The 144,179-nt window shown below is 46.1% G+C and overlaps 5 protein-coding genes and 1 non-coding gene across 8 annotated transcripts; 2 read left to right on the forward strand and 4 right to left on the reverse strand.

Annotated features, from left to right (window-relative positions):
- The first annotated feature begins 25,907 nt into the window (after window positions 1–25,907).
- LOC141035552 (serine/threonine-protein phosphatase 7 long form homolog) lies at window positions 25,908–42,273 on the forward strand. Its single transcript, XM_073506348.1, has 9 exons — window positions 25,908–26,384; window positions 26,476–27,096; window positions 27,183–27,434; window positions 27,514–27,734; window positions 27,814–27,994; window positions 28,208–28,309; window positions 28,385–28,549; window positions 28,639–28,715; window positions 41,847–42,273. Exons 1-9 carry the CDS (start codon window positions 26,316–26,318, stop codon window positions 42,271–42,273), a joined length of 2,115 nt encoding a protein of 704 aa, XP_073362449.1. The 5' UTR covers window positions 25,908–26,315.
- Window positions 42,274–77,579: 35,306 nt separating this feature from the next.
- LOC109748342 (uncharacterized) lies at window positions 77,580–80,686 on the reverse strand. Of its 2 annotated transcripts, XM_020307379.3 has the most exons (3): window positions 80,470–80,686; window positions 79,461–79,646; window positions 77,580–79,374 (listed from the first exon to the last, which is right to left on the reverse strand). In XM_020307379.3, exons 1-3 carry the CDS (start codon window positions 80,558–80,560, stop codon window positions 78,167–78,169), a joined length of 1,485 nt encoding a protein of 494 aa, XP_020162968.1. In that variant the 5' UTR covers window positions 80,561–80,686; the 3' UTR covers window positions 77,580–78,166. The 2 variants fall into 2 exon arrangements, with proteins under 2 accessions (XP_020162968.1, XP_045084083.1); XM_045228148.2 differs by having other exon boundaries at window positions 79,461–80,647.
- Window positions 80,687–81,175: 489 nt separating this feature from the next.
- Window positions 81,176–85,056, forward strand: LOC109748338 (serine/threonine-protein kinase STN8, chloroplastic). The gene is given in 4 exon segments (XM_020307374.3): window positions 81,176–82,129; window positions 82,234–82,330; window positions 82,333–82,406; window positions 84,097–85,056. Coding segments are annotated over 4 exon segments (1,791 nt in total). The 5' UTR covers window positions 81,176–81,253; the 3' UTR covers window positions 84,841–85,056.
- TRNAI-AAU (transfer RNA isoleucine (anticodon AAU)) lies at window positions 83,749–83,822 on the reverse strand. The gene has a single exon. It is a non-coding gene; the product is annotated as a tRNA-Ile (tRNA).
- Window positions 84,095–88,021, reverse strand: LOC109748340 (thioredoxin H5). The gene is made up of 5 exons (XM_020307375.3): window positions 86,942–88,021; window positions 86,105–86,163; window positions 85,775–85,888; window positions 85,530–85,652; window positions 84,095–85,437 (listed from the first exon to the last, which is right to left on the reverse strand). Exons 2-5 carry the CDS (start codon window positions 86,120–86,122, stop codon window positions 85,261–85,263), a joined length of 432 nt encoding a protein of 143 aa, XP_020162964.1. The 5' UTR covers window positions 86,123–86,163; window positions 86,942–88,021; the 3' UTR covers window positions 84,095–85,260.
- A 209-nt stretch (window positions 88,022–88,230) lies between these two features.
- Window positions 88,231–91,577, reverse strand: LOC109748341 (ubiquitin-conjugating enzyme E2-17 kDa). 2 transcript variants are annotated; one of them, XM_020307376.4, is made up of 5 exons: window positions 91,367–91,577; window positions 90,401–90,480; window positions 90,142–90,269; window positions 88,945–89,049; window positions 88,231–88,630 (listed from the first exon to the last, which is right to left on the reverse strand). In XM_020307376.4, the coding sequence occupies exons 2-5, from the start codon at window positions 90,468–90,470 to the stop codon at window positions 88,487–88,489; spliced, it is 447 nt and encodes a 148-aa protein (XP_020162965.1). In that variant the 5' UTR covers window positions 90,471–90,480; window positions 91,367–91,577; the 3' UTR covers window positions 88,231–88,486. The 2 variants fall into 2 exon arrangements, with proteins under 2 accessions (XP_020162965.1, XP_020162966.1); XM_020307377.4 differs by having other exon boundaries at window positions 91,289–91,512.
- Between the last annotated feature and the right edge of the window lie 52,602 nt (window positions 91,578–144,179).

Genomic DNA, 144,179 nt, shown 5'->3' on the forward strand with positions numbered 1-144,179 from the left:
TTCAGTACAAGGGTCTTGTGTTTGCTGCCACCACTCGTGGCACTGTTTTTGCATGGAATCCTTATGGTTTCGGTATGTTTGTCTTCCCATGTAATTATAATTGTTTCATCCACATGCAAGCGGGTTAGCTAGCTAGTTTCCCTTTACTAATTAACCTTCTTGTGTTTCCAAGGTCATGTACACATTCCACCACCCATACTTGAAAAATTTTATAACCAAGGGGGAGATGACGATGGTGATGATCATGAGCATGAGGACGAGCAGGACCCATATACTCAGTGGCGCCTGGCAACTTATTCCGATGGATCACCTCTTCTTGTCTATATACAGGGCACTACTGATGTTACTAAGGAAGCAGGTGTTGTCTCGCATGGTCACACTCTCCGGACCTATTCCAACATCCGTTGCAGGGTATTCGGGATGGATACTAGTGTACTAACGCCAACACCTTCTCCCTGGTTCAGTATCGAAAGTCTTGGAGGAAACTCGCTCTTCCTTGGACAAAACTATCCAATGATGGTGAAAGGCGATCCAGCTGCTGTTGACACAACGTTACTACCATTTATGAGAAGCAACTGTATCTATACCTCGGACATTGCTATGGTTCCCTATCGTGGCTATCACAATATGCGTCCTGACATAGGCCGCTTCAGCCTGGATGATAAGTCATGCGTTGGTCTCGAGATTGACAGTAGCTGCCCCTTCCCAGAGAATCACTTCTGGTTCAAAGCAAGCGTTTCCAACGCCGACGAGTGGTTGAGCTGAAGTTCATTTCATCGCTTTCTTATTCATTGTGTGAGAAAAAACTTTACTTTACTAGAATGTTTTGTTGGAAATGATCTATAATCCAATGTGTATCCTCGTTGTCGTTGTGGGTTGATGACTTGTTGTATGTAATCAATGGTACATTTGCATATGCGTCCATCAACTCACGCCTGCTAGTGGTGTCCATATGAACAGTGCTAGTGATTTTAGTTGCAAAAATCAGATAGTGCTAGTGATGTTTAGCTGCATATTTTGACAAATCACAGTGTTACAAGGTTGACAAATGGCAATGTTACTAGATAAACAAATGTCAATCTTTCCTGTTTGACAAATGACAACATACCCAAAATGACAGATGCAAATCTTACCCAATTGTTTCTACGTGGTTGCACATGGGTCATCCAAAAGAACAGTTTGCGTTGAAGGGATGCACAAATCCTGCACTGCGAAGGAAGACCATAGCTCTCACTTTGCATACGGGTGTTCTATCTAAAACGTTTGCGATCAAAAGCTGTAGAAATCCTGCTCGGCACATTTTCCCTTGGCTTCCTGGGGAAGCTGTCGGTTTGCATACGGGTGTTCTAACTAAAACGTTTGCAATGAGTGTTTTATATTTAAAAACCATTGACATTTTTTTCAAAAGAAAATCGTTTGATAAGTCTGTAAATGAAGAGAGAAAAATGCAAGTTCGTTCAAACCATATCTTTCATTCAGTCACACTGCGAATTTATATTCATATGATCGAGAATTCAAGATACAGTATTAAACCCCAAAAAAACTATTTCCGGCGGCGGCGGAGGCGGCGTGCCGCGCCGTCGTTGTCGTTGTCGTCCTCCGGGACGCCGTTGTTGAAGTCTTCAAGGTAGCACAAAATGTTCTTCACTTGTAAATCAAACATCATGTCATCGCGCGATCGACGGGCGAGGCGTGAGAGGACGGCAACTGGCGCCGCTGAGAGGTAGCGGTCGACGGCAGCGTCCAATGCCGCTGAGGGGGGTGCGCACACGGGCACGGGCGCGGCGGTTGCAGCCAAACGCACGGGGACCGGCGCTGCGGTGGGTGGAGGGGCGCGCACGGGCAGGGGCACGGGCGCGGCGGGTGCAGCCAAACGCACGAGGGCCGATGCCACGGCGGGTGGAGGGGCGCGCACGGGCACGGGTGCTGGCGCTGGCATGTACACGAGCTTGCGCGGGTCCGCGGAGACCTCCCTGACGCCTGCGGCTTCCAGCTCTGCGATAGTGCTCGGTGACCAGCCCGTCAATGCTACGGGGATGGTCGCTGGCGCGGGCACGGGGATGTGAGCTGGGATGGGAGCGGGGGCAGCAACCGCCGCGGCCAGCTCGTTCTGGGCCATGTACATGAGGCCCCATTCCTCCTTATTTTTTATCTCCTCCGGCTCGGAGTCGACTTCACCAAACTTGAAGACTAGTGGCAGATGATCATTCTGCGCCATGGCGTTGGTGGAGGTCTGCGGGAGGGAGGGGAATGGGAGGCGAACAGTATGGCCGCCCGTATTAAACAGCGGCTCGGGCGCCATTAATGGAGAGGAAAGCGGGCGGCCATGGAAGTCAAAAGGCTCGCTTCCCGGCGAGCCTACGCAGCGGACAACTCGCACGCTTCCCGGTGAGCCTGCGCATTGGAGGACAGCTTGCATGCCTCTCGGTCAGCCTGCGCATCGGACTCCGCTCGCACGTCTCCCGTTCAGTCAAGGTCAAGCAGATGTCCGCACGGCACCTCCTATAGCCATTAAAACGGAGACACGTGGCGTCACGTTAATGGTTAACAGAACGCACACTATTTAAATTATACAAACGTTTGAGATATTAAAGTGGCAGCTATTTTTTCAAAATGCCTTTGTTGGCTGTTATTCGAGTGCGCCTTCTCTCAAAATGGACACGAAAAATACTAGAGCATGTCGGGTGCCATTCCATGATAGCATGCCAAGTTTCATGAATTTCACACGAGTTTTGGATTTACTAGAATTTAAAAACAAAGTATCTCAACGTTTTGCCGGCAATCAACGGTGCCCTGGTGTTTGAAATTCATTCCCATTTCTTGCATGGGACCTAAGCATGCACCCAAGGACACAGACTTGATTTTTCAACCAATTTATATGCATTAGAGCATGTGCATGTAGTTCAAATTTTAATTATGCACCTGAAAACTCAATTAATGCATAAAAATATCCAAACAAACCCCGAAAAATCACAAAAAATGACACAACACTCCTGTTGTTCTATGTTGACACGAGAAAATTTTTGAAAGCAATGAGAGGCAATGGATATCGTTTCGTCCCCAAAGGCGGGACGTTCCCTACTGAAACCATCATGCTTGTTGTGAGAAGCTCTGGTTTGTGAGAAGCATATACCCAACCTGCCCCAAATGGGACAAAAACTTTACCATGGCATGCTGATGTCGCTCCATGATAGCATGCCAAGTTTCATGAATTTCAGACGAGCTTTGGATTTACTAGAATTTAAAAACAAAGTATCTCAATGTTTTGCCGGCAATCAACGGTGCCCTGGTGTTTGAAATTCATTCCCATTTCTTGCATGGGACCTAAGCATGCAACCAAGGACATAGATTTGGTTTTTCAACCAGTTTATATGCACTAGAGCATGTGCATGTAGTTCGAATTTGAATTATGCACCTAAAATGCCTACAAAACCAAGTTAATGTATAAAAATGTCCAAACAAACCCCGAAAAATTCAAAAATTAATCACAACACTCCTGTTTTTCTATGTTGACACTAGAAAATTTTTGAAAGCAATAAGAGGCAACAGATATCGTTTCGTCCCCAAAGGTGGCACGTTCCCTACCGAAACCATCACGCTTGTTGTGAGAAGCTCTGGTTTGTGAGACGCTTATACCCAAACCTGCCCCAAATGCGACAAAAAATTTACCACGGCATGTTGATGCCGCTCCATGATAGCATGCCAAGTTTCATGAATTTCAGACAAGTTTTGGATTTACTAGAATTTAAAAACCAGTTATCTCAATGTTTGCGGCCGAGTGACGGTGGCAGGGTGTTTGAAATTCATTCCCATTTCTTGCATGGGACCTAAGCATGCAACCAAGGACACAGATTTGGTTTTTCAACCAGTTTATATGCACTGGAGCATGTGCATGTAGTTCAAATTTGAATTATGCACCTGAAATGCCTACAAAACCAAGTTAATGTATAAAAATGTCCAAACGAACCCCAACAAAATCAAAATTAAACACAACACTCCTGTTGTTCTATGTTGACACTAGAAAAAATTTGCAAGCAATAGAGGCAACGGATATCGGTTCGTCCCCAAAGGTGGCACGTTCCCTACCGAAACCATCACGCTTGTTCTGAGAAGCTCTGGTTTGTGAGACGCTTATACCCAAACCTGCCCCAAATGGGACACAATTTTTACCATGGCATGTTGATGCCGCTCCATGATAGCATGCCAAGTTTCATGAATTTCAGACGAGTTTTGTATTTACTAGAATTTAAAAACCAAGTATCTCAATGTTTGCGGCTGAGTGACGGTGGCAGGGTGTTTGACATTCCATTCCCATTTCTTGCATGGGACCTAAGCATGCAACCAAGGACACAGATTTGATTATTCAACCAGTTTATATGCACTGGAGCATGTGCATGTAGTTCAAATTTGAATTATGCACCTGAAATGCCTACAAAACCAAGTTAATGTATAAAAAGGTCCAAACGAACCCTGAATAATTCCAATTTTTTTGACGACACACCTATAGTTGCATGTTCACTGCAGATAAAAGTTCTAGCAACTCAGACACCATCCTTTGCAGCTGTGACCCCATTACGTAATTCAAATCAAGACGAAAAATTAAGTAGATCGCACACAGTTTATTATCACCAACCGTGTGAGATGCAGCACAAAATATCTTGAAGCGCCGTTGGATTATAGTACGCATACAGCTTATGCGAGAAGGTGCAATGGCTACAGTCCACAGCCCGCTATGAATAAGGGACCGTGTCTGATGACACTTTGCGCGCCAGTTTTTTCGCTGAAGCGATTCCAAATTTTCGGCTTCCGCGAAATATCTATCTCCCCGCCCCCCTCCCCCTTACCAAAAGCCACATTTTCCTTGTTTCCGCCTTCCTTTCCAAGTTGAAACCTTCACTCCTTGCTTGCAGCACCGCCTCCTCGCCGGCGACCCTCCTCACGCTGCTCGGCCTCGCCTATCCAGGCAGGTAATCCACACCCGACCCCCATCCTCCTCCTCCTTCCACATCCCACATGCCCCGACCGCCGGCGCGAGCGCGACACCTTCCACCCAAATCACCGACCCCTCCACCAAATAAGCGCCGCCCTAAGCCATGGTGCATGCAGTATAGCCAGGATCTCAAGGAGCATTTGGCAGCGGAGAAGCAAATCATGGCCGCACGCGCGGATGAGGTCGTGATGGCTGCCATTCGTGCCGACCCCCAGATCTTGGAGGAGCACCTCACTGTTGAGGCCACCGTTGATGCCTCGCGCGCCGACGCTGCGACGCGGTTGGCTGCTTTAAACGACAGTTCGTGGCGTTTTCTCGAGGCCACCGTCGATGCCTTCGAAGAAGACTACGAGGTGTTTTCTCAGCGTGCACGTGCTTACCTCATCTCGAGAGCCAGTAGGTTGGTGCCCGGAGTGGCTCAGGCAACTCACCACTACGACGAGGGCACCCACGAAGCGGAGGCCTCGCCCTCTTCCATGTCCAAGGAGCCAATCGTCATCGATATCTCCAACAATGAGGAGTAGCTTGTCTTATTAGCTCACTATAAGGACCCATGTTCAGTTTGCTAGCTACTGCCTTTCCTTATCAAATTCTAGTGAATTGTGCTATCTACTTTTACCATGCAATCTTCTGCTCTAGAGTATATGTTCTATATGTCGTGCAATGTAGTGTTCAGTTAACTGTTTGGTTCAGTTCTGCAAATGTGATGTTCAATTCTTCAGGGTGCAATTTTCCAAGTTGTCAAGCATGCTTGGTTTGGTTAACTGTCAGATCTTCTATTAGGACTATGTTATATTGTGCAATGTGGTGCTCAGTTAACATTTGGTTCATTTGTTGTGGTGTTTAGTTAACTGTTTGGTTCAATTCTGCAATGTGATGTTCAATTGTTGTGGGTGCATTCTGTTATTGTATACCATGTGAGAAATAAATCGAATTTGGCAACACTAAATACATGAGAAACAAATACAATTGCTATATTTCCAAGTTGTTAAGCATGCTTGGTATGGTTAACTGTCTGATCTTCTATTAGGAGTATGTTATATTGTGCAATGTGGTGCTCAGTTAACGTTTGGTTCATTTGTTGTGGTGTTTAGTTAACTGTTTGGTTCAATTCTGCAATGCGATGTTCAATTGTTGTGGCTGCATTCTGTTATTGTATACCATGTGAAAAATAAATCAAATTTGGTTGTACTAAATACATGAGAATATAATACAATTGCTATATTTCCAAGTTGTTAAGCATGCTTGGTTTGGTTAACTGACTGATATTCTATTAGGAGTATGTTATATTGTGCAATGTGGTGCTCAGTTAACGTTTGGTTCATTTGTTGTGGTGTTTAGTTAATTTTTTGGTTCAATTCTGCAATGTGATGTTCAATTGTTGTGGCTGCATTCTGTTATTGTATACCATGTGAGAAATAAATCGAATTTGGCTGTACTAAATACATGAGAAACAAATACAATTGCTATATTTCCAAGTTGTTAAGCATGCTTGGTTTGGTTAACTGTCTGATCTTCTACTAGGACTATGTTATATTGTGCAATGTGGTGCTCAGTTAACATTTGGTTCATTTGTTGTGGTGTTTACTTAACTGCATGGTTCAATTCTGCAATGTGATGTTCAATTGTTGTGGCTGCATTCTATTATTGTATACCATGTGAGAAATAAATCGAATTTGGATGTACTAAATACATGAGAAACAAATACAATTGCTATATTTCCAAGTTGTTAAGCATGCTTGGTTTGGTTAACTGTCTGATCTTCTATTAGGAGTATGTTATATTGTGCAATGTGGTGCTCAGTTAACGTTTGGTTCATTTGTTGTGGTGTTTAGTTAACTGTTTGGTTCAATTCTGCAATGCGATGTTCAATTGTTGTGGCTGCATTCTGTTATTCTGTTATTGTATACCATGTGGGAAATAAATCGAATTTGGTTGTACTAAATACATGAGGAACAGATACAATTGCTATATTTACAACTTGTTAAGCATGCTTGGTTTGGTTAACTGTCTGATCTTCTATTAGGAGTATGTTATATTGTGTAATGTGGTGCTCAGTTAACATTTGGTTCATTTCTTGTGGTGTTTACTTAACTGCATGGTTCAATTCTGCAATGCGATGTTCAATTGTTGTGGCTGCATTCTGTTATTGTATACCATGTGAGAAATAAATCGAATTTGGTTGTACTAAATACATGAGAAACAAATACAATTGTTATATTTCCAAGTTGTTAAGCATGCTTGGTTTGGTTAACTGTGTGATCTTCTATTAGGAGTATGTTATATTGTGCAATGTGGTGCTCAGTTAATGTTTGGTTCATTTGTTGTGGTGTTTAGTTAACTGCAGGTGCATGGTCCGTTCTCTAATAGCACATTATTGTGCAATTGCAGGAACCATTCTAATATTTAGGTTTTTAACAATTTGGTCTTGCACATGTAGGTCCTCCTGTCAGAGGTTTTGACCCACTGTTCGACCCTTTTTGCATATGGGGAAATGAGTTGTCCATGAATATCAATCAAGTCAAGAAACTCAGAAAGATTGTTAGGATAATGAAATTAGCGACAAAAAACTACAAGATCTTTGTCTGCACAATGAAGAAGACATCAGTTCACTACAAGATGGTACTAACTATTATACCTTGCCTTTTTTTATTCCTTTGCCCCATTTCCAATATAGAGAAGATATTTATGCACATCCTTGTTTTCAGGCCTTTCCAAAGCAGTTCACTGATGATTACCTCTCAAACCACCTCTATGATCAGGAGGCAAGGAAGGTTTTCATACAACACCCACGGTTCAATACTGAAGTGTTCCTGAAGAGGACGAAGGACGGACGGTCAATCATCCACAGGCACTGGCCTAAAGTTGCAAAGACCTTCGACATGAATGAAGGCTCAATATTCACCTTCCGCTTCAGCAGTTTTCCAGATGAGATGCATCTGTCTATATACCATCTATGATGCTAATTTCGAAAGGTTCTACATGTTGCATGTGAAACTTGGTGCTGGTGCAGTTGTATAATGGGGTAGCTGAGTGCTGAAGCTATATCATGTTGTACTCTGATGTATTTCAATTATGAAATTCTGCTTCCTTAATATGGAAATGAAATATATTATGTGCTTAATATGAATGGCAATTAGATTAATAAATGGATTATTAATAATAGGGCAATTAGCCTGCTAATTAGGTTTTGCTATTGCAAACGGTTATTGAAAAAATACCGTGGGCGATGACCTCAGGCAACACACATAGTTTCTAGGAATAAACCGTGTTGGATCAATCAACAATCACACACGACTTTCTCTTGAAAACTGTTTGCGTTAGGCCACTTTGCGCAAACGTTTACCACATAAAAACTGTGTGTGATGGACAGCCTTTGCCACACAGTTTCTTCTACGGACCATGTGTGAGGCATTCAATAACGCAAACGATAAAGTTGTTAATATCGTGTGCAATGGCAACGCTATCACAAATGATTTAACGGGAAAAATTGTGTGTGATGTACCTGTGAACGGAAACGTTTTCCTTGGAGCGACTATGTGGGATGTACATACGAACGGAAACGTTTAGCGGGGACTGACTGTGTGGGATGTACTTGCGACCGGAAACAATTTTGCCTGTATAATTGTTTTTTAGCTCTACTGTACGTATTTCCGTATTTGAGCGCTCGCCGGTCACACACGACCTCATTTTGCCGAGCGTGTGTGCCAGGAGGGCATATCCCCGACGGTTTCTGGGTCGTGTGGCAAGGACCCCCTATCGCCGTCACTCACTAGGCGATGGTTCCAAATGCCATCGCGGAAAGGGGTTAAAAACCATTTGTATAGCACCGACGCGTACTAGTGCACGGTCCGCAAAATGGGTATTGACCCATCAAGAATCAAGCCTACTAACACCACCTTTAAAGGAGTAATACCTGGTGTAGAAGCCCGCTGCATGGGTTCAATAACATTGGAAGTAGTCTCCAGTTCGCCGGACAACTTCCGAAGCGAAGACTTGATCTTCGACATCGTCCCCTTCCGCAGTGGTTATCACGCACTGCTCAGATGAACCGCCTTCGCTCGCTTCAATGCGGTCCCGCATTATGCTTACTTAAAGCTCAAAATGCCTGGACCCCGTGGCGTCATCACAGTTAATGGAAACATGGAGCGCTCCCTCCGTACCGAGGAGCACACCGCGACCCTCGCAGCCGAGGTACAGAGCGGCCCTATCAAGCCGCACACTTCATCGGCCATCAAGCCCCCGGACACTGTTAAACGCGTCCGGTCTACTCTGCATGATGACAGCTCGGCGACTCCAGAGCTAAACTAGCAGTTTTGTCTCCGTCGATCACCACACACATCTATGGCACATGTACCGCGCGTGCATAATTACGCACTCAAAATACCCTGGGCAACGACGGAGGCACATTACGGATAGGTCTATAGTACGGCTCGACCCTATGTGACCTTGACCTTTTTCCTTTGATCTTTTTTTTCAAATACCACAGGTGCATTAAAACCTAGCTACTCCACGGTCATGCAAGGACTCTTTTTGAGCCCGTTTCCGTATAGACAACCGTGGGCCGTTCCTCTCAAGGAATCTCTCTCACAAAGGCGAAAGCAACGCAGACGTGCAGCAGAGTGTCCAAAGGATCTTCAAGACCACCTTTTCTTTTTTAGGACCTGTATACAGCTTTCCCTTGTTCAAAAATTCTTGGCATGTAAAATAGCCTTGATGCTTATGGCATCCTTTTTAAGAGCACGTTCTGATGTATCAATCAGACTATAATGGAAACAGTTTTGTCCAACCTTATTCGGTATTGGCTTATTTCATAATCTGTATTCCCTCTTCAAGTCAGGTTGGCATATACACCTCGGCATGATTTAAATTGCCAGGGGCTCTATTCGGCCACATATATTTTTCAAAAAAAAATTCCAAACACTTTTATAGTATACTTCGGCGTCCCGAATATTGCATTATATGCATCGGCTCTAAATCATGTCTTTGGTCAATAGTTGGGTTGCCCGGCTCCTGTGGTTACCACCTTACGTTCCGCTTGTTCGGCTAAGGTAGTAAAGGGAGAACTACTGCGATTGTGTTTCTGGTTCGTCTGGTCAAACACCTCAGTAGAGAAAGCCGAAAACTGACTGTCATGATGCAGCGAGAGCTGGTCAGCGATTCGGTGACTTACTAAATCTCTTGCAAATTTTTCCGTATTGTACGAAGGACTGGCCTCCACCCAGTCACGCGCCTAAGGCATCCATGTTCAGATAGCCGCACATGCACCAGGGGCTAGCTCATAGTCCCACTGTCAAACTCCTATGGCTAAGTGAGAGTGATAAAGTCGCATAGTCTGATTGTCTGGTTCGCTGCACTGACACCTCCTTTCCGGACCAAGACGTTGGGTCAGGTGTGGTCATGTGCTATCCCGAACACCCCCGTAGTATCTACGTGGGGGCCGAAGTCGACGACTGGTAAACTTCAGAAATAAAAACGGCCGCACAGGAGGAAAATAATTTCAGATAAAGGCACAAATATATTACAAAGCCTTAGTTCATAACACAACATCTGGGCAGTTCGGATACATTCACTCAAACATGATATCCTTCGAGCATTGACCCTCTATTAAACGGGCACCCTCTAGGACGTCTTCGAAATATCGCTTCGGCTTGCGGTGGTCCTTGCCTTCGGGTGGGCCCTCGACTGCCACAACGGCGGCCTTCATCTTCGCCCAGTGCATCTTGACACGGGCAAAGGCCATCCGCGCACTCTCTATGAGCGCTTCACCGTTTCAATTCGGGGCAGGGCCTTGATGTCTACTACACAACCTTCTTCTTGTAGACGTTGTTGGGCCTCCAAGTGCAGAGGTTTGTAGGACAGTAGCAAATTTCCCTCAAGTGGATGACCTAAGGTTTATCAATCAGTGGAAGGCGTAGGATGAAGATGGTCTCTCTTAAACAACCCTGCAACCAAATAACAAAGAGTCTCTTGTGTCCCCAACACACCCAATACAATGGTAAATTGTATAGGTGCACTAGTTCGGCAAAGAGATGGTCATACAAGTGCAATATGGATGGTAGATATAGGTTTTTGTAATCTGAAAATATAAAAAAAGCAAGGTAACTAATGATAAAAGTGAGCGTAAACGGTATTGCAATGCTAGGAAACAAGGCCCAAGGTTCATACTTTCACTAGTGCAAGTTCTCTCAACAATAATAACATAATTGGATCATATAACTATCCCTCAACATGCAACAAAGAGTCACTCCGAAGTCACTAATAGCGGAGAACAAATGAAGAGATTATTGTAGGGTATGAAACCACCTCAAAGTTATCCTTTCTGATCGATCTATTCAAGAGTCCGTAGTAAAATAACACGAAGCTATTCTTTCCGTTCGATCTATCCTAGAGTTCATACTAGAATAACACCTTAAGATACAAATCAACCAAAACCCTAATGTTGCCTAGATACTCCAATGTCACCTCAAGTATTTGTGGGTATGATTATATGATATGCATCACACAATCTCAGATTCATCTATTCAACCAACACAAAGAACTTCAAAGAGTGCCCCAAAGTTTCTACGGAGAGTCAAGACGAAAACGTGTGCCAACCCCTATGCATAGATTCCCAAGGTCACGAAACCCGCAAGTTGATCACCAAAACATACATCAAGTGAATCAATAGAATACCCCATTGTCACCACGGGTATCCCACGCAAGACATACATCAAGTGTTCTCAAATCCTTAAAGACTCAATCGGATAAGATAACTTCAAAGGGAAAACTCAATCCATTACAAGAGAGTAGAGGGGGAGAAACATCATAAGATCCAACTATAATAGCAAAGCTCGCGATACATCAAGATTGTGCCAAATCAAGAACACGAGAGATAGAGAGAGAGAGAGAGAGAGATCAAACACATAGCTATTGGTACATACCCTCAGCCCCGAGGGTGAACTACTCCCTCCTCGTCATGGAGAGCACTGGGATGATGAAGATGGCCACCGGAGAGGGATTCCCCCTCTGGAAGGGTGCCGGAACGGGTCTAGATTGGTTTGCGGTGGCTCTGGAGGTTTGCAGCGGCGGAACTCCTGATCTAGGTTAGGTTCTGGGGGTTTCTGTATATATAAGAGGTTTTGGCGTCGAGAACAAGTCAGGGGGGTCTCCGGGCTGTCCACGAGGTAGGGAGGCGCGCCCAGGGGGGTGGGTGCACCCCCCCACCCTCGTGGGCAGCCCGGGACTCTTCTGGCCCAACTCTTTTACTCGCCTTCTTCTGGTCCAAAAATAAGCTCCGTGCAATTTCAGGTCAATTGGACTCTGTCTGATTTTCCTTTTCTGCTATACTCAAAAACAAGGAAAAACAGAAACTGGCACTGGGCTCTAGGTTAATAGGTTAGTCCCAAAAATCATATAAAATAGTATATTAAAGCCCATTAAACATCCAAAACAGATAATATAATAGCATGGAACAATCAAAAATTATAGCTACGTTGGAGACGTATCAAGCATCCCCAAGCTTAATTCCTGCTCGTCCTCGAGTAGGTAAATAATAAAAACGGAATTTTTGATGTGGAATGCTACCTAACATATTTATTAATGCAATCTTCTTTATTGTGGCAAGAATATTCATATCCATAAGATTCAAGAAAAAAGTTTAATATTGACATAAAAATAATAATACTTCAAGCATACTAACAAAGCAATCATGTCTTCTCAAAATAACATGGACAAAGAAAGCTATCCCTACAAAATAATATAGTCTGGCTATGCTCTATCTTCATCACACAAAATATTTAAATCATGCACAACCTCGGTTTCAGCCAAGCAATTGTTTCATACTTATCCTTTTCAAACTCTTTCAACTTTTACGCAATATATGAGCGTGAGCCATGGACATAGCACTATGGGTGGAATAGAATATGATGGTTGTGGAGAAGACAAAAAGGAGGAAGATAGTCTCACATCAACTAGGTGTATCAACGGGCTATGGAGATGCCCATCAATAGATATCAATGTGAGTGAGTAGGGATTGCCATGCAACGGATGCACTAGAGCCATAAGTGTATGAAAGCTCAAAGGAAACTAAGTGGGTGTGCATCCAACTTTCTTGCTCACGAAGACCTAGGGCACTTTGAGGAAGCCCATCATTGGAATATACAAGCCAAGTTCTATAATGAAAAATTCCCACTAGTATATGAAAGTGACATCATAGGAGACTCTCTATCATGAAGATCATGGTGCTACTTTGAAGCACAAGTGTGGTAAAAGGATATTAGCATTGCCCCTTCTCTCTTTTTCTCTCATTTTTTATTTTTTTATTTGGGCCTTTTCTCTTCTTTTTTTGGCCTCTTTTTTTTGTCCGGAGTCTCATCCCGACTTGTGGGGGAATCATAGTCTCCATCATCCTTTCCTCACTAGGACAATGCTCTAGTAATGAAGATCATCACACTTTTATTTAATTACAACTCAAGAATTACAACTCGATACTTAGAACAAAATATGACTCTATATGAATGCCTCCGGCGGTGTACCGAGATGTGCAATGAATCAAGAGTGACATGTATGAAAGAATTATGAACGGTGGCTTTGCCACAAATACGATGTCAACTACATGATCATGCAAAGCAATATGACAATGATGGAGCGTGTCATAATAAACGGAATGGTGGAAAGTTGCATGGCAATATATCTCAGAATGGCTATGGAAATGCCATAATAGGTAGGTATGGTGGCTGTTTTGAGGAAGGTATATAGTGGGTTTATGGTACCGGCGAGAGTTGCGCGGCACAAGAGAGGCTAGCAATGGTGGAAGGGTGAGAGTGTGTATAATCCATGGACTCAACATTAGTCATAAAGAACTCACACACTTATTGCAAAAATCTACAAGTCATCAAAACAAAGTACTACACGCATGCTCCTAGGGGAAGGGTTGGTAGGAGTTAACCATCGCGCAATCCCGACCTCCACACATAAGGAAGACAAACAATAAATAAATCATGCTCCAACTTCATCACATAACGGTTCACCATACGTGCATGCTACGGGAATCACAAACTTTAACACAAGTATCTATCAAACTCACAATTACTCCACTAGCATCACTCTAATATCACCATCTTCATATCTCAAAACAATCATAAAGAATCAAACTTCTCATAGTATTCAATGCACTTTATATGAAAGTTTTTATTTTACCCATCTTGAATGCCCATCATATTAGGACTAATTTTATAACCAAAGCAAATTACTATGCTGTTCTAAAAGACTCTCAAAATAATATAAGTGAAGCATGAGAGATCAACAATTTCTTCAAAACAAAACCACCGCCGTGCTCTAAAAAGATATAAGTGAAGCACTAGAGCAAATGACAAACTACCCCGAAAGATATAAGTGAAGATCAATGAGTAGTCGAATAAATATGCAACTATGTGAAGACTCTCTAACATTTAAGAATTTCAGATCTTGAGATATTATTCAAACAGCAAGAAAAACAAAACAAAATGACATTTCAAGGATAGCACACATCATGTGAAGAAGCAAAAACTTAGGTTCAACCGATACTAACCGATAATTGTTGAAGAAAAAAGGTGGGATGCCTACCCGAGCATCCCCAAGCTTAGATGCTTGAGACTTCTTGAAATATTATATTGGGATGCCTTGGGAATCCCCAAGCTTGAGCTTTTGTGTCTCCTTAATTCCTTTTATATCTCGGTTTCCCTAAATCTCAAATACTTCATCCACACAAAACTCAACAAGAACTCGTGAGATAAGTTAGTATAAACCAATGCAAAAACCTTATCATTCTCAACTGTAGCAAATCAAAAAAATTATTATTCAATATTGCATACTAAATGTCTCTGCATATTTAATACTCCTATCCTCAAATAGAATCACTAAACAAGCAAACATATGCAAACAATGCAAACATAACAGCAATCTGCCAAAACAGTACAGTATGTAAAGAATGCAAGAGTATCAAATTCTAAACATTATGAAATTCTACCACACTGTATAAAATTTATCAGAGCCCGATATGCAAAAAGTTTCAACATTTTATCATATTCTGACTTTTCTAGGGATTTTTGCAACATTGATAAACTTTCTGTTTTGAACCAGCAACATGTATACTTGCAAAATAAGCATGGTAAAGGCTATCCTTGACATTTATATTGAAAATAAAGATGCAAAACATTATTCTAAATAACAGCAAGCAAATCCTAGCAAATCAAATGACTCTCCAAGCAAAACTCATATCATGTTGTGAATAAAAATATAGCTCCAAGTATAGTTACCGATGAACGAAGACAAAAGAGGGGATGCCTTCCGGGGCATCCCCAAGCTTAGGCTCTTGGTTGTCCTTGAATATTACCTTGGGGTGCCTTGGGCATCCCCAAGCTTAGGCTTTTACCACTCCTTATTCCATAGTCCATCGAATCTTTACCCAAAACTTGAAAACTTCACAACACAAAACTCAACAGAAAATCTTATGAGCTCCGTTAGTATAAGAAAATAAATCACCACTTAGGTACTGTTGTGAACTCATTCTAAATTTATATTGGTGTAATATCTACTGTATTCCAACTTCTCTATGGTTCATACCCTCCGATACTACTCATAGATTCATCAAAATAATCAAACAACACATAGAAAACAGAATCTATCAAAAACAGAACAGTCTGTAGTAATCTGTATCATTCGAATACTTATGTAACTCCAAAAATCCTACCAAATTAGGAAAACCTGAGAAATTTGTGTACCAATCCAGAGAAAAAATAATCAGATCAATAGCACGCTTCTGTGAATTATGAAAACTAATTTACTGGGCGCAAAAGTTTCTGATTTTCAGCAAGATCAAATTAACTATCACCGTAGGTTATCCTAAAGGTCTTACTTGGCACTTTATTGAAACAAAAGCTATAAAACATGATTACTACAGTAGCATAATCATGTGAACACACAAAAACAGTAAAGTTAAATATTGGGTTGTCTCCCAACAAGCGCTTTTCTTTATTGCCTTTTTAGCTAGGCATGATGATGACAATGATGCTCACATAAAAGATAAGAATTGAAACATAACGGGAGCATCATGAAGCATATGACTAGCACATTTAAGTCTAACCCACTTCCTATGCATAGCGATTTTGTGAGCGAACAAATTATGGGAACAAGAATCAACTAGCATAGGAAGGTAAAACAAGCATAGCTTCAAGATTTTCAACACATAGAGAGGAAACTTGATATTATTGCAATTCCTACAAGCATATGTTCCTCCCTCGTAGTAATTTTCAGTAGCATCATGAATGAATTCAACAATATAACTATCACATAAAGCATTATTTTCATGATGCACAAGCATAGAAATTTTGCTACTCTCCACATAAGCAAAATTCTTCTCATTCGGAATAGTGGGAGCAAACTCAACAACATAACTATCATGTGAAGCATAATCCAATTGAAAATTGAAATCATGATGACAAGTTTCATGGTTATCTTTATTCTTTATAGCATATGTGTCATCACAATAATCATCATAAATAGGAGGCATTCTTTCATCATAATAAATTTGCTCATCAAAACTTGGGGGACTAAAAATATCATCTTCATCAAACATAGCATCCCCAAGCTTGTGGCTTTGCATATCATTAGCATCATGGGTATTCAAAGAATTCATACTAACAACATTGCAATAATGCTCATCATTCAAAGATTTAGTGCGAAACATTTTAATGCATTCTTCCTCTAGCAATTGAGCACAATTATCGGAATCCTTATTTTCACGGAAGACATTAAAAAGATGAAGAATATGAGGCACCCTCAATTCCATTTTTTTGTAGTTTTCTTTTATAGACTAAACTAGTGATAAAACAAGAAACTAAAAGATTCGATTGCAAGATCTAAATATATACCTTCAAGCACTCACCTCCCCGGCAACGGCGCCAGAAAAGAGCTCGATGTCTACTACACAACCTTCTTCTTGTAGACGTTGTTGGGCCTCCAAGTGCAGAGGTTTGTAGGACAGTAGCAAATTTCCCTCAAGTGGATGACCTAAGGTTTATCAATCCGTGGGAGGCATAGGATTAAGATGGTCTCTCTCAAACAACCCTGCAACCAAATAACAAAGAGTCTCTTGTGTCCCCAACACACCCAATACAATGGTAAATTGTATAGGTGCACTAGTTCGGCGAAGAGATGGTGATACAAGTGCAATATGGATGGTAGATATAGCTTTTTGTAATATGAAAATATAAAAACAGCAAGGTAACTAATGATAAAAGTGAGCGTAAACGGTATTGCAATGCTAGGAAACAAGGCCCAAGGTTCATACTTTCACTAGTGCAAGTTCTCTCAACAATAATAACATAACTGGATCATATAACTATCCCTCAACGTGCAACAAAGAATCACTCCGAAGTCACTAATAGCGGAGAACAAACGAAGAGATTATTGTAGGGTATGAAACCACCTCAAAGTTATCCTTTCTGATCGATCTATTCAAGAGTCTGTAGTAAAATAACACGAAGCTATTCTTTCCGTTCGATCTATCCTAGAGTTCATACTAGAATAACACCTTAAGACACAAATCAACCAAAACCCTAATGTCACCTAGATATTCCAATGTCACCTCAAGTATCCGTGGGTATGATTATACGATATGCATCACACAATCTCAGATTCATCTATTCAACCAACACAAAGAACTTCAAAGAGTGCCCCAAAGTTTCTACCGGAGAGTCAAGATGAAAACGTGTGCCAACCCCTATGCATAGATTCCCAAGGTCACGGGACCCGCAAGTTGATCACCAAAACATACATCAAGTGAATTAATAGAATACCCCATTGTCACCACGGGTATCCCACGCAAGACATACATCAAGTGTTCTCAAATCCTTAAAGACTCAATCCGATAAGATAACTTCAAAGGGAAAACTCAATCCATTACAAGAGAGTAGAGGGGGAGAAACATCATAAGATCCAACTATAATAGCAAAGCTCGCGATACATCAAGATCGTGTCAAATCAAGAACACGAGAGAGAGAGAGAGAGAGAGAGAGAGAGAGAGAGATCAAACACATAGCTACTGGTACATACCCTCAGCCCTGAGGGTGAACTACTCCCTCCTCGTCATGGAGAGCGCCGGGATGATGAAGATGGCCACCGGAGAGGGATTCCCCCTCCGACAGGGTGCCGGAACGGGTCTAGATTGGTTTGCGGTGGCTCTGGAGGTTTGCGGCGGCGGAACTCCCGATCTAGGTTATGTTCTGGGGGTTTCTGTATATATAAGAGGTCTTAGCGTCGAGAACAAGTCAGGGGGGTCTCCGGGCTGTCCACGAGGTGGGGAGGCGCGCCCAGGGGGTGGGCGCGCGCCCCACCCTCGTGGGCAGCCCGGGACTCTTCTGGCCCAACTCTTTTACTCCATGGCCTTCTTCTAGTCCAAAAATAAGCTCCTTGAAATTTCAGGTCAGTTGGACTCCGTTTGATTTTCCTTTTCTACGATACTCAAAAACAAGGAAAAAACAGAAAGTGGCACTGGGCTCTAGGTTAATAGGTTAGTCCCAAAAATCATATAAAAGAGTATATTAAAGCCCATTAAACATCCAAAACAGATAATATAATAGCATGGAACAATCAAAAATTATAGAAACGTTGGAGACGTATCAGGCGTCGCCAAGTCGGTTCACCAGGCCGAAGTAACTTCTAGGAATGGGTTCGGTTGGCCAGAGCCGGACTATGACGTCCTTCATGGCCAAAGCAGACATCCTATGCAGCTCCGCCAGCTGCATCATCTGGTTGTTCAAGCGCCAGGTACTGTGACCAGAAGAGCTTCTCCGTTGTGTTCCCCTCTTGGGCCCGGAAATACTGTGCGGCATCAGCAGCGCTCTTCGGAAGATCCGCAAAGGCATCTGGAGAACTCCATAGTCGAGTGATGAAGGCATACTTCTGGCCGCCGAATTTACTCTGCAAAAGAAAGGGCTTACCAGTCGCTATTTGCTCGGCCTGCTTGATCTCCTCGCGAGCCGCCCGGGACTCGGTCCGCGCCTCCTTGGCCCCCTGGAGAGCCTTGGCGAGATCGGCCGCTTGGGCCTTATTTTTCTCTTCCAAGGCCTCGCACTTGCTGGCGGCATCCTTGAGCTCTCGCTCCACTTCGGTCACCCGCTCTTCATACTGGCGGAGGGTGACCTGCTCAGCCTTTAAATCCGCAGCCGCTTTTTCAGCGGCCGCTTTGCTCACCCGTGCCTGCTCCTCGGCCTGGGCAAGGGCGCTCTTCAGGGTCTCGTCCTCGGCCGCATTACCTGTAATAATGATCAGGGCAACACACGAGCTTAGACTCCGCATTGGCATATTACTTCAGGTGTGTAAACAATTTTTCAAAAACATACCTTGCGCCTCATCAAACCGCTTGTTGATGCGGACGAGATCCTCATCGGCCAGCTCCAGCTTCCGCTTGAGTTCGGATACTTCGGCGGCCTGGGCGGTCGCCGCTAATAGCGAAGCCTGTTTATCATAATAGACAAGTACGTTATCTCCTGCGAATATTACTTGATCCTCTGTTCGGCCTTTTTTAAGCCGAACAGAGTCTCAGGGGCTACTATCTATACACAGGCATATTTTTTGCATATGCAAACGGCTAAGAATATTACATCACATACCTCAAAGCATGTTAATAGGCTGGTGAAGGCTTCGTTCAGCCCGCTTTTGGCGGACTGAACCCTCTCAACCACTGTACCCATCAGGGTATGGTGCTCCTCCACGACGGAAGCAGGTTGCAGTGTGTCCATCAGAGGGTTCGGCGCCTCCGGATTAGTGGAGGTCGCTGTCGGATTAGGCGCTCCCCTCTCCTTTGAAGGGGGTTGCTCGCTCGATTCTGGAGCCATATGGGTCTCCGGAATGGTATTCGGCTTGGGGCCGGACTGGTCAGGACCCCCGTCATCAGTCTCCATGGGGGTCGTGCCCCCCCATGTTCTCGGCAGCCGAGGCATTACCCTCTGGCGCTGTCTTGGCGGCCTCCCGCACCTTTCCGTGGCCCGGAGAGGTCCTTTGGGATAACACCTCGGGGTCATCCGCGGTGGGTGGCAGAGAGGCTCGCGGAGGCGTCTTGCTCTCCACCATCTCCGGCGCCAGAGAGTTCCCCGAAGATGATGATAGTTGGGGGAGATCACGGGCCCGACTGAAACACATAATGTAATATGTTATCCTACAATTTGTAAAAGATCGGATGTATGTAAAGCATCCTTAGATACTTACGATTCGGCCAAGGGCTTTGCCCTGGGGCGCCACTTGGGGATGGCTTCGGCATCCGAACCCGAGCCATCCGAGAGGGATATCTTCCCCCTTTTGGACGCCTCCGCCTCCGGATCTATAGAGGCCGCCCTTTTCTTCTTCCTCCCCTTAAGGGGAGAATTGCTCTCTTCCTCCTCCTCCTCTTCGTCCTCATCTCCCTCGTGGGAGGAGGGAGCCTCGGTCTCTCCGGACATAGCATCCGAAGTACCTTTACGGCAGAGGCCACTTTTGGCCTCCTTGCCCTTCTTCTTGGCCTTCTTCTCCGGCGCCTGGTACGGCGCCGGGACCAGCATCCTCGTTAGCAGGGGATCAGCTGGATTTTCGGGCAGCGGAGCCGGACACTTGATCCGCTCCGCCTTCTTTGTCCAGCCTTGATTAAAGGATGGAAGTCTCAGCATACCCCTTTGTTTGTAAATTAAGTTATGTTCGGAAACTAAACACTTACGGGGTGGCCGGATGATCGCAGTCGAGGCCGATGTCGTCGGTCGTCTCCGGCCACGACTTCTGGGCCTTGAAGAGCAGCTTCCAGATCTCTTCGTGCGTCATGCCGAAGAATCGCTGCAGGGTCCGTGGCCCTTCCGGATTGAACTCCCACATATGGAGAGGCTGGCGCTGGCAGGGAAGGGTCCGACGGAAAAGCATCACCTGAATCACATCAGTGAGACTGGTGTCCTTCTCTACGATATTTTTGATGCACTTTTGCAGCATCATCACTTCGTCGGTTGACCCCCAGTCCAGACCCTTGTTGGTCCACGACGCGAGCCGCATTGGGGTCCGGATCTAAACTCAAGAGTGGCCGCCCAGTTGGTGCCGCGAGGTTCGGTGATGTAGAACCACTCCTGCTACCATATCTTGACAGTCTCCATGAAGGCCCCTTTGGGCCAGGTGACGTTGGGAAGCTTGCTCACCATGGAGCCGCCGCAGTCCGCGTGCTGCCCGTCGACCACCTTCGGCTTCACGTTGAAGTCCTTGAGCCATAAGCCGAAGTGTGGGGGATGCAGAGGAGCGCCTCGCACACGACGATGAACGCCGAGATGTGGAGGAAGGAATTCGGGGTTAGATCGTGGAAATCTAGCCCGTAATAGAACATGAGATCGCGGACAAAGGGATGGAGGGGAAACCCTAGTCCGCGGAGGAAGTGGGGGATAAATACCACCCTTTCGCCGGGCTCCGGGGTGGGGATGGCCTGCTTCTTGGCAGGGATCCTGTGCGCAACGTCCGCACTCAGGTACCCCGCCTCCCGGAGCTCCTTGATATCCTTCTCCGTCATGGAGGAAGCCACCCACTTGCCTTGAGAACCGGATCCGGACATGGCTGGAAAGGTTGGTGGCAGTGGGGAAGATCGAAACTTGGGTGCTGGAGCTTGAGGATGGAAAGGCTGAGGAAGGAAGAAGGCGTGGGGTGAAAATAATGGATCTTTATCCGTTTATATAGGCCGTGAATATCAAGCGCCCCCCCCCCCCCCTCAAGCCTTAAAATTCACCTATTCCCAAGGGATCGTGTGAATGGCGCGGTTGGATTACCCAAACCCGTATTGATGAGAATCCCGCAATAAGGGGACACGATCTCTGCTTTGACAAGACGTGTCAATGGAGGCTGCGTCTCGAAACGCGAAGCGGGAGGCCAAAAAACGGTTCGAAATAATAAAGAGGGCAGACGTGACGTTTTGCCAAAAAAGCTGTCAGTGGACATACCTTATTTTGATTAAGTATTGTGCCCTTATGGTTGAGGGTTGTAACTGTTATACAGAGCCGGATACAGTTCTCTTGTTTAGAAGACTGCGTTGAAGTATTCGGAGGAGGAACCCGCCTTGCAATGCCGAAGACAATCTGCGTACCGAACACATCATCATCGAAAGACTGGTTCAGGGGCTACTGAGGGAGTCCTGGATTATGGGGTCCTCGGGTGTCTGGGCTATGTGACATAGGCCGGACTGATGGGCCGTGAAGATACAAGGTAGAAGGCCTTCCCCTGTGTCCGGATGGGACTCTCCTTTGCGTGGATGGCAAGCTTGGCGTCCGGATGTGTAGATTCCTTCTTCTATAAACCGACTCTGTACAACCCTAGGCCCCTTCGGTGTCTATATAAACCGGAGGGTTTAGTCCGTAGAGGCTATGACAAATCATATAGGCTAGACATCTAGGGTTTAGCCATTACGATCTCGAGGTAGATCGACTCTTGTAACCCCTATACTCATCAAAGTCAATCAAGCAGGAAGTAGGGTATTACCTCCATCAAGAGGGCCCGAACCTACGTAAACATCTATCCTCTTTGTCTCCTGTTACCTTCGATCCTCAGACGCACAGTTCAGGACCCCCTACCTGAGATCGGCCGGTTTTGACACCGACAGTGGGCGGCTAGAAGGGAAGTGGAGGTTGTGAATAGTGAGAAGGGAAGTGAAGATTTTGCGGCTTTTTATAGCTGCAGGTGGCTGATGGCGGAAAAACATGGCGGGCAGCGGGAAAAAGTAGAACTAAATTGACATGGGCCAATGATGGAGGCGAAGAGGGAGGTGAAACTTCTCTCTGGCACGAGTGGTTGGCGGATGATGCACACTCCAAACCAACGGCCACAGCCTTCAAATGTGGAAGCTCGCAAGCTGTATATGGAGCGCCCTCCATAAATCATGGTGACTCTAATAGAGTGACATTTTATACCAAAGTCGCCATATTGACGACTCTGATAGAGTTGCTATAAGGCCACATTGCAATCGGCGCCATCCTTGACATGTTTGAATCCCATCCTTGCTCCATTTATAGGAACAGGGTCAGGTTTAGCTAGAATACTATCTTGGTTTACTGTTGTAGATACTGGTTAATGTTGTAACCATTATATGTAGTATAAGAGCATCTTCAACGTCGATCCTCAAAGTGGACACGCTATTTTTTTGTGGACTGACCCGAACTCCTTCGCGGACATGGATACGGGAGCCAGCCATCCAATCGTGTCCCCTAAACGGCTGCCCTTGTTTTTTTTCTTAAGTCTGCAACACTCAAAATAATAGCATATCAAATCTCCGAGGAGTGAGAATATTAAAATGTGATAGTAGTTCAAATGTAAATATTACAATCCAACAATGTGTTGAAATAAAATAGTTCAAACTTGAATTCAACTCGCACATATGTTTTAATTGTCCCTTTTAAGTGCCCACATATGCTCAATCGGATCTTCCTTAAGCTGCTCATGAGTTGTTTGATACTGGATTTGTTGATGCATTTGGACACATAATCAAACATGGCTGAATTCTGATTTGAAAGTTGGATAGGATCACTCATGTTCTCAAGTTCCAGACCTCGGGCCGTATTTTCACCCTCATCGACCACGATCATGTTGTGCATGATCACATAAAATGTCATCATCTCCTATAAGGTCTCCAAATCACATTTCTTTTAGCAGGTCCACGAACAACTACAAAACGGGATTGGAGCACACCAAATGCCTTCTCCACATCCTTTCTAGCTCCTTCTTGTCTTTGGCAAAGTGGTCTCTTTTCTAACTAACTAACTCAGAGATGGTCTTGAGAAGGTCGCACATGGACTATAGATATTGTCAACCAGATAGTGGTACATGTTGTAGTCATGCCCATTGATGGTAGAGTTGCACGGAGGAGCTTGTCCTTTAGTCAACATAGCAAACAATGGAGACCACTGCAACACACTGATGTCATTATGAGACTCGGACATGCCAAAGAAAGAGTGCCAAATCCAGAGTCCTATGAAGCAACTGCTTCAAGAATGGTGATGGGCTTCTTAACATGACCCTGATATTGCCCTCATAGAGTTTTTGGGCAGTACTTCCATCTCAAATGCATGCGATTAAGATATTGGAGCATACCTGGCCATCCTCTTGCTTCCGAGAGTGCCATCAGTTGGTTCTCTCAAGTACTAAGGTCCAAATACCTCAACTACCGTAGTAGCAAATCTGCCCATGTCATCTTGGTATTTGCTCTCAAACATCCGGAGGTACTCGTCCCACGAATCTGTGGCCATACCATATGGAAGCATCCGCAATGCAGCCATGCACTTCTGGTAACCATAGAACCCAAATCTTCCTATGGCATCATTCTTCAAGATGAAGTAGTCATCATAGGCCCGAGCGCCATTGTCGAGGCGATTGAACACATTTTGCCGCATCCAAAAGGGCCAGTGAAAATTGTTTGTGAATAGGGCATCGGAGGCAAATTAATCGCCCATCAGTGTCAAAATGCCTCCGTGCCCTGTTCTGATTCAGCACTCGATGACCCTTAATCGATCCCCTGAAATTGAGAACATGTTGTTTTGCACGCTCTACAACTGCAAGGACCGCCTGCATCATGTCGTTCCATCCGCATAATCCTCCTCATCGGACGATTCAATGTATTGCTTGTAGATGTACTCCATGTCCGAATCCATTGCTTCAAAGGGAGAAATATTATTGAAAATTTAGCACGACATTTCACCAAACACTTGTCGGGCATGGTGACCCCCACGGACGGCATCCGCATGGGCGAATGGTTCCTGCGCGGCAGACGGACGAGAGGTGTGGAACGACGGCCTAGGCAAAGCAGCATGGAGGCCGGGTGAAGCGGCAGAGGTCGTAGAGGTCCGGCAAGGTCTTGGCGGCGGCCGGGGTGGTACAGTGACGGCGTTGGCCGGGGAGGAAGGAGATGTGGAGAAAGGGGGAAGGGATGGAGACGCAGGGTCCGGTTGTGGTTTGGGTGGGCTGGGGTGTCAAAGTCCTACGTGAAGGAGGTCTGGACTCCTGCAAAGCCCTCCCCTAGTTTGTCTCCGGTTTGCGGGAAACGGACACGTGGACTCATTGGATTACAAACTGTGTCTAAACAGTTTGGTCCAGACATTTGCTGGCGATTTGAGTAACCGTCTCGAGTAAGTGCATTGGTTTGGTCACATGATGTGTCATGCAGCGAGTGTGACATGGATGTATGCAATAGATCACGTGGTCGTGCCTATCAACCATATGTCCATACTCGTCGAGAAAGAAAGAAAAACGCTCAATAATACAGTAGCATAAACGACAGGTTCGAGTGTTTGACTAATAGCAGGGGTCCCTCGTGCGAGCATGCATACCTGCCTCGTTGATGCCAATCACAATTACAAGTTGATCATATGATACCCATCCAGCTTGTAAACCCCGTCGCCCCCCAAGAAAATCTAAAATTCCGCCAGCCAGTGAACTTCAAATATGGACATCAATCCTGAAACATGCCATACTGAGCAAAGGAACTGGTGTCCAGATCCTCATCGGCAAATTTGACAATTTTGACCTCGGGACGAAATCAATTCACAGAATGAACTGCCGTGAAACTATTTCAGTCCCCTGACCTTTTTTTGCAGCGCCCGCCACGCCGGCGCCACACCCAATGGTGCAGCGCCTAGCTCGGGGGCGTTGCACTCCAGTCCACCGTGGCAGCCCTGGGCCCCGGACCCAGCAGTGCAGCGCCTACGAGGTAGGCGCCACACATGTAATGTGCAACGCCTAGCCCTTAGGCGCTGCACTGTGACTTAGATGCCAGCCGCCCGCTCCCCCTCCCCCCACCCCACCCATTCGTTCCAGGAGTTACAGAACAGCGCTGGCGGCTTCCTCCTCTCCCCCTCTCAATCCCCTCTCCCAAATCCTTCAGATCCGACGATTTGGTCCATGCATTTCTTCACCAATCCATCCTAGAAGGTACTCTCCTCCGATCCCCTTCTTTCTATCCATACAAAATATGGTATTTTGAAGATTTGGGGAATCCTTGTTTGATTTGATTAGATTAGAATCTTTCATGTATTAGAATTTTGCATGTATTACAACCCTTGTTTGTTTGATTTGTGGAACCCTAGTTTATTTTATTTTATTGAAAAGATATGGTTGGATACATAGATTGACATGTTATTTCTATGGAAAATTTATTTGTATGAAGTAGGCCTAGTTTAGTTTATTTGTACTGAAATTATACTCGTATTGAGAAAAATGCTTTGGATACATATGCTTTGAATCTTGCATGTAGTAGGCGTACTTTAGTTTTTTTGAATTGAAAAGATAATCGTGTTGACAAGAATGCTTTGTTGAAATTGTTAGGATGCTTTGGCTTCTCAATGATCATTGGGACAAACAACACCGGTCGTACGCTATGTCGGTGGAGCAGCGGGTAATACTGAAAGTGGCCGGTGTTATGAATTTCGTATATTTTTTCAAACACAAATGCCCCATATGTAATGTTATGATTTGTTTGTTTTTAGGAGCTTGCACCTCTGAAGCTTCGGTCTCACGGGGTCACCCTTGGATGGATGCGCTATGATGAGCGGTACACACCGTACGTAAGGGAGGCAGGACTTCTCCCTTTCATTCAGTTGGTCCGCCGGTCGACGCCACCCAACAATGCTGCAGCACTCACCGCGCTTATTGATCATTGGAGGCCGGAGACACACACTTTCCATCTTCGGGCCGGGGAGATGACCGTGATGCTCCAGGATATTGCTATGATCACCGGCCTTCCTATCGATGGCAATCCTTTATGTATGAATACCGATTCTGATGGGTGGCGCGCGCAGATGCATGCCCTTATCGGTATGGTTCCTCCGGAGCCTCGGGAACCAGAAGCAGAAGATAAGAAGATGGAAAGAGTCGCAGCAGGCGCTACTTTCACGTGGATATCATCGAACTTCAGTACTTGCCCTGAGGATGCTAATGAGGACATGGTGAAGACATATGCTCGTGTCTACATGTGGTACATGATATCCAGGACTATGTTTGCTGATGGCACAGGCAAGAATGCTCCATGGATGTGGCTGAAGGCGTTGACCGTCTTCGATAGCAAATGGAGTTGGGGTTCGGCGACACTGGCTTACTTGTATCGACAGGTATGAAGTTGTTTCCTTTTCACTTCATTGATACATTATCAATGCGCTCTTGCGGCAAATTTGACCATGTTCTCTTTTATGTGCAGTTGGACGAAGCCTGTTGTAGGCACACTGGAGGTATTGCTGGTTGTCTGCTCGCACTTTCCATATGGAGCTGGGAGTGTTTGCCGGTTGGACGACCGAAGACCGTGAAGTACGAGGATTGGGACGACAAAGACGACGCACTACGGCTCCCCACTTGGGCTTACAAGTGGGATGTGTTAAATGAGACGACAAATGATCCCTCGGTAATGTACAAGTTGTACAAGAGTGAGCTGGACGCGATCACGCCTGAGCAGGTGAACCGACATTGCATAAGTGATTATCATGCTTGTATCGTAACTCGATATCAATTTTGCATTCAATCCCATTTTGCAGGTGGAATGGGAGCCGTATGGAAAAGGAGAGAGTTTTGGTAACCCTATGGAGTTCAGGCTGAATCCGATGTGCACTAGGGATAGGGATCTCTGGCATATGCGGTGCCCACTGATATGCAACTGGGCGGTTGAGCTTCACCTGCCACATCGGGTGTTCTGCCAGTTTGGTTTGTTCCAGCCACACCCGCCGGAGTGGGAGGACACGAACAAGTTGCTACACGCGTAAGATATAATTAACCTTGAGCACTTAGCAGCTTCTCGACGGTTTCGATGATGCTAATATTTTGTTTCTAACTTGCAGGTTGGATAGGAAAAAGCAGCGGAAGATCCAGGATTCGGCCAAGCATCACAGCAAGTATGTCGTGCAGTTCGCTCTTAGTGTGAAGCAAGCAAGGGCTGGAAAACGAGCCCAGCTTCGTGAGCACTGCCCGATCGCGTTCAACAACTATCTCACGTGGTTTCCTACAAGTACCCGCGTGGAGGTATGCAAGCCGGCGTATGTTGAGGAGATTCTGGAAGAACCCACCGTTTTTTATGAGGTAGCCCAGCACCAGTACAACGCATTAGTCAGGAAAGGCAACTCAGTGATCCCTTCAGCTCCAGTGATGAACTTTGTGGTTAGCCCTTTTTTCTTTTCCATTCGCACTATTCACATCTTCGCTTGCCTAACACTTTGATACCGTTTCTGTTCATAGCGTGCCCAGATCAAGAAAGCAGCTGATGAGACCGAGACTATTCTAGAAACAACCCCGGCTGGCAAAAGCGATGGGGAAGGTGCACTTCGAGCATTCATTAAGGTTCACATCTCCTTCAAACTAGCACTTAACATTTGTTGCTATGTTCCATGTCTCATTCACTTGTACATGTTGCAGCGCCAGGGCCAAAAGTTAAGGCGGCTATCAAACCTTTTCGGTTGCCGTGACCCCGAGTATGTATCACCAGAACGGTCTAGGTCGGCGACACCATCAGATCCCGCTTCGGGGCAGGGCCATGGTGAACCTTTCGAGGATGAGGATGTGGGTGTGGTCACCCAAGAGGTATGGCATGACGATATATATCCATTTGTTGATGCATTGCTAACTATATCCTCACACACGGTCTTTCCATATCTTCTGTTGATGCATAGGTTGCTGATGATATGACCGTGGCGACGTACCAGGCTCGATCTGCATACGAGTTGAAGCCTAGGAAGGGAATCAACAAGTACACACCTGAAGACTTCACCCAAAGAGGCCAAAGAGGCAAAAGGACGGTCGGCACCTCGCGGATGGCGGCTTTGGATGACTTTTTGGATGACTATGTAGATAACATGGAGGAACCGGAGCCGGAGCCGGAGCGGGTTCCTCTTCCTAGGACGGTGAAGAAGATAAGCGTCAAGAGGGGGGAGGAGCCAGCAAGCGCGGAAAGCACTATTCATCGTCCTTTATTTATAATGTTAAACTTAGAGTGGAATTTGTTATGTCGTTGAACTTGGAGTGGTTGTAACTATTAGTAATGTGGAATTTGTTATGTCGTTGAACTTGGAGTGGTCGTAGCTATTAGTAATATGGAATTTGTTATGTCGTTGAACTTGGAGTGGTGGTAGCTCTATGTTAAACTTGAACTTATTGTGATGGTCCTTTCTAAGAAATGATGTCTTTTGTGAACCCTTTTTGAACCTTAATGTTTATTATACGAAATGTTGAACTGTGGCTGAAAATGACCCAGTATGAATGACAAAAAAACACTAAGTGTTTGTGCAGCGCCTAGCTAGGAGGCGCCACACTATACAGTGCAACGCCTAGCTGCAAGGCGCTGCACTGTAGAGTGTGGCGCCTCCAGGCTAGGCACTGCACAAGTCTGTAGCTATCCACAGAGCAACAGAAGGTAGGCCTCCAGTTTAGGGCAAAAATTTCGCTAAGTGTTCGTGCAGCGCCTAGCCAGGAGGCGCCACACTCGTGTGGCGCCTCCTGGCTAGGCGCTGCACGAACACTTAGCGAAATTTTTGCCCTAAACTGGAGGCCTACCTTCTGTTGCTCTGTGGATAGCTACAGACTTGTGCAGCGCCTAGCCAGGAGGCGCCACATTATACAGTGCAACGCCTAGCTGCATGGCGCTGCACTGTAGAGTGTGGCGCCTCCGCGCTAGGCGCTGCACAAGTCTGTAGCTATCCAGAGAGCAACAGAAGGTAGGCCTCCAGTTTGGGGCAAAAATTTTGCTAAGTGTTTGTGCAGCGCCTAGCTCGGAGGCGCCACACTATATAGTGCAACGCCTAGCTGCAAGGCGCTGCACTGTAGAGTGTGGTGCCTCCAGGCTAGGCGCTGCACAGGTCTGTAACTTGCCATACCTTCTGTGGCTCTCTAGATAGCTACAGACTTCTGCAGCGCCTAGCCTGGAGGCGCCACACTCTACAGTGCAACGCCCAGCGTCTGGGCACTGCACTGTACAGTGTGGCACCTCCTGTCTAGGCGCCACACATCTCTGTAACTTGCCATACCTTCTGTTTCTCTCTGGATAGCTACAGAACTGTGCAGCGCCTAGCTTGGAGGTGCCACACTGTAGATTGCAGCGCCCAGATGCTAGGCGTTGCACTTGGACTTAGTGATTTTTTTAGCATATGCAAACATAGTAAGTAGATGTGAAGTAGGATTGATACGTAGCAAGCAAACAACTGTGAAAAGAACATATGCACGAAGTACTTCACGACACATAGTAGTTCATAACACATAGTACTTGACGACACATAGTAGTTCTTACAACCAAATAGAGGAGGAGACATAGTAATTCACGACACATAGTAGTTCTTACAACCAAATCGAGGAGGAGACATAGTAGTTCACAACCAAATCGAAGAGGAGACATAGTAGTTCATGGCACATAGTAGTTCACAACCAAATCGAAGAGGATGACATAGCTCTATTGCGTAGAGCAAGGCCCCTTTCCCTTCTTCTTCTTCCTCTCTTCTTCCTCTTCCTCCTCCCTTTTTCTTATGAGGTGAGCCTCCTTAACCACCCTCTCCATGAATATCTGATTGTCCCTCTCTTCTTTTTCAACTGCAATTGCCCAAAGCTTCATGGTTCTTTCTTCAAAATCCTGTTGACGCTTCTTCTGTGCCTCCTCACATTTCCTCACCAATGCTTGCTCCCTAGCGCGCATCGCATTTGCCGCTCTCTGTTTTCGCTTCCTCTCCTTCTCAAGCTCCTCTTCCTTCTTCTTCTTTAGCTTGGCTGCATCCTCCTCTCTAAGCTTCTTCGCAGCCTTCTCCCACCATCCCGCCATCTCATCTTCGCCATCCTCCTTCATCGTTGGTTTGTTGGGTTGGGAAGCCGCCATACCTACAATGAGTGAAACATAATGGTTAGTAAGGACAATAAGAACAAATGGAAGCACATATGAAAAAGAAGAACATATGGAAAAACAAGAACATATGATACATTATAGTTAGTGAGGAACATACGGAAACGGTCCATCTAGGTATCCAAACATTCCTCTATAACGAACTTGCCCTTGTCCATCACCACGGCCAAGTCCACCACCAAGGCCAAGACCATCACCAAGGCTGAGACCATCACCACGGCCATTACCACCACGACGAGCTCTACCACCACCACGGCCTAGACCACCACCACGAGCTCTACCACCACCACGGCCTCTTGTAAGTCCAAGTTGCCAACCTCTTTGTTGCCTAGATCCTCTTTGGCGAACACTTGGTTGGCTTGGCACTTGTTGGCTACCACTTGGTTGCCTTGGCACTTGTTGGCTACCACTAGGTTGGCTACCACTTGGTTGGCTTGGCACTTGTTGGCTACCACTAGGTTGGCTACCACTAGGTTGGCTACCACTTGGTTGGCTCCCTTGTGTAGTTCCTTGTTGGCTTGTGCTTGCATCATTTTTCTTGGACCTTTTCCTTGGTTTCGTACATTTTCTTTTGTTGTGGCCATGACCTTTGCACTCCCCACAACGGGAGCTCTCACGAGGCTCTTGGAATTGGTCGTTGCCCGCTTCACGGCGGCCACCATGGCCCCATCCGTCCATGTCGCCTCTAAGACGCTTTGTCTTACGTCTACCCCGTTTAACAACCTTCAACTCCGGATCCGGCCATAGTTGAACTCCATGATACTCCGGCCATTGTGATTGGTCAAAGTATGGGTGAAAGCGGGGAGCCCATGTTTTCTTGACCGTCATGATTGAGAACTCTGACTCCCTCACGGTGCGTGGGTGATTGATGTCCACATTCCTAACGCGACCGGCGGTATACAAGTGTGAGCATGGGAGATGAAGCAACAATGGCCTCCCGCAAGTGCAATCACATTGTGTTAACGACACCTTGAAAGCCCGACCTCCATGTTGCCGGCCATCGTTTGTGGTTCCTCCTGGCTCTTTCACTTCGTACTTCCACTCTTCGTTGTCATATAATATAGCTTCTTGTGAGTCCGCCTTCCGTGATTGAAATACCAACCATTCATCAACTTTGGGTGGGAACTTGTACTTGTACTTCCGTGGGTTCTCATCCGCTATCTGTGCATCGGTTTCCATCGAGTACTTTACAAAGTACGCATTCATCTTGTCAAATGTGTATTGAACTATTGCCGTCACGGGTAATCCACGTGCACCTTTGAGCACCCTATTGAAGCATTCGGCCATATTGCTTGTCATTTGACCGTATCTCCGGCCATCTTCATCAAAAGCACGTGCCCACTTGTTCCGGTATTGAATGTACCTATTGATAAAGTCTTGACCCCCGGGATCAAGTTTTTTGTGTGCGAGCAATTTGTTGTACAAAGTGGCGAAGCGCTTATCGGAGAAAGCGAGACAACAATCTTGAAGATCATCGGCCAACTCCTTAAGGCCACATGCCCTATAGAAGTTCGAACAAAAGTGCCTCATGCACCATCGATGGTGCAACGGAGCATGCCCGGGAATGTCAATCTCCACCGCGTTAAGAATTCCTGGATGCCGATCCGATATGACACAAATTTCCCTTTGAGCGGGTAACACCTTCGTCCTCAAAAGATGCAGAAACCACTCCCAGTTGTCATTGTTTTCCACCTCAACCAAAGCAAATGCCAATGGCAACACCCGGTTATTGGCATCACTTGCTATCGCAACCAACAAGGTGCCCTTGTATTGTCCAGTCAAGAACGTGCCATCAATTGCGATGACCGGCCTACAATGTTCGAAAGCCCTCACACATTGCTCGAACGCCCAAAAAGCACAGCCAAATACTCTGACTTTCCTTCCTTCATGAACCGTTGTTTGGTGCCCATGAGGCTCGACCACATGAACCATGCCCGGGTTTGTCGCGGCCATGGCTAACAACAACCTAGGGATTCGGTTGTATGCTTCCTCCCATGTACCATACAACATCTTAAATACGGCTTGCTTCGCCTTCCATGCCTTGCCGTATTTCACCTTGTAATGAAAGATGGCTTTCACAAGATCAATGACATGTTGGACGCTCATTGTTGGAAGTGTGGATATTGAGTTGGAGAGCCTGTAAGCGATGAACTCGGACGTGAGTTGTTTGTGGTCTTGGGACACAATCTTGCCATCCACCCTTTTGCCTTGGCACAAGTGAGTTGGCACACAACTCACTACATGCCAAGTTGGACCTCCTTTCCATGGTCTTGCACGCACAATCCACAGACATATTTCATCTTCACATGCACATGCAACCGTGTAGCGCACATTGACGTCCGAGTTCACCACCTTGTGTGGATGATAATGCGTAACCGAGTAGTTGTCGAGCCACATCTTCAATTCCAACAAGGTGTCGAACTTAGAACCTTTAGCAATCCGGTTCTTGTCGTCTACCAAATCACGGTGAGAGCTTGGCCTAACCCCAAGAGGTACACATTGGCCACCATCTACCACGGCTTCATCCGCGAGACTAACATCCTTGAACAATGTAGTCCGATGATCCCAACCAAATACCTTCTCGAAAGCTTCGGCCTCCTTCACCGTGAACCCCTCCGCATCAACTTGTTCATCGGGACCATCGTCATCCGAGTCTGATGCATATGCACGGGAAAAAGGGATGGAATGGTCCATTGTCTCTTGCAAATGATATTTGTCGAGATCACCCACATTGTTGTCATGGAGATCAACTTCATTGTCATCGTCCGCATACTCATCATTGTCCTCTTGCAAAGCTTCATCTTGGTTGTTTGTAAACAGGCTCAATGTTGGCCTCACTTCTTGGGTCAAAAGAGGTTCAACAATTTCATCTCGCTTCAAGGGTGGGGGGCTACTAGCAACCAAAGGGGAGGGGTTCCGGTTCAAGTCCAAATGCAAACTTGAATCAACCTTCTTCGTTGCTAATAACTCAAGAGCCTTGTCTAGTGATTCGGCCACCGTCTCCTTGTATGCAACCCAACGTTGCTCCGAGTTGACACGCATTGTCTTCCAACGGATGTGCATTCCAAAACCAACATTATGCCTTCCCTCCAACTCAATGATATCACTAGGGTCCATCCAATTCAAATCTTTCCTAACTTGTTGCAAGAGCTCCGCATAGCTAGGACTACTATCAAACATCATGTCAAGCTCATCCGGGTCCGGTTCTATATTGCCTTTCAAAAAGGCGTCTTTGTCCCCATGATGAACAAACACACATGTTCTTCCCATCCCTATAAGCATTCAAAGAACACAAGGTAACATTGCTTCCATGAGTACTAATCCAAGGATTAACACGGAATACAAACCCTAATATATATATCAAACAACAACCCTAACCATAACCCTAACCCTAACCATAACCATAACCCTAGCCCTAAACCTAACCCTAGCACCAACATAAGAACACCCATAAGAATAACCCTAGCATACTAACAAAGCCTAATCATAGAAATTGGCAAACAAACATCTCACATCTCCATGCAAGTATCTAGATCCAAACAAAACTAGGGTTTCCCCAAACTAGCAACAAATGAGCAATGGGAGAACTTTACTTGGATCAAAACAAGGGGATCGGAGAATATTACCTTGAGGGAGCGTTTGACTTTGAAATCCACGGACAAATTCTTCAAATTTGCAAGATTTGGGAGAGGATTTGAGATGGGGAGAGAGTGGGAGAGGGGGCAAAGCTCGGGGAGAGAGTGAGAGAGTGTGTGGTGTGGGGGGGTGGGGGAGGGGGGCCAGCCAAGTGGCTGGATAAGTCACAGTGCAGTGCCTAGCCGCTAGGCGCTGCACATTACATGTGTGGCACCTAGCGGCTAGGCGCTGCACTTTACATGTGTGGCGCCTAGCTCGGAGGCGCTGCACTGCTGGGTGCGGGCCCAGGGGCTGCCACGGTGGACAGGAGTGCAACGCCGCCGTGCTAGGCGCTGCACAGTACGGTGTGGCGCCGGCGTGGCGGGCGCTACACAAAAAGGTCAGGGAAGTGAAATAGTTTCGCACCCAGTTCATTCTGTGAAATGATTTCGTCCCGAGATCAAAATTGTCAAATTTCCCATCCTCATCCACATGTTGTACTGACGTTAACCATCCGTATGGCCATGATTCCGGTCAAATCACGATCACTATGATAAAATTAACTAACGGCAGGTCATACCCTTCGTGGCTTCATGTGATTCGTTATATATCCTGACGCTCCGTGCAGATTAGTATATCCAAGATCGTTCCTGACAGGCTGACACAAGCACATGACGACTACATTAGTGGCGCTGGGTTAATGACACGATTAGGTGCGTAGACATGGAGTATAACTAATAACAATTATCTGTGCTAATTCTCAAATGTCTGAATCTCCCCTCTAGAGAGGAACCGTATCCTCTAACATTGAGAAGGAAAGTTAGAGAAGTTACAATACCCTAACTTCCCTCATTCATTTTGCACTAGACTAACACTGTAGCACCGTGACTTTCCTTCTCATTGTTAGAGGATCCGGTTCCCTCTAGAGAAGGAGAAGCCGGGCTAGTGTATTTTGTTCGCAAAACCTGTGTGCAGTACTGCATCTCACAATAATCACCGATATAATTAAGCTGTTCCCGCTGCCAGTGGATGTACTAATATAACTAATTAAGCCTGACACTTGTGATTTACTATACTCTATGTGTTCCCTAAGAGCATCTCCAGCCGCGCCCCCAACAGGCCCCCCCAAGCCACTTTTTCGGCGCCGGCGTCAAATAAAGCCCCAGTCGCGCCCCAGGACGCCGAAAATCGCCGGTTCGGCCCTTTTTTCCGCCCGGCGGTCACAGGCCGAACCCGGCGCACTGGGGGCAATTGGGGGCTCCGGCACAAGGGAAAAGCGCGGCTGGCCCACACCGTCAGGGGAAAAGTCAAGGTTTTCTTCCCCGGCTCGCCTCCCACCCCCCGCGCCCTCGGCCGCCACTAGCTATATCCCAGCACCGCCCGCCGCCCTTCACCGCTAGATAGCCATTCCCCACCGGAGAAATAGCAGAGCTTCGCCGCGGCAGCCCCTCCAACAGCAGCTGGGCGTTTCCGGCCGCGGAGGGGCAGTTTAGCGGCGGGTACACGCCCACCGGGCGCAAGGTGTTCGGCGATTTGCCTGCCTCGGCGATGGACTCGGATGACGAGGAAGCGCTCGCCGCGCTGCTGGAGGAGGAAGCCGAGGCCGACGTCCAGGAAGAAGAGCATCTCATGGTGCTCGCCGCCCTCGCCCAGGTGCTGGCGAGCAATGAAAAGCTGCGGCGAGGTGGCTCGGCGCCGGGGCGGGTGAAAGCAAAGAACCGGCATCGTCTCGAAGGCTACTACATGCTCTACTCCGACTACTTCGTCGATGCTCCACTTCACGGCGAGAAAACATTTCGGCGCCGTTATCAGATGAGCCGAAAGCTCTTCCTCAGGATTGTGAATTCCATCCGGGAGTTCGACAACTACTTCGAGTGCAAGATGGATTGCAACGGCGTCCTTGGATTCACCTTCATCCAGAAATGCACGACAGCGATGAGGATGCTTGCATATGGAGCTCCCGGTGATTCACTCGACGACTATGGGTGCATGGTCGAGTCCACCAGCATAGACTGATTCTACAAGTTCTGTCGGGCAGTGGTGGCAGTGTTTGGACCGCAATACTTGAGAACACCCAATGCAGATGACACTGCTCGGATCCTAGCACAGAATGCAGCAAGAGGATTTCCTGGGATGCTTGGAAGCATCGACTGCATGCATTGGAAATGGAAGAATTGCCCATTTGCTTGGCAGGGGATGTACAAAGGCGCCAAAGGCGGTTGCAGTGTGGTACTTGAGGCGGTGGCCACACAGGACCTCTGGATTTGGCACTCCTTCTTTGGTATGCCAGGAACTCACAATGACATCAACGTGCTGCAGTGCTCTCCTGTCTTTGCCAAGCTTGTTGAAGGTCATTCTCCTCCGGTGAACTTCGAGATCAATGGGAGGCAGTACAACAAGGGGTACTATCTAGCTGATGGCATCTATCCGAGATGGTCGACATTTGTGAAGACGATCTCAAAACCCTGTGCCAGGAGGCAAGAACGCCTGGCTTGCGAAGATTCAGGAGGCTTGCAGGAAGGATGTCGAGCGGGCATTTGGTGTGCTCCAATCTCGATTTGCTGTTGTCCGGTACCCCGCTCAGACCTGGTCCAAAGATCAAATGTGGGAGATTATGACTTGTTGTGTCATATTGCACAACATGATCATTGAGAGCGAGCAGGAAGAGCCAGTGTTTGACACTGAACCATACTACAGGCAGGGTCCTCTAGCCGAAGTTGATCACCAGCTACCGGCAACCTGGACTGTCTATCTCAGTATGCGTCAGGAGATCCGAGACCTAGAGGTGCATCATCAACTGCAGAAAGATCTGATTGAGCACCTATGGAGGCTCAAGGGGGACGCCGGGCACGACGTGTGATGAAATATGAATTTTTATTTGTTGAACTATATAATTTGTATTGAACTATTTGTTGTTGTACTATTTTGTTGAAGTATTTGATTTTTCTGTGATGAAATATGTGATAAAAAATTGTGTTGATAATTGAACGCCGAGACACGGCGAACCACGCCGAATATGGGCCTATTCTCGCCCATATGGACCCTTTATTCGCCGAAATGGGGCCGAAAAGTGGGCCAATTTCGACGCCTGGGAGCGACGACTGGGCGCAAAACCGCCCCCAACGCCGATTGTATCGCCGGCTCGCCTCAGGGACGATTTTTATGCGTCCGGGGGGGCCAACGACTGGAGATGCTCTAATTGAGTGGGATGCACGCGGTATTATATATCTATTGCATGGTCAACTGCGAGCACCCTGCCTTTGTCTGCTTATGCGATGGCCAGAGAGAAGATAAAATTAAGGTGATTGCTGGCTGTCATGCAGCTGCGACGTCAGGTTTCTGCCGTAAGCACGTCCATCGTCAGCAACGTGCCACTACACCTGCATTATTCGCACTGACAATTGGCATCCCTGCATATATCCGGCTTAATCGATCGGGTCGTGGATAGATGCTTCAGCCACACCCACGATCACGTGGTTTCACATCGGTTGAGAGAGACTGTCATGTACGTACTTAAATCATTCTCAAAACATAGATGGGCCATCGCAGACGCAAAATACATACAGTACTATTATCTTTCACTAGCAAACATGCCCGTGCGATGCAACGGGAGATAAAAAATTTACACGCTAGCCAAATAAGTTTGACTCAATACCCTGACATATGAGTGTTCTCTATTTTAACACAGTGACTCATGATGTTGCGAACATGTTTTATAATTTGCGAACAGTTTTGTAAAATCTAATATTTATTGAAACTGCGAAAAATTTATGATTTCCCACACATTTCTGAAATCACAAACATTTTATGATTTCTCAAACATGTTTTTCAAAATTTGCAATGTTTTGAAATTTGGGAATATCAAATTAATTTAAAGAAGGGAAAAACAAAAAAAGAAATGAGAAAATAAAAGAAAAAGACAAAAGATGAAATGAAAAAAATAGGGGAGTCACGCCCTGCGTGCCGGCCAATGAACACGCACTGGGGGAGGGGAGGTGCATCATAAAAAGAGGGGGGAAATCTGCAGAACCTGAGGATAAAGAATTACACTCTAGCCAAATAAGTATGACTCAATACCCTGACATATGAGCGTCCTCTATTTTGACACAGTGACTCGCCATGTTGCAACTTATCTTTCTTCCAACCCTTGCTGATGATAGATGCGATTTCCATTTGATCGCAATGTAGTCGACATGGTAAATCCCAAGGCAATGAGCTTGCCATTGCACGGCACACTTTTAAACTTTTAAAACAAATCTCATCGACCACAAACTTGCAATTTTTTGAGTTTTTCAATATTTTCTAAAATTTCGTGGACATTTTTGTCATATTCACTATTTTTTTTGAATACACGATTATTTTTCAAAATCATGAACATACTTTTATTTCCTGTCATTTTTTTCCAAATTTTGATTTTTTTTTTTAATAATTTGCGAACACTCTTCTAAAATCACTAATATTTTTAAAACTGCGAATTTTTTATGATGTCCCACACATTTTTGAAATCACAAATATTTTATGATTTCTCGAACATGATTTAAAAATTTTGCAATGTTTTGAAATTTGGAAATCCCAAATTAATTTAAAGAAGGAAAAACACAAAAAAAAAGAAATGAGAAAAAAAGACAAAAGACGAAATGCAAAAAAAATAAAAGAACATAGGCGTCACGCCCTGTGGGCCGGCCCATTAACGCGCACTCGTTGGGGAGAGGAGGTGCGTGACAAAAATGATGGGGAAAATTAGTAGAACCTGGGATTCAAACCCTGGTGTCCGCAGTGGGACTGAAATGTTTGAGCCACTGCGCCATCTCTAAGTTTCTGTTATATGTGCAGTATCACCAGTATATAAGAACTTAGTACAATGATGAATTTGGAAAAAACGAATCGTTTTTTAATTTAACTTACGGGGGGCATTGGTGGGTAATTCTTGCCAACTTCGAGGGTATTTTTTATGACGTATGACCAGAAACCCAATTTGCTTTATTATTAGGTAGAGATAAGAGCATTGTGACGCCCCTGATTCAATCGTACACTAATCATGCACGCAAACATGTACGATCAAGATCAAGGACTCACGGGAAGATACCACAACACAACTCTAAAAATAAATAAGTCATACAAGCATCATAATACAAGCCAGGGGCCTCGAGGGCTCGAACACAAGTGCTCGATCATAGACGAGTCAGCGGAAGCAACAATATCTGAGTACAGACATAAGTTAAACAAGGTGTCATAAGATGGCTAGCACAAACTGGGGTACAGATCGAAAGAGGCGCATGCCTCCTGCCTGGGATCCTCCTAAACTACTCCTGGTCGGCGGCGGCGGCCTGCACGTAGTAGTAAGCACCCTCGAAGTAGTAGGGGTCGTCGTCGACGGTGGCGTCTGGCTCCTGGGCTCCAACATCTGTTTGCGACGTCCGAGAAGAAAAGGACAAGGGGGAAAAGAGGGAGCAAAGCAACCTTGAGTACTCATCCAAAGTACTCGCAAGCAAGGATCTACACTACATATGCATTGGTATCTGTATAAATGGGTAATATCTATGGACTGAACTGCAGAATGCCGGAATAAGAGGGGGATAGCTAGTCCTATCAAAGACTACGCTTCTGGCAGCCTCCATCTTGAAGCATGTAGAAGAGAGTAGCTGGTAAGTTCACCAAGTATCATCGTATAGCATACTCCTATCCGGCGATCCTCTCCTCGTCGCCCTGTGAGAGAGCGATCACCGGGTTGTATCTGGCACTTGAAAGAGTGTGTCTTATTAAGTATCCAATTCTAGTTGTCATAAGGTCGAAGTACAACTCCGGGTCGTCCTTTTACCGAGGGACACGGCTATTCGAATAGATAAACTTCCCTGCAGGGGTGCACCACATTACCCAACACGCTCGATCCCTCTGGCCGGAATCACTTTCCTAGGTCATGCCCGGCCTCAGAAGATCAACACGTCGCAGCCCTACCTAGGCACAACAGAGACGTCATCATGCCGGTCTAAATCCTAAGCGCGCAGGGGTCTGGGCCCATCGCCCGTTGCACACTTGCATGTTGTGAACGCGGCCGGAAGCAGACCTAGCCCCCTTAATACAAGTGCAGGCTTACGGTCAAATCCGGCGCGCGTCGCTGACGTCAAAAGAGCTTCGGCTGATACCACGACGTCGAGTGCCCATAACTGTTCCCGTGTAGTTGGTTAGTGCGTATAGGCTCGTAGCCAGACTCAGATCAAATACCAAGATCTCATTAAGCGTGTTATTTTGAAGTAACCGCGGACGCCGACCAGGGCCAGGCCCACCTGTCTCCTAGGTGGTCACAACCTGCCCTGTCGCTCCGCCACAAAGATCCACATAGAGGGCTGTCGGGAAAGTATGTCCTTTCATCCCCCAATCCATGAATCACACGCGGGTACTCAACGAGCCGACCCGACTTTAGTCACAATATGTATCATGTGTAATATGTATAATATATACCCGTGATCAACACCTGACGTGATCACGACCCGATAGTATAGCATAGCAGGCGGACAAGAATGTAGGGCCACTAATGGAATACTAGCATCCTATACTAAGCATTTAGGATTGCAGGTAAGGGTAACAACTGTAGCAACAATGTCCGGCTATGCAGCAGAATAGGATTAACCGAAAGCAGTAACATGCTACACTACTCTAATGCAAACAGTAGAGAGAAAGAATAGGCGGTATCGGGTTGATCAAGGGGGGGCTTGCCTGGTTGCTCTGGCAAGAAGGAGGGGTCGTCAACACCGTAGTCGTACTGGGTAGCAGCGGCGTCGGTCTCGGTGTCTAACTAGAGAAGAGGGGAAGAAACAATAAATATAATACAAACATATGCATGACGATGCATGACATGACAATGAGCGGTGCTAGGTGTGCCCTAACGCGGTAGTAGGTGATATCGGCAAAGGGGGGAAACATCCGAGAAAGTATTCCTGGTGTTTGACGTTTTCGGACAGAGGAACCAGAGGTGCATTGTTGCATGTTCGCTATGTTAGGGACGTGTGGTGAACGAATGGACCGCGTATTCGAAATCGTCTCGTCGTTCTGAGCAACTTTCATGTATAAGGTATTTTCATCCGAGTTACGGATTATTTTATATTAATTTTTAAAGATTTAATTCATTTTTAGATTTAACAGAATTAATTTAATTAGAAAATGTAATTATGACGTCATCATGATGTCAGCGGTCAACTCTGACCGTTGACTGGTCAAACTGACACGTGGGTCCCACTGTCATTGACTAAGACTAACTAAACAGAGTTAATTAGTTTAACTAGTGATTAGGTTAATCTAAACAGAATTAACTAAGTTAATTAATTACTTGTTAATATTTTTATTTATTTTTATTTTTATTCTTAATTCTTTTTTTAAACGTTCCAGGGGCGTGGGGCCCGAATGGCAGTGGCCTATCAGGCCTAACGGGCGCTGGGCGCTAACGGTTACGGGCTGCGGGCGCTGGGCGCCAGCGGCGCCCGACCAGGCGAGGCCGAGTAGCACAGATGGGCGCCGGCGTCGGGCGACGACCGGGGCCGCGGCGAGGCCGGCCGAGTGGCGAACTGCAGCAGAGGACGGCGGGGGACGCGCGAGGGGGCGGTGGAGGCGGCTGCGGCCGGAGACGGCGCAGCAGCGGCGGCGGCCCGGCGGGAGCCGTGACAGTGGTCGCGGGGTGGCTTGGCCGGAGCAACAGGGGCAGCGCTGGGGAAGCGGGAGGTCGTGGCAGTGGACGGCGCGCACGGGAATAAGGGCGGTCAGGCGGCAGTGGTGGCCATGGGCGAGCGACGGACGGCGCGCAGCGGCGTGGTCGTGAGCGCGTCGGCACGATGGCAAGAGGTGGGCTGCAGGCAGCCGAGGCGCACGGGACGACGGTGGGTCGCACCACGGGGTGGACGCGGTCAGGGGCGGCGGTGCGCGCCGCGGGCAGGCGCAGCAGCGGGCGCGAGACGACGCGAGCGGGCGCCGGCGTGGCAGAGGAGGCAAGGCATACGCGGCGGCCGTTGGCGCGTGCGGAGCTGCGCAGGCGAGCACGGAAGGAGGCGGGCGCGAGCCGCGGGAAGCAGTAGGCGCGGCGTGTGGGTGAGCTAGCGGGGCGCGCAGCGACGGAGGGGAAGAGGAGAAGGAGGGGGTCGTTGCTCACCCTCGTTGCAGGGGATCTAGGGCGGCGAGGCTCGTTGATGCGAGTTGGGGAGGAGGACGAGGAAGCAAAGAGGCGGTCCGGCGAGGGAGACAAGCGGCGCGGGCTCTGGCGAGGTGGTAGTGGCGACGGGCAACGGCGCGGTCCAGCGGCGTCGGGGCGGTCGTTTCCCCAATCCAGATCGAGGGGGAGGAAGAGAGCAAGTGGGGGAAGTGGGTTGTCGGTGGTTAGGGTTTGGGTCGTCCCAGGGGATAAGGGAGTAAGGGGGCGGCCTGGGCCAATTGGGCTGGCCTGGCAGCCAGCTGGGCCGGTTGGCCCAGTGGGGGTCCTTTTTTCTTTTCCTTTTTGTTTGTTTTTCCTTTCTGTTTTGTTTTTTTCTTTTTATTTATTTCCCCTTTACTGTTTTCTTTTAGTTTCCTTTTATTTTTGTTTTAGCAAAGTAACAAAATGGCACCTAATTTGATGTTATCAAATATGCCACTGCCACTTTAACTTGCTACCCAAACTAAAGTAGTTTCGAAATTATTTAACATTTAAAAGTATTTAAATAATAGTTTTCGCTACTGTTTTACTCATCTTATAGCATTTAAACGTTTTATAAAAGTATGGTTTCTTCACCATAATCTCCTATGCATTGTCTGGCACAAACCCAAAATTTTAGTTTTAATATTTGAAAACTTTTGATGTTTGCCTCTATTTTGAATTTGAATTTGAATCGGTTTCGAACTAACGCAAACTTAGCAACAGTAATCAAGGTGACATGGCATCATTAGCGGAGGTTACTGTAGCTTGATTACCCGAGAGTCACAAGCATCTACAGCAGGATACACCAAATCCGATCCCTCAAACGTCCGTTGACGCGTCCGTGAACAGTGTCCGGTCACCTCAAATTTTTCGATAAAACATGGATTTTATTAACTCATAATAAATCTTCAAGGAGATACAAACACAATGAGTACACACCCAACCTCTGTATAACTAGGATGCACACAGCTAACACACTGATAAATAGCAAGGTCATACAAGACCAAGCTATGTCAAAGCGAGGAAGAAACTGAAGCGATCAAAACAGCGATCAACAAACTGCAACAGCGACCATATCCACACCAACTATTTCTAACACCACAAAGACAACGAAAATTCTTCAACAACAACGCCTTCAGGAATGGAACGACGCTCAAGTGCTGCCCGTCACCGAATCCAACCACTGAAGGTTAGATTTTAGGTTTTCACCCTGAAGAAGTCCGAGCATATATGAGCAAAGCCTTCAATAATGTAAAGCAAACAACATCACCATTGTCAGGTATAACCAACTCAGTCAGACCTAAGGCTTTCACCCCAGAGCTCAAGACCAGGTACTTACAAGCACCACCAATTTGAAGTCAATAATGTGTTATCGCCGCCGCTTTTCACGAATCCGACAGCTACATGCCTTGGGCTAAAATCCAACTGTTGTTGTTGCACAACCATACCCTCTGCGTCAAGCCGCCGCTCATAGCTTGCATCTCATCGCCGCATGCAAACTACCTGAAGTGAGATCCGCCAAAATCCACAAAGGAGCCTTTCAGCTGCATCTCACAACCTCAGCGGTAGGAGCCGTTGGCGGCAGCCACCGGGTCCGTAGTGAAGAACCCTCACGAGGACCATTCGATGGCCACCACAACCAGTAGCTTGACCGGCCGGCAGAAGCTCCGCCACCCGTGGAGGCTAGATCTGAACTAACTCGACCAGCTGCACCGACCATCGTACCATCGAGCGCGGACATCGAAGCGGTCGGGAAGGGATCAGAGAGCACCGCTCCTGGGCCGCTATGTTGAGGAGCGAAGATCGCCACTCGGCAACCCACACATTGCAGGTGTACCTATTGGGGTCGCCGCCAATCAGAGGATCCACTATACAGAACTGCAAGGGGTCGTGGCCGACCACCTGATGAGAGGTACTGGTCGTCACGGCGCCGGTGTGCGGCTCAACACCTCCGCTACTACGACAACCCATGGCACGACCGCTGCTACACTCAGAACGCTGCTACACCAGCCTAAGCCATCGCCAGTTCTGAAGGCAAACGAAAAACGATTCCTTGCCGCCGCCGTCGACCGCAAGGGCTTTGCTGAAAGGCGGCGAGGGCAGATGGCTCAGAGACGGGGGAGACAACGACGGAGAACAGCAGCCACCCATGTCGCCTGGAGACGACGCGGGGGCCATCCGCTAATCTCAGACGGTCACACCTCAAATAATCATTTCCACAACCGGATATCTCAATTAAGAAACCTCAAATTCATACAATTACATGCAACGTGAAACCTAATCTAAGCAGAGCCCGAGGCGCCGTCGTCTCCCATGCCCTACTCATCCTCGTCGGAGCACGTCGCCGGTGGATGTGAGGTCGACGATGGATCCGTCGTGATCGGAGTGATTGGAGGCCGACACGTCCACCATGACATGGCTGCGGTGCCCGGGGTTGCAGATCATCCGTCTCACCGCCGGAGAGACCGACTCCGCCTCGCCGATGTTTGCCGTGAGGGCTGCCAGGGCCTCGCCTTCTGCCTTGCACGGTGGGCACGCTGGGCCATACACTCGGCGGACGGGCCACAAATGGCCTCGTCGTCGGCATGCCAACGAAGGGGCTGCGCGCCGCCAAAACATTCGGACGCCAGACGGAGCATACCGTCTCCGGCAAGGTAGCGATGACACGCCCCACATTAGATGCACGCACCATTTAGGCGGACGCGATGGATTCCCAGCGGATCGAGTCTGGCCGCTGTCAGACATTCTTCTTGCAGTTGCGGCGGAGCGCAATGCGGACGGCCATCTCCTCCTCTGGCCCGACTGGGATGAGGTCCCAGTCCGCACATCGGCTGATGGAAGACTCGGATCCGCTGCTTGCCATGCCGAAGAATGTTGGAGATCGTCGGACGGGAGTTTTGGGGGCGGAATGGACTGGAGGGGAGTGGAGTAGAGTGGTCAGTGGCGTAGCCAGGATTTTATGTCAGGGTGGTCCAATTGGCACAAAATAAAATTTATACCACAAATTTAACAAACCAACATATGCACGCATAATATATCCAAAGCACATATCAATAAGGTCTTTCAAAGCATATTAAAATTCATGTTCAAGTCTTACATTTGCGTAAAATATAACACACCTTATTTGTCGGTATACCGCCTTCTCAAGACCATGAAAGTCTCAATTATATTATCTTCATTCACTTTGGAGAAAGCATCTCGTTCGATGTATGTGACTAGGCAATCATCCAAAAGACTATCACCCATCTTGTTTCTTAACTTGTTTTTGACCACACTCATTGCAGAATATGCTCTTTCAACACTTGTTGTTGCCACCGGTAGAAGCAATACCAATTTTAGAAGCAAGTAAACCAAATTATGAACTATATGCCTCCTTGTTTGAACAAGCTTAACTGAGAGATCAGCAAGATTTTCTAGGCCTTTGAAGTTGTCATCTTTTCTCATGTCATCAATATAGTTATCAAGTTGCATTTCAAGGTGCATCAAGTCAGAGCTCGAAAAATCATTGGGGTAGAACTCAGCAAGTCTACGTACCTTTTGTGCATCAAAAGCAGAAAATGAGTTGGCAGGATTCAAGGCCGACATACAAGAAAGCAACTCCATATTGACCTCATCAAACCGATTGTCAAGCTCTTGACTGGTTTTATCAATAATCCCAATATAAATTTCCCTTCTAAAGTGATCTGCATTTGTTTGAGATTGCACAAACCGTGTTGATCTTCCATAAGGGACATAATTATTCTCCATTACAGGAACTTCAATGCCATGTTTGTTGCAAAAAGAAAATTGTGCTTTGAATTGATAATTGACAAATCGCAAATCTTCAGAGGAAAAGGAAATTGTGCTTTGAATTAGAGAAGAACAAACATCTTACTCTAATACTCTGGATTGAAATAGAAAATAAATCAACTAGCGCATTGCACGGGGCTGTACCTATGCGTGCATGCGCGGTTCAGTACTGGCGCGGTTCCTTCGTTGACCGCCGGGACGCGCGTCCTTCGCCGGCCGCCTGGCCGTCGTCCGGTCGTCGCCTGCGGGTGCCCTGCCGGAGTGCCGGCCTTGCGCAGTTGCGCTGGGCGATGGTGCTAGCCGCTAGGGTTTCAGACTTCCGAAGACTAGAGGAAGAGGAGACGACGGGGAGTCAGGAATTAGGAACGATCAGCGTACATACAGATAACAGGCGTATCTGAGATGAAAGAAACGAGCCATGTATATGGGCTGAGACCTGAGTTGGGCATGGATATGTTTTTTTCAGAGAAGTACTAAACTAATGGGCCAAATTCCAGGGTGGTCCATGGACCACCCTGGCCACCCTACAGCTACGCCACTGAGAGTGGTTAGGGTTAGGTCCGGGGAGGGATGGAGACGAATGTATGAGGGGTCGCGTGGGCCTGTGTGAGTCAGCTTTGACGTTGCGGACGACGGTCGCGCCTGGACCACCCATATCCGCCCCAGATTTGAGCTAGATATGAGAGTTGCCGGTCGGGCAGGGCGTTTGAGGCCGGTTTGAGGCGTCCGTCTGGGTCGCTTTTTTTTTGACCGGTCAGTGACCGGGCTGTTCGCCGGACGTTTGAGTGTCCGGCTGTAGACGCTCTAAGTGTCCTTCAATTTAAGTTAATAATTTTAACATTGTTTCATTTTTATTTTTTAAGAGTCATTTGAACACAGCAGAGACAACATCGTATAGCCTATATCAAACTATTGCCAATATTGTCAGGCCTGACCAGGTGAGAAGGTGTGGGCGGGCAAGGCCGGCGTTCTGGTCCACCGAAATCAAGAGGCCACCACCGAAAGCTGTATTGGGCATAATCCAATGAAGTACATAGAGATTTACAGGACAGCGCATTGTCTCGCTTATAACAAAGACCGAAACACGGGAGCTATATCTCAAAGCGAGATGCAAGCTGTTCTCGCCTGAAGGGAATAGCTCCTTGCGGAGTAAGGAGGCTGGCCCGTTTTCTGTTTTTTTTTTCTTTTTTTTTTTTGCTTCGTTCGTGATCACTATTTGCAATTGAGCCGAATGCTTCACTGCCTCACTGGTTTTTCGCTCGCGGTCGTTTATTTTGTCTTTTATTTCTTTTTCATCTCTTTTTTGGTTTCTTTTTTCTTTGCTGCTTTTCTCCCGTTTTTTTTCTTTACTTTTTAACGGTTTTCTTCGTTTCTTTACTTTTTTTCATTGTTTTTTATTTTCTATATATTCTATTATTTTATATGTTTTGTTTTTGTTACTTTTTGGGTTTTCACTGGGTTCTTTTCTTTTTCCTTTTTTTTCTTTAGTTTTCTATGTTTCCTTCTCGGTTTTCATTGTTTTTCCTTTTTCTTTTTTTGCATCATTTTTTGGTTATGTTTCTTTCTTTCCTGCTTTCATCAGGTTACTTTGTTCTCCTTTGTTTCTTTCTCTGTTTTCATTGGGTTTTTTTTACACTTGTTTCTTCGGGGTTTTTTGTTTTCTTTTGTCTCTTTTTTGGTTTCGATTGTCTTTTCGTGTTTCTTTGTTTTTATGGTTTTTATGGTATATTTTCTGTATATGCCAAAAGTATAATATTTTTCTAACACATGGTCAACATTTTTTATACATTTTTTTAACATTTTAAATGTTTGATTAAAAAAATTCAAATATTATCTCTGTCTTAAATTACTTTTCATTGATTTGTTATGGACTTCTGATTGGTTTGCTTGCCCATCTGTTTATGTTATGATTTTTAGTCAAAAAATTTCTTTTCTGGTGGCACTGTGACACACTATTTATTATATCAAAAAAGTATTGATAGGTTTTTTCAATATAGGCACAATAATGCAAAATGAACTTTTTTTCATACATATTGTATATTTTTTAACACATTTCTTTATACACATTTAATTTTTTTCAAATGGTTAACACTTTTTTTTAATGTTTTATGTTAACTATTTTTTGTAATATATTTATTTAGAATGTTTGGAAGTATAAACAAAAGTTAAAAAAAGCGAAAACGGTGGAAAAAAAGAAACGAGGCCGTGGCCTCCCGCACGCCTAGACTGGCACTTCTGCCATTGTCGTGACGCAAAGCTGCTACGTCTCACTTTAAACGAGACATAGGGGTGCCTAGACCGAGGTAGGTCTCCCCCTCGGGGGGGCGCCTCTGGTCATTATTATTGGAGCGCCCCAGTAGTGTTTATTTTTGTAACTTATGTTAATAATTTTTCTTTTTGTTTTCTTTCCAAATTTTAATATTTTGTAATACTTAATTACATATATTTTAAAACATACTTTACTCAAATTTTTAAAAACACTCACCAGGAATATACAAATGTTAAACCAGTGTCAAAAATATGTTATCCCTTAGATCTAAATTAATTGACGAAACCTCTATACAATGTCTTACGTAAATTCTATAGAGGCTGCATGAATTAATTCGGATCGGCAGGAGTAGCGTAATTTAGAAAAATGTTTGTATACTGGAAAAATGATTGTCACATTTATAAGGTGTTCACTAGTTCTAAAAACATTGTGGTATTTTTAAAATACATTTATACCATGTAAAAAATGTTCGCATAATTTTAAAAGAATCGTGCCATTCAAAAACTTCATAAGACATTTTGAAAAATACTCATAAGTTTCGAAAATATATCCATGACATTTTTAAAAGATGTTTACACAATGACAAAATTGTGTTCACACAATTTTGACGAAAAATGTGGTCGCATAATTTTAAAAATTATTTAAATGTATTCAATAAATGTTCAAATATGTATTTAACAAAATGTTCATCATGGATATGAAAAAATTTCAAACATGTATACGAAATGTTTCATGATTATATGTTAAATGTACAACTTGTCTTAAAAAATTTAAACAATTATATGAAATAAAAAGACAAAGAAAAATGGGGAAAATGTAAAAATATAAAAAGACCCAAATAAAGCAGATAAATAAATACAATGAAATGAAGAAGGAAAAACACATGGAAGGTTCTAAAACTAGTCCAAACCAATCTAAAGAACCTTCCGAGAAAAAGCCTTAATGTGACGACCCACTAAATCGACCGCGCGGCCAGAGCTAGCTACGCCTCACATATATGCGAGAAATAGCTCCCGCGACTTTACGCAGGCCAAGCATGTACATACCACCAATCATCAGTCGATCTAGTTATGTACACTAATGTTATATCTTTACCTAGATAGTACACAGGGCCGGGCCCATAGTAGTACCAAATGTGCGGCCCGCACAGGGCCCATAATTTTGGGGGGCCCAATGTGTATATAGGCCTAGTATTTTTAAAAATCGTAGCAGCTGCCGCACTGTAGGCCGCTAGGCATTGGAAATGGGCCTGAGTTGAGGCCATCGAGCACTGGAGCTCGTCGGCTCGTCGCTTGACTCGATTGATGATCTTTCCCAATTCCTCCAAAATAGAAAAGATTGATCTTTCCCAAAGAAAAAAGGAAACTGCTCTCTAACGACGGAAAAAGGATCATAGCCCATGGGTCTAAAAAACCAGGGATCGCTATACCAGTCAATAGAGATCGCCTCGATCGGGAAAGGCCAACAGCAGTTCCGTCGGCGCCGCTGCATGAGTCAGGAGACGAAAAAAGAGACGATATCATCTCGTCGGTCGTCACCTTTGCCTCATCATAGCGATCGAATTCAGGCCACTGTCATTGCCTTCCTAGCTTCCTCTCCTAATTTTCAGACTCATCGTCTCGTTGGATCAGTCCGTGACCTATTGACCGACACCAGCCTCCAGGTTCTTAGAGCATCTCCAACAGCCGCGCTATATAAGCGCCGCGCGATAAAATCAGTGTTTTTTGCGCGCGCGTTACCGCTCCGGGCGCAAAAACCGCGCGCGCGGCATATCTAGTTCAGCGCGCGGGCCGAAACACCATCGCGCACCGCTTATTTGTTGCGCCCGCTCCCGCGCGCTGGACTCTCGAGCGCGCGCTTGCTACTCCACCTACCCCATACAGCTGCGGCACCGCCGCCGCCCGCGCCACCCGGCGACGTTCCGGTGCTTCCCCAGCCTGTCCCCGCGCCGCGGCGGCTTCCTCTGCCTCCCTCTAGTCACCGCCGCCCCTCACGCGCGGCGGTCCTCCGACGAACAGCGCGCGGCCGCTCGCTGCCGCTCGGCGCCCGCAAGGTGTTCGACAAAACGCCCGCAAGGTATGTGTTGCTCAAACTTCATGAATTTGGTGCATGCTGATTGTAGTTTTTATAGCCTAATATTGAACATTGTAGATGAGTTCGTCGTATGATTCTTCCGAAGAAGAATTTGATATGGAAGAGGAGGAGGATCTTGCAATGATCCTAGCTATGCACATCAATAAAAAATCGAAGCACGGTGGTTCGGTTATGAGTCGGCAGAAAATTTGAAGGGATAGGATCGATGCCCATAACAGATTGATGAGTCACTATTTCATGGAGAATCCCACATACCCGGAGTCGTACTTTCGTCACCGGTTTAGGATGAGCACCGAGTTGTTCAGGCACATTGCAGAGAAACTAGCGAGCCATGACCGGTTTTTTCAGCAAAGGAGGAATGCCGCCGGAGAGATCGGGCATAGCACCTTTCAGAAGGTGACAGCCGCTTTGCGTATGTTGGCATACGGTATCCCGGCTGATCTAGTTGATGATCACTTGGTTATGGGTGAAAGCCAAGCCATCATGTGTGTCAAGCGCTTCGCAGTCAGAATTGTAAGTGTTTGGCCAGGAGTATTTGAGATCTCTCAATGCTGAAGACGCCGCAAGGCTATTGGAGATGAACAAAGCTCGCGGCTTCCCAGGTATGCTTGGCTCAATAGATTGCATGCATTGGAATTGGAAAAATTGTCCAAAGGCATGGCATGGACAATTTCACGGCCAAAAAAAGGGCTCCACTATAATCCTTGAAGCGGTGGCCGATCAACAGACTTGGATTTGGCATGCTTTCTTTGGAATGCCTGGATCTTTGAATGACATCAACTTTGTCAATCGGTCACCACTGATGAATAAGATTGCAAATGATGATTTGCCACCGGTATAGTTTGTAGCAAATGGTCGTACGTACAACTATGGCGATTATCTTGCAGATGACATCTACCCAAAGTGGCAAACATTTGTGGAGCCATTGAAAAAACGAAAGGCAAGAAAAATCTTGATTTCCACAATGCTCAGGCGAGTGCGACGAAGGGCTGAAAGGATGGCCCATTTTGTTGCTTCCTATCATGCCATCCGACGTCCCACAACACATGATGATCTTCAGAAGGATCTCAAGAGTGGTGGGCTTGGAATGGGCGACAAAGAGCATCATGATTTATGCGTTTGATATTGTATTGTTGAATTGTTTATTGTGTTATTGAACTATTTGTTGTATTGGACGATAAATTATTTGTTTGAGTTGTAATAACGAAATTGAACTATTTATTGTTGATTTATTTTGTTTGTGTTTGATCTTTTTGCTTGTGTTTGCAATGCATATGCTGTTTGTGCGAGAGTCGTGCACGCTGCATTTTTGCGCGCCGTGGAGCTGCGCGCGCTGCATTTTAGCGCGGCTGCTGGAACCAGCACTGCCCGCCGCGGCAAACCTGGCGATGGCGCGCGGCAAAGTAGTTTTTAGGGCGCGACGCGTTTGGCGGCTGTTGGAGATGCTCTTAGCGAGCCTCCAATTTCTACTCCTAAATTCTAATTCCTAATTTCCTACCTAATTTCCTAATTAAATTTTGGCAGGGATGGTTACTTGGTTAGAGATTGGTCTTACCTCCTCGATTAAAGATCACAGTGTTGCAGTTTAACCGGACATGACCCAAAACTAGGTGAGTTAGACAATTCGTGTAGTTGCCAAAATATTCAGAAATTATTTATTTACATTATATTTTTTATGAAATATATACACATTATAATTGCTCGTTTGTTTCTCTGCAAAAAAAATTGCTCATTAGTTCATTTTTTTAGCAAGATAGATTTTGCCGGCCCGGCCCTGATAGTACACCAACTCGCCTTGGGCGTCCATCCTAATTGGCCGTCCGGACAACACTTCTGTTTAATGCGGTTTTAGGGACCTTATGCTATAGTGGGGATTGTATTTAGGGAACTTTCGCCCAATTTTTGAAAGCTTCCGTCATTTTCTTTTGTGTTTTTCTGTTTTCTATGTTTTTCTTCATCGGTTTACATAAATGCCATGAACAATGTTTTAAACATGCTAAATATTTGTTTAGTATTAGATCATCTTTTATATGTCACAAAAAATATCTTCGATGGTATGAAACATTTTCATCAATAAAAAAATTCACAAACATTTGTTTACATTGTATAAACATTCCTTTTAGAAGTCCTAAACATACTCCCTCAGTTCACAGATATAAGATGTCGCTTTTTTCTGAATAGGATATATAGACACGTGTAAGTGTGTTTGTTCACAAATTTTCAATCCACAAGTAGTCCGTATTGAAATATTTTATTTGTGAACAGAGAGAGTAGTATTTTTGAAACCCATGAACATTGTTATATATGTACTTTTTTCAAGATATACGTGTATTTACACCCAACACATAGATGAGTATTTACAGAACGCCATTTTCGAAAATAAGAAACTACATAGACGCACTGCAAGTTGTAAACTTCGTGCACAAACTATTTATTTTATCGTTAAAAGGTTACACACACGGCAAGTCACCTCATCCCAATATTGTATTTCTTTCACAAACGTTAGATCCTTCTGTAAATACTCATACTTAGCATGTTACAGATTTATAATATTTTTAACTCCCCAAAATGCATTTTGTCAATGTTTTATACCCACGCTGCCAACTTACTGGAACAGATACACGAAACCGCCACAAAGCACAGAATTAGCCAGGCAACACAAAGGGGTCTAGCCGAAGAAGGCTTCTTCACCCTAAAAAAAAAGGTGCTAAAAGTTCTGCTGGTTTGCGGTTTCCTATTTTGGACGCTGTGGTTTCTTTTTTAACGCTGTTTGATTGGGCCACCAATTCGTCCTGCCACAAAATCTATTACAGGAGATTGGGCCACCAATTCGACCTTCCACAGAGCCATATATCCGACCAATTTTGAAGCCCGGCCTTTAAACTACAGGCGGTTGGAGACGAGAGTGCCAAACTGGGCACAGGTAGTTGTTTCACGTCCGTTGTTAATTATAAATCCTCTACTCCCTCAATCCCACAATGTAAGACGTTTTCTAACACCAGCGTGCAAGATGACGAACAGGGGCAGAAGACAACAGCCACAACCGCAGGCAATGGATATCCTCTGGGGAAAAAACGCAAAGCAATAATCCTATACTATATGATCAGAGATCATAAAACATGGGATGCAGAACACGGAAGAGAATGGTACAGAAAAGCCAAACTGGAGAGCCATCTAGATCGGCCGGCCAGCATTATATCCTGCGCACTTGCTATCAGGAAAGAGCTCCAAGGCTGCAGCGTTCCCCCCGCGACCAATCGAACGAATCTGGATCACAGGGAGAAGCTTCTTTCCATATGAGATGCGAAAGCATCATAATCAGATCAAACCAAAAGCAGTATCAGAGAGAGACAGCAGGAAAAGAAGAACAAAACCATCAAACTGAAGGCATGATCCGGAAAAACAATCATGATCAAAAAGAGAGATGGCGGCAGGATTGCTGCGGCGGCGACATGAACTGGGTGGCGGATGGGAGGAGGAGGATAGTTCTGCGGCGGCGGATTGGGGGCTGGACCTTGTTATATAGAGAGCTTGCTAGGGTATGGCGTCTCGTGGCAGTAACTGGGCCGCGATGGGTAGTGCCGCCTCTTGGGCCTGAAAGAGCCCAGCGAGGATAGAGGTGGGTTCGCCACTGTCTGCGGATGAGGCCCCTTGGGCCTGAAAGACAAAAGGTCTGTAGCAATACGAAGGTTCTAAAAAAAAAAGGTAACAAGAAAGAAGAGCGTTCAAACCTCAAAAACAAAAAAGAGCGTTCCCTAAAAAAACAAGAAAGAAGAGAAGAACCCATAAAAAATGCTCACCCCTAAAAAATGCTCAAAAAAAAGAATGCATGTGGAAAATAAATAATTTAGATAAGCATTTTTTAGCACAATACAATTGAAGCCACTCACATACATGAGCATACACTCATCCTTATGACGCGAAAGACTGAGCCGACATAGCAACTTGAGATTGACAAAATCACCACAGACGCCTCGTAGTCGATGGGAACGTCTCCTCTCACTGAACGAACATCGTTGGAAAGTCTGGAATAAATTCGAGAAAATGCTAGCACCATGTCAAGTCTAGGACTAGGGATACCATTATCCTCCTAACGATCCAACCACAAGTTGGTTCGCGAGAAGCATCTTTTTTAAAAGCTTGATAGAAAATTAGAGATGTTTTTTCCAAAAAAGAGATCGTGGAGATGATTTGCCTTCCTAAATACTATAAAACTAACGTCAAATTTCTGGAGGTTCTGGTCTAACACATTGGTTGCCATCACATCGATTGCGCAGATCTTCCAATCACCACATCACGTTCCCCCTTTGCTCGCTTCAAAAATGTGCCCGCAGGAAAGCGCATAGTCGTTGAGCACCCTATCCTCCCTCCTCCCCTGCAAAACTCGCTTTCCCTCCCCACCCACCCCCATTTTCCGGTCCTCACTAAGAGAGAGAGAGAGAGAGAGAGAGAGAGAGAGAGAGAGAGAGAGGGGAGGGAGGAGGTGCTCATCACGTGCTTTTCTCCGCCGCACTAGAGGATTACTTTTTGTACTTGGCTGCAAATTCAGAGTCTCATGAGTGGCAACGATGCATGAGTTTATTTTTTGCGAACATACTCTGCATCTATCCATCTCAATCATGGCAGTACAACAGAAACCTGAAATAATAAATATTACATGCAAATCCATTGACCACCTAGCCAAATATGTTGTTCACCTTGTGCCACTTTATTGGATTAGAAACTTACTTCCGTACTAGGCGGCAAAATTCAGAGTCTCATGTGTGGCAACTATGCAGTTAGTACATGTAGTTGCATACATGTACAAATTCAGAGCTTTTTATATGTTGTTGGTGTTGTATACATGCAGGTGTCATGCATATTCATATGCATTTCACTAGTATCTTGTGGCAATGGGAATATTTTTTTATCGTTACAAAAAAAAGTGACGACAAATTTAATGTGAAATTGCCATGTACAATAACTAGCGCTTGCCATCTAGAAAACAAACAAGAAGAAGAAGTCCAAAAAACCTACAAAAGTACAAGTTGCATTGTTTTTTGGAAAACAAATTCTTAAATTTTATTATTTCTATCACGGCAAAATTTGGCATACCATGGCAAATCCTTATGTTTCATGTCATGGCAAATTTTGGTAGGGAAGAGGTGGAGGGTAAAACACATGGCAAAAAAATGATGTTAGTCGCTTGTACTAGATTTGGCAAGTAGGTTTGTCTCATCGGTGTCATGTGACCATCACAAACATTTCTTCTAAATTTGTCATGTGACTAGAACAAACCTTTTTCCAAATTTTCCATGTGATGATTAATTTTTTTCCCAAATGTTGCCATTATTTTGGAGAATAAAATACCTAAATTTTCCATGTTACCCTCATACTTTTGCGTAAAGTTGCCATTATTCAAAAAGACAAAAATAATAATTTTCAATGTGATAAGTACAAACTTTACCATGGAAAATCTACCATTTCATCATGGCAACTTTGTGTGTTTTTCTTATTTTTTAATGTGTTTGTTTTGCCAAATTGGTAAAAACAAATACTACCATTGCCACAATTTATATGGTATCTTTTTAAAATTATTCCCCTCTGACCTGGTAACCTTTTTCCATAATTAGTGTAGTTTATACCATGCTGTTTATATATATTTGCCACGGGTGTATATGGAAATGTACAAAAAAAATAAATTATACAATCATGGCAAATTTTAGATAACAACTAATTTCCAAAGTTGCCATGTGGCCACTTTTATAAATTTCATATAATTTTCCATGTAACTAATAGTTTTTTTTCACTTGCCATACCATAAAGCATTTTTTTTAAAGTTGTTAGGTCAATGTACTATATTCTTTCTGATATTGGCCATCAACTAGAGAACAAAAAATCTAATTTTTCCATGACATAATTTTTTGCTACCGTTGCCATGAATTAGGGATTGTTTTTTCCATAGCCATGGCAACATATTAGATCGTTCGCCATGAGTTAGAGATCATTCGCCATGTGAGTGTACTATGCACATAACAATTGTTTTTAAAACTTTGCCATGCCATTGTACTATGTTCATTCCGAATTCACCATTAATTAGGTAACGGAAGTCCTAAAATTGCCATGACATCATTATTCAACATTCGCCATAATTAGAGATCTTTTTTTTGCATGGACCATGGCAAATTGCATCGCTAGACCATGAAAATTTTACTTGAAAATACATGGAAATTTATTTGCATAGCCATGAAAATTTAATTTTGCCATGGACCATTGCAAGTTGTTTTTAGTTCCACGGCAAAATAATTTCCAGAGCCACAACAATTTAGTTTCTTCCTGGACCATTTCAAATCTTATTTCCTAGATCATGTCAAATTTATTTTGAAAGACATTGTAACTTTTTTTCCATAGCATGGCAATTTTATTTTTAGAATCATCACCATTTAGTTATTTCCTAGACCCATGGAAAATTTATTTATATCACGACAAGTATCATGGAAAATTTTATTTTATTATTTCTACCATATGTTATGAAAAATAAAATATAGTGCATGGCATTTCTATTATAATATCATGCGGAAATTCATTTATGTCATTTTTTATTTCATACGCAAATTTGCCACGTACTTGGAAATTTAGATGTCATGGCAAATTAAATTTTCGAGAGTTGTGTTGCATTAATTTTCCTGATCATATTTGCAATGTTTTATCTCAGCCAAGGCAAGTTTTGGTACGTTACATGGATTTTTTGTTATTTCTACCATGATAATTTTTATTTTTATTGCATGTGATTGAAATGTTGTGACAAAAAAAATATAGAGCATGGCATTTTTATTACAAGATCATGGCAAAATTCTTGCACTTCTTTTAAATTATTTAGTGCGCAAATTTGTCATGTACCTCGAAATTTAGATGTCGTGGCAAATTAAATTTGATAGCTACGGCGATTCTTTTTTCCTGGACAATATTTTGAACCGGGGGCCATGCGATAGTTTCATTATAAAAGGATGCAAAAAATAGTTTTTAAAGGCATGTGTTTTCGTTGTGCTAAAGCTGGGCCTTTTTTTGTCCATTTTTTCCTTATCACGTGTTGTTTTAACAAACCCTTTTAAGGGCGTCAAATATTTTTTGACGTGAAAGTGGTTTACGCTGGTGGTCGATGCTATCCCATCAAACAAAACATTCATTCTCCCCTCCTAGGGGTACGATTTGTTCGATCTAGATCATTCGGTCGCTCGGTATTGGGATTCGTGTGCCTTTGGTGATTGTCGACGGCATCTAGCCCGTGTTTCGACAGTAGCAGCTCGACGGTGCTGCACGACAGTAGCTTGACTGCGCTTCAACACTCAAGCATTGTTCTTGGCGCGACAAGGCTAGACATCAGAAGTGATTTGCCACCCGATTTATTGTTTTATCTCTCGCTAATTGCAATCAAGTAAGGTGCTCGTCGAATGGTCTAGGTAGGGAAAGATCGACATATCAGACGTGCCTTGAGGCAAAGCCAAAGGAGCCGGCTCCAAAGCATCTTGATATGGCAAACCACATATCTTTCCCTATTGATGATTAGCACTAATACGAGAGTACAAAATTATTTGTGACAATTGACAAAGATATGACCCACACGTATTTTCTTTTTTGATGTAAATCACATGTCATTCATTCAACAATTGCACTACAACCCTACAAGTAGTCAGGATATAGAAGCAACCGAAAGACTATATTTATTTCTTCTGTACTCTCTCTTCCTCAAGGCATATTGGAGCAGATTGAGAGAATCATGCGCCAGTGTCTGTGGAGAGGGAACACGGATACCCCACGCCAATCATTGGCTGCTTGGGATCTAGTCCGTCGGCCTAAGAAGTTGGGCGGTCTGGGTGTTCTCGATTTAGGTATTCAAAATGATGCCTTGTTGCTCAAGCATCTCTTCAAGTTCTTTAACAAGGTGGATGTGCCTTGGGTCACCCTAATTTGGGACACTTATTATGCCTCCTCTCCACCACAAGTCACTCAGAGCTGTCGTTCTTTTTGGTGGCGAGATGTCATGCGCGTATATGATAATTTTTGCAAGTTGTCTGTTCCGCAAGTGCATGCTGGTGATATGGTGGTCTTCTGGCTTGACCGCTGGCAGCTGGGGAATAGTGTTGTTTTAATGCAAGATCGGTTTCCACGGCTTCATTCCTTTGTGATTGATGATACGATCACAGTTGAGGAATTTATGGAGCTACCTGATTTAACCGATAACTTCCATTTGCCTCTGTCGCCAGAAGCTTTCCAAGAATACACTCGGCTTCAATCTTTGCTGCCGCTGATCAACCTTGATGAGGAAAGGAAAGATATATGGACATGGCCATCTAAATCTGGAGAGTTTAAGTCAAGGATCTATTATGAGTCTTGCTTCTCACATCTTGTGGTTGATCCCATATTTAAGTGGATCTGGAAATGTTCATGCACTCTCAAGTTCAAGGTGTTTGGTTGGCTCCTTTTGATGGATCGTTTGAATACCAGAGACATGATGCGGTCGAAGGAAATATGCCCTAGAGGCAATAATAAATTTGTTATTTATATTTCCTTATATCATGATAAATGTTTATTATTCATGCTAGAATTGTATTAACCGGAAACTTAGTACATGTGTGAATACATAGACAAAACAGAGTGTCACTAGTATGCCTCTACTTGACTAGCTCGTTGAATCAAATATGGTTAAGTTTCCTAGCCATAGACATGAGTTGTCATTTGATTAACGGGATCACATCATTAAAGAATGATGTGATTGACTTGACCCATTCCGTTAGCTTAGCACTTGATCGTTTAGTATGTTGCTATTGCTTTCTTCGTGACTTATACATGTTCCTATGAGTATGAGATTATGCAACTCTCGAATACCGGAGGAACACTTTGTGTGCTACCAAACGACACAACGTAACTGGGTGATTATAAAGGTGCTCTACAGGTGTCTCCGATGGTGTTTGTTGAGTTGGCATAGATCAAGATTAGGGTTTGTCACTCCGATTGTCGGAGAGGTATCTCTGGGCCCTCTCGCTAATACACATCACTACAAGCCTTGCAAGCAACGTGACTAATGAGTTAGTTGCGGGATGATGCATTACGGAACGAGTAAAGAGACTTGCCGATAACAAGATTTAACTAGGTATTGAGATACCGACGATCGAATCTCGGGCAAGTAACATACCGATGACAAAGGGAACTACGTATGTTGTTATGCGGTTTGACCGATAAAGATCATCATAGAATATGTGGGAGCCAATATGAGCATCCAGGTTCCGCTATTGGTTATTGACCGGAAACGTGTCTCGGTCATGTCTACATAGTTCTCGAACCCGTAGGGTCCGCACGCTTAACGTTCGGTGATGATCGGTATTATGAGTTTATGTGTTTTGATGTACCGAAGATAGTTCGGAGTCCCGGATGTGATCACGGACATGACGAGGAGTCTCTAAATGGTCGAGACATAAAGATTGATATATTGGACGGCTATATTCAGACACCTGAATTGTTCCGGGTGATTTCGGAGAAAACCGGAGTGCCAGAGGGTTACCGGAACCTCCCCGGGAGAACTAATGGGCCTCATGGGCCTTAGTGGAGAGAGAGAGGGCCGGCCAGGGCAGCCCCCCCCTTGGGAGTCCGAATTGGACAAGGAGAGGGGCGGCGCCCCCCTTTCCCTTCTCCCTCTCCTCCTTCCTTCCCCCTCCTAGTAGGAGTAGGAAAGGGGAGTCCTCCTCCTACTAGGAGGAGGACTCCTCCTCTCCTGGCGCGCCACAAGGGCCGGCCGGCCTCCCCCCTTGCTCCTTTATATACGGGGGCAGGGGCACCCTAGAACACACAAGTTGATTGTTTCCAGCCGTGTGTGGTGCCCCCCTCCATCATAATCCACCTCGGTCATATCGTTGCAGTGCTTAGGCGAAGCCCTGCGCCGGTAGCTTCATCATCACCGTCACCACGTCGTCGTGCTGACGAAACTCTCCCTCGACACTCTGCTGGATCGTGAGTTTGAGTGACGTCATCGAGCTGAACGTGTGCTGAACTCGGAGGTGCCGTGCGTTCGGTACTTGGATCGATCGGATCGTGAAGACGTACGACTACATCAACCGCGTTGACAAAATGCTTCCTCTTACGGTCTACGAGGGTACGTGGACAACACTCTCCCGCTCGTTGCTATGCATCACCATGCTCTTGCGTGTGCGTAGGGAAATTTTGAAATTACTACGTTCCCCAATAGTGGCATCCGAGCTAGGTTTATGCGTAGATGTTATATGCACGAGTAGAACACAAGTGAGTTGTGGGTGATACTAGGCATACTGCTTACCAACATGTCATACTTTGATTCGGCGGTATTGTTGAATGAAGCGGCCCGGACCGACATTACGCGTACGCTTACGCGAGACTGGTTCTACCGACGTGCTTCGCACACAGGTGGTTGGCGGGTGTCAGTTTCTCCAACTTTAGTTGAATCGAGTGTGGCTACGCCCGGTCCTTGTTGAAGGTTAAAACAGCACATACTTGACGAAAAATCATTGTGGTTCTGATGCGTAGGTAAGAACGGTTCTTGCTAAGCCCGTAGCAGCCACGTAAAACTTGCAAGAACAAAGTAGAGGACGTCTAACTTGTTTTTGCAGGGCTTGTTGTGATGTGATATGGTCAAGACGTGATGAGATATAAGTTGTTGTATGAGATGATCATGTTTTGTTGAAGTTATCGGCAACTGGTAGAAGCCTTATGGTTGTCTCTTTATTGCATAAGATGCAAGCGCCAAATAATTGCTTTACTTTATCGCTATGCGATAGCAACAGTTGGCGAGACGACCCTATGACGACACGTTGATAGAGATCAAGATGATGGAGATCATGGTGTCATGCCGGTGACGATAGAGATCATGACGGTACTTTAGAGATGGAGATCAAAGGCGCAAGATGATCATGGCCATATCATGTCACATATTTTGATTGCATGTGGTGTTTATTCTTTATGCAACTTATTTTGCTAAGTTCGGCGGTAGCTTTATAAGATGATCCCTTACTAAAATTTCAAGGTATAAGTGTTCTCCCTGAGTATGCACCGTTGCGACAGTTCTTCGTACTGAGACATCACGTGATGATCGGGTGTGATAAGCTCTACATTCACATACAACGGGTGCAAGCCGGTTTTGCACACGCAGAATACTCAGGTTAAACTTGACGAGCCTAGCATATACAGATATTGACTCGGAACACTAGAGACCGAAAGGTCGAGCGTGAATCATATAGTAGATATGATCAATATAGTGATGTTCACCATTGGAAACTACATCTCACGTGATGATCGAACATGGTTTAGTTGATTTAGATCGCGTGATCATTTAGATGACTAGAGGGGTGTCTATCTAAGTGGGAGTTCCTAAGTAATATGATTAATTGAACTTTAATTTATCATGAAGTTAGTCCTGGTAGTATTAGCATATCTATGTTGTAGATCAATAGCTCGCGATGTAGCTCCATGTTTATTTTATATGTTCCTAGAGAAATATAAGTTGAAAGATGATAGTAGCTGTTGGGGAACGTAGTAATTTTAAAAAAAATTCCTACGCACACGCAAGATCATGGTGATGCATAGCAACGAGAGGGGAGAGTGTTGTCCACGTACCCTCGTAGACCGAAAGCGGAAGCGTTAACACAACGCGGTTGATGTAGTCGTACGTCTTCACGATCCGACCGATCAAGTACCAAATGCACGGCACCTCCGAGTTCAGCACACGTTCAGCTCGATGACGTCCCTCGAACTCCGATCCAGCCGAGTGTTGAGGGAGAGTTTCGTCAGCACGACGGCGTGGTAACGATGATGATGTTCTACCGACGCAGGGCTTCGCCTAAGCTCCGCGACGATATTATCGAGGTGTAATATGGTGGAGGGGGGCACCGCACACGGCTAAGAGATCAATGACCAATTGTTGTGTCTATGGGGTGCCCCCCTGCCCCTGTATATAAAGGAGCAAGGGGGAGGCCGCCGGCCAAGGAGGAGGGCGCGCCAAGGGGGGAGTCCTACTCCCACCGGGAGTAGGACTCCTCCTTTCCTTGTTGGAGTAGGAAAAGGGAAGGGAGAAGGAGAAAGAAGGAAGGGGGCGCCCCCCTTCCCTAGTCCAATTCGGACTAGTCGATGGGGAGGGGTGCGGCCTCCCTTTGGGGTCTTTCTCTCCTTTCCCGTATGGCCCATTAAGGCCCAATACGAATTCCCGTAACTCTCCGGTACTTCGAAAAATACCCGAATCACTCGGAACCTTTCCGAAGTCCGAATATAGTCGTCCAATATATCGATCTTTACGTCTCGGCCATTTCGAGACTCCTCGTCATGTCCCCGATCTCATCCGGGACTCCGAACTCCTTCGGTACATCAAAACACATAAACTCATAATATAACCGTCATCGTAACGTTAAGCGTGCGGACCCTACGGGTTCGAGAACTATGTAGACATGACCGAGACACCTCTCCGGTCAATAACCAATAGCGGAACCTAGATGCTCATATTGGCTCCCACATATTCTACGAAGATCTTTATCGGTCAGACCGCATAACAACATACGTTGTTCCCTTTGTCATCGGTATGTTACTTGCCCGAGATTCGATCGTCGGTATCTCGATACCTAGTTCAATCTCGTTACCGGCAAGTCTCTTTACTCGTTCCGTAATACATCATCCCGCAACTAACTCATTAGTTACAATGCTTGCAAGGCTTATAGTGATGTGCATTACCGAGTGGGCCCAGAGATACCTCTTCGACAATCGGAGTGACAAATCCTAATCTCGAAATACGCCAACCCAACAAGTACCTTTGGAGACACCTGTAGAGCACCTTTATAATCACCCAGTTACGTTGTGACGTTTGGTAGCACACAAAGTGTTCCTCCGGTAAACGTGAGTTGCATAATCTCATAGTCATAGGAACATGTATAAGTCATGAAGAAAGCAATAGCAACATACTAAACGATCGAGTGCTAAGCTAACGGAATGGGTCAAGTCAATCACGTCATTCTCCTAATGAGGTGATCTCGTTAATCAAATGACAACTCATGTCTATGCCTAGGAAACATAACCATCTTTGATTAACGAGCTAGTCAAGTAGAGGCATACTAGTGACACTCTGTTTGTCTATGTATTCACACATGTATTATGTTTCCGGTTAATACAATTCTAGCATGAATAATAAACATTTACCATGATATAAGAAAATAAATAATAACTTTATTATTGCCTCTAGGGCATATTTTCTTCAGTCTCCCACTTGCACTAGAGTCAATAATCCAGTTTACATCGCCATGTGATTTAACATCAATAGTTCACATCACCATGTGATTAACACCCATAGTTCACATCGTCATGTGAGAGACACCCAAAGGGTTTACTAGAGTCAATAATCTAGTTCACATCGCTATGTGATTAACACCCAAAGAGTACTAAGGTGTGATCATGTTGTGAGATAATTTTAGTCAACGGGTCTGTCACATTCAGATCCGTAAGTATTTTGCAAATTTCTATATCTACAATGCTCTGCACGGAGCTACTCTAGCTAATTGCTCCCACTTTCAATATGTATCTAGACCGAGACTTAGAGTCATCTAGATTAGTGTCAAAACTTGCATCGACGTAACCCTTTACGACGAACCTTTTGTCACTTCCATAATCGAGAAACATATCCTTATTCCACTAAGGATAATTTTGACCGCTGTCCAGTGATCTACTCCTAGATCACTATTGTACTCCCTTGCCAAACTCAGTGTAGGGTATACAATAGATCTGGCACACAACATGGCATACTTTATAGAACCTATGGCCAAGGCATAGGGAATGACTTTCATTCTCTTTCTATCTTCTGCCGTGGTCGGGCTTTGAGTCTCACTCAATTTCGCACCTTGTAACATAGGCAAGAACTCTTTCTTTGACTGTTCTATTTTGAACTACTTCAAAATCTTGTTAAGGTATGTACTCATTGAAAAACTTATCAAGCGTCTTGATCTATCTCTATAGATCTTGATGCTCAATATGTAAGCAGCTTCACCGAGGTCTTTCTTTCAAAAACTCCTTTCAAACACTCCTTTATGCTTTGCAGAACAATTCTACATTATTTCCGATCAACAATATGTCATTCACATATACTTATCAGAAATGTTGTAGTGCTCCCACTCACTTTCTTGTAAATACAGGCTTCTCCAAAAGTCTGTATAAAACCAAATGCTTTGATCACACTATCAAAGCGTTTATTCCAACTCCGAGATGCTTGCACCAGTCCATAGATGGATCGCTGGAGCTTTGCATATTTTGTTAGCACTTTTAGGATTGACAAAACCTCCTGGTTGCATCATATACAACTCTTCTTTAATGAATCCATTAAGGAATGCAGTTTTGTTTATCCATTTGCCAGATTTCATAAAATGCGGCAATTGCTAACATGATTCAGACACACTTAAGCATCGCTGCGAGTGAGAAAATCTCATCGTATTCAACACTTTGAACTTTGTCAAAAACCTTTTCCGACAAGTCTAGCTTTGTAGATAGTAACACTACTATCAGCGTCCGTCTTCCTCTTGAAGATCCATTTAATCTCAATGGCTCGCCGATCATTGGGCAAGTCAATCAAAGTCCATACTTTGTTCTCATACATGGATCTCATCTCAGATTTCATGGCCTCAAGCCATTTTGCGGAATCTGGGCTCACCATCGCTTCTTCATAGTTCGTAGGTTCGTCATGGTCTAGTAACATAACCTCTAGAACAGGATTACCGTATCACTCTGGTGCGGATCTTACTCTGGTTGACCTACGACGTTCAGTAATAACTTGATCTGAAGTTTCATGATCATCATCATTAACTTCCTCACTAATTGGTATAGGCGTCACAGAAACTGGTTTCTGCGATGAACTACTTTCCAATAAGGGAGCAGGTACAGTTACCTCATCAAGTTTCTACTTTCCTCTCACTCACTTCTTTCGAGAGAAACTCCTTCTCTAGAAAGGATCCATTCTTAGCAACGAATGTCTTGCCTTCGGATCTGTGATAGAAGGTGTACCCAACAGTCTCCTTTGGGTATCCTATGAAGACACATTTCTCCGATTTAGGTTCAAGCTTATCAGGTTGAAACTTTTTCACATAAGCATCGCAACCCCAAACTTTAAGAAATGACAACTTTGGTTTCTTGCCAAACCACAGTTCATAAGATGTCGTCTCAACGGATTTAGATGGTACCCTATTTAACGTGAATGTAGCTGTCTCTAATGCATAACCCCAAAACGATAGTGGTAGATCGGTAAGAGACATCATATATTGCACCATATCTAATAAAGTACGGTTACGATGTTCGGACACACCATTACACTGTGGTGTTCCAGGTGGCGTGAGTAGTGAAACTATTTCACATTGTTTTAATTGAAGGCCAAACTCGTAACTCAAATACTCTTCTCCACGATCAGATCGTAGAAACTTTATTTTCTTGTTACGATGATTTTCCACTTCACTCTGAAATTATATGAACTTTTCAAATGTTTCAGACTTCTGTTTCATTAAGCAGATATACCCATATCTGCTCAAATCATCTGTGAAGGTCAGAAAATAATGATACCTGCTACGAGCCTCAATATTCATCGGACCACATACATCTGTATGTATGATTTCCAACAAATCTGTTGCTCTCTCCATAGTTCCGGAGAACGGCGTTTTAGTCATCTTGCCCATGAGGCACGGTTCACAAGCATCAAGTGATTCATAATCAAGTGATTCCAAAATCCCATCAGTATGGAGTTTCTTCATGCGCTTTACACCAATATGACCTAAACGGCAGTGCCACAAATAAGTTGCACTATCATTATTAACTTTGCATCTTTTGGCTTCATTATTATGAATATGTGTATCACTACGATCGAGATCCAACAAACCATTTTATTGGGTGTATGACCATAGAAGGTTTTATTCATGTAAACAGAACAACAATTATTCTCTAATTTAAATGAATAACTGTATTGCAACAAACATGATCAAATCATATTCATGCTCAACACAAACACCAAATAACACTTATTTAGTTTCAACACTAATCCCGAAAGTGTAGGGAGTGTGCGATGATGATCATATCAATCTTGGAATTACTTCCAACACACATCGTCACCTCGCCTTTTACTAGTCTCTGTTTATTCTGCAACTCCCGTTTCGAGTTACTACTCTTTAGCAACTGAACCAGTATCAAATATTGAGGGGTTGCTATAAACACTAGTAAGTACACATCAATAACATGTATATCCAATATACCTTTGTTCACTTTGCCATCCTTCTTATCCACCAAATACTTGGGGTAGTTCCGCTTCCAGTGACCAGTCCCTTTGCAGTAGAAGCACTTAGTCTCAGGCTTAGGACCAGACTTAGGCTTCTTCACTTGAGCAGCAACTTGCTTGCCGTTCTTCTTGAAGTTCCCCTTCTTCCCTTTGCCCTTTTCTAGAAACTAGTGGTCTCGTCAACCATCAACACTTGATGTTTTTCTTGATTTCTACCTTCGTCGATTTCAGCATCACGAAGAGCTCGGGAATTACTTTCGTCATCCCTTGCATACTATAGTTCATCACGAAGTTCTACTAACTTGGTGATGGTGACTAGAGAATTCTGTCAATCACTATTTTATCTGGAAGATTAACTCCCACTTGATTCAAGCGATTGTAGTACCCAGACAATCTGAGCACATGCTCACTGCTTGAGCTATTCTCCTCCATCTTTTAGCTATAGAACTTGTTGGAGACTTCATATCTCTCAGCTCGGGTATTTGCTTGAAATATTAACTTCAACTCCTGGAACATCTCATATGGTCCATGACGTTCAAAACGTCTTTGAAGTCCTGATTCTAAGCCGTTAAGCATGGTGCACTAAACTATCAAGTAGTCATCATATTGAGCTAGCCAAACGTTCATAACGTCTGCATCTGCTCCTGCAATAGGTCTGTCACCTAGCGGTGCATCAAGGACATAATTCTTCTGTGCAGCAATGAGGATAATCCTCAGATCACGGATCCAATCCGCTTCTTTGCTACTAACATCTTTCAACATAATTTTTCTCTAGGAACATATCAAAAATAAACACAGGGAAGCAACAACGCGAGCTATTGATCTACAACATAATTTGCAAAAATACTATCAGGACTAAGTTCATGATAAATTTAAGTTCAATTAATCATATTACTTAAGAACTCCCACTTAGATAGACATCCCTCTAATCCTCTAAGTGATCACGTGATCCATATCAACTAAACCATGTCCGATCATCACGTGAGATGTAGTTTCAACGGTGAACATCACTATGTTGATCATATCTACTATATGATTCACGCTCGACCTTTCGGTCTCCGTGTTTCGAGGCCATATCTGCATATGCTAGGCTCGTCAAGTTTAACCTGAGTATTTCGCGTGTGCAACTGTTTTGCACCTGTTGTATTTGAACATAGAACCTATCACACCCGATCATCACGTGGTGTCTTAGCACGAAGAACTTTCGCAACGGTGCATACTCAGGGAGAACACTTTTATCTTGAAATTTTAGTGAGAGATCATCTTATAATGCTACCGTCAATCAAAGCAAAATAAGATGCATAAAAGATAAACATCACATGCAATCAATATAAGTGATATGATATGGCCATCATCATCTTGTGCTTGTGATCTCCATCTCCGAAGCACCGTCATGATCACCATCGTCACCGGCGCGACACCTTGATCTCCATCGTAGTATCGTTGTCGTCTCGCCAATTTATTGCTTTTACGACTATCGCTACCACTTAGTGATAAAGTAAAACAATTACATGGCGATTGCATTGCATACAATAAAGCGACAACCATATGGCTCCTGCCAGTTGCCGATAACTCGGTTACAAAACATGATCATCTCATACAATAAAATATAGCATCATGTCTTGACCATATCACATCACAACATACCCTGCAAAAACAAGTTAGACGTCCTCTACTTTGTTGTTGCAAGTTTTACGTGGCTGCTACAGGCTTAGCAAGAACCGTTCTTACCTACGCATCAAAACCACAACGATAGTTTGTCAAGTTGGTGCTGTTTTAACCTTCGCAAGGACCGGGTGTAGCCACACTCGGTTCAACTAAAGTGTGAGAGACAGACACCCGCCAGTCACCTTTAAGCAACGAGTGCTCGCAACGGTGAAACCAGTCTCGCGTAAGCGTACACGTAATGTCGGTCCGGGCCGCTTCATCTCACAATACCGCCGAACCAAAGTATGACATGCTGGTAAGCAGTATGACTTATATCGCCCACAACTCACTTGTGTTCTACTCATGCATAGCATCAACGCATAAAACCTGGCTCAGATGCCACTGTTGGGGAACGTAGTAATTTAAAAAAAAATCCTACGCACACGCAAGATCATGGTGATGCATAGCAACGAGAGGGGAGAGTGTTGTCCACGTACCCTCGTAGACCGAAAGCGGAAGCGTTAACACAACGCGGTTGATGTAGTCGTACGTCTTCACGATCCGACCGATCAAGTACCGAACGCACGGCACCTCCGAGTTCAGCACACGTTCAGCTCGATGACGTCCCTCGAACTCCGATCCAGCCGAGTGTTGAGGGAGAGTTTTGTCAGCACGACGGCATGGTGACGATGATGATGTTCTACCGACGCAGGGCTTCGCCTAAGCTCCGCGACGATATTATCGAGGTGTAATATGGTGGAGGGGGGCACCGCACACGGCTAAGAGATCAATGATCAATTGTTGTGTCTATGGGGTGCCCCCCTGCCCCCGTATATAAAGGAGCAAGGGGGAGGCCGCCGGCCAAGGAGGAGGGCGCGCCAAGGGGGGAGTCCTACTCCCACCGGGAGTAGGACTCCTCCTTTCCTTGTTGGAGTAGGAAAAGGGAAGGGAGAAGGAGAAAGAAGGAAGGGGGCGCCCCCCTTCCCTAGTCCAATTCGGACTAGTCGATGGGGAGGGGTGCGGCCTCCCTTTGGGGTCTTTCTCTCCTTTCCCGTATGGCCCATTAAGGCCCAATATGAATTCCCGTAACTCTCCGGTACTCCGAAAAATACCCGAATCACTCGGAACCTTTCCGAAGTCCGAATATAGTCGTCCAATATATCGATCTTTACGTCTCGGCCATTTTGAGACTCCTCGTCATGTCCCCGATCTCATCCGGGACTCCGAACTCCTTCGGTACATCAAAACACATAAACTCATAATATAACCGTCATCGTAACGTTAAGCGTGCGGACCCTACGGGTTCGAGAACTGTGTAGACATGACCGAGACACCTCTCCGGTCAATAACCAATAGCGGAACCTGGATGCTCATATTGGCTCCCACATATTCTACGAAGATCTTTATCGGTCAGACCGCATAACAACATACGTTGTTCCCTTTGTCATCGGTATGTTACTTGCCCGAGATTCTATCGTCGGTATCTTGATACCTAGTTCAATCTCATTACCGGCAAGTCTCTTTACTCGTTCCGTAATACATCATCCCGCAACTAACTCATTAGTTACAATGCTTGCAAGGCTTATAGTGATGTGCATTACCGAGTGGGCCCAGAGATACCTCTCCGACAATCGGAGTGACAAATCCTAATCTCGAAATACGCCAACCCAACAAGTACCTTTGGAGACACCTGTAGAGCACCTTTATAATCACCCAGTTACGTTGTGACGTTTGGTAGCACACAAAGTGTTCCTCCGGTAAACGGGAGTTGCATAATCTCATAGTCATAGGAACATGTATAAGTCATGAAGAAAGCAATAGCAACATACTAAACGATCGAGTGCTAAGCTAATGGAATGGGTCAAGTCAATCACGTCATTCTCCTAATGAGGTGATCTCGTTAATCAAATGACAACTCATGTCTATGGCTAGGAAACATAACCATCTTTGATTAACGAGCTAGTCAAGTAGAGGCATACTAGTGACACTCTGTTTGTCTATGTATTCACACATGTATTATGTTTCCGGTTAATACAATTCTAGCATGAATAATAAACATTTATCATGATATAAGGAAATAAATAATAACTTTATTATTGCCTCTAGGGCATATTTCCTTCAGTAGCAATGATGCGGACTTGGTCCGTGATCTGAGGATTTTCCTCATTGTTGCACAGAAGAATTATGTCCTTGATGCACCGCTAGGTGACAGACCTATTGCAGGAGCAGATGCAGACGTTATGAACGTTTTGACAAAAGCTCGGTATGATGACTACTTAAAAGTTTAGTGCACCATGCTTTACGGCTTAAAACCGGGACTTCAAAAATGTTTTGAACGTCATGGAGCATATAAGATGTTCCAAGAGTTGAAATTAGTGTTTCAGACTCATGCCCGTGTCAAGAGGTATGAGACCTCTGACAGTACTTTGCCTACAAGATGGAGGAGAATAGCTCAACCAGTGAGCATGTACTCAGATTGTCTGGGTACTACAATTGCTTGAATCAAATGGGAGTTAATCTTCCAGATAAGATAGTAATTGACAAAGTTCTCTAGTCACTATCTCTAAGTTACTAGAACTTCATGATGAACTATAATATGCAAGGGATGACAAAAGTAATTCCCGAGCTCTTCGCGATGCTGAAATCGACGAAGGTAGAAATCAAGAAAGAGCATCAAGTGTTGATGGTTAACAAGACCACTAGTTTCAAGAAAAGGGCAAAGGGATAGAAGGGGAACTTCAAGAAGAATGGCAAGCAAGTTGTTGCTCAAGTGAAGAAGCCCAAGTCTGGACCTAAGCCTGAGACTGAGTTCTTCTACTGTAATGGAAATGGTCACTGGAAGTGGAACTACCCTAGATACTTAGCGGATAAGAAGGATGGCAAAGTGAACAAAGGTATATTTGATATACATGTTATTTATGTGTACTTTACTAGTGTTTATAGCAACCCCTCGGCATTTGAAACTGATTCAGTTGCTAAGAGTAGTAACTCGAAACAGGAGTTGCAGAATGAACAGAAACTAGTTAAGGGTGAAGTGACGATGTGTGTTGAAAGTAGTTCCAAGATTGATATGATCATCATTGCACACTCCCTATACTTTCGGGATTAGTGTTGAACCTAAATAAATGTTATTTGGTGTTTGCGTTGAGCATGAATATGATTTGATCATGTTTATTGCAATACGGTTATTCATTTAAGTTAGAGAATAATTGTTGTTCTGTTTACATGAATAAAACCTTCTATGGTCATACACCCAATGAAAATGGTTTGCTAGATCTTGATCGCAGTGATACACATATTCATAATATTGAAGCCAAAAGATGTTAATAATGATAGTGCAACTTATTTGTGGCACTGCCGTTTAGGTCATATTGGTGTAAAGCGCATGAAGAAACTCCATGCTGATGGGCTTTTGGAATCACTTGACTATGAATCACTTGATGCTTGCGAACCATGCCTTATGGGCAAGATGACTAAGACTCCGTTCTCCGGAACAATGGAGCGAGCAACTGACTTACTGGAAACAATACATACTGATGTATGCGGTCCGATGAGTGTTAAGGCTCGCGACGGGTATCGTTATTTTCTGACCTTCACAGATGATTTGAGTAGATATGGGTATATCTACTCGATGAAACATAAGTCTGAAACATTTGAAAAGTTCAAAGAATTTCAGAGTGAAGTAGAAAATCATCTAACAAGAAAATAAAGTTTCTACGATCTGATCGCGGAGACGAATATTTGAATTATGAGTTTGGTCTTCATTTAAAACAATGTGGAATAGTTTCACAACTCACGCCACCTGGAACACCACAGCGTAATGGTGTGTCTGAACTTCATAACCGTACTTTATTGGATATGGTGCGATCTATGATGTCTCTTACCGATTTACCACTATCGTTTTGGGATTATGCATTAGAGACAGCTGCATTCACATTAAATAGGGCACCATCTAAATCCGTTGAGACGACACCGTATGAACTGTGGTTTAGCAGTAAACCTAAGCTGTCATTTCCTAAAAGTTTGGGGCTGCGATGCTTATGTGAAAAAGCTTCAACCTGATAAGCTCGAACCCAAATCGGAGAAATGCGTCTTCATAGAATACCCAAAAGAAACTGTTGGGTACACCTTCTATCACAGATCCGAAGGCAAGATATTTGTTGCTAAGAGTTGATCCTTTCTAGAGAAGGAGTTTCTCTCGAAAGAAGTGAGTGGGAGGAAAGTAGAACTTGATGAGGTAATTGTACTTTCTCCCAAATTGGAAAGTAGTTCATCACAGAAATCAGTTCCAGTGATTCCTACACCAATTAGTGAGAACACTAATGATGATGATCATGAATCTTCAGATCAAGTTACTACCGAACCTCGTAGGTCAACCAGAATAAGATCCGCACCAGAGTGGTACAGTAATCCTGTTCGGAGGTCATGTTACTTGACCATGATGAACCTATGAACTATGAGGAAGCGATGATGAGCCCAGATTCCGTGAAATGGCTTGAGGCCATGAAATCTGAGATGGGATCCATGTTAAGAACAAAGTATGGACTTTGGTTGACTTGCCCGATGATCGGCAAGCAATATAGAATAAATGGATCTTCAAGAGGAAGACGGACGCTGATAGTAGTGTTACTATCTACAAAGCTTGAATTGTCGCAAAAATGTTTCCGACAAGTTCAAGGTGTTGACTACGATGAGATTTTCTCACTTGTATCGATGCTTAAAAGTCTGTCCGAATCATGTTAGCAATTGCCGCATTTATAAAATTTGGCAAATGGATGTCAAACTTGCATTCCTTAATGAATTTCTTAAAGAAGAGTTGTATGTGATGCAACTAGAAGGTTTTGTCGATCCTAAAGGTGCTAACAAAGTGTGCAAAGCTCCAGCGATTCATCTATGGACTGGTGCAAGCATCTCGGAGTTGGAATATACATTTTGATAGTGTGATCAAAGCATATAGTTTTATACAGACTTGCGGTGAAGCCTGTATTTACAAGAAAGTGAGTGGGAGCACTACAACCTTTCTGTTAAGTATATGTGTGTGACATATTGTTGATCAGAAATGATGTAGAATTTTCTGGAGAGCATAAAGGAGTGTTTGGAAGGAGTTTTTCAAAGAAAGACCTCAGTGAAGTTGCTTACATATTGAGCATCAAGATCTATAGAGATAGATCAAGACGCTTGATAAGTTTTTCAATGAGTACATACCTTGACAAGTTTTTGAAGTAGTTCAAAATGGAACAGTCAAAGAAAGAGTTCTTGTCTGTGTTGCAAGGTGTGAAATTGAGTAAGACTCAAAGCCCGACCACGGCAGAAGATAGAAAGAGAATGAAAGTCATTCCCTATGCCTCAACCATAGGTTCTATAAAGTATGCCATGTTGTGTGCCAGATCTATTGTATACCCTACACTGAGTTTGGCAAGGGAGTACAATAGTGATCTAGGAGTAGATCACTGGACAACGGTCAAAATTATCCTTAGTGGAATAAGGATATGTTTCTCGATAATGGAGGTGAAAAAAGGTTCGTCGTAAAGGGTTACGTCGATGCAAGTTTTGACACTGATCCAGATGACTCTAAATCTCAATCTGGATACATATTGAAAGTGGGAGCAATTAGCTAGAGTAGCTCCGTGTAGAGCATTGTTGACATAGAAATTTGCAAAATACATGCGGATCTGAATATGGCAGATCCGTTGACTAAACTTCTCTCACAAGCAAAACATGATCACACCTTAGTACCCTTTGAGTGTTGGTCACATGGCGATGTGAACTATGGGTGTTAATCACATGGTGATGTGAACTATTGGTGTTAAATCACATGGCGATGTGATCTAGATTATTGACTCTAGTGCAAGTGGGAGACTGAAGGAAATATGCCCTAGAGGCAATAATAAAGTTGTTATTTATATTTCCTTATATCATGATAAATGTTTATTATTCATGCTAGAATTGTATTAACCAGAAACTTAGTACATGTGTGAATACATAGACAAAACAAAGTGTCACTAGTATGCCTCTACTTGACTAGCTCGTTGAATCAAAGATGGTTAAGTTTCCTAGCCATAGACATGAGTTGTCATTTGATTAACGGGATCACATCATTAAAGAACGATGTGATTGACTTGACCCATTCCGTTAGCTTAGCACTTGATTGTTTAGTATGTTGCTATTGCTTTCTTCATGACTTATACATGTTCCTATGAGTATGAGGTTATGCAACTCCCGAATACCGGAGGAACACTTTGTGTGCTACCAAACGTCACAACGTAACTGGGTGATTATAAAGGTGCTCTACAGGTGTCTCCTATGGTGTTTGTTGAGTTGGCATAGATCGAGATTAGGGTTTGTCACTTCGATTGTCGGAGAGGTATCTCTGGGCCCTCTTGCTAATACACATCACTATAAGCCTTGCAAGCAATGTGATTAATGAGTTAGTTGCGGGATGATGCATAACGGAACGAGTAAAGAAACTTGCCGGTAACGAGATTGAACTAGGTATTGAGATACCGACGATCGAATCTCGGGCAAGTAACATACCGATGACAAAGGGAACAACGTATGTTGTTATGCGGTTTGACCGATAAAGATCTTCATAGAATATGTGGGAGCCAATATGAGCATCCAGGTTCCGCTATTGGTTATTGACCGGAAACGTGTCTCGGTCATGTCTACATAGTTCTCGAACCCGTAGGGTCCGCACGCTTAACGTTCGGTGACGATCGGTATTATGAGTTTATGTGTTTTGATGTACCGAAGATAGTTCGGAGTCCCGGATGTGATCACGGACATGACGAGGAGTCTCGAAATGGTCGAGACATAAAGATTGATATATTGGACGGCTATATCCGGACACCGGAATTGTTCCGGGTGATTTCGGAGAAAACCGGAGTGCCGGAGGGTTACCGGAACCCCCCGGGAGAACTAATGGACCTCATGGGGCTTAGTGGAGAGAGAGAGGGCCGGGCAGGGCAGTCCGCGCCCCCCCCCCCTTGGGAGTCCGAATTGGACAAGGAGGGGGGGCGGCGCCCCCCTTTCCCTTCTCCCTCTCCTCCTTCCTTTCCCCCTCCTAGTAGGAGTAGGAAATCGGAGTCCTACTCCTACTAGGAGGAGGACTCCTCCTCTCTTGGCGCGCCACAAGGGCCGGCCGGCCTCCCCCCTTGCTCCTTTATATACGGGGGCAGGAGGGCACCCTAGAACACACAAGTTGATTGTTTCCAGCCGTGTGTGGTGCCCCCTCCACCATAATCCACCTCGGTCATATCATTGCAGTGCTTAGGCGAAGCCCTGCGCCGGTAGCTTCATCATCACCGTCACCATGCCGTCGTGCTGACGAAAGTCTCCCTCGACACTCTGCTGGATCGTGAGTTCGAGGGACGTCATCGAGCTGAACGTGTGCTGAACTCGGAGTGCCGTGCGTTCGGTACTTGGGTCGGTCGGATCGTGAAGACGTACGACTACATCAACCGCGTTGACAAAACTCTTCCGCTTACGGTCTACGAGGGTACGTGGACAACACTCTCCCGCTCGTTGCTATGCATCACCATGATCTTGCGTGTGCGTAGGAAATTTTTGAAATTACTACGTTCCCCAACAGCAGCGACGTCACTGGAACTTCCAAGATGACACCTGTGTAATGTGTCATTCTGCCTGCCATGAGGACCGAGTCCATCTCTTTTTTGCTTGCAATTTCAGTCAACGGGTGTGGAATTATCTTGGGATTTCTTGGATCGTTCAACCAAATCAGACTACATATGAGATGGCTTTATCTGCTCAGAGGGACTTTGGTTTTCCCTTTTTCACAGAGGTAGTCTTCACTGCCACATGGAATATTTGGACTCAAAGGAATGGAAAGATCTTCAGAAATGAGCTGCCTTCCTTTAGATTTTGGAGGAGAAATTTTGTCCATGACATTTCTCTCTTAGCTCATAGAATTAAATGTAAATATAGAGATAGCCTAACCTCCTGGATAGCTTCCCTTCCATAGTTCTCTTTGTAAGTATTTCCCTTCTGTTCTTACTTGTAACTTAGCAACTTTGTAACTTCTCTAGTTCTTTATCGATAAAGAACTGTGAGGCTGTTGCCTTGCAGTATATAGTGAAAAAAAGAGACTATATACACAACACTTATAAAAATGACCTCACGAAAGATGAAAGTACAATCGTGGGGGACGTGAACGCAAAAAACGCCCGTTGCCACTCCATTGTAGCCCAAGCTTTGTCGGACAAAGGGGGGACACAAACATTCCACTACCGAATAGGTGCCATGGTAGACAAAGTTGCATTGTGAGGCGGCAAAGCGGGTTGTTAATGACTGGTGGTAGGTTTGAATCTTACTTAGGAGTAAGTATGCTTGTGGAACTACAGTGATGGCTATGGTGCAAACTAGATGCTTCTAATCAAGTGCATATCTGGCGACGTTTACGCGATCCATTCTGCCGAGGAGGCCGCCGTCCCGCAAATTTTGTTTACCGGATACTGTAAACGAAATTTGCAAGACACGGCGGTATACCGGATTTGCTAGAGATGCTCTAAGGCCGCATACTCCACCATGTACAAGGCAGATGATGATCCTGCACTGAACTTGGTGTGGTCCTCCAGGGTTCCAAACAAGGTCAAGATCTTTGGATGGTTACTGCATAATGACAGACTGAACACTTGCAAAAACCTACACCGAAAAACCATCCTACAGCCAGACAAGTGTCTCAGATGCCTGCACCACACAGAAATGCTTACACATGTTCCATGTGCCCCAAGGCAAAAGCTATTTGGAGGACAATTCGCATCAGACCAAACTGCAATGACATCAAGCTTATTTACAAAACCAACTTCCCAACACACATCCCCGAGTCACTCCATACTTTCATGATACCGCTCTTTCTCTGGAAGATCTGGGATGCAATAAACACTTGTTTTTAGGCAACTCCAGCTAAGATCATCTCAAATGTAATTTCGGATTTTTTTTTTGGATCTAGTCTTAGGCCTCATTCGATTTGGAGGAAATCAAAATGTAGGATTTAGGAATAGTATAGGAAGTTGATAGGATGGAATTTGACATCTAAAGAATTGTCTTGCCTCTTTCTACGCACAAAATGAGCTTTGAGTGAATTTGTAGATTCCTTCAAAAAAAATGAATAGTATTCCTACGAAATCCCCATGCGTGTTTTCTACAAACCGAATGCATCTATACAAATTTCTCTGAATCTTTGTTCCTATGTTTTTCTATAAAATTCCTTCTAACCGAAGGAGGCCTCGGAGACTAAAAAAAAGCTTGGATTTTGTGGTGACGCCAATCTGTTTTCATGCGCCATAAAAAAACACAGAAGAATCACGTTTGTACATGTAACAATTGAGCCACAACACACAAAGGTCACTTACCAGTACCAAATGCTAGATTTGCCTTGGAACCACTAGTGAAAAAGAACCTGTAAAAAGCTCGCTCAAAAATCAAAATCTCTCAGCACTTCAGTACCGCCGGCTCTGCAGAAGCTGGCTCATCGAGTCGTACCCCAGCGCGCGGTGCAGCAGCAACGGCACCTGCTGCGCACCGGCACCGCCGCTCCTGCCCGCCGCGCGTTCCAGCTCACCCGAGCCGGACACCCCGCTCGTCTGCCGCGCGGGGCCAGCGATACCCGCAGCCGCGGGAAGCGCCACCTCGAGCACTTCCTCGCACCCGCCGCACCGCAGCCTGATGATGTTTCCCCTCCTCCTCGACGGCACCGCCGACGTGGGCGCATGGAGAAGCTCGGAGCACCCGCCGCAGACAACGAACGGCGCGCCCCCCAGGACCGGGAGGCACTGGCGCCTCTTCCGCGGCCTCGCCGCGCGCCGCTCGCCGTGGCTGTTGGACGACGACGTCGACGACGACCACGAGGCGGAGCCGGTGCTCGAGTAACCGTTCTGGCGCGGGCCACGTGCCGCCGCGTTCTCGGCGGGAAGCTCCTCGGCGAGCCGCGACTCCAGCCGCCGGAACAAACGAGTGTCGCGCCGCGTCACCGCCCCGCTCCCGCCGCTCGTCGACCGCGGCTGCAGCTCGATGTTGGCGATCATGCCCCGGAGCTTGTCCAGCGCGTGCAGCAGGTCCCTTTGGAACGCCGGGTCCGTCAGGGGCGACGCCGTGACAGCGGACACGCTGGCAGACGTCCGGAGCTCCCTAGAGCTCAGCGCCGATTGCCGGAGCTGCTGCCCGGACGACGCGTTCCTTGGCGCCTCCTCGGGGTCCGGGACAGAGAAGTCCCGTCGACGCAGAATGCTCGGGTCTGAAGCACTCGACGCCCGCCTCGTCCGCCGAGACGACGCCCGGAGCGCATCGACGCGACTGTTCACCGGTCGAACGACTCGAACCTCGTCTTGCCCATCCGAGCCGACGCGGCCGTCTTCGACGCCCCGAGATACGCAGCTATTGCTCCGAGGTTGGCCGGCCCGTGGTGAACCGAAGCCTCTGTACGGCGACGGCGAGGAAGCAGCCGCAATCCCCTGGCTGTTGGCATCGGAGTTGGAGTTGTAGCCGCACGAGAAGGGCGGCTGGTCGCCGTCGACGTCGATGACTGAAGGCTGCGTAGAGGAACCCTCGAGCTCGTCGGAGAAGACCGACTCGGTGTCGACGGCCGAGAGGATCTCCAGACTGCTGAGAGTGTTGTCCGTTTCATCGTCCGTCGGCTCCGTGTTCTTGCCTGCGGAGAGAGGCAGAACAGAACCGAAGCAGATTAGAGCAGAACTCAACGGCGCGCATGTGTCGCACAGTGATTATGCGGCGCACCTCGGATGGGAGTGCGGCATTTGGTGCAGTAGTAGATGGCGGCGGTGGTGCTCTGGCAGATCATGGCGCGGCAGTACGGGCACCGGCCGAACCGCGTCTTGGTGCCCCCGGCCGGCATCGTCGTCGCCGCCCCTGTTTCTCTTCTTCTTGGAAGCTGAAAAACGATGGGTGGAGAGCAGGTACTACCTAGATTCACCGAATTGGTTGAATTAGTACGAAGAAAGAAGATGCGATGTCCATTTCGAACCACGAACCAGTGGTTCGTCAAAATAATAATAAAACTCAAAGTAATGCTTCATTGGCCGGGGGTAATCCTCCATTTCGAAAAAAAGAAAAAAAATGGCCATAAGGTTCGGAGGTCAACCATTAGGTAACTGCTTATGGCAACCCTTGATCTGTAAGTTATGGAATTGGTCATCTCATTCTAGTGGCAGTAGGATATTTCTTCATCAAGTGCATAGAGATCAGAGCGTGCATTTCAACCTGCAAAGTAACCACTCTGGAATGCCTTTACCGAGAGAGAGAGAGAGAGAGAGAGAACTTCATGAGCAAATTAGTACAGAGGGAGGTGCATCCAGGACATGCCGCTAGACTACTGCACTTGGTTCTAAAATTTTGGACAAATTGGTTGCGAAACAAACGGATCCTGGAATCAGTAGTTGGTCAAAATTAATTTAAAAAATAAAAGAAATGCTTAATTGGCCAGAGGTCTAGCAGTAGGTCAACTGCTTATGACAACCATTGAGCGAAAAGTTATTGAATTGGTCATTCATTCTAGGATGTTTCTTCATCAATTGCATTCAGAGAACAAAGTCGAACTATATAATCCGGAATGCTGATGTAGATCCTGGACTACCTTTACCGAGAGAGAGAGAGAGAGAGAGAGAGAGGAAGTCAGGCTCATTCATGGACAAATTTGATGCAAAACAGTAGGAAGGTTCTGAAAAATGGCACTATGAAATTCCAAAGCAGCAAGCAAAGACAGGAAATGAAGAACAAGCAGACACACCTCTCTCGTTGTCAAAATCTTCTTCAGAGAAATGTGCACACAAAAAAAATTCTTCTTCAGAGATTCTTCGTGGGCTTCTGCGCGATAGCATAGCACGGTGCCTCTATAGCGGGCGGGCGGATTTCTGAAACGTGAAGACAAAGGGAAGAAGAAGTAGGAGGAGGAGGACGAGCACCCAGCCAGAAAGAATCGTCCTCCCTCGAGACAGCAAAGATACAGCACTCCGAGGAAGTGCTATTTTAGTAGGTGGCGTACGTGGAAAGAAGTGGCCATGATTTGGTAGTTGGAATTGGAACACAGCATTTAGCTTCATAAATATTGCAAAAGGACCTTTTATAGTAATATAATCGAAAATTGAAAAGTTCAATCCGTTCTTTAGAGGATTTTCTTTTCTTGAGAAACCTCTTCACGCGTTATTCAGCAAATAAGTTTGGAGGAATTGTTACAAAGTCATGTGGTGAAACTAGCCACAATTGTCTACCAAAATCTAGAGATAATGAAAACATTGCTAAACTGTCTGCTTCAAAATTTCCCTTTTTTTAGAGGAAATTGAAAAGCCCAATCGAAAGGCTAGAATCGGCCTCGGGCCGAAGCCCGATATAACTCGCTGGCCCATTGTTTTGTCGCTCGGCCCATCGTTATCCCATCCGCGCGTGCCTGCAAGCCCCTGCCCGCCACGTAGCACATTCCGCAGCCTCAGCTCGGCTCAGCTCAGCCTGCTCACCTCCACCTCTCAAACACGCGCGCCTCCACCTCCTCCCATGAGAGGCGCGCCATCCTCTCCATGGCCTCCTCCTCCCTCCTGCCCCCGCCCACCTTCGCCAACAAGCACCATGCGCTGCTCCACCCGCACGGTGCCAGGCACCGGCTGATCAGGTGCGGTGCCGCGCCCACCGACGGCGGCGCGGGGGACGAGCTCCTCAGCGGCGCGCTGCACCTGGGCAGGCCCGACCCGGTGGTGGCGACCGTGGTCAGCGACACGGGCACCGATGGCTGGGGTGACCTTTTCACCGAGCTCAAGAGGTCGCTGCAGGCGGACTCGTCCGACCCGGCCGCCAGCGATGCGGCATCCATCGGCGCCGGCGCCGGCGCGGCTGTCCCGGACGGGCTCCTGAGCTCGCCTCTGGCCGGCGAAGCGGCCAATGCCAACGCGGCCCTCGTCGTCCCGGACGGGGTCCTGACGAGCGCGCCGGACTCGGCGACGGACGGTGTCGGCGCGGCCGTGGACGCCATCCCGGACGAGCTCCTCAGCGCGCTGCACCTGGACGCGTCCAGCCCGGCGGTGCGCGTGGCGGACGACGCGCTGTCCCGGATGGAGGAGCTGACGGCGGGGATGAACGAGGCGGAGCGGTGGGCGCTGTTTGGGGTGGTGGCGGTGACGTGGCTGTACCTGACGGCGCGGCCCGGGGTGCTGAGCGGCGCGGTGGACACGTACGTGTTCGCGCCGCTGCAGCAGGCGCTGGACACGCTGCTGGGGCGGCGGAGCCTGAAGATGAGCGACTTCGTGGTGGGCGAGCGCATCGGGGAGGGGTCGTTCGGGGTGGTGTACTCCGGCGCCGTGGTGCCCAGGGGCGGGCCCGCCGTCGAGGAGAGGGCCGGCAGGGCCAAGACTAAGCTCCAGCTCGACGACCGGTACAAGGAGAAGGTCATACTCAAGAAGGTGAGCCTGGTGCAAGCGACGCTAGCTCAAGAGGGTCCGCCGGGGTTGCGAGCAAAAATGGCGAATCTGATGGGTGGACCGGCGGTGCGTGTTCTGATTTGCAGATAAAAGTGGGGACAGTTGGAGCCAAGGAGTGCGGCGACTACGAGGAGTGGTTCAACTACCGGGTGGCGAGGGCGGCGCCGGAGTCGTGCGCGGATTTCATGGGAGCTTCGTCGCCGACAAGACCAAGTCCGAGTTCGTCAAGGGCGGCAAGTGGCTCGTCTGGAAATTTGAGGTATGCTTCTTCATAAATAACGCACATATTTTTTTTAAACGAAAATTGGGGGGGGGGGGGGGGGGGGGGGGGGGGGGGGGTATTCCAATATTATTGGACTACAGTGCTACACTCTGCACGATTATAGTTTGCCAAAAAAAAGATTATATTGCCAAGTGATATGTTACTCTGTCCACACTAATGTCTCGGAGCATGACGACACACATTGCACCACTAGCCGGCATCGGGCCGACCTGGCTACCACAAACAGACACTGCTATGATGATGAAGAAGAAGAATATCCATCAAGGTAGACAAGGGCCATTGTCGTTGCATATTGCCCTAACTAGCGACTTCGACTTCATGGTAGACTACCACCAATGGAGCAATCCATAGTAAATGCACAAAAGCCATGCGATTCCATGCGAACAATTGGTCACACATATAAATTCGATGGGCTTGCAGCAATCGAGCGTCCCCCCCCCCCCCCCCCCCCCCCCGACCCCCCGCCGCCACCATAATTCTGACTCCATGGCGACACAACGAAGCACCGAAAAACCAGTTGAACACGTCGGAAAACCGTACCGAAACCAAAGCCCTACTTTATGCAATCATCGTTACCAAGCAGATCCCAACACCTCCGGGCACCCACCTCAGCAAAAAAAACTATCATCCGGCGATGATGTCCCCAAGGAGGAGAAAGACGAAAAAATGCATGCATCGCATGATCTAGCGAATCATGGGTTTCCCTCAGAGTCAAGGTCGTCGGACGAGGAGAGGAGCACAACCCCACATCAAAGCTCTCAAGATATTCTAGGGACTTTGCACGCATTGTCCTCGCTGGTTTCAACCAAGACCAGAACAAGGATTTCTCCCGGACATCCCTCAACCTCATGTTGCCCGAATCACCCTTCCATGAGTCACAATAGACGACGTGAAAGTGCTTCGAAAGGTGTCGGCAGGTGCGCAGAACCGGAGACGACATGTTCACCCAAGCCCCACCGACGACCACCCCTACTAGGAAACCCCTAAGTGACCACAGGACCCGTAGTCTTGGTTGTGTTCACCATTCCTCATGGACCAACACAGTGCCGCCATCAACCACCTTTTTTAGACTAAAGCACGCTGATAGAGCACAAAGAGGCACCGGAAGAGTTGGGGACTAGGCAAGCCTATTCTTCCCACGTTAGAATTTTGATGAGGTATGTGTGTTAACATGCTTGGAAGGATTGGTTTGAGGAAAATACATGGTTGAAAATAGGGTAAAGCTCCGTGAGTCTTAGTTATCCAAGTCCAGAAGATTCTCCATAGAAAGAAAATCCAAATAGGAAAAGAATAATTTCTGTCAGAAAACAAAAAAAAATGGCCCATACAGGTCTCGAACCTGTGACCTTCGCGTTATTAGCACGACGCTCTAACCAGCTGAGCTAATAGGCCTGTTGTGGTACGAAATGAAATAGCATTTTATTTGATACATTGAATAAATCTCATGCTAGCAGCAAAGCAAAACACCCGCTCGACGCCCGCAATGGCCGATAAACTCCAAACGCGCGCGCTCTGACATTTGAACTTGTTGGATGCTAAAGTGTACATTGGACAATTTTGATGCTAGCAGGAGCAAAAACACCCGCTCGTCTTGCTTATACGCCGGCAATGGCCGATAAACTCCAAACGCGCGCGCTCTGACACTTGAACTTGTTCCCGCGTGCAGGGCGACCGGACGCTGGGCAACTACGTGACGGACCGGGGCTTCCCGGCGAACCTGGAGCCGCTCATGTTCGGGCGCGCGCTGCGGGGCGTGGACGCGCTCACCCGCGCCGCCCTGGTGGTGAAGCAGGTGATGCGGCAGCTCGTCACCTCGCTCCGCCGCATCCACGACACCGGCATCGTCCACCGCGACATCAAGCCCTCCAACCTCGTGGTCACCCGCCGGGGCCAGGTCAAGCTCATCGACTTCGGCGCCGCCACCGACCTGCGCATTGGCAAGAACTACGTGCCCGACCGCACCCTGCTCGACCCGGACTACTGCCCGCCCGAGCTCTACGTGCTCCCCGAGGAGACCCCCACGCCGCCCGCCGAGCCCATCGCCGCCATCCTCTCCCCGATCCTCTGGCAGCTCAACAGCCCCGACCTCTTCGACATGTACTCAGCCGGGATCGTGCTCATGCAGATGGCCACGCCGGCGCTCAGGTCGCCCTCGGGCCTCAAGAACTTCAACTCCGAGCTCAAGGCCGCCGGCTACGACCTCAACAGGTGGCGGGAGACCACGCGCCGGAGACCCGACCTGCAGATCCTGGACCTCGACTCCGGCAGAGGCTGGGACCTGGCCACCAAGCTCATCGCGCAGCGGGAGAAGGGGCGGCTCTCCGCCGCCGCCGCGCTCCGGCACCCCTATTTCCTGCTTGGCGGAGATCGGGCCGCCGCCGTCCTGTCAAAGCTGCAGCTCACCAAATAGTAATTGATATGTCTGGCTACATAGAACAAGCGATCAAACCCCTGCATATAGTATCCATATAGATGTCCATCCCATAAATTCTGCCCTGAATCCTGACATGAGTGAGACGCAAGATCACCAATGGCATTGGCAATTTTGTTGTACAGTCATGATTCATGAGATCTCAAGGCATCTGGCTGGTGTCAATCAATCAGTACATTGTTTCGTGCGAGTTCATATGGACAGCGTGTGTGGTGCAGAGTTACAGATGCTGGGCTAACTTAATTTACTGCTGATCGAGTGTGGACACTACCAAGAAATCCTACTTCTGCTGGTCAGTTTCTCGAACCTACGTATGCCGCCGAGCAGGCTCTTGCTGATGCTCCCAGCCAATGGAGGCCGTGCTCGTTCTGAAGCTCTATTGACTGGCGGGCAGGAACATCAGGTTTTGTCCTCGAAAGACTGTTTACTCATAACTTCGTCACCTGGCCGGCAGTATGGTTCGAACTTCTGCTGAAGATCGGCCTGGTTCCCCCCCACCATCTTGTCGATCTCCTTCTTATCTCTCAAGAAGATGAATGTCGGCGTGGCACGTACCTCGAATTCCGTGACCAGTTCCTGACAAAAAAAAAACATATATCGAAATGACATTTAGTTTGAGCATTCGCTCAAAGCTGAATTAGTAATGAGCCGGTGGAACATTTGTGTACCGGTAGTTCGTCTACGTCCACAGACACGAAAACAAGATCGGAATGCTTCAAAGAGAGTTCGGCGTACGTAGGAGCAGCGATCCTACACGGGCCACACCATACTGCGCTGAATTTTACAACAAGCTGTGCAGTTGAAAAATGTCAGCATGGTTAATCAAAACAAGTGCACGAATTCCAAATTGGAAAGTCACATGCACCTATGTATCCTTGTGTCCAGAGTATGAGTTGGGTTGTAAGCTACTTACTGTTTTATTGGCGTCAGTTGCATCTTCCACTTTCTTCTCCCAGCTCTTTAGATCGGTTATAAGAGTCACATTCCCAGAGCTGTAGTCTAGGTGTTCCTCCTCATCTACAGGGTTCTGCAAAGGGAAGCATAACCAAAGAGCTCGATTTACTAACATATAACTCGATAAACGGCTTCCTTTAATTGGGCCTTACTATCAGTTGACCAACAAAAAAAAGCACTACGTAGCATGGCAAACAAACACAAGCTATGCAATAAAGATGCTAGTGCACGATTCAGTTATCAAAGTTGCCAGTTGTAAATGAGATGTATGTGAGTAAAAACTACTCACGCTGCCGCAGCATCCCATTGGTTCGAGCAAATCCGTCAGGATGTCCGGACTCCTGGACTCTGGTAGACGAGGAGGAAAAAGAGATATATTTTCAGTGCTGATTTCACTATTTGACTGGATAAAAGCAATACGCTATGCCATAACATGATACCAATACATCAAATATGATTAACATAGCTAGCTCTAGATGGCGAAATGGTGAATATAAATATGTACTACTCCCTCTAACTCTAAAGAAATATAAGAGAGTTTAGATCACTAAGGGAGTACCTCTGTTCTTAAATATAAGATGTTTTGACAGTTTAAATTGAAGTGCTAAAACTTCCTATATTTAGGAACAGAGGGTGTACATACAAATGGTGAATAGCACTTCAATTCTTCAAAACAATGGCCAGAGACTGCAGAAATATGAACAAGAACAGACCAGCCAAAAACGTGCTGTTTGTTTTAGATAGAAAAATTGAAACAGATTTGATGCCCAAGTCACAGCCACGGCAAATCCAATAGAACCAAGAAGTTTGTCTGCACGATGGCGAATCTTGCTCAACATATTTGCCTGAATCCGCACACAACAGTTTCAGACGATCCTAGGGTGTCGATTTTTTTTGCCCAAAGGAGATGCATTCATTAAATTGGAGGAGACCTCCAACAACAATATGACGGTTTGAACGCCAAGGAAAAAACATACGATTACCACATCGCTTAGATGTATATTGTAGATTTAGGAAATGCCATGATATGGAACCGGCAAATAGCTTTCGGCAGCCATGCATGCAGCCTGGTTATTACTCTATTACATTGTTGAGAGCAGAACGAAATGCACATATACATGCATACCTTGCGCAGGACCAAGAAGCCTATGTTCCTCCTCCTGATGATGATGGGGGATCCAACGGAAGATTCAGATTTCCCCGCGTTGGACGCCTGCCGGCCGTCGTCCACGGCAAGCCCACCCCGGCGGGCGGCGGGGGCTCGGAGAGAGGCGGGTGGCGCCGGGGCGGAACGGCCCTTGCCGTTAATAGCAGCCGCTCAAACCGTCGAAACCGGAGGGCGTGGTGACAGGGGATCTGCAAATAGGCCGAGGGAGGGAGCGGCTGGGAACGGGGTTCTGGGAAGGGAAGACGTACGCGCGCGCGCGCGCGGGAGATGGAGGGCGAGAAAGAAAAGAGGCGACCGACCCCACTCCCTCGTCCAAAATTAGTTTGGTGATTTAGGCCTGCGGAATGGACCAAACTGGACGGCGACGTGCACGCGAGCACGGCCGTTCTGCCGGCGCAGCACAGCACAGCACAGCGCCAAGACGTGACAAGGTAAGGCACACGCCGGACGCTAGCGCCGATCAGCGGTGGCAGCACAGCCCAGTATTTCGGGTGGCGGTGGCCCTCCTGGCTCTGCTGCATACCGTGGCGGCCATGGTTGCTGCTGCGCCTTGTCCACACTCTTATTTGCCGGCTTGAGTTTCTATATGATTTTTTTTAATAATCAACAGATGCAAGGTGCTTACAGAAACAAGCCGTTTTCCACTTTAAGCACTGGTGATTAAGCATAAGTTGATTATTTTTCAAACACCTACCTATATAAGCACTCAAAACATCTAAAAATAAAGGCGCACGTGCCGCTGCTTACGATTTCTGAGGAAATCTGTCGTCTTCACCTACTTATCATGGCTAGAGACTCGAAGCTCATGACAAAGTATGGAAAACTCTACAGAATACAGTAGAGAGCAATGCAGAAAAGGACGGGATAGAGTGGAGAACATTACCGCTTTTACTTTATCTGACTGATGGACGGCAGCTAAGATTATACTCCGTCTGATTTCATTTACTTCGCATATTAGCTTTGTCTTAAATTAAAGCTAGTAAACTTATAAACAATTACTAACACCTACAATATCTAATCAATACTAGTAACATCAGATTCATCATTGAATGAATGGCCAAAGTTTACAAAGTTTGACCTAGGGCAAAGCTAATATGCAGAGCCAACGCGTTTTGCAGCGAGCTTCTGGTATATTGCTAGTTGCAACTACCCTTTGATGCTTTAGCTGCGAAGAACAACCAAACTGAACATCCATACATACGAAAACATGACCTAAAACCAAAAGAAGATAAATCTGGACAAGGTCATTAAGCAAACATGTTTTAATGAACATTTACCAAATAACACCAACACTGATGAAGGTTAACCCAACAAGCATAGGTGAATAGGCTGATAGGCATGCATGTCTGCCGATACTAGTGGCAATTGATGATAGGACCGACGCCGAATGCAATTTACAATCCTTGAGGATTGGATTACACACAACCAGCAACAAATCGAAGAAACAATGGCCCATAAATATTTTTCTTGAAGCGACATTTCAGTTGTCCACGATGCAGGTCTTCAACCCATGGCGTACTTCTGCGTCCAGCTGCGGGCTGTCGTCTCATACTTTGACCGGTCCGTCTTGTACATGTGGGCAATCTCGGGAACAAGGGGATCATCCGGGTTGGGATCGGTCAGCAGGGAACAGATAGAGAGCAAGACCTGTACAACATCAAAACAAGCAACAGATCAATAATGGATAGCAAGCAGTTTATGATATGGCTATATGACGGTGGTTTCTGGGGAAGTGCAAAACTGAACAAACATGCACTCCTTTTGGCTCTCACATGTTAAACAACAAAAGTGTTCCTAAATATTGCAGATTTTCACAAGGATATGGCAGGGATAGCATGTAGCAAACAAGTAATGCAAAAAATAGTGGTACTGGAGCAGACTTCTACAAGTGACTTGTATTTTTAGTAAGCATATAGAGAGTTATGTGTGCAAATAGAAATGAGGATGGTGACGAGGATGACCTTAGAGATCGTCAAAGCAGGGCTCCACTGCTCCTTAAGAATATCAAGGCATATGCTTCCATTGCTGTTGATATTAGGATGGAAGACCTTTGTCTTAAAAGATACCTAAAAGGAGAACATACCAATTAAAATGGCACAAAAATGGGTTAAAATGCATTGTAGGGAGGAATATCGACACCTAAACATTAGGATACTGCACTTATAGCAATGTACAAATAGTAGAACAAATGATGCATCCAAACCCCTCATGGTCCTACTAAGTCCTTCAATGTGGATTTTAGTCAAGAAGGAAGATTGAGACGAAACGAAAAAACATCAGGTGTTGTCTATCATATGCTACATACGTTAGCAACAGCAACAAGATCATTATAGTGCTGTCATAAACAACATCATCCATGCCACTGTCTATCCCACCTCATGAAAACTGAAAAGTGATTGTGTTTACTCACAAACAGGACAATCCTATATACCGAATTACTAACAGTGTTACAACTTACAACTTTGAAAGACCACATCCAGAGAGAAGGATATTTCAGAACACACTGCATACCATGTTAGCTATATATAACCAAAAGATGATTTTATGGCAGGCCATAAAGGGCCACACAGAGATAGTTATAATACCATGAGTGGACATTGAGAAAAGCATCAACAAGAAAGTGCACATAACACCTAGCAGGAGTACATGTTACGACCCTTCTACGCAAAAAGGTGATCACAAGTGTTATGGGCATGATGAGTGGATCTAAATTCTTTTCCAAAAAAAGAGAGGATAAAGTATAGGATAACCCAAACCACTCAAACTAGAAAAAATGGATCTCTTTTAGGTGGCCCAGAAGAGTCGCAAAGAAGGCAAATATGGCAGCAGATAAAGATTAATTAGCTGTTTCCTTAGTAAGCAAGTTATATTCCAGAGATCAGAGATTGAGATTGATATCGCCTATTGTTTATGTGTCGCAGTTAGTATTCTATTATTAGGATATCTACTCTATAAAAGGACAGGTGAACCGGGCAGATTAATTGACTAAGAAAATATAGAACCATTGTTGTTCTATCTAACAGGCGAGTGTAACTCCCTGGATGAGCAGGGTGGAAATAACAGATAACTTTCCAGATTACAATATCAAGGACTATGAAGGCAGGCAGAGCACAAATAATGAGGGTTTACGAATAAGAGGATGCTCCTATGTCCTATACCTTTGGTGGCTTGAAGGGGTAATCCGGAGGGAAATGAATGTTCACTAAGAAAACACCACCGGCATAGGGACTGTCAGGGGGTCCCATAATTGTTGCTTGCCAATGAAACATGTCCTCACCAGCAGGACCTAAACAATTTACAAACAAAAATTAGAGTGTATGAGATGACATGCCAGGATAAAGCAGGGAACAAAAGGTGTGAACGAAGATAGTGTTGTATGGCATATAGATGTCCAATGGAAACAAGTCAAATTCAAACCTGCGCTGCATGATGTGGGCGGGTCCTTCTGCAGGTCCTTCAGTTCCTTGAGGATGCGCTTTGATGCCATGACAAGCAACCTAGAAGGAGAGAGAAAAGCTGTTCTAGTTACAACATGATGAGGAACAAAATTGCTGTAGCCATGACCCCAAATTTACTCCATGATGATGACACAGCCTCATAGCTGTGAAAATGTAACTCAAACATTCTACTCAGGAAGCTAAACAACCCATCGAAATCCTATCAGAAGTAGGAATCAGCAGTTCAGCCCAACACAGGAACATATCAATGTTTCATACTCCCATGGCCTATGTACTCATGTATTCAGTAATAAGGGCAATAAGGGATCAAAGTAAACAGCAACTACAAAGCCCAGCTTATGAGAGAACAAACACTAGCTCACTAGTACACAATTGCCACTGGTGTGGAAACCCTGCATCGATTCGGGATCTCAGAGACCAAATAAACCTCGAACCTCACATGAATACATGAGACTGGACGAGTGATCCTCGTAATTCTCAGATAATATACTCGTATGTAAGCATGCGACAAACAAGCGAATAACCTAACAACACCAAATAATTTTACGTAAGCATCGCCGAGAACGTGAATAACCTAACAACCTAGCGGCGGCGGCGACGACGACCAAACGCGCGGCCCCCGAGAGATCGAACACAATCGAGTCAAATCACCCCAAGGGGCCGCGCACCGAATCGGACCCCCGGCTGACAAAACCCCCATCGAACCACGAACCCACCGCGGCGGCGACGCGCCAAACCGAACCAAAGCGCAGATCTACCGGTGGGCGGCACCAACCAGCACCGGAACGAAAAACTCTAGAGAAACATGGCGGCGGCGGGGACGGATCCGGATCGGGAGGGGGCTTACCCGCGCCGATCTGCGACCGGGCAGGGAGAATCACGCGAAGAAAGCTGGACGGGGGGAGAGAGGCGAAGGTTTCCACACCTTTTTGCAGCGAGAGGTTGGGGACGGCGAGGACAGAGGGACGGAGGACGCCTGCCTTTGGTGGTCTTTTTTGCTCCGGGTCCGCCCCTCGCTTTGTGGTGTGGTGTCGTGCGCGACGGGTTTGGTTTGAAACCGGGCGCCGGGTCCGTGGCCGGTATTTATAATTGGCCCGGCCGGTCTGCGTTTGGAACGTTCCCCGGTCTTTTTTGTTATTTTCGCTCTCGAAATTACTGATTGTCAGAAGAGTCAGGCAGAGGAATCTATTCGTTTCCGGTAGGCGAAAGAGTTTTTTATGGAGCTAGACAAATTCCAATTTGCAATAGCCACTAAGCTAGCCTTGAAATGTGCTCGATTTGTGCAGTTAAGTTTGTATATAGGGGCATCTCCAACGTCGATTCTCAAACCACCCGCATACGTTTGGATGTGTTGTGTCATCCAACTTGAGACTATATCGGTCCGTCGAGTGGTCCAGACATGTTTTTCCCTGCAAATTGGAAGCAAAGTTGGGGAATTTACATGAGCGCGGCACCCACGATGTTGCCATCATCGGTGCTAAGGAACGGAGCTTTCGCTTAACAACTCACTCGTGCCACCACGAGGCAACCAGGAGGAGCACGACGATGTCAGATCCCTAGATCCGGGTCAGGACGCCGCCCCTCAAAGAGAGAGGGCACGTCAGAGGTACCCGCCGCAACACCTCACGTTGCCCACACAACCCGAGAGGAGAGTCACCACCATCGCAATGATGCCCGCCAAAGAGCAATGATGCGGACCGCCATCCGGAGCCACTGCCCCGGCATCCCTGTCATGAGATACCGTACGCCGCTTACATCATAGCACACACAACCATGGGAGGAAGAGCGATGGCACTCCATCTACTCCTAGCCCGGCATCAGTCCCCGAGTCTGGGTACACTAGTAGAAAACATGGCTTTGGTTCAGCCAGAAAAGAGCATTAATCCCGGTTGCATTACGAACCAGGAATAATGTGAGCATTAGTCCCGGTTCGAGCGGCTAGGCCATCGTACAGGCATTAGTCCCGGTTCAAATGAGACCTTTAGTCCCGGTTGGTGCCACGAACCGGGACTAAAGGGTGCGATGCCCATTAGTACCGGTTCGTGGCACCAACCGGTACTAAAGGTTAGACCTTTAGTCCCGGTTCGAGCCACCAACCGGTACTAATGGGGTTTGAGGCATTAGTACCGGTTCATGGCACGAACCGGTACTAAAGGTCCCATTTTCAAACTCTACCCCCGCTGGATCGCCTTTTCAGTTTTGTAAAAAGCAAAAGAAAATGATAAAAACTTCAAAAATTAAAATCCTTCCAGATGTAGTTATGTTACTACATGTACTAGTTAGGAAAATTTAAAAACTTAAATTTGGACATGTTTTGCAAAAAGTGTAGGGAAAATGTAAAACGGCTATAACTTTTGCATATGATGTCAGAAAAAACGTATAATATATCAAAATGTTCAGCACGATTTTGACAGCCTACGGCCTGTTTGCAAATTTTTAGAATTCTCAAATTCTAAAAGAAAAAAAGTTATGCTCAAATTTATGTTTTTTTGAATTTTTGTTAAATCTGGTCAAACGATGGTCAAACTACTTATTCAAGAAATATTAGTGTTACTAAATAATTATTCAAGAATATTAGTGTTACTAAATAATTATTTTAGTTTTTTTGAATTTTGGTCAAATCTGGTCAAACAGTGGTCAAAAAATGGTCAAACTAATTGTTCAAGAAATATTAGTGTTACTAAATAATTATTTCAGTTTTTTTGAATTTTGGTCAAATCTGGTCAAACTGTGGTCAAACTATGGTCAAACTACTTATTCAAGAAATATTAATGTTACTAAATAATTATTGTTTTTAGAACAAAATGAGTCTTGAATAAATATTAGTTTTTGAATAATTATTCAAACTATTTTACCATCACATAGCGGTTTCTGATACAAAATGAGTCTACAAAGTAATAAATGAAGATATGTATATTACTACACCCATGACACTTCCCACTATGGAGGTAGTAACATAAACTAGTAATATATGTATGTTACTAGTCTAAATAAATTACTCCCCAATATAACTAGTCTTAGGCTTTTTTCCGTGGATGGCATATGTGGGACAAGGGGACAACAGGATTTGCCCGTGTGGTCGACCTCCAAGGTGAAAAGTATATGTCCATTCCATCCAGTAGAATCAAAAGCACCACTCTGAGACGTACATCTCTCGTTCTCTTCACCAATCTAAGCACAAGGAGCAGGAGGTAGGCTGGCAGGTCGCACCTTGGATTGGGTAGCCATAGTCTGACTGACGTAAAACGTTGCCGTCGTTGGGGTAGGTCAACTTTTTCTCTGTTTTGACCAAAGCAAGCGCTTGCATGCAACGCCACCGTTTGACCCATACCGGATCCGTTGAGCGCGTCGGTGTAGAAGCCAACGTTTTGGTTCCGGAGACCGCCTCCGTCAACAAAGGCAGCGGCAACTTGACCTGACTTGCAATATCAGCAACTGCCACCAGATCCTCTTTCTTTCTGCCTATAAGGATTTGCTCCAGGGATACTATAACTGAACCAAGCATAGTTTCAGTTGGAAAAAATATCAGTAACAGTAAAATATCAGTAACAGGCAAGTGACAGATCAGATTGCAAATTCAGTGAATCAGCACCAACCATTCTCTAATGAAAAATCTATAAATGCTCCTTAATTTTAGAGCTCTCACGGTCAATGAAGGTCTCCGATTTGAAACTGGGTCACCCGATTTTCACAGGGTCATTTTTTTCTCTCTAGGAGCTCTTTTGTTCGAGTCTTTTAAGGCTGGTCATAGTGGGGAGTAACTTATGCTAGTGGCATGCATACCACTAGTCTAAGTTACTATCTTCATAGTGCAAAGTAACATAGTGGTAGTGTCATAGATGACTTCATTTATTGTTCCCTCCATTTTTATATACAAGGTCACAAACTCAAATTACAGGTACGAAGGTAAAATTTAATACATGTTTTGCAACCTAACTTTTCTTTTCGTTTACTAGGATCATTAATACATCGCATGCATGCAAGAAAAATGAGTGGAGAAAGTAGCTAAGTGACATTACGACAGCATGCATGCAAGCATTAAACAAGTTGCTAGTACGAGGAAACATCATTAATTTTGCCTCGATTATCATTGGTGGCCTTGTATAGATGTAAAATGTATATTCCATAGTGGCCTTGTAAGTAAATGGAGGGAGTAGTTTGTAGACTCGTCTCCTCTTGAAACGCGCTATGTTACAGTAACATATTAGAGCAAGTACAATAAGGTGACGTAAGCAGACTATAAGAATTAGAATATTATATCTTTACTTATTTGGAGGAGAGAGAAGAGAGACGGGCTCTTGATTAATAGCCATCTGCAGCACGAGCCCCGAGACGCTTTATGAGGTTGTAAGGTGGGCCAACTACTAATAAAGTACTACATGTTTAAAACTTACTATTGTACATGCCGGCTATGAGGTTGGCTCTAGATGATGTGGCAAATCCTTATAACCGACCGTTGTCTGTATTATCAATCATGCTCTTATGTTACTCTAAACACATCTTTCCTTATTAAATGAATGCCACATAAGCAAATTTATCTTGAAACACGCTATGTTATAGCTAAGCTACTCCCACTATGACTAGCCTAATCCACTACGTTCCCTAATTTTGGAGCTCTCATAGTCAATTGAGGTCTCCTATTTAGCATTAGCTCGCCCGATTTTGACTAGGCCAATATATTTTTTTCTCAAGGAGCTTTCTCGTTCAATTATTTTTACGAATGATAAATCCTAAACGTTCGGGATTTGACAATAGAAATTGAACGTTTTTATGGCAATTTTAGTTGACGTGAAGATGTCAAGTTTAGTTGGCAAGCACAACAATGTCCTGACAAAAAATAAACGGAGGACATAATTGGCATGCTTACCAACTAAACTCGTCATGGTCAAAAAATATAAATTACCCCAAAAAATCGTTCTATTTGCCATGGTTAAATCCCGAACGTTCGGGACTTATCGGTGTCCTTCTTTTAATCATTATATTCTCTGAGCATAATTGGTTTGATGCCAAAAATTGGCATGCCGATGTTTGGCATTGTGCCAAATATTGGCCACTACTTGGTTGGTTACCGAGTCGTCTTGCCATCTCATAGAAAGTTGCCAATAGTTGGCAAGTGTTGGTATTGCCAATATTTGGCAATGTCAGCATTTGGCTAGCCAAATATTGGCAGCAAACCAATCATGCTCTCTAGGAGCTCCCCCATTTGATTGAGGTATTCAATTTTAGATTTAGTTCATGATTTTGACTGAGTCAACGATTTTTCAAATCAATCGATAACCAAAAACATTGAAATCCACAATACTAAATAAATAAAATATGGAAATTCATTTCATGATGAATCTAATGATATCAATTTGATATTATGGATATTTATATATTTCTCTACAAATTTGGTCAAACTTAAAGAGGTTTGACTTTTCAAAAATTTAATACACCTTATATTTTGAAAGAGTGGGAATAGAAAAATTTATGAAAACCCAACACACCAACGGCGCAACAAAGTGCACCTAACCCTTCTAGTATCAACTATACTCCATACTCTAAAGAGTCACAACACAACACCCTACAAATGATCAGCAGAGCTACCACCGAGAAGATAAACCAAGAATGGGAAACAAATTTACTGCTAGTAAGAATGATCAGAAACCATCAGAGAAGATTCGGTAAAACAAATGGCTATCAGCTTAGTTTGCAGGTAGGCAGAGCGACACTATCAGTATCAGACTATTGTTTGTTGCCTCAGGTGATCTGGATGGACCAATTCTCATCTAAGCTCTCCCATATTATTTTTTCATAAATTCGTTCAAAGTTGGGTGGGGGCATTGGCCCTCTCATCTTAATGCATAGATCCGCCATTGCTAGTGTATTTGTGATGTAAATGTATATTTAATATTTTTCTGCTCTTCCATCCGCAACACCCTTCCTTTCATAGTCATTTTTTTAAAAAACGTAGTAAAAAAACACCCTTTCCTTTGGGGAAACCTCTGGATGAAGATGAAGCTGAGTCTGGATCTCGGTCTTCCAGTCTCTTGAAGATGCATGTCAACCAGATGACAATCAAAATCAACAATAATGCCCCTCCTGCAATCAGGATAGGTTTGTGACCCTTTTCCAAGAGTCTTTGTGCCAAGGGAGATGGTGCATTCGGAGAAGGAGAAGGTAGTCCGGCCCGTCAGCAGAAGTGACACTTTTTTTGGGGGGGGGGTTCAGGAGTATTTATTACTCAAGAGCAAAGAAATTCTTCCCTACACAGTTTAGGGATATTACAAGGACCGGAGCCAATCCAAATGAAAGTGCGATCCTCCGTCCTACAAAAGTTTGCCATAACATGGCCAACATTATTTTGCTCTTTACTAATATGAGTAAGGGATATACAGTTCATGCAAGTACCTACCGGCATACTGCCCGCCAAATGTAGGGTGTGGATGTAAAATGGATGCTGTGCTAATTTAAAAATGTCTCTTGGAGACAAAAAATTCGGAACAAAGGGAGTACTAGCTAGATTTCGTGAATGTTTTGTAGCCACTTTTTGGACTAGTAAGGTCATGTCCAATGCATGGATGCTTAGACTATTAAAATTAATAATTACTCAATTAGCATTGATGGAAGAGTCGCTAGCCACAGCGCATGGCGTCTATTTGAGCGCTTACAATAATTTTTTCCGCTAAAAATATACTTGTAGCTCGAGCTCAGAATAGTAGTTTCGCGTCGTGTGTCAATTTTCCCTTTTCTTCCTCGGGTGCTTTCACCTTTTGATCTCCAGGCATCTTACTGACCAGAGGAACTGCAACCTGAGCATGGACCATCGTGTCTTTGCATCGATCCAGGTAACTAGGAGTTGTATCTAGGACTGCATGTGCAAAGTGACAATCAAGACCTGCGTGCAAGGGAAAGTGTTTTTCGAGACTTGGCAAAAATTCACATTCTTAAGTTTCCATTTTTTTTAACAGATCATGGGCTTATAACCTGTGTAAAAACTTTGTGGATTTTCGTTAAAAAATGATCATTTGTTTAAGTTTAAGGACTCATTTGGTTCATAGGATATGAAAATCATACGAAATGAGATGACATTTTAATAGGAAATTTTTCGTTGGGTCTAAGCTAAGATATTTTTCCTTTGAAATGTGAAGGATTGGTTCTTAACTTCTTATCCTACCTAGGAGTAGGAATCATTCCTACGAAGCAAGGATTTTTTTCTACAAAAATTCCTATCGTTTAGAATTCCTACAAAATTCTTCTAAACCAAAGGGGTCCTAAGTTTGTTTGAGCTAGCTAGGCTCGGGTGGTGGCAATCTGGTCTAGCACCGACTCTGGCGTCACATGCCACGAACCAACCGGCCTGGCCGGGCCGTTATCGAGTCGTAAGCAATGGCGGGCTCGACGAGGCTATCTCGATTGGAGGCATGGCATCGTCAGCTATGCCGGGCATGACGACGTTTGTCGGCATCGTGGAAGGCGTGCAACCTCCCTCGACAGCGTGCAGCGGAGATCATGTGTCCGCTAGATCCGTTAGTGGCACAGTACTTGGCCGTGGCGCCATGTGGCCAAACATGACGAAGGCCGACGCAAGGTTGTGGCATTGTGCCGGTGGCAACTAGCCTCTTGGGTACGATATTTTGATGGGGGGCGAATCTATTGAGCAACACGTTGACCCGTTCTCAGCTAGGCATGGTTGAGCTGGGATCGTATGGAGGTGCAGTGACAAACTGACAACCCTTTCAGCTGGAATTTTCTCCAGCGGCATGTGGGTCCTTGGCCTCTCCTAACACCGAGATCTGGCTACCAAGGAGTAATCAGCTGGTAGCAAAGTTGTTAAGTGACAGTTCGACGACAAGTATGCATTCACTTTGGGTGAAACCCACAATCTCACATCCCCAAGTAGATGCGGTACTATCGACACACGCATGCCATGACCTTGTTGAAGGTGTTGGCTCTAGCTTTGCTTCAAGGATGAAAATTGTATGTTTGACTTTTTGTTGAACCAGTCAACATCAATGCACGTGTGATAATTTCTTCTTGAAAGTTTTATCTAGGCCTGAGGTAATTACACAAAACCATCATATTTTCTAGATAATTTTCTAGGCGTGCACGTGTGATCATTTTCTTCAAGGATGAAAGCTTTGCGCTGCAACCTGCAACCACTCGGCAGTTCCATCCATCACATGCATCCACCTCATCCATAGCAGCAAAGCTAAAGTGCAAAACCAAAGCCAGAGCCATTGGATCATCTTTTCTATCTCTCTCGCTCTCTGTCGACTTTCTCTTGTACGTACACGCACTACAGGGCATCGGCTATTTGGTAGGTAGAAAAAGGCAGGCAACAGCGCCCGAAGCTGAATCTGGAAAAGTGGTAGGACAGACTGACAGACTGATTAATCTAGTCGTAGTTAGTCACCATGCATGAGTTACTGTGATCCAACTTTGGATGATGAGATCGTAAAGCTCCTGTGGTAGCTCTAATCAATATGAAAGTAACTATTTGTATTCCAAATATAATTTATTTATGAAACGATCGTAAGGTTACCTCGGCCGAAGAATAACATATTCAATGATGAATAGTATTACTATATATTTGTTTGTGTTAGGGGGGGGGCATTGGCCCCCTCATCTTAACACATACCTCAACCTCTCCTAATATGTTAGTATGTCGTATTTGTGATGTAAATATATTTTTGTATCAATTGGACCACCCTGAGCTCCGGTTGACCTTCTGTGGATGAGGAAGTGATGCAGAAAAATCCAGAAGGGTTTTCTTGTCAGTGTTCATATCAGCTCCTTTGGCACAAGGAAGAAGTAGGCCAGCAGAAAGAAAGCTAGGAGCAGAAGATGTTGCATTGTTAGGATGTGCAGAGAACAAGCAGAACCTGAATTATAATCCGAGGGTCATCAATGTTTCACTCCTGCTGCACAAAGGAAAAGAGTACATTACTGTCTAAAATCACAAACCCTACCTACACATCACTATCTCAAACTTAGACTAAAATCACGAAACTTCCGCTGCAAATCGATGGTGGCAGAGCATAAAACCACTGATAGCAGAAAGTTGGGGGCAGATTACTGCACAGAATGCACCTTTGATGCCAAACGAGGTTTGGTGGTCAATTGCTGTGAGCGCGTGTTCAATCTGCACAAGCTTCCCCGATCGGCTGAACGAAATCAAGGGGGGAAAGTCAGGGTAGGTAGAAATAAGCAACCCAAGCACATTAGTTGTTGAACATGGAGATGAACAGCAAGCCACATGAAACATAGGTGCAAAGCAAGAAGAGACCCGAGACCGAGGAGGGAGAAGCATCACGGGTGAAGGAGGATCCCGATGTCTCTCTATGAATACATCATGGGAGGCCGAGGAGGGAGAACTATCATGGAAGAATTCCTTGGCCGCTCCCCTGGTGTCGTCTCCTCCCTCCCTCCTTTGAGGTGTAGTAGTGGAGTACAATGTGCGATCGTGTGTGTGTGTGTGTGCCCAACAAACAACTAGTTTCAGTAAAACCTTCTAGCATCTGATGTCTATAACAACTCTTATTGATATCTACTTCCAACGCTGAAAACCTTCTAGTATCTGTGCAGAGACTGATATGTATATACAACAACTCTTACTGATATCTATAATCCTACAATATTTCAGACTATTTCCAAGTTTTAGCTGAAAATGATTTACCAAAAGTTTCAGTAAACTGCTATTCAGACTAGTAGTTTCGAACACTGTTTTCCAAGCATAAGAAGAGTAGCAATCACTCACCGGGCGTCCCGGGCGTGACGAGGACGATGTGGAAGAGTAGGCCGCTGCTGGGCAGGAGGTCGAGGAGGAGTGGAAAAAGCCTACCATCACATGTGGGGAAGCACATGACGAGGTTGGGGACACCCAGCTGCGTGACTAGCTTCTTCCTCAGGCGGAATACGGACCTCCCCTTGAAATCGAACGCGTCGTGGCAGATGCGGGCCCCGTCGGCGCTCACCTCATCACACACGATCGCCCGCGCCTACAACATTCTGGTCAAGCTTTCGGGGAGGGGGAGCTGCAAGTGAGCTGCAAAGAACCATCATGATGCCAGCCAGTAGATCAAACACAAAAATGCCATCAAGAATAGGAAGTGTGGCAGCCAAGAAACAAAGGGTTTAACCATGAACTTCTCCCGAGAAACGCAAATCTTGCAAGATGCCAGGAACAGAGCCAAGAAAGAATGAAATTAACATGGGCTGAACGAAGGAAATCAGGGAAAAAAGTCAGGGTGGGTACAAATAAGAAACCCAAGCACACTAGTTGTCAAGCATGGAGATGAACAACAAGCCACACTAAACATAGGTGCAAAGCAAGAAGAGATCCGAGGATGAGGAGGGAGAAGCATCACGGGAGAAGGAGGATCTTGATGTCGATCTCTGAAGACATCGCGGCAGGCCGAGGAGGGAGAACCATCATGGAAGAATTCCTTCGCCGCTCCCCTGGTGTCATCTCCACCCTCCTTCCCTCCTCTGAGGTGTAGTAGTGGAGTACAGTGCGCGATTGTGTGTGTGTGTGTGTGAGAGAGAGAGCGACTGTGTCTGAGCCGTGGGCGAGCTGCTTTTGGAGGGGCATGGGCGAGGTGGCGGGCCGGCAGGGCTTTGTCCAGAAGCTGCAGAGGGCTTCTTGCTGCCTCTTACCCGTGGGCCCGCGTATACGTTTTTGTTTGCTAAAACAACATTACCACGTCTTTTACTTTGCGAGCGGATTCTTTCATATTTCGGGGGGCATGGCCACGTGGCTCTCTACGAGACGGATGTGTATGTGTATGTGAGAGAGAGAGGGAGAGAGATCACGGCACATGCCTAGCTGTTTTACAGTTTCAAGTTTTTGACAGGTGCAGTAATGGTCATGATAAAAGAATAAAGCACCTACTACCGAAGCTACAAATCAAAGAGGAAACATCATCACAGTGAAACACCTCAGTCTACAGTGCGCGATTGTGTGTGTGCGCGCGCCTGAGCCATGGGGCGAGGTGGCGGACCAGGCGGGGAGTTGGCCAGGGGCTGCGAAGGGCTTCTTGCTGCCTCTGACCCGTGGGCCCGGGTATACGCTTTTTTCTTTGCTGAAACAACATTACCACGTCTTTCTTTCCCGTTGTTATATGGATACGTCTGGGAAGGTAAACACATAGCTGGTAAATAAAACTTGGTAATGTCGATAATCTGTTCTGTGGTTGCAATACGGCCGGTGTTCTTGTCACATCCCTAGTTCTGGTACGATCTAGGTTAGCTATTGGAGTTGCATCATGTTTAAATTTCAAATGAATTTGGAATTGGGGACATGTGAAAGCCTCAGAAATCATTTTAAAAATGATGAAGATAAAAATTGATTCAAATAGGTCCAAGAAAATGTTCCTGTTTTCCTCTGAAAATATTGGCCAGAGTTAAAATTCAAATCAATATTTTAGGAGCTCAGAAATATTTATTTTCAGCCATTTAAGTTGATCCAATAATTCTGGAAAAATTGTGAGGGGCTTTGGAATAATCCTTTTAGTCCATGCAAAATTTATCAGAAGCAACAAAATTAGTTTGGTTCAAAAACCAAATTAAAACAAATGTCAGAAATAGAAAACAGGAAACAAATAAGAAAAAGAAGGGAAACTTACCTGGCAGCCCACTGGGCGACCTGGCACTGTGCGGCCCACTGGCCCAGTACCAGTCGTCTCCCTCCTCCCGCCAGTTAGACGGGGCGCGTGCCCGACGCGCGCGCGCGCGTTCGGCGCGACACGCAGCAGCCTGCCTGGCCTCCCCTAGCCAGTGCGACGCCACCGCTCACCTTCCCGTTGCCGTTCGAATCCGTCCGACCCTGTCGTGGAATTGTCACGGCAGATGTCCTTAGCGTGAGGACTTAGTCGTGAGGCCGGCGCATCTATGTAGTAGCTTGAGAGGGGTTGGTTGGGATTGAGAGACGCAACACAAGACAAGGGATTTAGACAGCTTCGGGCCCCGGGAAACATTATCCGGTAACAACCCTACGTGCTGTTTGGGGCTAGGTCTCATTATGATCACGGGAGAGTCGCCGGTCCGGCTCTCGGTGTTTAGCCCTAGAGATTATTTCTTTTTGCTTGTCCCTCTTTGGGGTGCCCTGCCCCTCCTTATATAAGTTAGAGGGGCGGGTTACATGTGGAGTCCTAGTAGGACTAGGACTAATCTATCTTCTCTTACAAGTTAATTACAAGTCCGGGTCTTGCTTCCTCGTAAAGGAAATATTCGTCATCCCTTTCTTCTTAAGCCGGCCCATCATAAACGTGAGCCGACCTTCTGGGCCTTGGGCCTAGTCTTCTATCTGACCCGCCGTCGGGGTCATCCGTGAGTCGTCAGGCTCGTGAGTTGTCTGACAGTGAGCCGCCAGACCCGTGAGTCTCCAGTCCTCCGGCGGGTCACGGTGAAGCGCCAAGTCCGGCCGGGTCATACTTCCGGCCGGGTCATACCGCGGGGTATATCCCCAACATTAGCCCCCAGTTTAATTTGGATTTATCCATGTTAAACTAATCTGCAATATAAACACAAGAACAAATTTGACAGGTTGTGTTCCGGGTTAAATATTCTTTGTAAGCCGGCACTTTGATCATCCTTAAGTCCTTGTCATCTTCCTTCTTGATATATATCCATAATCTCATAGCAAATCTCTTTAGCAGATATGTTCAAATTTTGCCAATGCAAAAAAATCCAGATACTTCCTTTGAAAAATCCGGGTCAACAGGCCAGCTTCAGAGTCAATTTGCTGACATTGGTCTCTTGTTGAGAAATATTGTAAGAGATAATCCACTTGAGTCGTCTTTCAATGCTCTGACTTGACAAAAATATTGGTCTTCAAATATTCAACTTATATTCAGCCGGCTTAAAGATATAAAACTTGCCGGTTTATGAGTACCAAAATTGCCGGGTTATAAATAGATGATGCCAAGTCATAATTGTCGCCGACGCCGGTTTATGATTTTTGCAGACACCAGATCAATCTGATTTACTCAAAACTGAGAATTTGAAGATATTTCTCCCTTATATCCATATTACCTGTAGCCCCCAAGAGCCGGTTTAATCAGCATGAATAATCCGGAACTTATCACCATGGCTTTAAATAAAATCCAGTTGTGTAGCCCCCATGAGTCGGCTATAGTCATAGTAGTGTAGCCGGGTCATCCTAGAATTGTCTTGAATTTTTGACAGGACCAATTGGCAGCCCCCAAGGGCCGGCTCATTTAGAATGTGATGAGTCGGGTCTTCAATAAGTTGAGCAAAAAATGACTTTGCATTAGCCCCCAAGTGCCATGGTACATGCTGGCAGTGACATGGGACTTGCATATTTGATGTAATATCAAATTGAATAATGTAGCCCCCAAGTGCCGGGTCGTAAGCCTACAGCGACTCGGGACTATTCCTTCCATTGTAGAATAAATCATATCCATTAATAAAATAATAGCCATTGCGCCAAAGCGATTTTGAATACCTCATCTGTTGATAAGTAAATCCGGAGTTTAAATACCCAGCGGCTCTTGGCCGATGGCGATTTAATACGCCTCCATTGTAAGCCAGAATTTGTACAACCCGGCGGCTTATAGCCTTTGAGAAAATCAAGAATTGACAATCCTTTTGAGACACCAATTTCCATCTTTGATGATGGGCTTGAACTTAATCATTTATGTAAGTCATAGCTCTGTAAATCCTGCAGAGTTTAAACAACATATGCCCTCGCGACTTAACATCAAAAACCAGGGCGGGTAACCATCCAAATGTAATCTTATCCTGCACATAATTAGATCACAAGATCCCTTGGCGGTTTACTGTGATATTGAATTTTCACTGCCGGTTTATATGACCTGTGCAGTAAGGGTGATAACCCAATCCTTAGAAGCCAATGCTTCCACATACATGATGATTGTCATAAGATGGCGACTTATCATCCAAAGTCATACCGGGTTAAATAGCAACCACTCATATACACTTTAGATATGATCAAAAGAGCTTCAAATAAAATCCAAAAATTGTTTGCAAAAAGAGATTTCAAAAAATTTGAGGCTTCTGATTCGAATACGATCAGAAAACCGTCCCAAAGGGGTTAAGCTAAGATTCGAATACGATCATATAGCCCCCAGTGGCTTTGGCGTTGCCGATCAAGAGGGTACCGACAGCTATGTTCTCTTTGGTTCGAATACGACCTATGTTTGAACAGGAAGCCCCCAAATGACCTTGAGAGTTGTTTAACGACGCTGATTCGAATACGATCCACGTCGGTTCCCAAAGGGGGTTGAGCTATGGTTCAAATATGACCAAGAAACTCCCCAATGAGCTCAGCAGTGTGCCGATCAAAAGGGTATCGATAGCTATGTTCTCTTTGGTTCGAATACGACCTATGTTTGAACAGGAAGCCCCCTAGTGATCATGAGAATATTTAACGACTCTGGTTCGAATATGATCAGGGTCACACCAAAAAGGGTTCAGCTAAATTCGAATACGATCAGCTCCCAATGGTCATTAAAGCAGGGTACCTATGTTTGGGTTGTGCTTTGCAACAGACTCTTTTTGGTCCCTTTAATTTTTCCCGAGAACTCGAACTTTTGCGAGAGACAACCTCTTTTTGAACCGGAAATTTGTAAACCGGATATTGAGAGCTTCAAAGCTTTACAAGATATAAATTTACCTTGAGCCGGATGTTAAACCGGATATGGAGATCTTCAAAACTTTGAGAGAGACAGATTTCTCTTGAACCGGATTTTAAACCGGATATTGGCAAGACTTGCTGAGTCATACCATTGTAGCCCCCGAGTCTTAAGACGACTCGAGGAGTTGTCTTGAGATTCTCCATATTTGACCATAGCAGAAGGTATATACATTGGTGTTGATAGCGCGATGTGAATCCACAGAATGTTGAGGTGACTGCGGCGGGTTATAAATGATCCCCTATGAGCCGTGTCAGCAACTCGGCCAATGGTTCCTTCCAACTGGATTTTTTGAAGTTAACCAAACTGTAGTGGCGGCGACTTATGCGCCTGCCCATTGAGCCGTCCAGTGCAGACGGCGGCTGATAACACATGATAATTTGCCTCCAATTTGTCGGAAGAAAACCGGGCTTCCCAAGCAGTGACTCGCTCATATTCAATAAACAACTCATGCATACAGGTGCGGCCCAGTGTGGTTATATAGACCAACCCGCGAGAGACGGATGGTAAAGACGACCATTGCATCAGAGGCGGCAAAGACAGATGATCCGGCCGTGGTGTTGTAAGCCGGTGCGGATGAGCGAGTTAAGCACATCGTTTTGATGTAGTGAACAATTGTCCTGCATCAACACTACTGCAGACCAAGACAAAGATAAACTGCTCTTTGATAAAAAATAATATGTACCAATAAAATATATTTTAGATAGATATCACCTGATGTGACAGGCCGGAAATAATCCGCCATGAAATTAACAATAGCTAGGTGAAGTTGACGTCGCTCACGGGTGAACCGGCCGCGGCGTGGTAAACCGGTGCAGACGGGTGAGTCTACCGTGGCGTTGTAAGCCGGTGCAAACGGGCAAATTGTCCTCCTCGTTGTAAACCGGCGCGGTCGCAAGAAACGGCCACGATGTTTTAAGCCGGTGTGGTCCGCATCCGCGGTATAAGGCCACTTTTGTAGTAAATGGTTACCCTGCATATAAAAAACACCGTAGAGCAGAGTAATTGTGCTCGAATAAATTAATACGTGCTTTAAAAATAAGCAGGATAAATAGCACCTGGTATTTTTATGGGATGAATACGGATGCGGCCTTTAGCGCGTAATTGGTCTCCACGTGTGGGTACCTCATGCATTTTACGCAGATTGATCTCTCTGTAGCAACAGTAGTAGCTCTAGTAACCAAGGGGTACAACATCCTTGAATTCACGTGGATTGAATACTACTCCCAGTAGTTGACATGACTTGTCTTGATCAATATGGAAGCAGCAATGGCCACAACAAAGCCAGTGAAAAGAATAAGGGAACCGGCAACTCTCCTTCGCTTGATTCTTCTCACGCGTGCACCAATATTAGAAGTAGTATGACGACAACTCAGTAGGGATGAGCGAGTCATGATAGCGCGTGCGCGGAGCAGAGCAGGCGGCTCACTTGGCGACTCACGCCCCTGCTGGAGGCGAAGACCAGGTTGAGCGCGGAGGAGCGACGGGCCAAGGCAGCAAGGCAGAGGCAACACAAAGGCGCAACGGAAGAGGTGTGAACGCAGCAGCTCATAGACAGCATGAGATAGCATGGCGGTTTCAGCGACAAGGGCCACAACAGCTCGGGGCCCGACGGCGGCTTGCAGGCGGCTGCGGCGGCTCGACGGGGTCCATCTCATAACGGCTTGGAGGAAACCAAGCAGAGGGGCGGCTCTCAGGCAGCGCACGGCCGGGGCGGCTCACCACGTCAAGATGAAGCCCCAGCCACGGCGGGTCAAAGGCCGGCGACTCAGCGGAGGCGAGTCCGTGGCGAGGTGAGGGCGGCTCATGGTGCGGGATCTTGCGCAGGGGGAAGCCGGTTCACTGGCGCCGTGGTGCCGATGTGAACAGCCTGGGATTTGACTTTGGCAATAGCGATTCATGATAACCGGGCCGGTAAAAACCGGCTTGCCCCGTAGCGGTGACAGTTCTCGTAAAAGCCCTTAGCGGATCACAGTCCTGGTCAAAGAGGCACATAAACCGACAGCCAGGATCGAGGCGCAGACGCAGAGGCGCGTGGCCGCGGGGCCGGCTTGAAGCTTCGACGGAGACGGCCATGAGGCCGGACGGCTTGATACGGTAGGCCACGGCGGCGGAGGCGGAAAACTGCAGGATGAAGTCGCGGTGGCGGTAGAAGATACTGCGGGCGGTTGGCTCGCACCTGCGGAGGCGACGAGACGGGTGCGGTTCAGCCGTAACCTGGAGGGCGGCTCCCGGCGGAGGTTGTGCGAGGCCCAGACGGCTGAAGGATGCCAACGCGAGGCGGCTTGGCGCTACCGCGAGGGTGGAGGCGAACTTGTGGGCGTCAGTTTTCGCAGAGACGCGCCGGCTCAATCTGCAGGCGACGTCGCGTAAGGGCGGAGGTGACCTCAGCAGCAGCTCAGAGTAATCCGGGTCGTGGCCGATTCTGCAGCGTTTTGAGGTAACGCACGCACGATGAAAAAAAAACCAAGATGCGCCCCGGTGTCGTCTCAGAAGCGATGCAGGCGGCTCGTCTAAGCCCAACGGCGACCCGGGGGAGGTGAAGCGCGACGACGACTCAACCGGGAGGCGAGGGGTGATGCAGGCGGCTTAGAGGTAGCATTGCAGACCGGGGCGGCTCTTCATGCATCGGTCATGGCGGGTCAGCGAAGCGCGGGTGCCCGTGGTGGATATGAACCGGGCCGGTTGACCCTCAGTCCACGCCCATGCCCTCTACATCGCGGCTCTCTTCTTTTTTTAACTCTTTTCCCTGAAATCCATGCAGGTACAGTAATTGCACAGGGGCTCTTCCCGTGGACGAGACGTGGGCATCCATTAGCCCCGTAGACATTTGATTTTTCCACGTCTGTCTGCGATCCGTACTGTAGATATTGGTGCTAGGCTGATCTAGAAACCTTGCGAGGCCGCAAGCGGCCGCCGTGCGTGACTCGGGTTCGGACGGTTGTATTGGAAGTAGTGATAGCAACTCGCATATTACCATAAAGCGGCGATTTATCTCAGCAAGACCAGATCTTTTGCCGGTCTCGGCGGATCGGTGGTGCGGCAGTGCACAGCTGGAAATATCTCCTGTTGGCTTCGACGGATCATCAGACGAGAGCGGCAGTAACCCTAATTTTTCCTGAACCTTAAATTTCATAGATCCCAAATCTGGACTGGTGACTTTTGAAGTTGACGCAAGTCCTGTTAAACCGGTTCATCCGGAAAATTGCAGACTTCTCGATCCCTAAAAGAGATCCCTTCAAGAACTCAACACCACCGTGCGCAGGCCCCACGGTGGGCGCCAACTGTCGTGGAATTGTCACGGCAGATGTCCTTAGCGTGAGGACTTAGTCGTGAGGCCAGCGCATCTATGTAGTAGCTTGAGAGGGGTTGGTTGGGATCGAGAGACGCAACACAAGACAAGGGATTTAGACAGCTTCGGGCCCCGGGAAACATCATCCGGTAACAACCCTACGTGTTGTTTGGGGCTAGGTCTCATTATGATCACGGGAGAGTCGCCGGTCCGGCTCTCGGTGTTTAGCCCTAGAGATTATTTCTTTTTGCTTGTCCCTCTTTGGGGTGCCCTGCCCCTCCTTATATAAGTTAGAGGGGCGGGTTACATGTGGAGTCCTAGTAGGACTACGACTAATCTATCTTCTCTTACAAGTTAATTACAAGTCCGGGTCTTGCTTCCTCGTAAAGGAAATATTCGTCATCCCTTTCTTCTTAAGCCGGCCCATCATAAACGTGAGCCGGCCTTCTGGGCCTTGGGCCTAGTCTTCTATCTGACCCACCGTCGGGGTCATCCGTGAGTCGTCTGACAGTGAGCCGCCAGACCCGTGAGTCTCCAGTCCTCCGGCGGATCACGGTGAAGCGCCAAGTCCGGCCGGGTCATACTTCCGGCCGGGTCATACCGCGGGGTATATCCCCGACAGACCCCCTCATTCTTCCCCTCGCCCTCTCCTCGGTTGATCCTCGCCATAGCCGAGCGCTGTCGTTGCCACCGCTCGCTGTTGCCGCATCCACCGCCACAGCCTCGCCTCTCCGACGTGTCCACAAGCCTCGATGCGTCTCCCTCGTCCCCTCCGTCTAGCTGTGCCTCGTCGGATGCCCTGTGGAGCCGCCTACACCCTCGTCTTCATCGCTGGCCGCCCGAGATCGCCGGTGTCATTCCGGCCACACCCGACCTCCCCCAAGCTCGCTGACGACGTCTCCGGATTCGCTGTGAGCTCCACCGCATCTCCCCTCACTCCCCGTTGCTTCTCCCGAGTCGTAGCCTGCGCCCTCGACTTCATCGCCGGCCGCCTGAGATCGTCGGCCGCCTACACCATGAAGGCAGGCCGATTTGCCGCAACCACCAATTTTGTCTGTGGCCTAGCTCTGTTAGCAAGCATCTTGGCGAATATCTTGGCCGCACTATGAGTCAAACTAATCGGTCGGAAATCCCCCACTTCAACTGCGTCCGGTTTCTTAGGGATTAGTACAATATGGGCATGGTTAAGCTTACCAAAGCCACGACCGTCACCAACATATAGCTTGAGTGTAACAGCCATGAGGTCCTGCTTTATGATCGACCAAGCTCACTGATAGAAAGCGCCGATGAACCCATCAGGCCCTGGAGCACAATCTGGTGGCATCTCCTTTATCGTGTTCCACACCTCCTCCTCCGTGAAAATCTCCTCCAGCTCATGGAGGTCACAGGCTTTAACACCTAGGAAGTTCAGATCCAGAGTGGCTGATACGTCTCCAACGTATCTATAATTTATGAAGTATTCATGCTGTTATATTATCATTCTTGGATGTTTTACAATCATTTTCTAGCAACTTTATATCATTTTTTGGGACTAACCTATTGACCTAGTGCCCAGTGCCCAGTGCCAGTTGCTTTTTTTGCTTGTTTTTACATCGCAGGAAATCAATATCAAACGGAGTCCAAACACTATGAAACTTTTTGTGGATTTTTTATGGACCAGAAGACATCCAGTGGTCCAGAGAAGCACCTAGGGGTGCCTCGAGGGGGGCACAACCCACCAGGGCGCGCCTGGGGGCCCAGGCGCGCCCAGGTGGGTTGTGCCCACCTCGGTGGCCTCCCGCACCGCCTCTTCGTCCTAGAAATTCCCAAATATTCCAAAAACCCTCGGGGTTAACCTAGATCAGAAGTTCCATCACCGCAAGGCTCTGTAGCCACGAGAAACCAATCTAGACCCCGTTTCGGCACCCTGTCGGAGGGGGGAATCATCACCGGTGGCCATCTTCATCATCCCGGCGGCCACCATGATGAGGAGGGAGTAGTCCACCCTCGGGGCTGAGGGTTTGTACCAGTAGCTATGTGTTTAATCTCTCTCTCTCTCTCTCTCTCTCTCTCGTATTCTTGAGATGTCACGATCTTAATGTATCGCGGGCTTTGTTAATATAGTTGGATCATATGGTGTTTTCCCCTCTCGATCTTGTTGTGATGAATTGAGTTTTCCCTTTGAGATTTCATTTTATCGGATTGAATACTTTTATGGATTTGAGAGCACTCAATATATGTCTTGCATATGAATACTCGTGGAGACAATGGGGTATCGTATTGATTCACCTGATATATGTTTTGGCACTCAACTTGCGAATTCCCGAGGTGACATTGGGGTGATCTACACATAGGGGTTGATGCACGTTCTTGTCTTTGTTTCTCCGGTAGAAATCTTGGGGCACTCTTTGAGGTTCTTTGTGATGGATTGAGTATTATGAATCTGAAATTATTTGGTGTTATTTTAGTATGAACTCTTGGATAGATCGATCGGAAAGAATAGCTTCGAGGTGGTTGAGGGAGTCCTGGATTAGGGGGTCCTCGGACAGCCGGATTATATCCTTTGGCCGGACTGTTAGACTATGAAGATGCAAGATTGAAGACTTCGTCCCGTGTCTGGATGGGACTCTCCTTGGCGTGGAAGGCAAGCTTGGCAATACGGACATGTAGATCTCCTCCCTTGTAACCGACTCTGTGTAACCCTAGCCCCCTCCGGTGTCTATATAAACCAGAGGGTTTAGTCCGTAGGACAACAACAATCATACCATAGGCTAGCTTCTAGGGTTTAGCCTCTACGATCTCGTGGTAGATGAAATCTTGTAATACTCATATCATCAAGATCAATCAAGCAGGAAGTAGGGTATTACCTCCATCGAGAGGGCCCGAACCTGGGTAAACATTGTGTCCCCCGCCTCCTGTTACCATCCGCCTTAGACGCACAGTTCGGGACCCCCTACCCGAGATCCGCCGGTTTTGACACCGACATTGGTGCTTTCATTGAGAGTTCCACTGTGCCGTCACCATAAGGCTTGATGGCTCCTTTGATCATCGGCAACGATGTGATCCAGGGTGAGGTTTTCCTCCCCAGACAGATCTTCGTATTCGGCGGCTTCGTACTGCGGGCTAACTCGCTTGGCCATCTGGAGCAGATCGATAGCTACGCCCCTGGCCATCAGGTCAGGTTTGGAAACTTGAACTATACTGCAGACATCCGCGGAGACTTGATCTTCGACGGATTCGAGCCCATGTCAGGTGCGCCGCACGATCACGACGAGCATGATTTAGCTCTGCCGTCGGACAGTGTTCGGGAGATCACACCTGCAACTACTCCGTCCCTCAATCCGGAACAAATTGCGCCATCTGTGGACGGGTGGATGGACCCCACCACGGAGGCCGCACACTCAGTGGCGATAGCGCCGAATACTGACTTCACCTCCTACGAGACCCGTGTTGCCGAACCGTTGGATTCGTCCCCGGCCATGGGCTCCGAGCCGCCCGCGTCCGCGCCTATCGAATCTGATTGGGCGCCGATCATGGAGTTTACCTCCGTGGATATCTTTCAGTACTCGCCTTTTGGCGATGTGCTAAATTCATTCAGGTCTCTCTCCTTGTCAGGAGGACCTCGGCCGAACTATATCCGGCTAGAATGGGATGTGGACGACGAAGAAATTCGCTCCCCACCCACCACCCACTTAGTAGCCACTGTCGACGATTTAACCGACATGCTCGATTTTGACTCCGAAGACATCGACGGCATGGACGACGATGCAGGAGAGGAACAGGAACCATCACCCACAGGGCGCTGGACAGCCGCTTCATCACATGACATATACATGGTGGATACACCCAAAGAAAACAATGACGAGGAACGGAAGGATGCAGCGAAGGATAGCTCCCTCGAGAAGTAACCAAAGCGCCGGCGTAGGCGCCGCTCCAAATCCCGCCTCGGCAAAAACAACGATAACAGCGCAAGAGAAAATAACACCCCAGTCGACTCCAGAGGAAACAACAACCACATTGACCCAGCGATAGAGCGGGATGAACCAGCAAACGGCGAACATAGTACGGATCCGCTGTCCGAACTCGGCGACGCCGAGGATAAAGCTCTTCAACCTCCCTCCGGAGAGGAAAACAGTCCGGACGAGGATGCACACATCATCCCGGAAAGGCACTTGGAACAAGAGAACCTCCGCAGAAGGCTTATTGCCACCGCGAGGAGTCTGAAGAAGCAGAAGCAAAGGCTTAAGGCTGCACAAAATACGCTCAACAGTAGATGGAACAAAGTGCTCGACAATGAAGAAAAGTATGGTGGTAGTTGCCACACAAAGAGCTATCCAAAGCGCAAGCTGTTGCCTGAATTTGATGATGAGGCCTTAGAGCCCAAGCAGCCGAAAAACAAAATGGCCGACTGGTCGGATCAACCACCTCGTGGCCGCCATAGAGCGGCTAACAAGGCCGCACATAAGTCAGCACACGATTCACGTGAGGACTTGCATCAGAAGACCGGCGTGACCAGATCCATCTACGGATCAAGGAAACACGCTCCAACGCACAACCAAAACCGAACACTACAACCGTCAGAACACCATGACACATCCAAATACAGGGGTGCCGCACACCCCCTATGTTTCACCGATGAGGTGCTGGACCAAGAATTTCCAGAAGGATTCAAACCAGTGAACATAGAGGCGTACGACGGAACCACAGACCCTGGGGGTCTGGATTGAGGACTTTATCCTCCATATCCATATGGCTCGCGGAGACGATCTCCACGCCATCAAGTACTTGCCCCTCAAGCTGAAAGGACCAGCTCGGCACTGGCTGAAGAGCCTCCCCGAAAACTCAATTGGAAGTTGGGAGGAGCTTGAGGATGCTTTTAGGGCTAATTTTCAAGGGACCTATGTCCGACCTCCAGATGCAGACGATTTAAGTCATATAATTGAACAGCCCGGAGAGTCAGCCCGAAAGCTTTGGAACAGATTCCTCACTAAGAACAACCAAATCGTCGACTGCCCGGACGCCGAAGCCTTAGCAGCTTTCAAACACAGCGTCCGAGACGAATGGCTCGCCAGACACCTCGGCCAAGAAAAACCGAGAACAATGGCAGCCCTGACAGGCCTCATGACCCGCTTTTGCGCGGGTGAAGATAGCTGGCTAGCCCGTAGTAGCACCAGCGACCCAGGCACATCCGAAGTCAGGGATGGCAATGGAAAACCACGACGCAGTAAAAGCAAGCGTCGAAATAAAGAAGACAGCCCAGATAACACGGCGGTAAACGCCGGTTCAGGGGCTCTCGACCAGGTCAGCGGAAAAAGCCTTTCAAAGGCAGCAGAGATGGACCGTCCAGCCTAAACAAGATTCTAGACAAATTATGTCAGATTCATGGCACCCCCGATAAACCTGCAAATCACACCCACAGAGAATGCTAGGTCTTCAAGCAGGCCGGTAAGCTAAACACGGAACACAAGGGGAGGGAGACACCAAGTGAAGACGAGGACGAGCCTCGACAGCAAAGCACTGGGGGACAGCAAAAATTCCCACCAGAGGTCAAAACAGTGAACATGGTCCACGTGACGAAGAGGAGAAGCAAACATGCACTCCGAGACACACGCGTTGTAGAGCCCGTCACCCCTAAGCTCAACCCCTGGTCGGCCTGCCCGATCACTTTTGATCGCAGGGATCACCTGACAAGTATCCGGCACGGAGGATTGGCTGCCTTGATGTTAGACCCAATAATAAACGGATACCATCTCACACGAGTCCTTATGGACGGCGGCAGTAGTCTTAATCTGATATATCAGGACACAGTCCGCAAAATGGGGATACACCCGACAAAAATCAGCCACAGTAATACTACCTTTAAGGGAGTAATACCAGGCACAGAGGCCCGCTGCATGGGCTCTCTAGTACTAGAGGTTGTATTCGGTTCTCCCGACAACTTCCGAAGCGAAAAGTTAACCTTCGACATCGCTCCATTCCGAAGTGGCTATCAAGCACTACTCGGAAGAGCAGCTTTTGCTCGTTTTAATGCAGTGCCGCATTACGCTTCTCTTAAGCTTAAGATGCCCGGTCCACGTGGCATCATCACAATTAGCGGAAATATCGAGCGTTCCTTATGCACGGAAGAACGTGTGGCGGCTTTAGCAGCCGAACACTAAACGGCCTCTCCAACCAGAATAAATGATCGGTCGTCAAGACCGCGGACACGGTTAGACGAGTCCGGCACATCACTAGCTGTAACAGCTTAGATATACCTAAGATTGGTCCGATGGATTTACCCTCATAGGCGGTACTAGGGGCTTCCCGCATGTAAAAGGACTACAGTTCGGCTCGACCTTACTTATCTTGATTTCTAAGGGTTTATTGAGAATAACCAATTTTTTCGCACGACAACTTTCACCTAAGTTCTTCTCTTTTACAGATGGTAATCGTGCTACACCCTTCCAGGATACGGCACAATGGAGACACAGGCGCAGACATGCAGCAGGGCCCCGCTCAAAGGTTTCATTTTAGATTAAGACCCTGCGTAAATCTTTTTTACTGTCTCTTGTTGCTTCACATCCTCCGGATACTCAGCATAACCGAGAGCGATGCTGACATTATTGGCATTTCGCCACGTCAGAACGATGCACGTACCTGGACACTCAGGGATCATCATCAAGGGCGTTATTCAGCCCGGTATATGTTGTAAAGACCGAATACCTTAGGGAGTGTTCGGCGTCGCGAGTTTGGCCTTATATGCATCAGCTCCGAATCATGTATTTGGTCAAATGTTGGGTTTGCCCGGCTCCCGTGTTTTGCTACCTTACGTTCCGCTCTATCGGCTAAGGTGGCGCTGGGAGAACTACTGCGATTGTGCCCTGGTTCATCCGGACGAGCACCTCAGTAGAAAAAGCCGAAAACTGACTGTCATGATAAAGCGCGAGACTGGTCAACCACTCGATGACTTAGCGTAATCTTCGGGATTCCTCCGCATTAACGAAGGGCCGTTTCCCGGTCATGTATGTACGCGCCCCGTATTCGGATGAGCGCGGAGGTACCAGGGGCTATATAGTAGTCCCACCGTCAAACTCCTATGACTAAGTGAAAGTGTTAAAGCAATATAGTCCGATTGCCTCGTTCGCTGCGCTATCACCTCCTTAATGGACCAAGACATTGGATCAAGTGTGAATACGCGTTTTTTGCGAACACCCCCGCATTATATGCGTGGGGGCTGAAGCCGACGACTGCAAACTTTCAGGTTATATACATATATACATAAATGGCCGCACATGAGGCATCATAATACTTTCAGGCAAAAGTATAAACACAACCTTTATAATTTAATAAGCATTGTTCTTACAATTGAGATACATGTCACTAGAACATGATATGCTTCGAGCACTGAGCCTCTATTACACGAGCGCCTTCTAAGACTTCCTCAAAATAGTGCTCGGCCGATACCCGGCCTACCGCCAAACTCTGGGATGCAATAGTGGTGGCTTCCATCTTTGCCCAGTATGTCTTGACACGGGCAAGAGCCCTCCGCGCACCCTCTATGCACACCGACCTCTTCACAGCGTCGATATGCGGCACAACACCAAGGAATTGTTGCACTAGGCCAAAATAACTATTCGGCCTCGGTCCCTCCGGCCAAAGGTGATCCACGACGGACCTCATAGCAAGTCCGGACAACCTATGGAGCTCGGTCCACTCGGCCATTTGTTCATTTAACAACAACGGACGCGTTGGAGTGCGGAACTATGACCAGAACAACCTTTCCACTACATGATCCTTCTGATCTTTGAAAAACTTGGTCGCATCAGCGGCACTCGCTGCTAAATCCAAGTACGCGTCTGCAGAACTCCATAATTTATCCAGAGGGGCATACTTCGGGTCTCCAAACCTCGTCCGCAACAAAAAGGGCTTCCCAGCCGCAATATCTCCGGCTTGACGGAGTTCCTCCTTCACCGCTCTGATTTGCGAGCGGGCTTCCTTGGTCGCTTCCATGGCCTCCTTCAGTTCCGCCGCCTTCGCTTGGCTTTCCTTTTCAAGAAGCTCATACCGGCCGGCGGCATCTTTCAGCTCAATAGCCATCTTGGCTATTTTCTCTTTGCTATGGCAATGGGCAGCCTGTTCGGTTCTTAGCTCTTCGACCGCCTTTAGGGCGGCCGCATCACTCTTCATGGCTTGTTCCTTGTGTTGGAAATATGCCCTAGAGGCAATAATAAATGGTTATTATTATATTTCTTTGTTCATGATAATAGTCTATTGTTCATGCTATAATTGTGTTATCCGGAAATCGTAATACATGTGTGAATACATAGACCACAACGTGTCCCTAGTAAGCCTCTAGTTGACTAGCTCGTTGATCAACAGATAGTCATGGTTTCCTGACTATGGACATTGGATGTCATTGATAACGGGATCACATCATTAGGAGAATGATGTGATGGACAAGACCCAATCCTAAGCATAGCACAAAAGATCGTGTAGTTCGTTTGCTAGAGCTTTTCCAATGTCAAGTATCTTTTCCTTAGACCATGAGATCGTGTAACTCCCGGATACCGTAGGAGTGCTTTGGGTGTACCAAACGTCACAACGTAACTGGGTGACTATAAAGGTACACTACGGGTATCTCTGAAAGTGTCTGTTGGGTTGACACGGATCGAGACTGGGATTTGTCACTCCGTATGACGGAGAGGTATCTCTGGGCCCACTCGGTAATGCATCATCATAATGAGCTCAATGTGACCAAGTGTTTGGTCACGGGATCATGCATTACGGTACGAGTAAAGTGACTTGCCGGTAACGAGATTGAACAAGGTATTGGGATACCGACGATCGAATCTCGGGCAAGTAACGTACCGATTGACAAAGGGAATTGTATACGGGATTGATTGAATCCTCGACATCGTGGTTCATCCGATGAGATCATCATGGAACATGTGGGAGCCAACATGGGTATCCAGATCCCGCAGTTGGTTATTGACCGGAGAGGCGTCTCGGTCATGTCTGCATGTCTCCCGAACCCGTAGGGTCTACACACTTAAGGTTCGGTGACGCTAGGGTATTAGAGATATTAGTATGCGGAAACCCGAAAGTTGTTCGGAGTCCCGGATGAGATCCCGGACGTCACGAGGAGTTCCGGAATGGTCCGGAGGTGAAGAATTATATATGGGAAGTCCAGTTTCGGCCACCGGGAAAGTTTTGGGGGTTATCGGTATTGTACCGGGACCACCGGAAGGGTCCCGGGGGTCCACCGGGTGGGGCCACCTATCCCGGAGGGCCCCATGGGCTGAAGTGGGAAGGGAACCAGCCCTTAGTGGGCTGGGGCGCCCCCCCTTGGGCCTCCCCCTGCGCCTAGGGTTGGAAACCCTAGGGGTGGGGGCGCCCCACTTGGCTTGGGGGGGGGGGGGGGAAGCCACCCCCTTCCCCCTAGGCCGCCGCCCCCCCTTGGAGATCTGATCTCCCAGGGCCGGCGCCCCCCAGGGGTCCCTATATATAGTGGGAGGAGGGAGGGCAGCAGCACCACAGCCTCTGGCGCCTCCCTCTCCCCCTGCAACACCTCTCCCTCTCGCAGAAGCTTGGCGAAGCCCTGCCGAGATCCCCGCTACTTCCACCACCACGCCGTCGTGCTGCTGGATCTCCATCAACCTCTCTTCCCCCTTGCTGGATCAAGAAGGAGGAGACGTCGCTACTCCGTACGTGTGTTGAACGCGGAGGTGCCGTCCGTTCGGCACTCGGTCATCGGTGATTTGGATCACGACGAGTACGACTCCATCAACCCCGTTCACTTGAACGCTTCCGCTTTGCGATCTACAAGGGTATGTAGATGCAATCCTTTCCCCTCGTTGCTAGTATACTCCATAGATGGATCTTGGTGATGCGTAGGAAATTTTAAAATTCTGCTACGATCCCCAACAGTGGCATCATGAGCCAGGCCTATGCGTAGTTACTATGCACGAGTAGAACACAAAGCAGTTGTGGGCGTAGATGTTGCCAATTCTTCTTGCCGCTACTAGTCTTATCTTGTTTCGGCGGTATTGTGGGATGAAGCGGCCCGGACCGACCTTACACGTACGCTTACGTGAGACAGGTTCCACCGACTGACATGCACTAGTTGCATAAGGTGGCTAGCGGGTGTCTGTCTCTCCCACTTTAGTCGGAACGGATTCGATGAAAAGGGTCCTTATGAAGGGTCAATAGAAATTGGCATATCACGTTGTGGTTTTACGTAGGTAAGAAACATTCTTGCTAGAAACCTATACAAGCCATGTAAAAACTTGCAACAACAATTAGAGGACGTCTAACTTGTTTTTGCAGCATGTGCCTTGTGATGTGATATGGCCAGAAGATGTGATGAATGATATATGTGATGTATGAGATTGATCATATTCTTGTAATAGGAATCACGACTTGCATGTCGATGAGTATGACAACCGGCAGGAGCCATAGGAGTTGTCTTTATTTTTTGTATGACCTGCGTGTCATTGAATAACGCCATGTAAATTACTTTACTTTATTGCTAAACGCGTTAGCCATGTAAGTAGAAGTAATCGTTGGCGTGACAACTTCATGAAGACACGATGATGGAGATCATGATGATGGAGATCATGGTGTCATGCCGGTGACGAAGATGATCATGGTGCCCCGAAGATGGAGATCAAAGGAGCAAAATGATATTCGCCATATCATGTCACTATTTGATTGCATGTGATGTTTATCATGTTTCGCATCTTATTTGCTTAGAACAACGGTAGTAAGTAAGATGATCCCTTATAATAATTTCAAGAAAGTGTTCCCCCTAACTGTGCACCGTTGCGAAGGTTCGTTGTTTCGAAGCACCACGTGATGATCGGGTGTGATAGATTCTAACGTTCGCATACAACGGGTGTTGACGAGCCTAGCATGTACAGACATGGCCTCGGAACACACGCAATACACTTAGGTTGACTTGACGAGCCTAGCATGTACAGACATGGCTTCGGAACACGGAGGACCGGAAGGTCGAGCATGAGTCGTATAGAAGATACGATCAACATGGAGATGTTCACCGATCTTGACTAGTCCGTCTCACGTGATGATCGGACACGGCCTAGTTAACTCGGATCATGTTTCACTTAGATGGCTAGAGGGATGTCTATCTGAGTGGGAGTTCATTGAGTAATTTGATTAGATGAACTTAATTATCATGAACTTAGTCAAAAATCTTTACAATATGTCTTGTAGATCAAATGGCCCACGTTGTCCTCAACTTCAACGCGTTCCTAGAGAAAACCAAGATGAAAGATGATGGCAGCAACTATACGGACTGGGTCCGGAACCTGAGGATCATCCTCATAGCTGCCAAGAAAGATTATGTCTTAGAAGCACCGCTAGGTGAAGCACCCATCCCAGAGAACCAAGACGTTATGAACGCTTGGCAATCACGTGCTGATGATTACTCCCTCGTTCAGTGCGGCATGCTTTACAGCTTAGAACCGGGGCTCCAAAAGCGTTTTGAGAAGCATGGAGCATATGAGATGTTCGAAGAGCTGAAAATGGTTTCCCAAGCTCATGCCCGGGTCGAGAGATATGAAGTCTCCGACAAGTTCTTCAGTTGTAAAATGGAGGAAAATAGTTCTGTTAGTGAGCACATACTCAGAATGTCTGGGTTACACAACCGCTTGTCTCAGCTGGGAGTTAATCTCCCGGATGACGCGGTCATTGACAGAATCCTTCAGTCACTTCCACCGAGCTACAAGAGCTTTGTGATGAACTTCAATATGCAGGGGATGGAAAAGACCATTCCTGAGGTATATTCAATGCTGAAATCAGCGGAGGTGGAGATCAGAAAGGAACATCAAGTGTTGATGGTGAATAAAACCACTAAGTTCAAGAAAGGCAAGGGTAAGAAGAACTTCAAGAAGGACGGCAAGGGAGTTGCCGCGCCCGGTAAGCCAGTTGCCGGGAAGAAGTCGAAGAATGGACCCAAGCCTGAGATTGAGTGCTTTTATTGCAAGGGAAGTGGTCACTGGAAGCGGAACTGCCCCAAATACTTAGCGGACAAGAAGGCCGGCAACACCAAAGGTATATGTGATATACATGTAATTGATGTGTACCTTACCAGTACTCGTAGTAGCTCCTGGGTATTTGATACCGGTGCGGTTGCTCATATTTGTAATCAAAACAGGAACTGCGGAATAAGCGGAGACTGGCGAAGGACGAGGTGACGATGCGCGTCGGGAATGGTTCCAAGGTCGATGTGATCGTCGTCGGCACGCTACCTCTGCATCTACCTACGGGATTAGTTTTAAACCTCAATAATTGTTATTTAGTGCCAGCTTTGAGCATGAACATTGTATCTGGATCTCGTTTAATTCGAGATGGCTACTCATTTAAATCCGAGAATAATGGTTGTTCTATTTATATGAGAGATATGTTTTATGGTCATGCCCCGCTGGTCAATGGTTTATTCTTGATGAATCTCGAACGTGATGTTACACATATTCATAGTGTGAATACCAAAAGATGTAAAGTTGATAACGATAGTCCCACATACTTGTGGCACTGCCGCCTTGGTCACATTGGTGTCAAACGCATGAAGAAGCTCCATGCAGATGGACTTTTGGAGTCTCTTGATTACGAATCATTGCGAACCATGCCTCATGGGTAAGATGACCAAGACTCCGTTCTCCGGAGCAATGGAGCGAGCAACCAACTTATTGGAAATCATACATACCGATGTGTGCGGTCCAATGAGTGTTGAGGCTCGCGGAGGATATCGTTATGTTCTCACTCTCACTGATGACTTAAGTAGATATGGGTATGTCTACCTAATGAAACACAAGTCTGAAACCTTTGAAAAGTTCAAGGAATTTCAGAGTGAGGTTGAGAATCAACGTGACAGGAAAATAAAGTTCTTACGATCAGATCGTGGTGGAGAATATTTAAGTCACGAATTTGGTACGCACTTAAGGAAATGTGGAATCGTTTCACAACTCACGCCGCCTGGAACACCTCAGCGAAACGGTGTGTCCGAACGTCGTAATCGCACTCTATTGGATATGGTGCGATCTATGATGTCTCTTACCGATCTACCGCTCTCATTTTGGGGCTATGCTTTAGAGACTGCCGCATTCACTTTAAATAGGGCTCCGTCGAAATCCGTTGAGACGACACCGTATGAATTATGGTTTGGGAAGAAACCTAAGCTGTCGTTTCTAAAAGTTTGGGGATGCGATGCTTATGTCAAGAAACTTCAACCTGAAAAGCTCGAACCCAAGTCGGAAAAATGCGTCTTCATAGGATACCCCAAGGAAACTATTGGGTATACCTTCTACCTCAGATCCGAAGGCAAGATCTTTGTTGCCAAGAACGGGTCCTTTCTGGAGAAAGAGTTTCTCTCGAAAGAATTGAGTGGGAGGAAAGTGGAACTTGATGAGGTGATAGTCACCCCTTCCGAACCGGAAAGTAGCGCAGCGCGGGAAGATGTTCCTGTGGTGCCTACACCGACTGGGGAGGAAGTTAATGATGATGATCATGAAGCTTCGGATCAAGTTACTGCTGAACTTCGTAGGTCCACAAGGACACGTTCCGCACCAGAGTGGTACGGCAACCCTGTCCTGGAAATCATGTTGTTAGACAACGGTGAACCTTCGAACTATGAAGAAGCGATGGCGGGCCCGGATTTTGACAAATGGCTAGAAGCCATGAAATCCGAGATAGGATCCATGTATGAAAACGAAGTATGGACTTTGACTGACTTGCCCGATGATCGGCGAGCCATAGAAAATAAATGGATCTTTAAGAAGAAGACGGACGCGGATGGTAATGTTACCATCTATAAGGCTCGACTTGTCGCTAAGGGTTATCGACAAGTTCAAGGGGTTGACTACGATGAGACTTTCTCACCCGTAGCGAAACTGAATTCCGTCCGAATCATGTTAGCAATTGCCGCATACTATGATTATGAGATATGGCAGATGGACGTCAAAACGGCATTCCTTAACGGCTTTCTTAAGGAAGAATTGTATATGATGCAGCCGGAAGGTTTTGTCGATCCTAAGAATGCTAACAAGGTATGCAAGCTCCAGCGCTCCATCTATGGGCTGGTGCAAGCATCTCGGAGTTGGAACATTCGTTTTGATAAGATGATCAAAGCGTTTGGGTTTACACAGACTTATGGAGAAGCCTGTGTTTACAAGAAAGTGAGTGGGAGCTCTGTAGCATTTCTCTTATTATATGTGGATGACATACTATTGATGGGAAATGATATAGAATTCTTGGAAAGTATAAAGGCCTATTTGAATAAGTGTTTTTCAATGAAGGACCTTGGAGAAGCTGCTTATATATTAGGCATCAAGATCTATAGAGATAGATCAAGACGCCTCATTGGTCTTTCACAGAGTACGTACCTTGACAAGATATTGAAGAAGTTCAATATGGATCAGTCCAAGAAGGGGTTCTTGCCTGTATTGCAAGGTGTGCAATTGAGCACGGCTCAATGCCCGACCACGGCAGAAGATAGAGAAAAGATGAGTGTCATCCCCTATGCCTCGGCCATAGGGTCTATTATGTATGCCATGCTGTGTACCAGACCTGATGTAAACCTTGCCGTAAGTTTGGTAGGAAGGTACCAAAGTAATCCCGGCATGGAACACTGGACAGCGGTCAAGAATATCCTGAAGTACCTGAAGAGGACTAAGGATATGTTTCTCATTTATGGAGGTGACGAAGAGCTCGTCGTAAAGGGTTACGTCGACGCTAGCTTCGACACAGATCTGGATGACTCGAAGTCACAAACCGGATACGTGTATATTTTGAATGGAGGAGCAGTAAGCTGGTGCAGTTGCAAGCAAAGCGTCGTGGCGGGATCTACATGTGAAGCGGAGTACATGGCAGCCTCAAAGGCAGCGCAAGAAGCAATCTGGATGAAGGAGTTTTACCGACCTAGGGGTGATTCCCAATGCGTCGGGCCCGATGACTCTCTTCTGTGACAACACTGGAGCTATTGCCCTTGCCAAGGAGCCCAGGTTTCACAGGAAGACCAGGCATATCAAGCGTCGCTTCAACTCCATTCGTGAAAGTGTTCAAAATGGAGACATAGATATTTGTAAAGTACATACGGACCTGAATGTAGCAGATCCGTTGACTAAACCTCTCCCTAGAGCAAAACATGATCAACACCAGAACGCTATGGGTGTTCGATTCATCACAATGTAACTAGATTATTGACTCTAGTGCAATTGGGAGACTGTTGGAAATATGCCCTAGAGGCAATAATAAATGGTTATTATTATATTTCTTTGTTCATGATAATAGTCTATTGTTCATGCTATAATTGTGTTATCCGGAAATCGTAATACATGTGTGAATACATAGACCACAACGTGTCCCTAGTAAGCCTCTAGTTGACAAGCTCATTGATCAACAGATAGTCATGGTTTCCTGACTATGGACATTGGATGTCATTGATAACGGGATCACATCATTAGGAGAATGATGTGATGGACAAGACCCAATCCTAAGCATAGCACAAAAGATCGTGTAGTTCGTTTGCTAGAGCTTTTCCAATGTCAAGTATCTTTTCCTTAGACCATGAGATCGTATAACTCCCGGATACCGTAGGAGTGCTTTGGGTGTACCAAACGTCACAACGTAACTGGGTGACTATAAAGGTACACTACGGGTATCTCTGAAAGTGTCTGTTGGGTTGACACGGATCGAGACTGGGATTTGTCACTCCGTATGACGGAGAGGTATCTCTGGGCCCACTCGGTAATGCATCATCATAATGAGCTCAATGTGACTAAGGAGTTAGCCACGGGATCATACATTACGGTACGAGTAAAGTGACTTGCCGGTAACGAGATTGAACAAGGTATTGGGATACCGACGATCGAATCTCGGGCAAGTAACGTACCGATTGACAAAGGGAATTTTATACGGGATTGATTGAATCCTCGACATCGTGGTTCATCCGATGAGATCATCGTGGAACATGTGGGAGCCAACATGGTTATCCAGATCCCGCTGTTGGTTATTGACCGGAGAGGCGTCTCGGTCATGTCTGCATGTCTCCCGAACCCGTAGGGTCTACACACTTAAGGTTCGGTGACGCTAGGGTATTAGAGATATTAGTATGCGGAAACCCGAAAGTTGTTCGGAGTCCCGGATGAGATCCCGGACGTCATGAGGAGTTCCGGAATGGTCCGGAGGTGAAGAATTATATATGGGAAGTACAGTTTCGGCCACCGGGAATGTTTCGGGGGTTATCGGTATTGTACCGGGACCACCGGAATGGTCCCGGGGGTCCACCGGGTGGGGCCACCTATCCCGGAGGGCCCCATGGGCTGAAGTGGGAAGGGAACCAGCCCTTAGTGGGCTGGGGCGCCCCCCCTTGGGCCTCCCCCTGCGCCTAGGGTTGGAAACCCTAGGGGTGGGGGCGCCCCACTTGGCTTGGGGGGGAAGCCACCCCCCTTCCCCCTTGGCCGCTGCCCCCCCTTGGAGATCTGATCTCCCAGGGCCGGCGCCCCCCCAGGGGTCCCTATATATAGTGGGGGGAGGGAGGGCAGCAGCACCACAGCCCCTGGCGCCTCCCTCTCCCCCTACAACACCTTTCCCTCACGCAGAAGCTTGGCGAAGCCCTGCCGAGATCCCCGCTACTTCCACCACCACGCCGTCGTGCTGCTGGATGTCCATCAACCTCTCCTTCCCCCTTGCTGGATCAAGAAGGAGGAGACGTCGCTGCTCCGTACGTGTGTTGAACGCGGAGGTGCCGTCCGTTCGGCACTCGGTCATCGGTGATTTGGATCACGGCGAGTACGACTCCATCAACCCCGTTCACTTGAACGCTTCCGCTCGCGATCTACAAGGGTATGTAGATGCACTCCTTTCCCCTCGTTGCTAGTATACTCCATAGATGGATCTTGATGATGCGTAGGAAATTTTAAAATTCTGCTACGATCCCCAACACCTTGGCTCGGGCAAGTTCTGCCCGAAGGGTCTCCACGGCGACAGCTCCATCTGCAGTCACATCATATTACAGATACTAGCATCATGCTCCTCTTAATATGTATTGATCCTAGGAGAATACATACCCTGTGCCTCGTCAAGCCGCTTGTTTACAAGCACGATGTCGGCATCTGCCGCATCAAGTTGCCGCTTCAGTTCGGCAAACTCACCAGTCCGGCCAGCCACCGGACCCGCAGCCACCTGCACATGAAAGCAGCACGGTTATTACCTGGGACTATGATCCTCTATTTGCCGTCTTTTTCGACAGCAACCAGAGTCTTAGGGGCTACTATCTTCATAGGCCACACCTAGCGTGTGCGGTATCATCCAAAAAATATATATATTACTTCACGTACCTCAAAGCCTTTCAGCAGACTCATAAAAGCTTCATGCAACCCGCTTTTGGCGGATGAAATCCTCTCAACCACCGTGCCCATTAGCGCACGATGCGTTTCCGAGACTGCCGCTTGCTCCAGAAGATTCATCAATGCGTCCGATCGCACACCGGACGGTTCCGGACTCTTTCTGTGGCTCTCCTTAGGAGCCGAATACCCTGGACTTCGGTTGGCCGAAGGTTTACCTTCTGGCCTTGGCGGATCAGGAGAAATCCTCCGTGACGACACCTCAGGGTCGCCCGCTTCACGAGGCGGGGAGGCACGGGGAGGTGTTTCGCTCTCCATCATCTCCGGAAGAAGATCCCCCGAAGACGTACTCTGTCGAGAAGGGCTACGATCCGAACTACAAGACACATGCCTCGGTTATCGTTCTTGGAAACGAAGCAGGATATATTAACTATAAAGTACTTTCGTTTACTTACAGCTCGGTAGAGGGCTGGTCCCCTTGCGGGTACTGTGCGGTAAGGATGCCCTCCGGGGTAGGACCCTCCGACAAAGGATTCTTCCCTCGCTTGGAGACCATTACTTCCAAGTCTTCAGAGGCGGTCCTCTTCCTTCCCTAGGAAGAGGGAATTTTAGATTCTTCCCCCCGGTTATCCTCCTTCGCAGAGGCACTAATTCCCCCGGTTTGGATGAATAGTGAGTGAGGCTCGCTCTCGGCTTCTTTGTTCCTCCCTTTACCTTCCCCTGATGGCGCTTGATAAGGCGCAAGCTCAAGCATCCTGGCTAGTACAGGATCCGGTGAGCCCTCGGGAAGGGGGGCCGGACACCTGATCATCTTCGCCTTTTTTATCCAGTCCTGGTCAAAAGGCGACTTTTCAGAATGATGTTGTGATAAATTAAAAGACAACATGTTCGGCCACGGAATTACTTACTTGAGTGTCTGGACGATTGCAGTTCAGACCCGCATCCTCGGAGGTGTCCGGACACTCTATTTGTGATCCGAAGAACGATCTGTACATCTCTTCGAGCGTCACGCCGAAGAAGTGCTGAATAGTTCGCGGTCCTTCCGGGTTGAATTCCCACATACGGAGAGGTCGACGTTTGCAAGGCAGGGCTCGACGAACTAGCATAACTTGCATTACCTTAACAAGGCTGACATCTCTCTCGTGGCGATCTCGGATGCGACTCTGCAATGTCGGCACATCATTTACTGGCCCCCAGTCTAGCCCCTGGTTGACCCATGACGCCAGTTGTGGCGGGGGGCCCGAGCGGAAGGCAGGGGCGGCTACCCACTTAGTACCCCGGGGAGCTGTGATATAAAACCACTCCCGTTGCCATAAACTGGACACCTCCGGGAAGGAACCCTTTGGCCATGGAACATCGGCGCCTTTGCTTATTATGGCACCTCCACACTCTGCGTGTCGCCCCTCAATCATCTTCGGCTTCACATTAAAGGTCTTTAGCCATAAGCCGAAGTGTGGGGTAATGCGGAGGAAGGCTTCACACACGACGATGAACGACGAGATGTGAAGGATGGAATCCGGAGCCAGATCATGGAAATCAAGCCCGTAGTAGAACATGAGCCCTCTGACAAAGGGATCTAGACTGAAACCTAGCCCTTGGAGGAAGTGGGAGACGAATACGACACTCTCGCCAGGTTCGGGAGTGGGAATGACCTGCCCTCGAGCAGGCAGCCTGTGCGAGATTTCGCCGGTCAAATACCTAGCTTCTCTTAGCTTCTTGATGTCCTCCTCTGTGACAGAGGAGGGCATCCACCGACCTTGAAGGTTGGATCCGGACATGATTGTAGGTCCGAAGCGCCTAGCATGAGCCTTGGGTGTTGGAACTCGAGGTGGGGGAAGGATTCGATTGAGCGCGAGAAGAAGGGGACAGGCCTAGGCCTCTTTATAAAGAGGATGAATATCAAGCGTCCTCCGCGTGGCCGTTTGGGACTTGCCTAAAATCAAGGAGTCATACCAACAGGCACGATTGGGTTACCCATACCCGTATTGATGAGAATCCCGTGAAAAAAGGGACACGATCTCTGCTTCGATAGGACGTGCCAATAAAAACCGCCTCGCAACACGTGCAGTGGCAGGCTCGGAAAAATGGTTCGTCATGACCAGACCACGGCAGTACGTCACATTATGAAAAGCTGTCGGCAGATTGGATTTGTGGAAATATTATTCTATCTATGGTGGTATGTGGATTGGATTTGTTTTGCAGAGCCGGACACTATCCTTGTGTTCAAAATCTTCCATGGAGTATTCGGAGGAGGAACCCGCCTTGCAATGCCGAAGACAATCTGCGCGCCGGACTCATCGTCATTGAAGCCTGGTTCAGGGGCTACTGAGGGAGTCCTGGATTAGGGTTTCCTCGGACAGCCGGACTATATCCTTTGGCCGGACTGTTGGACTATGAAGATGCAAGATTGAAGACTTCGTCCCGTGTCCGGATGGGACTCTCCTTGGCGTGGAAGGCAAGCTTGGCAATACGGACATGTAGATCTCTTCCCTTGTAACCGACTCTGTGTAACCCTACCCCCTCCGGTGTCTATATAAACCGGAGGGTTTAGTCCGTAGGACAACAACAATCATACCATAGGCTAGCTTCTAGGGTTTAGCCTCTACGATCTCGTGGTAGATCAACTCTTGTAATACTCATATCATCAAGATCAATCAAGCAGGAAGTAGGGTATTACCTCCATCGAGAGGGCCCGAACCTGGGTAAACATTGTGTCCCCCGCCTCCTGTTACCATCCGCCTTAGACGCATAGTTTGGGACCCCCTACCCGAGATCCGCCGGTTTTGACACCGACAGTGGTTTCATACCCTACAAACAATTTCTTCTTATGTTCTCCGCTAGATAGGAACTTTGGAGTGATTCTTCATCGCACTTTGAGGGATGGTTATATGATCCAATTATATTAGCGTTGTTGGGAGATTGCACTAGCGAAAGTACGGACCCTAGGCCTCATTTTCAAGCATTGCAATACCGTTTGTGCTCCATTTTACCAATTGCTACCTTGTTGTTTTTTATTGTTCCTACTACGAAAACCAATATCTACTATCCGTATTACACCTGTATCACCATCTCTTCGCCGAACTAGTGCACCTATACAAATTACCATTGTATTTGGTGTGTTGGGGACACAAGAGACTTTTTATTATTTGGTTGCAGGGTTGTTTGAGAGAGACCATCTTCATCCTACGCCTTCCACGAATTGATAAACCTTAGGTCATCCACTTGAGGAAAAATTGCTACTATCCTACAAAACTCTGCGCTTGGAGGCCCAACACGAGTCTACAAGAACAAGTTGTGTAGTAGACTGATGTCTACTACGCAACCTTCTTCTTGTAGACGTTGTTGGGCCTCCAAGTGCAGAGGTTTGTAGGACAGTAGCAAATTTCCCTCAAGTGGATGACCTCCATGGGAGGCGTAGGTTGAAGATGGTCTCTCTCAAGCAACCCTGCAACCAAATAACAAAGAGTCTCTTGTGTCCCCAACACACCCAATACAATGGTAAATTGTATAGGTGCACTAGTTCGGCGAAGAGATGGTGATACAAGTGCAATATGGATGGTAGATATAGGTTTTTGTAATCTGAAAATATAAAAACAGCAAGGTAACTAATGGTAAAAGTGAGCATAAACGGTATTGCAATGCTAGGAAACAAGGCCTAGGGTTCATACTTTCACTAGTGCAAGTTCTCTCAACAATAATAACATAATTGGGTCATATAACTATCCCTCAACATGCAACAAAGAGTCACTCCAAAGTCACTAATAGCGGAGAACAAACGAAGAGATTATGGTAGGGTACAAAACCACCTCAAAGTTATTCTTTCCGATCAATCCATTGGGCTATTCCTATAAGTGTCACAAACAGCCCTAGAGTTCGTAGTAAAATAACACCTTAAGACACACATCAACCAAAACCCTAATGTCACCTAGATACTCCAATGTCACCTCAAGTATCCGTGGGTATGATTATACGATATGCATCACACAATCTCAGATTCATCTATTCAACCAACACATAGAACCTCAAAGAGTGCCCCAAAGTTTCTACCGGAGAGTCAAGACGAAAACGTGTGCCAACCCCTATGCATAGGTTCATGGGCGAAACCCGCAAGTTGATCACCAAAACATACATCAAGTGAATCACATGATATCCCATTGTCACCACAGATACGCACGGCAAGACATACATCAAGTGTTCTCAAATCCTTAAAGACTCAATCCGATAAGATTACTTCAAAGGGAAAACTCAATCCATTACAAGAGAGTAGAGGGGGAGAAACATCATAAGATCCAACTACAATAGCAAAGCTCGCGATACATCAAGATCGTGCCAAATCAAGAACACGATAGAGAGATCAAACACATAGCTACTGGTACATACCCTCAGCCCCGAGGGTGAACTACTCCCTCCTCGTCATGGAGAGCGCCGGGATGATGAAGATGGCCATCGGTGAGGGATTCCCCCTCCGGCAGGGTGCCGGAATAGGGTCCCGATTAGTTTTTCGTGGCTACAGAGGCTTGCGGCGGCGGAAATCCCGATCTCTTCTGTTCCCCGATGGTTTTAGGGTATATTAGTATATATAGGCGGAAGAAATACGTCAGGGGAGCCACGAGGGGCCCACGAGGGTGGAGGGCGCGCCCAGGGGGGTGGGCGCGCCCCCTGCCTCGTGCCTCCCTCGTTGCTTTCCTGACGTGCACTCTAAGTCTCCCGGGTTGCTTTCCTTCAAAAAATAACTTCTCTAGAAGGTTTCATTCCGTTTCGACTCCGTTTGATATTCCTTTTCTTCAAAACACTGAAACAAGGAAAAAAACAGGAACTGGCACTGGGCTCTGGGTCAATAGGTTAGTCCCAAAAATAATATAAAAGTGCATAGTAAAGCCCATAAAACATCCAAGATGGATAATATAATAGCATGAATACTTCATAAATTATAGATACGTTGGGGACGTATCAGCATCCCCAAGCTTAATTCCTGCTCGTCCTCGAGTAGGTAAATGATAAAAGAAAGAATTTATGAAGTGTGAATGCTAGCAGGTGCATAAGTTTGATCAATGATAATTTCAATCACCTTTTCTAGCATCATTATATGTCATAACAGTAGCTCAACTCATAGAACTTTTCATGATCAAGTAACAAAGTATTCACATGTTAAAGTATAGATCATAAACTTTCTTGAAAACTAACAAACCATGTTATTAGTCATCAAACAATTGCAATTCATCTTATTTTCTGGAAGGGTCTATGTAAGAGCTTTGATTCAGCAAACTTCACATACTCAACTATCATTTAGTCTTCCATGATTGCTACCACTCAAAGCATATTTTTAGAACAAATAGTATTCATCGAACACAGAGAAAGATAGGGGCTTAATGTTTCGCCTCCCAACCTTTTACCTCAAGGGTAATGTCAACAATAATAACTCATGCTCAAATATATTTGAATGGCCATATATGCTTAGATCTTTCCATCACATGATGCTTGCCAACTAAAGAGTAGGTTGGAATGAGAAGGAATACTACTGACTCTTGCCTAAAAGTAAAAGATAGGCCCTTCGCAGAGGGAAGCAGGGATTTGCAGAGGTGCCAGAGCTCGAAGCAAAAACAGAGATGAAAATAATTTTGAGAGGTATGCTTCCATTGTCAACATAACGACCAAGAGTTCCCAATATCTTCCATACTACATACATTATAGGCGGTTCCCAAACAGAAAGGTAAAGATTTTTACTCCCCCTCCACTAACAATCATCAATCCATGGCTTGCCCGAAACAACGGGTGCCTCCAACTAACATCGATCCCGGGGGAGTTTTGTTTGCAATTATTTTTTATTTGATTTCGATCTTTTGATCATGGGACTGGGCATCCCAGTTACCAGCCATTTTCTCGTGAATGATGAGCGGAGTCCACTCATCATGAGAATAACCCACCTAGCATGGAAGATACTGCTAGCCCCTAGTCGCTACATGAGCAATTCGGGCATACAAAACAGATTATTATTTGAAGGTTTAGAGTTTGGCAGATGCAAATTTACTTGGAACGGCAAGTAAATACCGCATATAGGTAGATATGGTGGACACTCATGGAAGAAACTTGGTTCAAGGAATTTGGATGCACAGGCAGTATTCCCGCTTAGTACAGATATTTTGGCTAGCAAAGGATTCTAAATAGCAAGCACCACATGTTAGAGGATCCATAACAATATAACTTCTATACAAATATACCCAAGCATAACTCATTATGTTGTCTTCCTTGTCCAACTTCAACTAATTTGCTCAGGTTTGAAAATAATTAATGGGGCTCACAATCATAGAAGATGTCCAAGATAGTATATTTATATGTGAAATCTCTCTTCCTTCAATATTCTTTCATGAATTGTTCAAGTGACCAATACAATGTTTGCTATCCTTCAATAAATTTACCACCTCTACTTCTTATATGTGAAGGCATTACTCCCCATGGAAAGGCATATGAAACATATATAATTTCAGATTTATGACGTTCAAATCATTCAACCATTTACTCATAGGATATAAGTGAAGCACACGAGTAAATGACAAACTACTCCAAAAAGATATAAGTGAAGATCAATGAGTAGTTAAATAATTATGTAGCTATGTGAAGACTCTCTATCATTTAAGAATTTCAGATCTTGGTATTTTATTCAAACAGCAAACAAAGCTAAATAAAATAAATCGATGCTCCAAGCAAAACACATATCATGTGGTGAATATAAAAATATAGCTCCAAATAAAGTTACCGATGAACGAAGACGAAAGAGGGGATGCCTTCCGGGGCATCCCCAAGCTTAGGCTCTTGGTTATCCTTGAATATTACCTTGGGGTGCCTTGGGCATCCCCAAGCTTAGGCTCTTGCCACTCCTTATTCCGTAGTCCATCGAATCTTTACCCAAAACTTGAAAACTTCACAACACAAAACTTAACAGAAAACTCGTAAGCTCCGTTAGCGAAAGAAAACAAAACACCACTTCATGGTACTGTAATGAACTAATTCTTTATTTATATTGGTGTTAAACCTACTGTATTCCAACTTCTCTATGGTTTATAAACTATTTTACTAGCCATATATTCATCAAAATAAGCAAACAACACATAGAAAACAGAATCTGTCAAAAACAGAATAGTCTGGAGTAATCTGTATCAAACGTATACTTATGGAACTCCAAAATTTCTAAAATAAATTTGTGGACCTGAGGAATTTTTCTAGTAATCATCTGCAAAGAGAATGAACTAAATAGCACTCTCCAGTAAAAAGTTTTATCTAATCTCGTGAGCGCTAAAGTTTCTATTTTTTACAGCATGATCATAAAGACTTCACCCAAGTCTTCCCAAAGGTTCTACTTGGCACAAACACTAATTAAAACACAAAACCACATCTAAACAGAAGCTAGATGAATTATTTATTCTTAAACAGAACCAAAAAGCAGGAAACTAAAATAAAATTGGTTTGCCTCCCAACAAGCGTTAACGTTTAACGCCCCTAGCTAGGCATGATGATTTCAATGATGCTTGCATAAAAGATAAGAGTTGAAACATAAAGAGAGCATCATGAAGAATATGACTAGCACATTTAAGTCTAACCCACTTCCTATGCATAGGGATTTTGTGAGCAAACAATTTATGGGAACAAGAATCAACTTGCATAGGAAGGTAAAACAAGCATAACTTCAAGATTTTAAGCACATAGAGAGGAAACTTGATATTATTGCAATATGTAGAAGCATATGATCCTCTCTCATAATAATTTTCAGTATCATCATGAATGAATTCAACCATATAACCAGCACATAAAGCATTCTTTTCATGATCTACAAGCATAGAATTTTTATTACTCTCCACATAAGCAAATTTATTCTCATGAATAATAGTGGAAGCAAACTCAACAAAATAACTATCATGTGATTGAAAATTAAGATCAAGATGACAAGTTTCATGGTTATCATTATTCTTTAAATCATACGTGTCATCACAATAATCATCATAGATAGGAGGCATGCTTTCATCATAATAAATTTGAACATCAAAACTTGGGGGACTAAACATATCATCTTCATCAAACATAGCATCCCCAAGCTTGTGGCTTTGCATATCATTAGCATCATGGATATTCATAGAATTCATACTAACAACATTGCAATCTTGCTCATCATCCAAAGATTTAGTGTCCAACATTCTATAGATTTCTTCTTCTAGCACTTGAGCACAATTTTCCTTTCCATTATACTCACGAAAGATATTAAAAAGATGAAGCGTATGAGGCAAACTCAATTCCATTTTTTTGTAGTTTTCTTTTATAGACTAAACTAGTGATAAAACAAGAAAATAAAAGATTCGATTGCAAGATCTAAAGATATACCTTCAAGCACTAACCTCCCTGGCAACGGCGCCAGAAAAGAGCTTGATGTCTACTACGCAACCTTCTTCTTGTAGACGTTGTTGGGCCTTCAAGTGCAGAGGTTTGTAGGACAGTAGCGGATTTCCCTCAAGTGGATGACCTAAGGTTTATCAATCCGTGGGAGGCGTAGGTTGAAGATGGTCTCTCTCAAGCAACCCTGCAACCAAATAACAAAGAGTCTCTTGTGTCCCCAACACACCCAATACAATGGTAAATTGTATAGGTGCACTAGTTCGGCGAAGAGATGGTGATACAAGTGCAATATGGATGGTAGATATAGGTTTTTGTAATCTGAAAATATAAAAACAGCAAGGTAACTAATGGTAAAAGTGAGCGTAAACGGTATTGCAATGCTAGGAAACAAGGCCTAGGGTTCATACTTTCACTAGTGCAAGTTCTCTCAACAATAATAACATAATTGGATCATATAACTATCCCTCAACATGCAACAAAGAGTCACTCCAAAGTCACTAATAGCGGAGAACAAACGAAGAGATTACGGTAGGGTACGAAACCACCTCAAAGCTATTCTTTCCGATCAATCCATTGGGCTATTCCTACAAGTGTCACAAACAACCCTAGAGTTCGTAGTAAAATAACACCTTAAGACACACATCAACCAAAACCCTAATGTCACCTAGATACTCCAATGTCACCTCAAGTATCCGTGGGTATGATTATACGATATGCATCACACAATCTCGGATTCATCTATTCAACCAACACATAGAACCTCAAAGAGTGCCCCAAAGTTTCTACCGGAGAGTCAAGACGAAAACGTGTGCCAACCCCTATGCATAGGTTCATGGGCGGAACCCGCAAGTTGATCACCAAAACATACATCAAGTGAATCTTGTGATATCCCATTGTCACCACAGATACGCACGGCAAGACATACATCAAGTGTTCTCAAATCCTTAAAGACTCAATCCGATAAGATTACTTCAAAGGGAAAACTCAATCCATTACAAGAGAGTAGAGGGGGAGAAACATCATAAGATCCAACTACAATAGCAAAGCTTGCGATACATCAAGATCGTGCCAAAGCAAGAACTCGAGAGAGAGATCAAACACATAGCTACTAATACATACCCTCAGCCCCGAGGGTGAACTACTCCTTCCTCGTCATGGAGAGCGCCGGGATGATGAAGATGGCCACCGGTGAGGGATTCCCCCTCCGGCAGGGTGCTGGAACAGGGTCCCGATTGGTTTTTCGTGGCTACAGAGGCTTGCGGCGGCGTAACTCCCGATCTCTTCTGTTCCCCGATGGTTTTAGGGTATATTGGTATATATAGGAGGAAGAAATACGTCAGGGGAGCCATGAGGGGCCCACGAGGGTGGAGGGCGTGCCCAGGGGGGTGGGCGCGCCCCCTGCCTCATGCCTCCCTCGTTGCTTTCCTGACGTGCACTCCAAGTCTCCCGGGTTGCTTTCCTTCCAAAAATAACTTCTCCAGAAGGTTCCATTCCGTTTCGACTCCGTTTGATATTCCTTTTCTTCGAAACACTGAAACAAGGAAAAAAACAGGAACTGGCACTGGGCTCTGGGTCAATAGGTTAGTCCCAAAAATAATATAAAAGTGCATAGTAAAGCCCATAGAACATCCAAGATGGATAATATAATAGCATTAATACTTCATAAATTATAGATACGTTGGAGACGTATCATAGACATCAAGCTCTTTTCTGGCGCTGTTGCCAGGGAGATGAGTGCTTGAAGGTATATCTTTAGATCTTGCAATCAAATCTTTTAGTTTCTTGTTTTATCACTAGTTTGGTTTGTAAAAGAAAACTACAAAAAATGGAATTGAGGTTGCATAATATTGTTCATCTTTATAATGTCTTTTGTGAAAATGATGGAAATGGAAATTGTGCTCAATTGATAGAGGGAGAATTCTATAAAATGTTTGACAAAAAATCTTTGGATGATGAGCATGATTGCAATATTGTTGGTATGAACTCTTTGAATATCCATGATGCTACACTGGTGCGCGTCGATCCTAAACAAACGGTTTAAAACCCCTTTCCATGACGGCACTTGGAACCGTCGCCAAGTGAGTGTGGGCGATAGGGGGGTCCTTCCCACACGACCCAGAAACCGTCGGGGATAGGGCCCCTACAGTACTCCTACTCGTTTCTGCCCGCATTGCCATCGCAGTCGGTATTCTGTGGTGCTACTTTTATGATGCGCGGTCCATCACAAACGGTTCACTATTATAGAACGTGTATGATGCGCGGCCCATCACAAACGGTTCACCGTTAAGAAGATTAGCTAATCGTCGTACGAGTGTCGGACCATCATAATATCGTCGTACACGACAACTATAGCACACACTATTCTGTGATGCAACGTTTACAATGCATACTTCATCAGAAATAGTTCATAGTTGCGAATCGTGTATGATAAGGCAACTAACACAAACGTTTAGTTTGCCCGCACCGTTTGTGATATTCACCAATCTGAGCACAAGGAGTAGGAGGTAGGCTGGCAGGTTGCAACTTGGATTGGGTAGCGATAGTCTGACTGACGTAAAACGTTGCCGTCGTTGGGGTAGGTCAACTTTTTCTCTGTTTTGACCAAAGCAAGCGCTTGCATGCAACGTCACCGTTTGACCCGTACCGGATCCGTTGAGCGCGTCGGTGTAGAAGCCAACGTTTTGGTTCCGGAGACCACCTCCGTCAACAAAGGCAGCGGCAACTTGATTTGACTTGCAATATCAACTGCCACCAGATGCTCTTTCTTTCTGCCTATAAGGATTTGCTCCAGGGATATTATAACTGAACCAAGCATAGTTTCAGTTGGAGAAAATATCAGTAACAGGCAAGTGACAGATCAGATTGCAAATTCAGTGAATCGGCATCAACCATTATCTAATGAAAAATCTATAAATGCTCCTTAATTTTAGAGCTCTCATGGTCAATGAAGGTCTCCGATGAAACTGGGTCACCCGATTTTCACAGGGTCAATATTTTTTTTCTCCAGGAGCTCTTTTGTTCGAGTCTTTTAAGGCTGGTCATAGTGAGGAGTAACTTATACTAATGTCATGCATATGCCACTAGTCTAAGTTACTACCTTCATAGTGCAAAGTAATATAGTGGTAGTGTCATAGATGGCTTCATTCATTACTCCCTCCATTTTTATATACAAGGCACAAACTCAAATTACAGGTACCAAAATAAAATTTAATACATGTTTTGCAACTCAATTTTTTTCGTTTACTAGGATCAGCAATACATTGCATGCATGCAAGAAAATTGAGTGGGGGAAGTAGGTAAGTGATATTATGACAGCATGCATGCAAACATTAACCAAGTTGCTAGTACGAGGAAACGTCATTAATTTTGCCTTGATTACGGTTGGTGGCCTTGTATAGATGTAAAATGTATATTTTATAGTGGCCTTGTATAAGTAAATGGAGGAAGTAGTTTGTAGACTCATCTCCTCTTGAAAAACGCTATGTTACAGCAACATATTAAAGCAAGTACAATAAGGTGACATAAGCAGACTATAAGAACTAGAATATTTTATCTTTGCTTAGTTGGAGGAGAGAGAAGAGGAGAGAGAAGAGAAACGGACTCTTGATTAATGGCCATCTACAACACGAGCCTCAAGACGCTTTATGATGTTATAAGATGGGCCAACTACTAATAAAGTTGTACATGTTTAAAACTTACTATTGTACATGCCGGCTATGAGGTTGGCTCTAGATGATGTGGCAAATTCTTATAGCCGGCCCTTGGCTGTATTATCAACCATGCTCTTATGTTACTCTAAATACATCTTTCCTTATTAAATGCATGTCACATAAGCAAATTTGTCTTGAAATGCGCTATGTTATAGCTAAGTTACTCTCACTATGACTAGCCTAATCCACTACGTTCCCTAATTTTGGAGCTCTCATAGTCAACTGAGGTCTCCAATTTAGCATTAGCTCACCCGATTTTAACCGGGCCAATATATTTTTTCTCAAGGAGCTTTCCCGTTCAATTATTTTTACGAATGATAAATCCTGAACGTTCGGGATTTGACCATGGAAATTGAACATTTTATGGCAATTTTAGTTGACGTGAAGATGTTAAGTTTAGTTGGCAAGCACAACAATGTCCTGACAAAAAATAAACCGAGGACAGAATTGGCATGCTTACCAACTAAACTCGCCATGGTCAAAAAATATACATTACCCAAAGAAATCATTCTATTTGCCGTGGTTAAATCTCGAACGTTCGGGACTTATCGGTGTCCTTCTTTTAATCCATTATACCCAAGCCTCTATATCCGGCAAGGTTTTCGCTTCGAGGTTGATACACTTGGATGAAAAAGACGCATGGTGAATTTTGGACATGGCACGTGCCCTTTTTTTGGTACCTGCCGGTGTAGAAACGACTTGTGTATTCAGTTATTTCATTCAAATTTTTTGAACGGGTGTGGCATTCGTTTGGTTGGCTTAGCGTTTTTTGTTGGTTGTGTGGTAGTCTGGCGTGGTCGTTCTGCTTCCTTTGATTTCTATTGGGTATTCGCCGTTGGGTTCCGTGTATGTAGCTATCGGTCGATCTGGTCGTGCCGCTGTTTTTTTTTTTAGGGAATTTTTTTTTGGTATTCGGCGCTGGCTTCCGCTTCTGTCGCTGTCGGACGGTTCTGTGTTGTTTGCATGGGCGGGCTTCTTTCTCTTTCTGGGCCGCATGTCGCTCTGCAAGGCCGTTTCTTTACGATCCACGTGTGGTGGTGTGCGTAGTCGGTCCGCTTTTACCGTAAAGAAATCCCTGCCGCTTCGGTCGTATAATCTAGAGGACGCTGGTTCTTTTTATCGATGCCGCTTCCGTCGTGTAAGGGATGTTTGGTTCAGAGGTCCTAAGACTTTTTCTAGTCCCAGGGACTAATAAAAAGACTCTCTAGTAGAGTCTTTTTCTAGTCCCTGTAGAAAAAGTCCCTCCCGTTTGGTTCCTAGGGACTTTTTAGGGACTTTTTCTAGTCTCCGGTACTAAAAAGTCCCTGAAACAAACACCCCCCTAAGGCCTTATATAATGGGAGGTGTTTAGAGGAGGTGCTTAGAGAAATAAACCAGACTTTTCTTAAGCACCGGTGCTTATTTATACAGGGTAGACGCTTAACTAAGCATCTCTTCTGTAGAAATAGGCACCGGTGCTTCAGAAAATCTCGGTTTATTTTTCTAAGCACCCCTCTAAGCATCTCCCATTGTAGAAGACCTAAGAGCATCTCCAGCCGCGTCCCCAACAGGCTCTCTCAGGCGATTTTTTCGGTGCCGGCGTCAGAAAAACGGACTAGTCGCGCCCCCAGGACGACGAAAAGCGCCGGTTCGGCCCTTTTTTTGTCCGGCGGCCGCAGGCCGAACCCGGCGCGCTGGGGGCGCTTGGGGGCTCCGGCGCAAGGGAAAAGCGCGGCTGGCCCACGCCGTCAGGTGAAAAGTCAAGATTTTCTTCCCCGACTCGCCTCCCACCCCCGCGCTCTCGGCCGCCACTAGGTATATCCCGGCGCCGCCCTGCCGCCCTTCACCGGTAGATAGCCATTCCCCGCCGGAAAAATAGCAGAGGTTCGCCGCGGCAGCCCCTCCGACACCAGTTGGGTGTTTCCGGCCGCGGAGGGGCAATTTAGCGGCGCGTGCACGCCCACCGCGCGCAAGGTGTTCGGCGATGGACTCGGATGACGAGGAAGTGCTCGCCGCGCTGCTGGAGGAGGAAGCCGAGGCCGACGTCCAGGAAGAAGAGCATCTCATGGTGCTCGCCGCCCTCGCCCAGCTGCTGGCAAGCAATGAAAAGCCGCGGCGAGGTGGCTCGGCGTCGGGGCGGGTGAAAGCAAAGAACCGGCATCGTCTCGAAGGCTACTGCATGCTCTACTCCGACTACTTCGCCAATGCTCCACTTCACGGCGACAGAACATTTCGGCGCCGTTATCGGATGAGCAGAAAGCTTTTCCTCATGATTGTGAATTCCATCCGGGAGTTCGACAACTACTTCAAATGCAAGATGGATTGCACCGGCAAATTTGGATTCACCTCCATCCAGAAATGCATGACAGCGATGAGGATGCTTGCATACGGAGCTCCCGGTGACTCACTGGACGACTATGGGTGCATGGCCGAGTCCACCAGCATAGAGTGTTTCTACAAGTTCTGTCGGGCAGTGGTGGCAGTGTTTGGACCGCAATACTTGAGAACACCCAATGCGGAAGACACTGCTCGGATCCTAGCACAGAATGCAGTAAGAGGATTTCCTGAGATGCTTGGAAGCATCGACTGCATGCTTTGGAAATGGAAGAATTGCCCATTTGCTTGGCAGGGGATGTACAAAGGCGCCAAAGGCGGTTGCAGTGTGGTACTTGAGGCGGTGGCCACACAGGACCTCTGGATTTGGCACTCCTTCTTTGGTATGCCAGGAACTCACAATGACATCAACGTCCTGCAGTGCTCTCCTGTCTTTGCCAAGCTTATTGAAGGTCATTCTCCTCCGGTGAACTTCGAGATCAATGGGCGGCACTACAACAAGGGGTACTATCGAGCTGATGGCATCTATCCGAGATGGTCGACATTTGTGAAGACCATCAAAAACCCTGTGCCCGGAGGCAAGAACGCCTGGTTTGCGAAGATTCAGGAGGCTTGCAGGAAGGATGTCGAGCGGGCATTTGGTGTGCTCCAATCTCGATTTGCTGTTGTCCGGTACCCCGCTCAGACCTGGTCGAAAGATCAAATGTGGGAGATCATGACCTGCCGTGTCATCTTGCACAACATGATCATTGAGAGCGAGCAGGAAGAGCCAGTGTTTGACACTGAACCATACCACAGGCAGGGTCCTCTTGCCCAAGTTGATCACCAGCTACCAGCAACCTGGACTGCCTACCTCAGTATGCGTCAGGAGATCCGAGACCCACAGGTGCATCATCAACTGCAGCAAGATCTGATAGAGCACCTATGGAGGCTCAAGGGCGACACCGGGCGTGACGTGGGTGATGAAATATGCGTTTTTATTTGTTGAACTATATAATTTGTATTGAACTATTTGTTGTTGAACTATTTTGTTGAAGTATTTGAATTTTCTGTGATGAAATATGTGATAAAAAAATATTTATGTTGATAATTGAACGCCGAGCCACGGCGAACCACGTCGAATATGGGCCTATTCTCGCCCATATGGGTCTTTTTCGCCGAAATGGGGCTTCAAAAGTGGGCCAAAATCGGCGACTGGGGGCGACGACTGGGCGCAAAACCGCCCCAGCGCCGAACGAATCGCCGGCTCGTCTCTAAAGGGCGATTTTTATGCGTTCTGAGGGGGCCAACGGCTGGAGATGCTCTAATCTAGAGACCTTGCCGCATGCATCTACCGCCTTCCCGTAAGGTCCCGTGCGATCACTGCACCGCCGTACACGGCTATATATAAGAATCGTCTCGCGGGAAGGAGCCGACTACTACGTCCTGGCCTCGCTCGGCTCCTCGTGCAGCATGCGCCATGCGAGCGAGAGTCGGCTGCTACATCCTCGCCATACTCCGCCCCTCGTGCCCTAACCACCGTGTGGGCCGCTCCAAGCGCGTCAGGAAGGCCGCGGGGGTGCAGCCACTGCTGATGTCGCGGCCTTCATCCGAGTAGGCCAACCTCAAACGTCTCCCATCGAAGGACCTGCCATCCTTGGCCGCCGGCGTCGGGTCCCTCTGCTAGAGGCTCACAGGTGTTGTTCGGCCGGTGGGGCTACGAGGCGCGGCACCAGGAGCTCCAGCGGCAGCACGAGAGGATGGAGAGGTATTTGTGCGGACACGTAGGTACCTACTCCCGCCGCTCCTTGACAACCCATGGACGACACTCTGGCCTGCCGGCTCCTCCCCCTGCACCGGCTGCGAGGCGGTGGCCGCGACAGACATGTGCGAGCCGCCTTTCCACTGGTGTGTGACGCGGTCACCGTCGGCATCACCGTCGGCTTCCGTTCCCCGTTCGGCTGCCCGTCCAAGAGACGCAACTACGTCCTCACCAGTTGGGCAACGGCGCAGCTCCAGGCAAGTGGCCGCAGGTATATTCACCATCGCCTCGGTTCCTCGGATGCGTGCTCATTCACTTTCAAGAGGATGGATCCACTTAACCGTAATTCAGTGGTATTTGTTGTTGATTGATGTGCACGAGTTCTTTTTTCCTTTTCAAGATTCATTTGTGAACTGCCGTCTGCATGCTTTACAAATTATGCTGTACAACTGTGCAAGTGAAGCCCTATTTCAGAAAAACTTCACATAACAAATCTGGTGTTGGCAGTTGTCTCTGGCGCGCTGGCATTTGTGCCGGCGAGTTTGAGGAACGATGACAAGGCTCTGGGGATGCGCACGTATCAAGACCTCTCCGGCTGCTGCTAGCGGCGATGCTGAAGAAAGCCGCTGTTAGTTTGTGGGATTGCGCACGAAGCGGCGAGGGTTGCATCCGCCCGGCACCGGCTGTTCCTTTTCCTAGCCTCCAGTCTCAGTCGCAGGCTCACAGCACACAGCACAAAAGCAGCGGCAAGCGAGGAAGGCGCGGTGTTGTTGATCGCCGGAGCTGCACCGACGGTTCGTCATTGCCCTGCACCAACTCGATGGCCCCAAGGCAAGAGTTTCTGAAATACAATTTTCTCCAATTTCTAGATATAAGATCAGGAACACGTACTACATGTAGCAAACTAGCAATTAATAAATTTCATTCATAGAGACATAAGCATCAAATTATTGAGGCTTACATGATTGTGTTTTCTTGACATGATTGCAGTTCCTACTCCAAAGCAGATCAAAAGGAGCTGATGAAGGTGCAAAGCCTGACAGACGAAGTGAAGAACCATCTCCGCAAGTAATTTCGGATGGCGGGGGTATATATAAGTGTTCTTTCTCAGGGCATGTATTCGATTAGCAGAAAATTGGTGAACATGTAGTGCCAAACATCAGGAGTGCAGTGATGAGTTTTGCCGTGGAGGTGGGCGCGAAAAAATTAGCAGATGATGGGGTCATATCTAACGAGGAAATTGCACAATAGATTTTCAATGGTGTCGATATTGAGGAGGAAATCTTTGATGTATTCATCAAAACTTTGCTCCCATGGTTCAATCTGGAATACACTGTGTAGCGTTGGAGGTAGTGTGTTCTTTAAAATTCTATGTCACACTATAGGTTGTTAATTCCCTACGATGCAGTTAGGTTGTAGAGTGACCGGATGTTCTTTGGAGCAGGTGCTGCTGGCGATGACAGTAGTTGGCAGCGGCAAAGCTTGACCTGAAAGAAGGCATCCTTAGTTTATTTTTAGTTATGTAATACAGTACATACTGTACCACTAAATACAGTTTGTACTGTAGCTGTATTCATCCTACAAAGAAACGTCCCTTCTTGCCGTCTTCAGGTCATCTTAGTTTGTTTGACGTGAGACCTTCATCGTCCATGGAAGAATCATGATTAATTAGCTGCCTCCTGGACTTTTCCGAGGACTTTGATATGAGATACTGGATACCTCCTAATTAACTCTTAACCACGTGCAACATGTTAGGGTGTCTTACGCGTCATCGTTTGGAAGAAAGTGAGTACTATTTGTGTTTGTACAATTCGACGAGAAAATAAATAGCTGTTGTTCACGAACTGATAATTTCCTCGGCACTTTGAAGAGAAATGTTTGCAACATCTTCGAAGTTATGATCACTTACATTTATGCATGATAAAGGATAATCGGTGATCTACATGTCGCATTGCGTTCTACGTGAGGTAGTCAGTCTCAAAGCCAAACCGCAGATCCATGGCTATGACCACTAGACACGACCTCATGACGCCATAGAAGCCTGGGTAATGGTAGACCTCCCATGTCAACCAGCCCAGCATGAACAACAGAAAGCTACATTCATCGGTACACCAGCTAGCAGAAGTAACGCTACAACATGGTCATCAACGACCAAAACTACCACCCCTAAAAAAACAACCAAAACTACCAAACTTTTGCGGTCGTTGCAAAGAGAAGCCTATTTACGATGCAAGAATGGATTCAGGCCAAATATTGGCAGTCCAACATGGGAGTCCAACAGGTGACCTCTCAGCAGAAGCAATTGGCAAGGCAATATTCATACGT

The sequence above is a fragment of the Aegilops tauschii genome, chromosome 1 (assembly GCF_002575655.3).
Source record: "Aegilops tauschii subsp. strangulata cultivar AL8/78 chromosome 1, Aet v6.0, whole genome shotgun sequence".
NCBI classification, from domain to species: Eukaryota; Viridiplantae; Streptophyta; class Magnoliopsida; order Poales; family Poaceae; genus Aegilops; species Aegilops tauschii.

What these genes read in the sequence shown, in the direction of transcription:
- LOC141035552 (XM_073506348.1), top strand. Translation starts at nt 26,316, where the DNA reads ATGCTTTGGCTTCTCAATGATCATTGGGACAAACAACACCGGTCGTAC. An exon ending in CTATGTCGGTGGAGCAGCGG is followed by an intron (nt 26,385 to 26,475) that starts GTAATACTGAAA and finishes GTTTGTTTTTAG; the next exon opens with GAGCTTGCACCTCTGAAGCT. An exon ending in CTACAAGTACCCGCGTGGAG is followed by an intron (nt 27,995 to 28,207) that starts GTATGCAAGCCG and finishes TTCTGTTCATAG; the next exon opens with CGTGCCCAGATCAAGAAAGC.
- LOC109748342 (XM_020307379.3), bottom strand. Translation starts at nt 80,560, where the DNA reads ATGCTATCGCGCAGAAGCCCACGAAGAATCTCTGAAGAAGAATTTTTT. An exon ending in AGATTTTGACAACGAGAGAG is followed by an intron (nt 79,647 to 80,469) that starts GTGTGTCTGCTT and finishes CGGTGAATCTAG; the next exon opens with GTAGTACCTGCTCTCCACCC. An exon ending in ATGCCGCACTCCCATCCGAG is followed by an intron (nt 79,375 to 79,460) that starts GTGCGCCGCATA and finishes CTCTCTCCGCAG; the next exon opens with GCAAGAACACGGAGCCGACG.
- LOC109748340 (XM_020307375.3), bottom strand. An exon ending in CAACTGACGCCAATAAAACA is followed by an intron (nt 85,653 to 85,774) that starts GTAAGTAGCTTA and finishes TCAACTGCACAG; the next exon opens with CTTGTTGTAAAATTCAGCGC. An exon ending in TGGACGTAGACGAACTACCG is followed by an intron (nt 85,438 to 85,529) that starts GTACACAAATGT and finishes TTTTTTTGTCAG; the next exon opens with GAACTGGTCACGGAATTCGA.
- LOC109748341 (XM_020307376.4), bottom strand. Translation starts at nt 90,470, where the DNA reads ATGGCATCAAAGCGCATCCTCAAGGAACTGAAGGACCTGCAGAAGGAC. An exon ending in ACCCCTTCAAGCCACCAAAG is followed by an intron (nt 89,050 to 90,141) that starts GTATAGGACATA and finishes TTCTCCTTTTAG; the next exon opens with GTATCTTTTAAGACAAAGGT. An exon ending in CTGCTTTGACGATCTCTAAG is followed by an intron (nt 88,631 to 88,944) that starts GTCATCCTCGTC and finishes GATGTTGTACAG; the next exon opens with GTCTTGCTCTCTATCTGTTC.